Source organism: the organism of the source record quoted next, unplaced genomic scaffold (genome assembly GCF_019419815.1).
Source record: "Pyrus x bretschneideri cultivar Hongxiangsu unplaced genomic scaffold, Pyrus_bretschneideri_v1 Contig69, whole genome shotgun sequence".
Lineage (NCBI taxonomy): Eukaryota > Viridiplantae > Streptophyta > Magnoliopsida > Rosales > Rosaceae > Pyrus > Pyrus x bretschneideri.
In genome coordinates this window covers 273,249-415,184 of record NW_025999808.1, presented here as the reverse complement: position 1 = coordinate 415,184, position 141,936 = coordinate 273,249, and the positions used below count along the sequence as shown (strand labels likewise).

The 141,936-nt window shown below is 37.2% G+C and overlaps 11 protein-coding genes, 2 long non-coding RNA genes and 1 pseudogene across 21 annotated transcripts; 8 read left to right on the top strand and 6 right to left on the bottom strand.

Moving 5' to 3' along the window:
* The first annotated feature begins 25,616 nt into the window (after positions 1–25,616).
* On the top strand, positions 25,617–28,007 carry LOC125472300 (transcription factor bHLH18-like). Its single transcript, XM_048573543.1, has 5 exons — positions 25,617–25,738; positions 26,230–26,314; positions 26,500–27,108; positions 27,385–27,756; positions 27,844–28,007. Exons 2-5 carry the CDS (start codon positions 26,288–26,290, stop codon positions 27,916–27,918), a joined length of 1,083 nt encoding a protein of 360 aa, XP_048429500.1. The 5' UTR covers positions 25,617–25,738; positions 26,230–26,287; the 3' UTR covers positions 27,919–28,007.
* Positions 28,008–35,293: 7,286 nt separating this feature from the next.
* On the bottom strand, positions 35,294–43,470 carry LOC103938773 (DEAD-box ATP-dependent RNA helicase 5). The gene is made up of 13 exons (XM_048573475.1): positions 42,851–43,470; positions 42,634–42,758; positions 41,295–41,402; positions 39,680–39,760; positions 39,294–39,372; positions 37,612–37,697; positions 37,480–37,536; positions 37,309–37,376; positions 36,994–37,062; positions 36,817–36,910; positions 36,000–36,164; positions 35,807–35,899; positions 35,294–35,657 (listed from the first exon to the last, which is right to left on the bottom strand). The coding sequence occupies exons 1-13, from the start codon at positions 43,359–43,361 to the stop codon at positions 35,565–35,567; spliced, it is 1,629 nt and encodes a 542-aa protein (XP_048429432.1). The 5' UTR covers positions 43,362–43,470; the 3' UTR covers positions 35,294–35,564.
* Positions 43,471–44,146: 676 nt separating this feature from the next.
* LOC103938770 (secretory carrier-associated membrane protein 4-like) lies at positions 44,147–52,433 on the top strand. 3 transcript variants are annotated; one of them, XM_048573478.1, is made up of 13 exons: positions 44,181–44,305; positions 45,289–45,403; positions 46,714–46,827; positions 46,906–46,968; positions 47,390–47,423; positions 47,518–47,640; positions 48,738–48,800; positions 48,905–48,998; positions 50,119–50,164; positions 50,243–50,310; positions 50,473–50,521; positions 51,599–51,664; positions 52,162–52,433. In XM_048573478.1, the coding sequence occupies exons 2-13, from the start codon at positions 45,374–45,376 to the stop codon at positions 52,192–52,194; spliced, it is 783 nt and encodes a 260-aa protein (XP_048429435.1). In that variant the 5' UTR covers positions 44,181–44,305; positions 45,289–45,373; the 3' UTR covers positions 52,195–52,433. The 3 variants fall into 3 exon arrangements, with proteins under 3 accessions (XP_048429433.1, XP_048429435.1, XP_048429434.1); XM_048573476.1 differs by lacking the exon at positions 45,289–45,403 and having other exon boundaries at positions 44,147–44,305; XM_048573477.1 differs by lacking the exons at positions 44,181–44,305; positions 45,289–45,403 and adding an exon at positions 45,504–45,619.
* Positions 52,434–53,922: 1,489 nt separating this feature from the next.
* Positions 53,923–57,050, top strand: LOC103938769 (phosphoribulokinase, chloroplastic). Its single transcript, XM_009348813.3, has 5 exons — positions 53,923–54,751; positions 55,858–55,942; positions 56,024–56,108; positions 56,210–56,454; positions 56,587–57,050. Exons 1-5 carry the CDS (start codon positions 54,207–54,209, stop codon positions 56,833–56,835), a joined length of 1,209 nt encoding a protein of 402 aa, XP_009347088.2. The 5' UTR covers positions 53,923–54,206; the 3' UTR covers positions 56,836–57,050.
* Positions 57,051–57,879: 829 nt separating this feature from the next.
* LOC125472296 lies at positions 57,880–63,517 on the bottom strand (annotated as a pseudogene).
* A 6,740-nt stretch (positions 63,518–70,257) lies between these two features.
* On the top strand, positions 70,258–71,342 carry LOC103938768. Its single transcript, XR_666004.3, has 2 exons — positions 70,258–70,793; positions 70,989–71,342. It is a non-coding gene; the product is annotated as an uncharacterized LOC103938768 (long non-coding RNA).
* A 2,246-nt stretch (positions 71,343–73,588) lies between these two features.
* Positions 73,589–75,064, bottom strand: LOC125472304 (putative B3 domain-containing protein At1g78640). Its single transcript, XM_048573552.1, has one exon. The coding sequence runs from the start codon at positions 74,487–74,489 to the stop codon at positions 73,698–73,700; it is 792 nt and encodes a 263-aa protein (XP_048429509.1). The 5' UTR covers positions 74,490–75,064; the 3' UTR covers positions 73,589–73,697.
* Positions 75,065–79,287: 4,223 nt separating this feature from the next.
* LOC125472269 lies at positions 79,288–80,499 on the bottom strand. Its single transcript, XR_007254190.1, has 4 exons — positions 80,279–80,499; positions 79,998–80,048; positions 79,804–79,869; positions 79,288–79,685 (listed from the first exon to the last, which is right to left on the bottom strand). It is a non-coding gene; the product is annotated as an uncharacterized LOC125472269 (long non-coding RNA).
* Positions 80,500–87,837: 7,338 nt separating this feature from the next.
* Positions 87,838–93,065, top strand: LOC103938776. Its single transcript, XM_048573499.1, has 4 exons — positions 87,838–88,151; positions 88,425–88,528; positions 88,631–88,715; positions 92,598–93,065. Exons 1-4 carry the CDS (start codon positions 87,909–87,911, stop codon positions 92,685–92,687), a joined length of 522 nt encoding a protein of 173 aa, XP_048429456.1. The 5' UTR covers positions 87,838–87,908; the 3' UTR covers positions 92,688–93,065.
* An 11,219-nt stretch (positions 93,066–104,284) lies between these two features.
* LOC103938767 (myb family transcription factor PHL11) lies at positions 104,285–106,803 on the top strand. Its single transcript, XM_009348812.3, has 6 exons — positions 104,285–104,643; positions 105,126–105,202; positions 105,302–105,368; positions 105,544–105,625; positions 105,998–106,067; positions 106,264–106,803. Exons 1-6 carry the CDS (start codon positions 104,487–104,489, stop codon positions 106,675–106,677), a joined length of 867 nt encoding a protein of 288 aa, XP_009347087.2. The 5' UTR covers positions 104,285–104,486; the 3' UTR covers positions 106,678–106,803.
* Positions 106,804–112,476: 5,673 nt separating this feature from the next.
* LOC103938766 (protein LPA3) lies at positions 112,477–115,533 on the top strand. Of its 5 annotated transcripts, none has more exons than XR_007254201.1 (10): positions 112,477–112,636; positions 112,726–112,896; positions 113,317–113,364; positions 113,445–113,499; positions 113,588–113,688; positions 113,976–114,168; positions 114,349–114,447; positions 114,600–114,717; positions 114,829–115,003; positions 115,093–115,533. XR_007254201.1 is itself a non-coding variant. In XM_048573532.1 (10 exons), the coding sequence occupies exons 1-9, from the start codon at positions 112,568–112,570 to the stop codon at positions 114,947–114,949; spliced, it is 975 nt and encodes a 324-aa protein (XP_048429489.1). In that variant the 5' UTR covers positions 112,477–112,567; the 3' UTR covers positions 114,950–114,970; positions 115,093–115,533. The 5 variants fall into 5 exon arrangements, 4 of the variants coding, with proteins under 4 accessions (XP_048429489.1, XP_048429491.1, XP_048429492.1 ...); XM_048573532.1 differs by having other exon boundaries at positions 114,829–114,970; XM_048573534.1 differs by lacking the exon at positions 115,093–115,533 and having other exon boundaries at positions 113,460–113,499; positions 114,829–115,083.
* Positions 115,534–115,923: 390 nt separating this feature from the next.
* On the top strand, positions 115,924–120,219 carry LOC125472266 (transmembrane protein 45A-like). Of its 3 annotated transcripts, none has more exons than XM_048573472.1 (3): positions 115,924–116,110; positions 116,389–117,005; positions 119,401–120,219. In XM_048573472.1, the coding sequence occupies exons 2-3, from the start codon at positions 116,659–116,661 to the stop codon at positions 119,879–119,881; spliced, it is 828 nt and encodes a 275-aa protein (XP_048429429.1). In that variant the 5' UTR covers positions 115,924–116,110; positions 116,389–116,658; the 3' UTR covers positions 119,882–120,219. The 3 variants fall into 3 exon arrangements, with proteins under 3 accessions (XP_048429429.1, XP_048429431.1, XP_048429430.1); XM_048573474.1 differs by having other exon boundaries at positions 115,927–116,110; positions 119,413–120,219; XM_048573473.1 differs by lacking the exon at positions 115,924–116,110 and having other exon boundaries at positions 116,117–117,005.
* A 13,401-nt stretch (positions 120,220–133,620) lies between these two features.
* On the bottom strand, positions 133,621–140,507 carry LOC125472298 (MOB kinase activator-like 1B). The gene is made up of 7 exons (XM_048573539.1): positions 140,373–140,507; positions 139,040–139,088; positions 138,430–138,538; positions 137,541–137,634; positions 136,153–136,286; positions 135,890–136,053; positions 133,621–134,064 (listed from the first exon to the last, which is right to left on the bottom strand). The coding sequence occupies exons 1-7, from the start codon at positions 140,393–140,395 to the stop codon at positions 133,990–133,992; spliced, it is 648 nt and encodes a 215-aa protein (XP_048429496.1). The 5' UTR covers positions 140,396–140,507; the 3' UTR covers positions 133,621–133,989.
* A 98-nt stretch (positions 140,508–140,605) lies between these two features.
* LOC125472275 lies at positions 140,606–141,603 on the bottom strand. The gene is made up of 2 exons (XM_048573503.1): positions 140,833–141,603; positions 140,606–140,612 (listed from the first exon to the last, which is right to left on the bottom strand). Exons 1-2 carry the CDS (start codon positions 141,522–141,524, stop codon positions 140,606–140,608), a joined length of 699 nt encoding a protein of 232 aa, XP_048429460.1. The 5' UTR covers positions 141,525–141,603.
* Between the last annotated feature and the right edge of the window lie 333 nt (positions 141,604–141,936).

Here is a 141,936-nt window from a genome sequence, read left to right as displayed (position 1 = left end):
GTTACGTGTTCTTTATAAGCACAGATTATGTTGCAGTTTTTTTTCACATTATTTTGTAATTTGATGGTAGATAATAAGGACAATAGGAGAGCGGCGGTTCAAGCTCGAATGGAGGAAAGAAAGTGGCAGTAGAGCATTTCCTCCGGGACTCATGATATGACTCAATATGTGGAGTTTGCACATGCGATTGGTGCAGCAATGCGGAACAATTGTCCTACTGCTGAGTGGCGTTCTTGAAAATATGTGACCAAGGATGTGAAGAAGAGGGTGATGGATCAATTATTAGTAAGTGTGACAAATATTGAAAATAATTAATTTTGTGAAATTGTTTGTTATATGTTGTACTTAATTATTTGCATATATGTGTAAAAGTGTAACTATACTCTTGATGATACGAACGAAGAGTTGATGAAGTTGATGGAAAAGGCATTGAAGAGGGGTTATAAGCAGTGGCGTTATGACGTGGGGCAGAATGAGGACAAGCGAAACAGTAGTTTTAAATTTATCTTTTTTAGGACAATATTTAATTTTAAGGTCTTCGTCTAGGTTATGTATTTGGACTTAGTTAGGCTTCAATTCATGTTTTGTTGTTTAAATAATTGAATGGGTTAATTTAATTTATTTAAGTTTTCAATTATTTTTAGAATAACTATTATAATTGAATATTTGTTTGTAATTATGAAGTTTATGTAAATATAGATACTAAAGATCTATGTTTACATAAACTTCATAATTACAATCAATTACGTATTCGTTCGTCGCTATAAATTTTGCGTGACAAAGTCTTAGTCGCATAGCATTTATGTGACGATCTCCCATAAACACGCTTGCGCGACGAACATTTCGTCGTGCAAAGGGTGTAACAAACGCGATTAAGTTTACCGGCATATTTCGAACCTATAGGTTTTGCACAACGTCTTGTTCGTCGTGCAAATTCTTAATCTTTATAATCAAATTCCTCAGGTGCAAAGGCAGAAACTGCAAATTTTGCAACTACTGCCTTTGCCATCCTTTTTCACTGTTATATTCAGTAAGTTTTCCCGTTATATATTTCAAAATTTTATTGTGAATTCAAACTAACGCCATTAAATTTGTTGTGTATAGCGTGCACGATTATCGCTCGGTGAATGACAAAATTAGAGGTGTATTGTTTGGTTTTTTAATTAGGAGTTATTTGAATTTACAACAAATTAGATGTGAATTGTTAATTAGAGGTATATTGTTCGTATTTGGTTTTTGGATGAAAATCAAATGTGTACGTCCCGTACAAAATTGTTTTGTGTTGTACCGAGTTAATAGTAATTAACTACGTACGTGTATTTACAATAAAAGCTTAGTCTCCCATTCGAGGATTAGTTGGATTTCACAGATTGGTGTGAAAGCATGACTACAGTCCAGTTGATTCTTGAATTGTCCCATTATTTGGACAGTTTGGGAATGCCTAGTTATGAGGCGTAGTTTCCAGATTAAGAATTAGGTTTTGATCGTGTGAATTTTGGTTACATCTCTTTACGTTCTTCACGTTTCAGATAGGTATTTTGATATCTACGTCGGCCACTTGAAGAATTGTAGGGAGATGCTGTCGGAATTTTTCCACGTCAAAATCTAATCCGATGGAGCCGTAAATTGCGTCATATAAATGTGCATTCTCGAATGGGATTAGGGCCCTAACTAGAGGCACAAGGTGACAATATCTCATTGAAGTTGTGTATTGATTGCAATTTTATTATGCTTGCAGAAATTATGGACAGACAATGGATACAGAATCCGAACAGATGTGCACCCAAGTACTTGGATGGAATAAATGAGTTTATTGAATTCGCATTCAGACACAACACGGGGCCAACTAGAATCTAGTGTCCGTGTAGGAGGTGTAACAATAGCTTAAAGGAGACTTTTGAAAATGTTCAATTCCACTTATTAAGAAATGGGATGACAGACACATATACAAGTTGGAATCACCATGGGGAACAATTAGACTATGCTTCGTCATCAAACGTGACACGAATGGAAAATGGCAAACCTAATGTGAATCCTAACAAACATGTTATGAATATTATAAATGACATTTTTCTATTTCCCTTGATTAATACGAATGTGGGAGCAGATGTTGATGTGTCTGAACCGATAAACAATGAAGCTTTCGAAAAAATTGTTAAAAAGTGCGAACAAAAAATTATACTTGGGATGCGAAGACTATTCAGTGCTCATTTCCATTGTGGAGTTGATGTATGTCAAAATAAAGTATTGAATTTCCAACTAGTGCTTATACTATTTTTTTGGGGGTTATCAAGAGAATGCTGCCAAAGGACAATAGTTTGATAAAAGTGCGCAAAAGGTGCTGAATGGTCTGGGATTGAGTTATGAAAAAAATTCACGCTTGTAAAAATAATTGTATATTGTTCTATAAGGAGAATAAAGTATTGGACAAATACCCGGTATGTAATGAGTTGAGGTTCAAAATGACATTGTAGAATAGACCAACGATGATACCACAGAAAGTTATGTGTTATTTGCTACTAACGCCAAGGTTGCAACGATTGTATATGTCGACGCATACTGCAAATGACATGAGATGGCATAAGGAAAGTCAAGTGGATGATGATGTGATGAGGCATCCTGCAGATGGAGTGGCATAGAAAGATTTTGATCGGATGTACCCGATTTTGCAACTGAGGCTTGTAACATTAGGTTGGAACTTGCCACTGACAGATTCAATCCTTTTGGGGTTCTAAACCAATATCACAACACTTAGGCTAATATTTGTTTTTCCTTATAATTTGCCACCTTGGAAATACATGAAGAAAAAAAATATGATAATGACTCTTTTGATCACCGAGGATCCTGGTAAGTCTATTGATGTTTATTTGCGGCTGTTGGTTAATGAGCTGAAAGATTTATGAGAAAATGGTGTCCGCACGTACGATAAGTCTACTAGGAAGATGTTCACAATGCAGGCAGCAGTGATGTGGACATTAAATGGTTTTTCGACATATGCCATGGTTTCTGGGTGGAGCACTAAAAGTTATTTTGCATGTCTAGTTTATAAGGATTACGTCACATCTGGTTGGCAGGCCGAAAAGTTTGCTATCTTAGTCATCGGAGATGGTTGCCTTGGGACCACGAGTGGCATGAGAAAGACAAAGAGTTCGACAACAAAACAGAGCCTCGGGTCAGACCCATAGAATAGTCTGGTGACCAAATTTTAGAACAGCTTAACTGTTTGGATTTTGGTTATTCGGGAAAACTGTAACTAGGCCCCGACCAACAACCCATCTGAATTGGACCCACATGTCTATGTTTTTTGAGGATCCGTATTAGTCCAAGCTAAAACTGAGACACGACCTCGATGTTATGCATGTTGAGAAAAATGTGTTTGACACATTAGTGGGCACAATTATAGATATTGAGGGCAAGACGAAAGACACTGTCAAAGCTCATCTCGATCTGGAGCGAATGAGAATACGGCCTCGTTTATGGATGAATAGGGATGGCGACACAACAAGAAGGTTCCTTGCGTTTTTTTCACTCCAATTGAAAGACAAAAGAATTTTTGAAGTTTCTATCTTCAATCAAGTTTCCAGATGGGTATGCTTCAAATATTGAATGTTGACGGCGGAAAACTTTCAGGACTAAAGAGTCATGATTGCCATATCATTCTACAACGCCTACTTCTGGTTGGTATTCAGCAACTGTTGCATGATGATGTTGTGAAGCCAATCATATTGTTGTTCGTATTTTTTTCCTAATTGACTACAAGGTCATTGCAAAAATCAGACATTAATCAGTTGCACCATGACATTGTCCAAGTCTTTTGCAAGTTCAAACAAATATTTCCTCTAAGTTTCTTCACAAGTATGTTCCACATTATGGTTCACTTGCTGGAGGAGACATTGCTTGCTAGACTAGTTAACTATCGATGGATGTACCCAATAAAAATGTATAAAATCATTTTTCAAATGTTTATTCGTTGTCATGTAACGTTTTTATCTAATTTATTTGCTAATGGTGTTTGTATTTTTCCAGGCTTCTAGACGACCTTAAAAAAAGTGTACGAAATAGGCTCGAATGATCCATTATAGAGGCTTGGGTGGCATACGAGTCCCTTACATTTTGTGGAATGTATCTAAAAGATGTTCGACGACTTTTAATCGTCCAGAGCACAATAATGACGAGGGTGTGTGAAAAGAGAAGTTTTTTGTTTTTGCCCAAGTCGCATGACCCTTTGGCGAGCCTGTTCGAGGGCAGGCATTTCCCAAAAAGGACATGAAGGTTGCACATTGGTTCATACTAAACAATTCTAATGAGACAATTATTTACTTGGATGAGCATGAACAAATGATGAAGCGGGATTATCCTTCACATCTATATGCGAAGAAGGACCGTGAATTGTTTTCTCGGTGGTTTCTCGAATATGTAAGTTTTTTGCGTTTGTATTTAACATGTTGTATTAATTTCATCAATATATTCGAAGTGGCTAAAACAAGTTGTGATTTTTGACCATCGTGTCAAGTAAATCAGTTAAAAGCATCCAATTCACCAGCTTACACTGAAGAGTTATATAACTTGATATTCGGTTCTATTCAAGCAGAATAGTACTCCGGTTGCCAGGTTAACGTCATCAAGTTTTTGGGGGCTGAGCGTGATGACAAGTTGTGTATGCAAAATAGCGGTGTCTACGTCCCGAGTGGTGGCGAAAATACAAACATTGAGTTTTATGGAAAACTATCCAGTGTCGTACAAAAACTGTTACCAAGTTATCGTTTTTAAATGCCGATGGTTTGATACAAACTTACATAGGCAGGGAAGTGTTAAGAGTGACCATGGCTTATTCTCAGTCAACACTACTAGAACTTGGTACAATGACGACCCTTACATTTTGGCAAGTATGGCAAAACAGGTTTTTTTTATGTAGATGACCCTAAGGCCGAAAGGGGTTGGAAAGTTGTTCAAACGATTGAGCATAGGAAACTATACCGGACTGAGATTCTATTTCCGACGGAGATGACTTCAACGTCTTGAGTCGCGGACCAACTTCTTGAGTCTTCAAGAGAAATTGGTGGGGAAACAGTACGGGATAATAATCTTGTCTAAGAACCATTTCAAATACTGGGTGTTGCTGGTATCGAAATACCGGGTGTTGCTGGTATCGAAATACCGATTGACTTAATTTCAATTAACCTCAGTGATCTTCCCCGATACGATCTACCAGAGGCTGCGAACGACGACGATGACGTACCTATCGACGAGGATGAATGAGACACCGACGATGATGATACCGACGATAGTGAAAGTTACCATAGTTCGGACAAGGATTAATTAACATAATTTTGAATTATTTTGTAAATTAAATACAATTGTACTTGTCATAAAATAATTTTAGTGAAATATATGTATTTATTTATGTCGGGCTTATTAGAAAATTCCCTTTTAAAAAAATAAAATAAATAAATTTACATGCTTGCACGACGAAACATACAAATTCATCGCGCAAGTTTTTTAATTTTACGCGGGGACACCATGTTGGGTCAGATATTTTTATGAAAAAAAATCGATTTTTTAAAATTATTATACATTCTTGCGTGACAAATACCAAGAAATCGTTGCACGAAGCCTATTTACGCGACGAATTTTCATGTTCAATCGCACAATTTATAATATCTGGTGTGTTGTTAGATAGTCTTGAAATATTTAAATTTCCACGAAAATTTAAAAAACGTGCGATGACTTTAGTGTTTACACAACAGATGTCTTTGTTGCGCGAATTTTTGTGCAACTTTTGCACGACAAGCCATGCAATGATGCGAGAATTATACGCACACAAATTAAACCCTCTTTTTGACAATTGTAGTAATGATGTAAGTAGGGATCGTTCTAGACCGAGGATTAGGAGGGATTGCAAATCACTTGGAAACTGACTCAAAAACGTAAAAACACAATATAAAACACTAAACTAAACTCAAAGAATGCGAAGCTAAACGCTTAAAACACTAAAACAAACCAAAAGACTCAAACATCACCCAAAACACTCAAAACTGCCTTAAAAACACTTTCTGGGCAGTTTTGAGCACTTTGGTGAATATGGACGAAATTGGGAAATAAATTTAATCAAAACTCTTAAAAACACAAACTAAATGTAATTCTAACTAATCTAACACTTTAAAATAAATGGGGGATTGGTTTTGACGAATTTAAAACTAAAACAGAAACTTGGAAACAAAACAGATTGTACAAACGAAATTGATGGAATAGAATGATGAAAAACTAGTTAGAGGGTTCCTTATCCACACATGAACATAAGCATATAATTTGACTCCCAGTTATGACTTCAACAAACGATGAATGACAATGCTCCAAGTTAATTAGGTCCGCTTAAATTAACTTTCAGATTTCCCTAGATTCATTGGATTGAATGGGATACGCATTACAACCAAATTATTCCTAATCAAAGTCCCTAACATGGAATACGCATGATAGAGACATTCAACAAAGATCATTAAGTTCAACGGAAATCATAAACATCGACTAGGCATTCATAACTATGGAATACGCATGTTAATCCAGCCTAGGGTTTACTAAACACAATCGTGACTAGCGATTTTTACTACTCATGAATATAAGTTCATAACGATTAGGTGAAATTCCCTTATATCCTAGCATCAAGTTTAGGCATGCAAATTAAGTGTCGACCCTCAACCCACATACATAAACAAGTTCTTAATCAAAACAGAAAAGTAAACCACATCTAAAGTTCGTGAATTCATAACTGGAGTAAATCAAATCATAACCAACATATGTAAATGGCTTCAAATTCGCCTCTAACTAAAAAAAGAAATTAGTTCCACATGTTTAACATAATTGAACAATAAGTTAAATTAAACATGAAAACATAAACAAGTTAATAAACTAGACAGAATGTAAATATGAAATTGAAATAGAATGAATGGAATTGAAATGGATGAATGCTAGCTAAGGGGTTCATCTCCACACATGTTACACTTGCATAATAAAATGATTTCCAATTGCATTTCAATAAACCATGAAACTCAACACCCCGGGTTAATTAGGTCCGCTTAAATTAACCGTCAAGTTCTCCTTAAGTTAATGAATTGGATGGGTTAGCGCAACGCAATCCACAACATTCTCCAAAAGTCCTTTACGTGAACAACACAATAAAGATACAATCAAAGATCATTAAGCATCATGAAAATTATAAGTATTGACGAGGCATTCGTTACTATGGAATACGCATGAAACTTATGCCAAGAATTCGTTTAACGCGATTGTTTATAAGCAACCTCCACTACTTGTGAATATAAGTTCATAACGATTAGGTGAAACTCACTTATATTCTAGCGTCATATTCATGCATGAAAATTAAGCGCGCATTCTCAATAAACATACATAAATAAGTTATCAATCAAACGGTTAAACAAATTGAATCCACAACTTATGAAACGCAATTAGAAGTAATCAAATCAAAATGCAAGCATAAACATATATTCAAATCACCCCCTAGCTAAAGGGGAGTTTAGTTCCTCATACGTACAAAACAAAGAGAATCAAAGAAACACCTAAACATTCCAACAACTCAAACTTGAATTGTATGAACGTTTAGGCCCTCTTCTCTTCCATTCCTCATTCGTACAAAACAAAGAGTATTGAAATTAAACATTGAAATCAAAGAAACACCTAAACATTCCAACAACTCAAACTTGAATTGTATGAACGTTTAGGCACTATTCTCTTCCTCTTCGTTGTGGCACAAGGTCTAAGGTGAGTTTGATGGTGTGAATGGTTTGGGGAGTGGTGAAAATGGAAGGATGGTGTTTGGATTCTAAGGGAGGGCACGGCAAGGTGTTGTGGTTTGATGTCTACATTCTGAAAATGGAAGAGTGTGTGAATGAATTGTGTATGAATGAGAATGAATGAATTGTGGCTGCCATGAATGCTTATTTATAGGTGAAAGAGAGGGAACATGACAGCTAGGAACTTGGTGGAAATCTGGAATGGTGATGGGAGATGCATGTGGCTGATTTATGCATGTGATTAAAAGGTGAATGCATGTGCACGGTTTTGGTGTGGAGAAAGGGGTGAATGTGGCTGAAATGCAAGGGGGAATGATGATGAATGCATGTGCATTAAAGAGTGAATGCATGTGGCTGATTTGTGGTGCAATGATGAAGGAATAATCTGGAAATGCAAGGTGAATGTGCATGTGTTTTGAAATGGATTAAAGAGTGGGAGTGCATGTGGCTTGTTTGTAATGAATGGAATGCAATCTGAAATGGGAGATGGAATGGGATGCACGGCATTGATGGAAATGAATGATTAAATGTGCATGGCTGGAATGAATGTGTTTGCATGTGAATTAAAGCTAGGGTGAATGATGATAAATGCATGTGGATTAAGTTGGAAATGCATGTGGAGTGGCTGATTAGAATCTAGGGTACATGTGGGTTGGAAATGATGAAGGAAATGCATGTGAGTGACAGCTAGATATGTTGGTGAATGCATGTGGAATGGATGATTTCTTGGTGAAGGATGTGGAGTGGCTGGAATGATGAAAGAATAAAGGGTGCATGTGGGTTAATTAATTAAGTGTATGATATGATAAGTGAATGATATGATAAGTGAATGATAAGTATATGATATGATAAGTGTATGATAAGTATATGATATGATAAGTGGTGAATGATAAGTGGTGAATGATATGTAGAAGTGGTGATGATAAGTGTATGATATGTGATTATGATAAGTGATAAGTGGTGATGATAAGTAATGATATGTGCGAGTGTGGCTGAAATGAAGGAGTGGAATGTTGGAATGTTATGCACGGCTAATGATATAGGAAAGGTTTAAATGTCCTAAAACTAAAGGGAACAAGGTTCCAACACTTTGGTCTTCAATTAGGTCTTCAATTTCGTCCAACACTTTGGCTCCAAGCATAAGCTATCCATCCTTCGCCCAAAAGTGCTCCAAAAGTCTCCAAAATGCATCTTTTTGCTCCTTTAGCCCTTTGGACCTATAAACACACGAAAATAGCTTAAAGTACTAAAATTACTAAGTACTAGCAACATAAATGCAAGAAAACAAGCAAACTAAGGCGCATAAATATGCTCCTATCATGCAAATGTGTTCTTTTTAATTAGAGAATGTAATTTGGGAAATTAGGGTTAGGGGTAGGCATGGATTAGATTAGGGATAGGGGAATTTTCTAATTTAGGGGAATGATATATAATTAGGGTTAATTTTATAATTAGGGCTCAATTGAAATTAGGGCTAATTTGTAATTAGGGGTAGTTTTTAATTAGAAAATGTAATTTGGGGGGATTAGGGTTAGGGGTAGTTACGGATCAGATTAGGGATAGGGGAATTTTCTAATTTAGAGGAATGGTATATAACTAGGGTTACTTTTATAATTAGGGCTCAATTGAAATTAGGGCTAATTTGTAATTAGGGGTAGCTTTTAATTAGGGTGAATTTAATTAGAGAATGTAATTTGGGGGATTAGGGTTAGGGGTAGGCACGTATTAGATTAGGGATAGGGGAATTTTCTAATTTAGGGGAATGGTATATAATTAGGGTTAATTTTATAATGAGGGCTCAATTGAAATTAGGGCTAATTTGTAATTAGGGTTACTTTTTAATTAGGGGGAATTTAATTAGAGAATGTAATTTGGGGGATTAGGGTTATGGGTAGGCACAGATTAGATTAGGGATAGGGGAATTTTCTAATTTAGGGGAATGGTATATAATTAGGGTTAATTTTATAATTAGGACTCAATTGAAATTAGGGCTAATTTGTAATTAGGGGTGGTTTTTAATTTGGGAGAATTTAATTAGAGAATATAATTTGGGAGATTAGGGTTAAGGGTAGGCACGAATTAGATTAAAGATGGGAGAATTTTCTAATTTTGGGGAATGTTGTATAATTAACTTATAGTTATATAATTAAAATTACTTTTAGTTTAATTTTCTAAATTATAGTTATATAATCAAATTAAGGTTAGGGATGGTTTTTAGTGGCCAGATTAGGTTAGGGTTCTAGGAGAATAGGTTACCGTTGTAGTGGATTAATTTAAATTTGTACATTCATGTTATATAATGTTATTTTGTAATTACACATTTAGCTTTAAATTTGTTTACTTATAATAGTTAAATTTTAATTTAATTTTTTTTTCTCTTCTAATTTTGTAGATATCTCGCCTTATTATGGTTACGTCAGGAGGACCCCGCACCTCCTCCACCACCTCCTAGTGCGAGGAGTGGTCCAGCGACAATGGACCTTTCTATGGTTGCAAATGGACCTTTCTATGGTTGCATTAGGAGGACCCGACGTGGCAAAAGCGCCTGCATCATCGGGACCCTTCTATGGTTGCATCAGGAGGACCCGACCGACGTGGCAAAAGCGCCTGCATCATCGACATCTTCGATGGCGTTTCCGCCTAGTGCACGTTGTACTCACCGGCGTGCCCGAACTCCCGACACGACATAAATGTGGGGGAGGTTCTGTCAAAATTTCGGTAAAATTTTAACTTAATGTTTGACGTTTGTTTTGTTGTTTTGCAGCTAAGAAAAAACACCCGGGGATCTTGCCGACAGCTACAAACGGGGCAGGTTACCCAGGTGATAACTGATCGTATCACAATAGGATACGACAAAAGGCATTGGGTTGCACGTACAGCGGAGCATCATAGTGCATTGGTCCACGACTTAGGACATGTCATTAGGATCGAGTGCCCTATGCTGTGAAATCGTGGCGCGAGATTCCGTCAAAGACGAAGAACCTAGTCCGCAACTGTTTATTGGTAAGTTCCTAACTTTGTTTTCAATTATATATCAAGTTCATATTTTTATATTAATTTTTTTACTTTTTCAACTTTGACTTCAATTTTAATTTTGGTTTTTATTTTATTTTAACTTAGACAAACTACAATTTTGACGACATAAACGAGTCGATGGACAACTACCTAGACAAGTTGTTTTACGAGCAGTACAAGAAGTGGAAAAGTGACCTCCACAAACATTATGAGTTGTTTGATGATCAGGACATCGATGTAGAGGAGGGTTGCCCGCTAAAGTTGGAGGATCGGCAGGACGAGTGGGCGTGGCTCTGCAGCTATTTTCAGGACCACCTATGTGGTACGTTTTTATATATATAGTACTTATTTAATTTTAATTGTTTTAAAATTATTCCTACTTTGGGTTATGCGTTTGTTTCATTATCTTTAAATATTACACTAATACATTTATTTTATGTTAATAGAAGAAGGCGAAGGCTAACAAGATCAACTGGGAGAAGAAAACTCTTCTCCACCATTTTGGTTTACACTTCCAATTTCTTGTAAATTTTCAATTTATTTTATGTTGTCTTTATGTTTTTGTGTTGCTTTTATTCTAAGGGGTTCGAAATTCCTCGAGATAGACGTCTTTAAGGACGTTTATGTTCGGCTCGGAGATGAGCTTGCTGAGCAGCTACACATAAGTACTTTTTCAATTTCCTATTTTACGCTTCCAAAACTTACAAAATTTAATTTAATATTAATTCTTACCAATCCACTTCTGTCTTATTGTCATAGTTGACGATGGTGGAGAGGACCTCGACCATCCTTCAGGAGTCTGCTTCCCAGCTTCCCCCAGATACTTCTATTAAGTCCGTAGCTTCGCCCGAGGATGCGGGGTTTCAGATCTTGATTGAGACCTTGGATGCGACCTTCGGGGTGAAGGCCGGGGTAGTATTTTTAGGGGATGGGGCAAGCTCGTCAGCCCGTTATTGGGGCTTTATCATCATCGCAACCACAGGGCCCAGCGTCACTAAACTGACGCATGAAGTGGCTGGCCTGATAAGTAAGCACGCATTGATCATTGAGGCCCTCAACTCGAATGGCATCAATCTCCCACCCGGCATTACGGTCCCCTCCACCTCCGAGCCACATAACTCGTCAGCCTCTGAGCCCATCCACCAACCTGACCGTCAACCTCCCCAGCACACCGACTCGCAACCCGACTTCCAACCCGACCCGTACCCTGACTCCCACCCTAACCCGAAGACAACCCCACTTAATTACCAAATAGATTATAGGTTTCTTTTTTTCTTAGTTTTAAACTTTTTACTTGTATTTACATTTTTATTTGATATATAAATGTCACTTTTTTCCTCCATTCATTATAATTGCATTTTTAATAATAAAAAAAAAGTAATTATAATTTAAATAAATTATGTAACCAGAACAAAAAAATAAGAAGGAAAACAATTAAATTAACAAAGCAAAACAAAATTAATTAAAAAAGTTGACACCGCGCGATGAACACTTGGTTGCTTAAAGTTTTGTGAACTAGTGTTGTATTCGTCGCGCAAACTTACCCGCCACCAGAACCACCGTCCCATGTACTGTATCCCGTCCAACTCATTTTGTTGCATCAGGTTACGCGCAACAAACTAATTTTGTTCCCTTAAATTTTGCGCGACAACATCTCCGTCGTCGCGTTCATTCTTGTGCGGCAAAATTTTTGTTCTTGTCGCGCAAAGTCTATTTTCACAACCCTTGTGCGATGAAATTTTTGTCACATAAATTTCAATGTGACGCTATACCGCTTTACGCGAAAAATTGCCCTTCATCACGAAAAGCGTTAAATGTAGCAGTGTGTTGAGTCAGAGGATGGTAAAGCAGATGTCTTTCCTCACCATGACGGCATCCTTCCATCATTTTCCCCTTTGCGCAGCATGGTTTGATTGACCCTTCAAAGGTGGAGAAAAAGATGCAATTCGTGTGTTACAAAATCATTTTGGTAAGCACATTAAAAATGTTGTTTTACATTTTACATCCTCTTTGTCCAAACTAGGAATCTTTGTTTGTGCTAACTCAAGGGTCTCTTCTTCAAATAAAATAAATAAATAAAAAATAAATAAAATAAAAAAAAACTCTAGGGTTTCTTATATGATGACGTTTTGATTTTGGTTATGGTAGAGTATTATCCCATTCTGTGCATTGAGAAGGGTATTAGTCTTTAGAAAGCTAGTGCTTTCAATTATCTTTAGCTCGAAGAAGATGCTCTCAGATTTTTTGTGATATCCCATCCTGAACTTAGTGATTTATTTCATTATTGAAGCATTTTGGAGATTTAATTGAAATTATTTCGTTAAATTCTCTGGTTTTGAAAAAAATGAAGTTAGGGATATTTTGGTCATTTCAAATTTTAATCTGATGTGTCCATATCCAGATCATATCACTAGGCCTGGCAAACGGGTCGTGTCTGTCGGGTTCGTGTCATTTTCGTGTAACACCTGTTATCTTAACGGATCATGTCGTGTCACACCCGGTAAAGTGACCCGACCCGTTATGACCCGTTAAGAAAAATATATATTTTTTTTTAAATTTGCACATACCACACATTGCCACATAAATATTACTTCAAAACATTAAAACATTTGTCGTTTAAGTACTATATCTACATTCGAAAATAAGAGCCTAATAAAAAAATAATACATACACTATTAATCTATTACAAATATTAAATGTGCAAGGACATGCAAAATGAAAAAGTTTTTGTTTTCAAGATTGTAAGTCTTTCTCAAAAGTTTACACCTTTATCTACAAAATCTTCAATTTACATCGATCATCATGAAATTGTATTGAAACTTTGGCTTGATCTATTGCCTTGAAGAGTTATGTTGAAGATGTTTTCAGTAAGGTTTTCCACGTCAAACTCTCTTCCGCATAAACTAAGTATAGAAAAACCAAACATTAAAAATCATTCAAATTATGAGAAGTTTACCAAAATAATTATGAAAAGAAATAAAATAATAATACTATACCATATAAAAATATATTAAAATAACCGTTAAATCATGATTTTTCGTATATAACCGTCGAAAAGCTTTGTTCCATTACTTGATCTCTAAATGTTTGTTTTTTGTGATTTTTTGTTGATGTGATCTCCAAGCATATACAAACAAATTTGACAGTTTGGATCATTGAAATTAGTTTTGGAGAATTCGTATCCCAACAAAACGATAGATTGACTAACACTTAGAGTTTATTTATACTTTCATTAAGTATAACATAAGATTTTGTGGTATCCACTTGTGTAAATATTTTAAATTAAATATCGAATTCATTCATTGTATTCATATAGGGTCAAGGAGTGTACCTATAAAAAATCATCAAAATCGGAGTTAAAATAACCGTTAAATCATGATTTTTCATTTATAACCGTCGAAAAGCTTTGTCCCGTTACTTGATCTCTAAATATTTTTTTTTTGTGATTTTTTGTTGATGTGATCTCCAAGCATATACAAACAAGTTTGACGGTTTGGATCGTTGAAATTAGTTTTGGAGAATTCTTATCCCAACAAAACGATAGATTGACTAACACTTAGAGTTTATTTATACTTTCATTAAGTATAACATAAGATTTTGTGGTATCCACTTGTGTAAATATTTTAAATTGAAGATCGAATTCATTTATTATATTCATATAGGGTCAAGGAGTGTAGCTGTAAAAAATCATCAAACTCGGAGTTAAAATAACCGTTAAATCGTGATTTTTCGTTTACAACCGTCGAAAAGCTTTGTCCCATTACTTGATCTCTGAATGTATCTTTTTTGTGATTTTTTGTTAATGTGATCTCCAAGCATATACAAACAAGTTTGACGGTTTGGATCATTGAAATTAGTTTTGAAGAATTCGTATCCCATCAAAACGATAGATTGACTAACACTTAAGAGTTTATTTATACTTTCATTAAGTATAACATAAGATTTTGTGGTATCCACATGTGTAAATATTTTAAATTGAAGATCGAATTCATTCATTGTATTCATATAGGGTCAATGAGTGTAGCTATAAAAAAATCATCAAAATCGGAGTTAAAATAACCGTTAAATCGTGATTTTTCGTTTTTAACCGTTGAAAAGCTTTGTCCCGTTACTTGATCTCTGAATGTTTGTTTTTTGTGATTTTTTGTTGATGTGATCTCCAAGCATATACAAACAAGTTTGACGGTTTGGATTGTTGAAATTTGTTTTGGAGAATTCGTATCCCAACAAAACGATAGATTGACTAACACTTAAGAGTTTATTTATACTTTCATTAAGTATAACATAAGATTTTGTGGTATCCACTTGTGTAAATATTTTAAATTGAAGATCGAATTCATTCATTGTATTCATATAGGGTCAAGGAGTGTAGCTCTAAAAAATCATCAAAATCGGGGTTAAAATAACCGTTAAATCATGATTTTTCGTTTATAACCGTCGAAAAGCTTTGTCCCGTTACTTGATCTCTGAATGTTTGTTTTTTGTGATTTTTTGCTGATGTGATCTCCAAGCATATACAAACAAGTTTTACGGTTTAGATCGTTGAAATTAGTTTTGGAGAATTCGTATCCCATCAAAACGATAGATTGACTAACACTTAGAGTTTATTTATACTTTCATTAAGTATAACATAAGATTTTGTGGTATCCACTTGTGTAAATATTTTAAATTGAAGATCGAATTCATTCATTATATTCATATAGGGTCAAGGAGTGTAGCTGTAAAAAGTCATCAAAATCAGAGTTAAAATAACCGTTAAATTGTGATTTTTTGTTTATAACCGTCGAAAAGCTTTGTCCCGTTACTTGATCTCTGAATGTTTTTTTTTTGTGATTTTTTATTGATGTGATCTCCAAGCATATACAAACAAGTTTGACGGTTTGGATCGTTGAAATTAGTTTTGGAGAATTCGTATCCCAACAAAACGATAAATTGACTAACACTTGGAGTTTATTTATACTTTCATTAAGTATAACATAAGATTTGTGGTATCCACTTGTGTAAATATTTTAAATTGAAGATCGAATTCATTCATTGTATTCATATAGGGTCAAGGAGTGTAGCTCTAAAAAATCATCAAAATCGGAGTTAAAATAATTGTTAAATCGTGATTTTTCGTTTATAATCATCGAAAAGCTTTGTCCTGTTACTTGATCTCTGAATGTTTGTTTTTTGTGATTTTTTGTTGATGTGATCTCCAAGCATATACAAACAAGTTTGACGGTTTGGATCATTGAAATTAGTTTTGGAGAATTCGTATTCCAACAAAACGATAGATTGACTAACACTTTGAGTTTATTTATACTTTCATTAAGTATAACATAAGATTTTGTGGTATCCACTTGTGTAAATATTTTAAATTGAAGATCGAATTCATTCATTGTATTCATATAGGGTCAAGAAGTGTAGCTGTAAAAAATCATCAAAATCGGAGTTAAAATAACCGTTAAATTGTGATTTTTCGTTAATAATCGTCGAAAAGCTTTGTCCCGTTACTTGATCTCTGAATGTTTGTTTTTTGTGATTTTTTGCTGATGTGATCTCCAAGCATATACAAACAAGTTTGACGGTTTAGATCATTGAAATTAGTTTTGGAGAATTCGTATCCCATCAAAATGATAGATTGACTAACACTTAGAGTTTATTTATACTTTCATTAAGTATAACATAAGATTTTATGGTATCCACTTGTGTAAATATTTTAAATTGAAGATCGAATTCATTCATTGTATTCATATAGGGTCAAGGAGTATAGCTGTAAAAAATCATCAAAATCGGAGTTAAAATAACCGTTAAATCGTGATTTTTTGTATATAACCGTCGAAAAACTTTGTCCCGTTACTTGATCTCTGAATGTTTGTTTTTTGTGATTTTTTGCTGGTGTGATCTCAAAGGATATAGAAACAATTTTGACGGTTGGGATCGTTGAAATTAGTTTAAGAGAATTCGTATCCCATAAAAACAATAGATTAACTAACACTTAGAGTTTATTTATACTTTCATCAAGTATAACATAAGATTTTGTAGTATCCACTTGTGTCAATATTTTAAATTGAAGATTGAATTCATTCATTGTATTATATAGGGTCAAGGAGTGTAGCTATAAAAAATCATCAAAATCGAAGTTAAAATAACCGTTAAATCGTGATTTTTCGTTTATAACCGTGAAAAAGCTTTGTCACGTTACTTGATCTCTGAATGTTTGTTTTTTGCGATTTTTTGCTGATGTGATCTCAAAGCATATACAAACAAGTTTGACGGTTGGGATCGTTCAAATTAGTTTCGAAGAATTCGTATCCCATCAAGTTCCAATGGTGTATATATACATACATACATACATACATACATATATATATATATTTATTTATTTATTAAGTAGATTTAAATCTATTTGTTTTGTACGTATAATGGACTGGTACACGGAGTAGTACATCACGTGTGTCATTATAAAAATAGTGAGATATGTCATATGTGTGATAAAAAGTTAATAACTTAAAAAAAAAAAAAAAAATTTCTCACCACTTCTATTAATTTTCATTTTTCCCTCTCTTTTTTGTTTTCTTTTCAACTTTTCTTATAATTTTCACTTTTCCCTCCAGCAACTTTCCCTAATTCCCTCACTTTTTTGTTTCATTTTCAACTTTTCTTATCATTTTTATTTTTCCTCCATTTTTCTTCAAAAAGGGAGGTAGGAATGGAATGGAATCAAATCAATGGATGCATCATGCATGACGCATATTAATTAATAATTATTATAGTATATATAATTATTATAATTATTATAATTATTATAGTTAATTTAATATAAATATATATATTTATTTATTATAGTTTTTAGGAGTATAAAATTGTTAAATTAATGTATATAATTATTACAGTATTTTTTTAGGGTTATAAAATTATAAAAATAATATTCTGCTTATCGTGTATCGTGTTACCCACGTGTATACCCGAATCAACCCGTTATCTTAACAGGTGCTTATCGGGTTACCCGATAACGACCCGATTCGTTATCGTGTCGACCCGAACACCTGTTAATTTCGTGTCGTGTCATGTCGGGTTATCGGGTCGTGTTAGGAATTGCCAGGCCTACATATCACGTGTCTTGCAGAACAAACATGGTCATCCAGTGGAGTCGCTAGGAATCCACCTAGTGTCTCGAAGTAGAGTGATGGTGGCACCACTACTCTGTCTGATACAACTCTGCTAGAAGCTTGTGTGTCCATGACCAAACTTCTGAGGTAACTATATTCGGATCAATCCAGCCCTGAAAAGTCATGGTCCCACAAAAAGAGAACCCAAAACAAGTGGAAGAGATTCTCCCAAATTGCTCTCTAAGTCACATACAACTTGACTTGCACAACTTTGCCACTCAAATAAGCCACAAAATTTAAACCAACTTTAAGGTCCTATTTATAGTGCATAGGACTTCGGTCACAATGAGAATTCCAATCTTAATTGGAAGTAAAGTCAATTCCTAATTAATCAAATAGGTAATTAACATCTCTTCACTAAGCAAGGAATCCAACTAAGAAGTCAAATTCAAACCGAATTTTTGTATCAGCTTATTTTTGAGCTGTAAATCACTGCAAATGGAAAGTTAGAAGTGGATGATATAATCACTGCAAAATGATTGAGCACCCACTTATTGGAAAATATTGGAATCTCTTATTTTAACGATGTAAGTGGTTAATCTTGCAAGCCTACATGCAATATTTTATGTAGCAGTTTATGACTAGGGTTTACAATTGAATGATGCTTAAGGCTTAAACGTGCGTCCATGCATAATTTGCTTCAAATCGTCATTGGCTGGGTTACTGGCTAATACAGCCAACAGCCCACATGCACCAGTACTAAGAAATGAATTAACGAATAGTACACAAGTCGTTGCTTCAAACAGTTGCCAGATTCAAATGACATAATATTGGTGGTTAGTATGAAATAATGAATCTTCAATATCTTTCATATGGATCTTACATCCTCTTATTTCTAATTGTGTTTTTCTTCCCCACAATCCTCGTATATTGTCTTTGTTACACACAGTCCTAACCCGTTCCATGCATTTTATCTACACTCACGCTTTTCTTTTCCTAGGCTGTGCGTCCAATGGTCACTTAATTTACATGAGCATGATGTGGTTACACCATCACTCCTCTAGTATGATCCGAGTTTATATAATTAACAAATAAGACATATGACATAATATGAACAGATTTTTTTTCTAATTTAAAAATATATTTATATTAAGAGAAGCAAAAAAACAATTGGTGTTGTACTTCTTATCTTACAAGTGAATAGCAATATCAGTAGATATAAGTAGATTATTCAATTTAAGAGATAGTGTTGCAGTCTCATACAGATGGGCATTGTTATCCAAATGTCCATTTTACTTCGATTTTCGCCCGTAAAATCGAATGAATTGGACAAGATTAACAAATAAATAAAAATTTGTGAGAGATAAAAATAAGTGTGTGAATAACACTATCCAAAACAAAATTCTCATAATTATGAGATATTGGTAGTTACAATGTTCGTGCGGAACTAGAACCATATCCTCCTCGCCGCCAAAAAGCTGAAAAATGCTTACGGAAATTACCTTAATCTTCTATTTTTTATTTTTTTATTATTTATTTTTGTTCTAAGCTCCCTACCTTGTATTCCTCTATTGCCCTTGCAATATCCCAATTTTCATGTGCCTGATTATCAAAATTCATATAATAATACGTAGCTAATTAAGATACATGTTATGGGATCATAATTTTGCCATCTAGCTAGTTTGGATCCCACGTTTTCTATACACATATCCGGCTTAGTTGGCCCAAATTCAACCTATAAATTTCCCCTTGAGTGTGTAAATACTCAAGTAGACTCAGCATCATGTAAAGGTTGAGAAAGTCGACTCGTCGACACTGATTTTGGGAACAAGCTATTCTCAAATAAGGTAGGAACTTGTATAAGGAAGTAAGTCTCACAAAAAAAAAAAACTATGGATATGGTAAAAACCCGAGTAGGGACAAAATTCATAGTCTTAGGGAAAATACGTAAGAAATGCAAAGTCAAATGAAACATCTACGAAACATCGTCAGGGATATGAAAGGTGGGTGCCTCATCAAAACCTCGTTAGGTAGCAAAAACCCAGTGGGAAAAATACTCCTAATCTTAGGAAAAAGAGTACATTAAGATCAAGCAAGTATACTTCAGGATACTCCCTCTGAGTTTGACATAATTCCAAAGAGAACTAGCAATGTTACAACTCAAAAAGTTTACACATACCTATTCCTTGAACAAGCTTCTGAAATGTCACATTTGGTAGTGATTTGGTGAAGAGGTCGGCCAGATTGTCTTGTGAATGGATTTGCGTGACTTCAATCTTCTGATGCTCTTGTTGTTAATGTGAGAAAAAGAACTTCGATGCAATGTTCTTGGTGTTGTCTCCTTTAATGTAACCCTTCTTCAGTTGTTCGATGCATGATGCGTTATCTTCATAGATTGTCGTCGGGACATCCACAAAGGGGTAAATATTGCAGGAACTTCGAATATGGCCCACAATTGCTCTCAACCAAAAGCATTCCTGAGTTGCTTCGTGTAGGGCGAGAATTTTAGCATGGTTAGATGAAGTGGCAACTAAGGTATGTTTAGTTAACCTCCAAGAGATTGCGATGACTCCAACGGTAAAGACATAACCTGTTTGAGAACGCGCCTTGTGCGGATCAGATAAGTATCCTGCGTTGGTATAGCCAACAAGGCGAGAATCAACTCGAAATAAGGGAGTGAGGCATCACTCGAGGATCTGTAGGGATAGAACAAGCCTAGATTTGTAGTACCCTTAAGGTAATGGAAAATGTCTTCAACACCAGTCCAGTGTCTACGTGTAGGTGCATTATTGTATCTTGCCAAAAGATTAATAGTGAAGGAGATGTCAGGTCTAGTGCATTGAGCTAAGTACTATAAAGCGCCTATCGCACTTAGATAAGGAACTTCAGGCTCTAAAATCTCTTCATCATCCTCCTTCGAACGTAAGAGATCTAGTTTTGCATCTAACGATCGAACGACCATAGGAGTACTCGAAGGCTTCGCTTTATCCTTATTAAAGCGGGGCAACACCTTCCAGGTGCAATTCAATTGATGTACTAAGATTTCATCTGAACGGTACTCTATCTCGAGACAGAGATAGTATCAAGTCTTTCCTAGATTTTTCATATCAAATTCTGACTTAAGGTCTGCAGCAGTTCTCGTGTTCGATGAGGTTCATCTCATCGACATATACTGCAACAATCGCAAAACCGGAATGTGACTTCTTAATGAACACACAAAGGCATAGTTCGTTGTTCACATATCCCGGACTAGTCAGATACTCACTCAAACGGTTATACCACATTCTTCTGGATTGTTTCAAACTGTAGAGTGAATGCTTCAGCAGAATTGAGAGCGTGTTCTGGGGTATGGAAATATTTGATCCAGTCATTGTAAGTCCTTCGGGAACTTTCATGTAAATTTTCATGTCAAAATCCCCATAGAGATACGCAGTTAGTACGTCCATCAACTGCATGCTCAGTTTTTCGAAAACTACCAAACTGATAAGGTAGCGAAAAGTAATCACATCCATAACAGGTGAATAAGTTTCGTCATAGTTAATCGCAGGGCATTGCGAGAAACCTTGCGCAACAAGACGAGCTTTGTAATGCACAATTCCATTCTTCTCATTACGCTTCCAAACAAAAACCCACTTGTAGCCAATAAGCTTCACATGTGGAAGAGTAGAAGCTACAAATCCAAACACCTTACGTTTCGCAAGCAAATCGAGTTAGACTTAGATTGCTTGTTTCCAGTTTGACCAATCAATTCTACATCGACATTCATCAACAGAACACGATTCAATGTCATCACTTAAAATGATCTTAGTAGCTACTACATATGCTAATACATCATCAACGATCATCTCATTTCTACCCCAAACATCATCCAAGCTAGCGTAATGGACCGAAATCTCTCGATTCTCGTGAGGTGGATTCGTCTCTTCAAGGATGCTTCCGTAATCTAAAGTTTCCTCATGAGTTGGATAGAATGAGTAGGCGATATTCAAATTCACAGTAGGCTCTTCAAGTGCCTGTGTTGTGGGTTTCTTCTTCTCGGGGTGTGAATCATTTGAACCAAGTGGTCTGCCACGCTTGTGTAGGGGCCGATGATTGGCTAGCCGCTAATGTATGTGAATCAGCCAAAGTGGCATCCCGGGCCTCCAGGAGGGAAGTCCGTCGTACATTTGGTACATCCAACTTTGCAGACATATTCGCAACTAGAATATGTGATCTTGTCATTCGTGCTAGATCGATGAAAACATCTGACATGCTTTAAGCTATGCTCTAAAGATCTAATATGTACTACACTTTAATTTCAAACTAAGTGATGCACGGATCTAAATGAGACAAAATAGGAGTCATCCACGATAATTCGCGTCGTTTTTCAGGAACGTTGACGTTCTTATCTCCCCCTAACGACAGGAAAACTATCTCATAAAAGTGACAATCTGCGAAACGAGCGGTAAATAGATTGCCTATCAAAGGTTATAAGTAACAAATGATCGAAAGAGAATCATATCCGACATAGATTCTCATCCTTCATTGAGGCCCCAATGTCTAATTTTAACGAAAAATTAGTTTATGTCTAAGATTCTAATCTTCCATAGGGGCGGTATCCTCCTAAAAATTAGAAACCTCCATTTTGGTACTCTCTGGTTCATCCACTTGCCAAGGTTTGATTCAAACTTCTTATGACAAGAATGATATCCAGCTACGACCTTCTGGGGAGCACGGCAAACACGGGACCAATGGCCTTTTGAACCAAAGCGATAACACATGTTTGCATCCATGGTTTCAGGTGCTTTGCCCTTATTCTTGAAGTTTGGGGCCTTGGGAGCGAGGTTAAGGCGCTTATGGGCTTGGTTTCCTCCCTTAGATGGGCCTTGGTTCTGTTAACCTTGACAGGGTGGCTTCTGGCCGCCCCTACCACACCTACGTTGGCGTTTTGGACGTTGATTCATGCTATAATGTGCTTCAGCCACAGCAGTCGCCCCAGCAGATCGAGCTTGACAATTTTACGGAGATCAAATCTGAAAACTTAGTAAACTTATGAGCCCTATATTGTTGCTGCATGAGAATATTGGTAGAAGAGAAGGTCATATAGGTATTCTCCAAGAGATTTTCTTCGGTTAAAGTCTCGTTACAGAACTTAAGAAGTGATCGGATTCGACAAACTTCAAAATTATATTCATTCACAAACTTAAAGTCTTGGAAGCACAGATGTTGTCGGTCATGTCTTGCTTCAAGCAAGAAGATGTCATTTTGGTGATCAAAACGATCAACCAAAGCGACCCAAAGTGCTCGTAGATCTTCCTTAGCAAGGTACCTGGTTTGCAATGCATCATGAATGTGTTTTCGGATGAAGATCATGGCAGAGGCTTTATCAGCTTCGCCAACCGGGTTGTCCGTCTCTTCTTCAATGATGCAAATTCTGTACGGTGAGGTGGAGCTTCACATCTTGGACCCACTTGAGTTAGTTCATTCTAGAGACCTCCAAAGCGGTGAAGTCAAGTTTGTTCAAATTCGACATGTTCCCATCACAAAATAAAAGGACAAGATGTGGCTAGTGTAATAGAGAAAAAATCAATCCATTCACATAGAAGTAGAACATTCAGGTTCTAATAGACATGTATTGGTTTAACTTTACATGAAAAACTTCAGGTTTTCATGGGTGTTGTTTTAAGGAAAGCTTCAGGTGTTCGAACAAGTCATGTTTCTAGAAACTTCAGGTTTCAAAATAATTATGAACTTCAAGTTCATATGTTTGTCCAAACAAACACAAATATATATACAGAAATATGCAAATAGAACTTCTTATCTATAATTATAATTGAATTAATTATTTGGACTTCGAGCCAAATTAAAGTGTGGGTGAAAAAATATAAAACCCATAAGGCCTAAAAAAAATAGATATTTAAATTCAGGGCCCAAAAACATGGGCCAAAGCCCATGGATAGGCGAATTAAACTTGTATCGTGCGCCCAGGCCCAAAAATTGGGTTGGGATAAATCGGACTGAGCCAACAGATGAAGGCTTCAGGCCTTTCTGGGTTGTGGAAGCTGGCCCAACCTACTGGGTGAGGTCTATAAAGGCCCGTAAAGGGCACGGATCCACTGCGACGCGACATAGGTGATCCTGAGGACGCAATCCAGTGCATCGAGGTGTAAGGACCGAGGGATGGGTTCTACTATGGTGGGGAGCATGGGGACACCTAAGTCATTCGGGCTAGTGTCGTGGGCTGAGTCAAACAGAGGCCTAATTGGGCTCTTTGATGCGGGCCATGAGAGGTGAAGCCCAACTGGGCTTGGGTAAAGTCCAAAACATCCTATGTTAGAACGGGGTTATGTCGTCGGGGAAAGAAGATGGCGTCGCCGCTTTAGGTGGCTAGGTTTTGGTACAACGTTCTCAGTGCATGGCAGTGGGTTCGACGACGAGCCAATTCCTAGTGACGGATGAGGGGTACCTCAACGTCGGGCGGAAAGAGAAAAGGGGAAAACTCATGAAATTCAAACCTGACTTTCATCCAAATTCGATGAAATTCTTCTGGAATTTCAACGATTTTGGTTCAAAAATCACTAAACTATGTCAAAAATTTGCCAGAAAATTGCACGGCAAGGCCGTGGTTTCACTACAGGTGAGTTGGGGTTTCTGGTGGCTCGGGTCCTGGGTTCGAAGAACCCTAATTTTTATTTTTTTCAATTTCCAGATTAATTCAATGCATTTCAATTAATTTAATGCATGGACATATATTTAATGCAATTCATGGCAATATCAATTCACATAATTCAACAATTATGAATATGATGCATACACAATTTATATAGAATCCAAAATTCGAAATACGTAAAGTTGGTTCATGTATCATGGTGAGTGTTCATGCTATTAATGCTGCAAAAATATCGAGATAAAAACCGTCGTTTTGAAAGAACCTGATTGCGTGATGATATTGATGAACTGGTTTAATGCAGAAAACTTCAACGTCAGGTTCCTAAGTGCAGCGGTAGGAGCATGCTGATAACGTGTTGTGGCCTATATTTAACTGACACGGAAAAGTGATTGGCAGCACAGAGAAAATATAGAGAGAGATGTGATTGTGGAGTTGTGTAGAAGATATGTTATTCCCCCCTACGTAATGCATTTATTTGTAGTAATAAGAAAAAGAAAAAATCCTTCTCCTCCAAAGAATACAATTCCTAAAAGGAAATAATAACCAAATCTAACCTAAGATTTAGACAATCGCACTTAGAAAAGAAATTTATAACAATGTTTTTTTTGTTATTTGTTATACAATATACTCAAATATGATTCTAATTTCTCAATTATAACTCCCTTAAATATCTTATAAATAATAATAAAAAAAGGAGAATTATAGAAATATATTACCTAGAAGTGGACAGGAAATACTCTTGATCTTGGTACAGATGAAGCTGTAAATTTCGAAATCATCTGTACCTGTAAATTTCGGAATTTTGATTCCGAAATTGGGTTGATATTCATTTCTTAAAATTTCTTGAATTGAAATTGAAAACATGTATTTTTGGTCCGATTCAACGAAAATCAGGTTACCCAATCAGTTGAATTTATAGGTCAAAACAAGAGAAAGCCTCCTAATGAATAGCGTTCACTCATCAGAATGCGGGAAACATTTTCACACGTGCCACTGTAACTTAAAGTATATTATTGGATCGGTACATTGTATTTTCTTAATTTGCTTGCTTTTTAGTCATCGTCTCGATGTGGAGCGCGTTCGTACACCTATAAAAAGATTACAATTGCAAGACTCTTCTTTCCTGGAGAACTGGAAAAACAAAAACTAGGATAGTCTTCACCGGTCGTAAGGTGAGGTGTTTTTCAACTTTCAGTGCTCCTATTTCCATTTTTCCAAGTTTCAAGGAGTTTTCTTGGGGTTTGCAACGAGATCTCTCGGCTTCTTTGATTCCTTAAGTTCCCTGAACTTGTTTTTGAGGGTTCATTACTATCCATCAAGCAGGCTTTTTGAGATTTGCGTTTCTTTTTAATTTATTCGATCAATTAATCTCTGGGAGATGTGAATGTTTAGTCAATATTGTTACCTCTGTAAATTTTGTTTAGTACTTTTGAGTCTTTGACATTTAATACATAGACGATCATATGCATACAAATCTGATCCACGTTTTGCACTTCTTGTTCTTCACCTCTCTGCAATCTTGTTTTTGTTTTGAAGTTTCTAGAAAAGATAATATTTATGATCATATTATAGCCTAAATATCAGCCTTCCATGAAATCTTTGTTCTTTGTTCAAGTTTTATTCATGCCTTCGTACATAACTAAGATTTTACTATTTTGTTCAGTTGAATCAAACGCTGCTGCTAACTACTATCCACCCCAAGGAAAGAAACCAGGTGCATAATGGACATGATCTCATCAGCAGAATGGGTATCTGATTTTGTATTTCTCATTTCTAATTACAATTTATTGTATACTCCTTTCCCATCTCTTAACACGAAGAGAATTCAAGAAAGCAATGGGAAATCTGAAAAAATGGATGCAAAAGAGTAAATTATTAATCTTGACAAGTTCAAATTTTTGGTTCTCTTGTAATGTTTTGATTTATATTATAGGAAATGGAAGATCCCACTTTTATCAATCAATACGAAATGAACTCTCTGGACTACTCATTTGATGAGCTCGTATTCTCGTCTCTCTCATCTGAGAGCTACTCATCCAACCCAAATTTCACCTCGAAAGCCGCAGCTACTACACACAACTTCAGCAAAGCATTCATTGAAAATCCCCATCAGACCGGCACTCAGGAAAGGCCAGCAAAACAGCCTAAGAACACTACTAGTTGGAAATCTTGCTCCGCTGACCACATAATTGCTGCCAAAGCTTCTTCTTCTTCCTCGTCACACCTAATTTCGTTTGAGAACTCCGACTCTTCACCTCCAACTACTTCTCAGCAGTACTATGGTCTAGATTGCAAAGTTATCAAGCCAAAGAATGAGGTGGAATATTCTAATGGAAAATTGAACCTTTCAGCTTTGGTTTCCCAAGGTTCCTATGACACCCAAACTTGTTCACCAAATCATGGACAAGGGATCAAGAGGGCAGCTACGGTGACTAGAAGTCCTTTACATGCTCAAGATCATGTTCTTGCTGAGAGAAAGCGCCGAGAAAAGCTCAGCCAGCGGTTCATTGCTCTATCTGCCTTACTTCCAGGACTAAAGAAGGTACTAGCTAATCAGTTAACTTTTTTGTTGGTACTTCTAATTTGTTCACTGTTAGACAGTATGTTATGTTTGTAAAGTTATGATCTAATGTAGCCTTTTTGACACTATCATGTTTTAAACTGTTAATGATCTAGATTTTATGGAAGAGTTTGTCTAATCAATGACCCAAATTAATAATCTGGCAGTCGTGTTGTCTGCTAAGAGAACACTTCCGTAGTTTACTTTGGTTATAATGCCATTAAAGATTCTAATTTACCCTTTTTCACAAAATTACAGATGGACAAGGCTTCGGTCCTCGGAGATGCGATCAAGTACGTGAATCATCTTCAAGAACGTACGAAGGTGCTGGAGGACCAAGCAGCCAAGAAAACTGGGGAAGCAGTGGTTTTTGTGAAGAGGATGCAGTACTCAGCGGATGATGATATATCTTCATCCGACGGGAACTCCGAGAGCTGCTCTGACCAGCCACTGCCAGAAATTGAAGCAAGAGTTTCGGACAAGGAGGTTCTCATACGAATCCACTGCGAGAAAACCAAGGGATGTTTGACAAGCATATTAAGTGAAATAGAAAAGCTTGGTCTCACCATAGTTCACAGCTGTGCCTTGCCCTTTGGCAATTCAACTCTTGATATCACTGTAGTTGCTCAGGTACCGATCCTTGGTTAGGTCAATTTAGTACTTAAACCTGACATTTTTTTTACCCTTAACTAATAAGACTCTATTTCTTAATTACAGATGGATGTTGAATTCAGCATGACAGGGAAACATCTGGTAAAAAACCTAAGACATGCTTTGTTCAAGTTGGTGTGAACAGAAATTTGAAGTTTTGACGTTCGCTCGGTGTCCTAGAGTTGGAGCTAGATAAATAGGAATAAACCTGACAGTTTCATTTTTTTCATTTATTTATTTATTTATTTTTTTTCAAAGACCTTTGGAGGAAACACCAGCCATTGCACTCATGCTGCGAGCAAGGCTTTATTTTGCAGGAGGGTTTTTTCCTTTGTGATTTTTGCGTGGTTGACCGGCCGTTAACCACGTTCGATTATATATGAAAACCTAGCTGCAGTTTTTTGTTGTTGTTGTTGTGAAGCGCTTTTGTGTGAACTTCCTTAGCAATCTCTTTGCTATCTTCTTGGCAATTGATTTTTTTATTTTTTTATTTTTTATTTTTGTTTGATCATATATTACTAGTTACATGCTCACATATGTAATTATATTTGTCTATTATTTGTTATAAAATATTTATATTACTTTTTTTAGGAACCAAATTGAGAGTGAAAGTAGAGGAGGGAGTGGGGGTTGAAGTGGGAGACGTGGATTGATTTTTTTATTTTTTTTCAATTGTTTTTATTAGTTGTTTGATATATTTATTCATACTGAGAGCATTTTCACCCATGTTAAATTGACATGGCTAGATCTCAAATCCAACCTAAAACACACTATCAATTTTTGGGTCGCCAAGGCTCACCAATCATGGCTGGCGCTATGTCAATTTTGAGTCCGAGCCCAAATCCATGACCCTATTGTCAGTGTATACAATTCTTTTTTTTTTTTCTGTTTTTTGTTTTTTTTTTTTGTGCTACAGAAACTGACGCTTGGGCTAGCCACAACGGTCGGCTGGGCTTCCAATGACTACTTCAACACTCACTATAACCACGTGGCCAAATCTCGGACATCCATTTCCAATTTTCAGTTTAATCCTACTATTATACTGTTCTTCGTAATAATAACTGTTTAATCCAGAAAATATAAGAAAAAATAGAAAAACCAAATAAAAAAATATTCCAAAAGTTACTTGCAGATTTTATACAAATACTAAATCTTTTTTTCTCTTCCCACACCAAATTTTATACAATCTTTTATTTTCTACATTCTTATTTCATTGTCTACATTCCTATTTTGTTTGTGCTTACAAAAATGGCATCTCCCATTGAAGGTGTAGCTGAAGCCGGAACCGCATGGTCGACCGCTGAATATGTTTTTTTGTGTGATCATTGGAAAGTCGTTACCCATTGTCCAATTACGGGCAATGAGCATGCAGAGGTGTGCTAATATGTGGAAGCAAATTCATGAAGGTTATGTTGGTCGGTATGGCACTAGTCCTAGGGAAGGCGCATTTATTGGTTGGGTGAAAGTTGAGTTTTTCGTTCGGCAAATGGAGAGATGCTCAGGCGAAAGTTTTGAGTTTTACGTTAGGCAAATGTCATCGGCTAGGCAAATGGACACGTGGCATATCATTGTCACTTATTCTAAAAAATAATTACTAAATAATTGAATAAAAATATATAAATCTTTGTGAATAGTAATAGTTATGTAAGTTACTATTCACAATGGGTGAAGAATGAATAGTAACAACCATGGTACGTAGTTTACTATTTAAGTGAATAGTAACTACCATAAGTCTACTCCTAGATCTAAATCTACCAAAGCTAGTGGGAATGCAATTAGGGCCATTTTAGATTGCTGCATTTTTTTTAAAGATTGATTCGACTGTTCTTTAAGAATAATCAACTATTAAATACAACATTTGAGTGTTTGATAAACTGTATTTTTAAAAGTGTTGTGAATATGAAAAACAGTGTAAAGGTATTCGGTGAATTTAATATAAAAATGATATAATTGTTTATAATGACAAGAATGGACATGGTAGTGGGAGTGGTGAAGACAACATCGATGGCGAGGGTGGTGGTTGTGATGGTAGCAACAATGGTGGAAGTATGATGGTGGTGACAATAGTGGGATGTGGTGGTTGGGGTGCAAACATAATAATCATGGTAGGGGGATGGTAGAGGAGGTGGTGGCAGTTCTGGTTATAGTGGTGGTGGTGGTGGTGGTGGTGGTGATGGCAACAACGATGGTGATAGCGGTTGTGACGATTGTGGTGGTAGTGGTGACCTCAATGGTGGTGGTGTAAGGTTAGTGTTTACAGTGGTAGCTAGTGGGCTCACTTTGTTTTTCAAGGGACAAAGGTTGTGTAAAATGAAAAATAGTGGTAGCAGGAGGCTATTGCTTTTACAACATGCAGGATATTTTACTTTTACTAAACATTTTTTTATTGTTTGACTTTAAAGTGAAGCAGTTTTTGGTAAAAAAAAGAGGGGGGGGGGACCTTAGTTAACTTATTTTCTAAAATTGAATTATTTGTGAAGGGTTATAATTGTTATTTAATGGGTTTTTGGTTTACAAACTGTGTTTTATTAATAATATAATTATTTATAATGACAAGAATAGACATAGTAGTGGGAATGGTGGAGACAATACCTATGGCCAGGGCGGTGGTGTTGATACTAGCAACAAGTTGGAAGTATGATGGTGGTGACAATAATGGAGGGTTGTGGTTGGCGTCCAAATGTAATAATAGTGGTAGAGGCGGGGCTGGCAGTTCTGGTTGTGGTGGCAATTGTGGCGACTATGGTTATACCGGTGGTGGTGGTGGTAGTGGTAGTGACGATTGTGATTGTAGTGGAGGTAGTGGTGGTAATGGTGGTGGTAGTGTAAGGTTAGTGTTTGTAGTGGTAGATGGTTGGGCTCACTTTGTTTTTCAAGGGATAAAATGTGTGTAAAATGAACAATAATGTCATTTAAAAAAAAAAGTAATGGTGGTATTACAAAAATTGAAAATATTTATTAAAAGCTCAACTTTGCTTTTTATAAAAAAAGCTTTAAAAAGCAATATGTAGGTTGCTCTTAAAAATTGCTGTCTGGAGCAGCCCTTATTCTTAAAATATGCAGGATATTTTATTTTTAATAAATACTTTTTTATTGTTAAACTTTAAAGTAGAGCATTTTTTTGATTAAAAAACAGGTCCTTAGTTAACTTATTTTTTAAAATTCAATTATCTGTGAAGGGTTATAATTGTGATTTAATGAGTTTTTGGTTGACAAAGAATATCTTGTTAACAATACTATAAATTTCTTCATGTAAAATTCATTCTCACTTTTAATAATTTATTGCAATACCGACAACAAGTTGAATTTCAGACCAAAAAAGTATAATTAAAGACAAAAGAATTGGATTGTACTTTTAGGGTGCGTTTGTTTGGGCGGATTAGTGGGGACTGGACTAGACTAGACTAATTGCTAGTGTAGTCCCATGTTTGTTCTGGACAAGGATTAGGTTTTACGAGCTTAGGTAGGACTCGCTCGAATTATACACTTCGTTAGAAGGTATTAGCGAAGCCCACCAAAAACGTAGGTCTTAGCTAATCCCGTCTCTCCTCTCTCCTTCAGATGTTCCCGCATCAGTCGTTGCTGTAGCAGCCGCTCTCTCGTCATTTTCTTCTGCTTTGCACCTTCGCCAGCTCCTCTCTCCTTCCTCGTCGCACCGCCTCATAGCCGTGAAGCGTGTAGATGATCAACGACGGACCTGCATCGCCCAATAGTTTGATGCTTTCTGTCGCGTCGCCAGATCGGAGTTCCAAAAGTAGATGGAAAAGAAATACACAGAGGCAGTTAAGAGTGTGAAATTTGGGTCCCGCTTTCTTAATTTTGAATTTTGAATTGGGTTTTCTGCCTCCCTTTTTCTACATAATATTGGTTTCTCAAGTACTGTTTGATTTCTTACTTTTCATTTGATGGGTTAATCGATTGGAATTCTGGATTTGTTTGCTGGATTTGTTTCTTTGATTTGGGTTTTTTTTTTTTTTTTTTTTTTTCTCTCTCTCTTTTTGGTGAATGATTTGGGTTAGTGTTCATTTGCTAGATCTGTTTCCGAGTTCATAGATTTTGATGCTTTTGATGTTGTATTGAATCTTAATTTGTTGATTAATAGCTTAAAGTTACCAACTATATTTCTGGAATTGGTTGATTCTTAATTTATACTAAGTTAAGTTTCTTCTGGATTTGGAACTTTTTTAGTAGAATGAATTCATGGATTTTGATGATCATATGCAAATAAGCTGCATAATGTTTAAAGGGTTTATATATGTTGTCTCATTATCCTATTTTCTAGTCCGGTACTGCACCAAACGCTTCACTAAGCTAGTTTAGCTTAATCTAGTCTAAACCAATCCAGCTTAGTCCTTGAAGCTAATCCAATCCGAGACAGTTCAGTGCAACAAACGCACCCTTAGTTTTCATCTTGGACAACTTCATATAATAGTGGGATACCACAGTCAACGAAATGGGGTGGTGACCAAAATATGAACTCGCTCGAATTTCATCATAGTCCACTTTACGTTTAATTCAATTAGCACATTATGCTTTTGAAGTTGAACAAACCATTCAATTTTTTTCAACGAATTATTTTCAACGAAATCTGCGATTTTTTCACTACAACGCAGAGAGAAAAAAGGAAATACAGGCAAGGCAATCCAACTATTCTATCAACTTGGATTCGCCATGCTTTATATGAGTATATGCTTCCTCTAGATTAATTCTCAACTGAGGTCGTATATGTATTGCTGTTGAATGGAATGCGAGAAATTTAATTATAATGATGAGTAAAACTACATGCAGTGGTCAGATGAATGGACAACTTGAAAACCAGCAAATTCAGGTTCATGATCAATTATTGTTTAGGTAGGGGACAACATTAGTCCCACCAAAGATTTATGTGATCTGCCCAGTTTGTAGGCTTCTGGAGACATTCTTGCTGTTTTTAGGTTCAAACCTCTTAGATTTATTAAAATGCAAAGGGCTATTAAAATTTTTGATTGTTTAGATTAATTAATAATGTTGTTGTCTTATTAATTAGAATATCATGTATTCTAACTTGGTAGACACTGTTTGGTGGGACGGATCAGATATGAATACTACTCTTTCAAATGTTTCAGCAAAATAATTAACACTCAGGGTTGGGGAGCCAATTTCTAATTAAAACTCTCTTCCATATTCTCTCATATCCATCTTCCTCCAACAATCCCAACCACCGATACTGCTTGGTGTCCAGATTCACCCGTCATGATTGCCACGAGATCAGCCTCTTTTAGCAAAAGGGCATCACCTTGACTGATCTGAGGCTTCCGAACCTTGCTTGAGCAAAGGTCAACATCAAGCTTGTATTTGTCATGTCACGTCCCTCTGAGAGGCTTCTGATATTTGATTTGATGCCTTGAATATCACCAGCAACCAAGCTTTTAATTTCTTGATGATGCAAGAAAGCTTACGAAGGGATTGCATGGAATCCGTGCCTGTGAACATGTGAATGAGAGAGCCTGAATTTGTCAAGCACATCTTCAATCTCATAAGCCACGTCTCTGACTTGTTTAACCCACACTTTGAGTTGAGGGTCTTCGTCTTCCTCTGTGTCAGCAACCCTTAAGAAGGCTTTAATGCGCTCCAACTCGTCGATGATATCCTCGATCTGTGCTCGGACCCCTGAGAATAGTCTCTCCTCCTGTTCGATCAAGGAGGTGAGACTGTTGAGCAAGAAGGTGACAACACTTTTTGCCATTTCTTTGGCTTTGAAACTTTTCTTTTGAAACTGAAAAGATGATGAATGAAGAATGATGAGTGGTAGCTGGGAAGAGAAGGGTTTTGTGTGGAAGTCTTAAAATATATTGATATTGTTTTACGTGAATTGTGCTTCCTTTTTATAGGTTAAATGGTGGTACAAGAGAAATGGTCAAAGTTTCTTTCAAACATTTGTTCATCCCATTACTCTGCAGCTTCCCAATTTTTTGGTTTTATCTTACTTAGTAAACTACCCGGCAATTCATTGCCTTAAGATACTTTGACAAATTTTTGTAACACAATAACTAAATGATTATGGTCCAGGGATATTTCTCTTCAATACTAAGACGTCTTTTAGGCAAGTTCGATATCTTTCTCTTTTTTTTTTTTTTTTATTATTTTTTATCAAACGATATTATCTACACTAAAGGGGTGGGAGAGTGGGCTAAACATCACAAGGGTCTAGCAATAACGCAATTCAAATTCGTCTTTGGTAAGAATCGAACCTAAGATATCTAAGTTATTTAACTTAGCCAAATTGTCAACCCTATAAAATATCGTTGTAACCGAATAAATTTATCTATTTATTTTTGTTTTTAATAAGAAATGAATAAAAGATGGCAGATAAACAAAGTTGAGTTGCGTGGTCCGATGAAACACCGTGTTGCCTCATATTATAGGATCTGGAAGGAATCATTCGGCTGGTATAAATTTCCTAGCAATGTTCCAATTACCTCATCTGTCTTTTTCTCACTCGGTATGCCACAAACACGTTTGCAGTCAACTACACAAACTCACAAGACGTTTCGGGTCACCGGTTCCAACAATACCGTGTTAGGCCATCTCCAACCAAATGGTTTACAAGCTAGAGGGCCAAAAATAACTCGAAAATCATCTTCAACTAAGGGCTAGGCCAAATGGCTTGTAGGCTCCACAGGACAAAAAAGGGGCCAAAGGGCCAATCGGCTGGCCCCAGCCAGCCAACCAACCAGCCGGCCCCGAGCCTGGCCATACATTCAAATGCAACGACTAATTGATGTCAGCGTGATGCCAGTTACCGTTGGATTTGAATTTTTTTTTTTGGGCCATTTTTTATTTTTTTTTATTTTAAAATATTCTCATTTTTTCCTATAAATACCTAAGTCATTCCTATATCATTTGTCACATAATTTTCACCATTCCTACACCATTTCAATTCTCATATTTTCATATGTCTTCCAATAATATTTCCTTCAATTTTTTCATATGCAATGAAAGGTAGGGCTTGGACCCGAAAAGAAGATGAAGCTCTTTGCAGGGCTTATAGATGGGTCTTAGAAGATAGTGTGAGAGGGAGTTCTCAAACAAGTGGAATTTGGACTCGTGTGTCCAAAAAATACTATGAGTTCTACAAAGGCACCACCACTCCACCGAATACCCAAAACTACGAGAGGTTGTTCTTCAAGATGGAAGAAACATCTTCATCCAAGTTTGAATAAATGACATTAAACAATGTTAGCAACCGCAAGTAGACATGAAAACGACGCCAATTACTACGACGAAATAAGTGTTTTCACAATTTATTTTAAACATTTAATTATATTACATTTAATTTCATAAATGAATTTCCTTTAATTTTTGTGATTATATTTGATTATATTACATTTAATTTCATAAATTAATTTTCTTTAATTTTTGTAATTATATTTTCTAGGTAGGTCAATATTGGTTATGATATCCACAAGTAAAATGTTTCAGAACACTTTCCATGTGAAGCTCTCAGTTATAACGTAAAATGCTACAAGTTTTAAGGTAATATGAAAATCCGAAGTAAATAATCATTGAGAATCCATGTAATACAATTGACCGGGAAAACAAAACAAAAAAAGGACAACAAAATTTGCATAAATTACATAGGGATAGAATGCGGGAACAATGATATATGAATGCACGTTCCTAACCCAAGCAGCCGTCAGCCGTTGTGTTCTATCGTTCTATGTTGGTGCAGCCAGGACTACTTCCCACAGCCAACTTTGGGTGTTTTACTGCTCGAGTAACAAATGTTTTCATAAATGCAATAAGAACTAATCTTCATCGTCAGAGTTGAAGGTGATTTTTTGAGACTTTGGAGCATCGGCAGGAATCTCTTTGAAGTGAGCCCCGTAAAGTTTGGACTCCTGTATTTCAATACCCCAATAAGAAGAAGGATTGTTAAAATGCCACTCATGCAAGCAGATCAAAGAACACGGAACATGAATGCGAATTATTCAGCAACCAGCAGGAAAAGCTAAACATGAGATAAGATGAAAGAGAACCAAATGCGTGCCTTTTTCTTAACATGGGTGCCAAATTTCAACAAGGCTTCTGGCACATTTTGCTTGGCTTCTCTGAGAACATTGACCAGCTCCCCCGCAAGTCCCTGGAATAGTACTCAATATATAGTAGTTTGACGTAGAATTCTTCCCAAAAAATAATTCTCAAAATCTTGTAGAATATTGATTTAACACATTTAGTGTTACCTTGTTGTGATGTGTGAAAAAAGTATGAGCAACCCCCTTCTTTCCAGCCCGCCCAGTCCGCCCAATTCGGTGGACATAATCCTCAGTAGTGAGGGGAAAACTATAGTTGATCACTACTTCAACGTCTGGAATATCCAATCCACGAGCAGCCACATCAGTAGCTATCTGAAAATATGTTTCAGATAAAATGCAACATATTATAACCAGTTTCCAGACATAGCTACAAGAAGTTAAAATATTTCTTCATACAGATAGGGTCTTTCAGATAGAAGCAAGCATATGCTAACCACAAATTCCCTGTCAAAAAGTTCGTAGAGATTTCAATAAATAGTTACCCCTTTACAAAAACATTTTAAACCAGCTGGAAGGAAACTATAAAACAGTTGGGAGGAATGTAAAAATGTACCGAGACTTCCACGATATACAAGAATGTTGTTTTGGTAAATACGAGTACCTACCTTGTCCAAGATACTTGTGGGTCCTTTTTGTCATCATTATTGTCTTTCAAGTTTCAAGTTCCATTCTAGTAAACCTTAATTCTTTCACTTTTCCTTAATACTGATTTTTGTAACCAAGTTAAAAAAGTTCGGATACAAATTAAGAGATCCCTCCTAAACAGGGTAGGAAAGAAAATGGTGCCTCTCATCATGTGGCACTAACTCCCAATGTAATCTTACGAGCTAAAATGTCCATCCAATTCTTAGATAAAAAGGGGAGGGCAAAGCAGAATAAGACGCAGTGTCAACGGTCAAGTTTATTAGTATTTTGATAAACACTGTATTTAGATAAAACATATCACTTCTATCGAACAACATACCATCAAGGGGCAGCTTCCCTTCTTGAATAGAGAGAGTGCCTTCGTACGCTCACTTTGTGCCTTATCACCATGTATAGAAACAGCCTTCCAACCCCTAAAAATAAGAAATACATAGACCATCAGTAGCTTTCCTCAAAAATCTTCGGCAGCAATCCAAATATGGATCAAGAACTTTACCCTTTGTGCAGCATATTCTCAAGGTGAGGGGCTTCCGCTTTGTACAAGACAAAAATCAAAATTCTGTTCCTGTTCCACAGTATAACATCAGTAGTAGATGATATCAAATTACATCATCAAGGAAAGTAACGAAGTATTGAAGGAGCTCCATTGTCTGATCTAAAAATTGAACATGTACAGATGGTAAAACCAAGTGGGATTTGATCACACAAAATACACACAACACTAGTTCCAAAATAATCCACCAGGGATTGGCTAAGAGTCTAAGACACAAGTTACAAATGAAATAATGGGACATAATGTGCCAAAACTTACTCTTGCGATTTGTGGTATTTTTCTAGCAATGCAACCAAGCGCCTACTACGTGAATGCTCATCCAAGACCTATGAACGTGATATGGAGGTCAATTGCAGTAAAGCATATATTGAATGAACAAAATAAACATTTATTCATCACATAGGTTTCACGTGTGTTGAGAACTTGTACCTCAACTATCTGCATAACATCATGGTTGGCAGCTAAATCCTCTGATCCAACAACTACCTGAAATAATGTGTTATTAGTTTTCCAAAAGGTGAAAACGAACTATTAAAGGTCACAATAATTAAGAATTCGCACCTTAACAGGATTAGGATCCATGAATTCCTGAGCTAATTGATGAACTGATGGAGGCCATGTAGCACTGAACATTACCATTTGCCGAGCTGCAGAGTCAATACATCTATATCATTATCACCAGACTGAAATTATCCTACAAAACTAATTGAACTAGTAGGAAAGATCCGAGAGTACTGAAATGTCAAGGTTCAAGTGGGACAGACCCTACCTAGCCCAAAAATTGGAGAAAACTTAGATACCTAATTAGCAGTCTAGAGTTTAATTGGCCACAAATTTTCCAATAAATTCATTTCAGAAATTCAAACTGCTCATGGTACTCCTTTTACGAGACATCTTTGGAGAGCAATCCAGGGGAAATAGATTACTTCTTATTTCATATTTAGGCAAGCATCACAAATTATTCTAAAGAATTCCCCAGTAGATTAATGTGGATATTTCCAGAGTCATGTACCAACTGGCACATAAAAAGGGCAACTTTGTAAGCTTCTAAAATAAGAGTTAGTGAAAAGAAATTCTGGGTTTCTTCTTGCGTGGAGGCACAGCAACCTTGGAGTGATTGCAAAATACCCTTGGTATGATGCTGAAGGCCAGCCTGATGCCGGAATTTTTCTAACTCTATTGGAGTGATTCCAATAACCATTGGTATGATGCCAAAGGCCAGAGTGAGTACACATCTTCTTCTATATTCCTATTGTCCTACATCAGTTTGGTGGGAGATCCAGTATATTTAGCAAGGCTGGGAACTTGGTGACTGACTGAAGATACTGCTACTTCAACATGTCAAACTCAATGTCGAGTCTTTAATTGCAACCAAGGGAGAATAATGGAGGAGCCAAGTTAAAATTCAATAAATTAGTCTTTCTACTTTTTATGTAATGAATGCAGTTTAGTCAGCAAATTCTGTGTTTGAGTCTCTCAATGTTACAATATTAATTATTTGGCATCATAAATTTTTCTTTAGAATTCCTCAGTATATTAATGTAGATCTTTCCAGATTCATGTACCAACTGGCATATAAAAAGGGCTCACTTTGTAAGTTTTTAAAATAAAAGTCAGTGAAAAGAAGTTCTGGGTTACTGCTTGTGTGTGAGACGCAGCAACCTTGGAGTGATTCCAAGGTACCTTCAGTGTGATGCTGGAATTTTTCTGATTTCTCTATTGGTGTGATTCCAGTATACCCTTGCTGTGATGCCTATGGCCAGAGTGAGTCTGAATCTTCTATATTCCTATCTATTTCTACTGTCCTACATCAATAGGTCTCATAACTGAATTACTTCCAGGCCCCTCATAATTAAAATCATTTTCAGTTAGATGATTTCTATTGGAAACAAAAAACAGTTGTCCAAAAGTCTAAGTCAAAATGATGTCTTTCCTCTCTCTATGGATAGGTATCCAATAGCACTAACCTGTGTATGTAAGTAGAGATGAGTGGTTATTTCTACTAAAGGGACGAAACAATTAGTAACATAAACTGGAAGAGCATATTTTTCCTCACACAGCTTCTCCATATGACAATGGAATCGAATAAACTATTTAAATTTTAAACAAATAATTAAAATGTTTTAGACTTAATTAAAGTACTTCCAAACAAACTAGAGTACTTGATGTCACTGGATAGATAAGGAGAGACCTACTAATCATACATTAGATAAAGAGAGACCTATTAATGCTACATCACATACCAGAGCATGTCTGGCCCAATATATAGCGAACTTCTGGTTCAAATCCCATGTCTAGCATTCGATCTGCTTCATCAAGGACCTATGAAAAATTTCTGTTAATCTCTATTTTCTGAGATCTTTAACACTGCTAAAACATTCCATGTATAAAAAGACAAGGGTAGTGCTATTCACACACCCCTTTTTACCTCCCACACACCCTTGTCAATTTTTTGTTTATTGATACTCTTCAATTCATTCGATCCGATGGCCAAAAATTGAGTGGGGTGTGTGAGAAGTAAAAAATAAGTGTGCGGATAGCACCACCCAAAGAAAAATTCACATCCAAACTAAAGTAAAATAAGAAAATGAAACTTAATGATACTTCCCTTCAGGTAACAGATACTTACCATAAAAGATACTTCCTTCAGGCAACAATCCTTATTTTCAATGAGATCCTTCAGACGACCAGGAGTTCCAATGACAATGTCCTAAGAGCACAGAAAAGTATACAAAAACCAATTGTAAGAAGATACAAAATGACACACATAGAACCTCTAAAGAATACTTCCACCTGCACATGTACTGAATTAACTCAATCAGACCTTTGCCCAAACCAAAAGAACTAACTTTTCAAAATTTCCAAGTAAACCCAACTGATGTGGTATACCAGACTACCAGTAGCAATGACTGAAATTTTTAAGTTAAAACTATTTAGTCAGCAGGACTAACCCCAAATCTAGTTTGAATCATAAGCTCTCTCTCTTCTATAAGTAGGATACTACTATACTTAGGGCTACCAGGGTACTAATGTATATAATCTTTAATTGTAGACACACATTCAAAACAATTTCTTTCTCTGAATAAGCTTTTCAAATGAGAACTTGTTTCTCACTTGTTACAACAACAACAACAACAACAACAAAGCCTTTTCCCACTAAGTGGGGTCGGCTATATGAATCATAGAATGCCATTGCGCTTGGTTCTGTGTCACGTCTTCTGTTAGATCCAAGTACTCGGTCTTTTCTTAGAGCCTCTTCCAAAGTCCTTCTAGGTCTTCCTCTACCCCTTTGGCCGTGAACCTCTGTCTCATAATCACATCTTCTAACCGGAGTGTTAGTAGGCCTTCATTTCACATGTCCAAACTACTGTAACCGATTTTCTCTCATATTTCCTTCAATTTCGGCTACTCCTACTTTACCTCGGATATCCTCATTCCTAATTTTATCCTTTCTTGTGTGCCCACACATCGAACGAAGCATTCTCATCTCTGCTACACCCATTTTATGTATGTGTTGATGCTTCACCACCCAACATTCCATGCCATAAAGCATTGCCGTCCTATAAAATTTTCCCTTGAGCTGCAGTGGCATACGACGGTCACACAAAACGCCGGATGCACTCATCCATCTAGCTTGGTTCTCACTTGTTAGATCATACTTAAACAGATAAGATGCACTAAGTTGCATGTCATCCACTGTGTTTGTGAAATTTATAACAACTATCCAATCTTTTTTTTATGTAGATTTCACCAAACCCATCCTGTCATTTCCCTGAAAAATGATGTTTGTCGATATTACCATCTACATTTTGGTATTTTGAACCTCACAATACTTCCGTTAACATTAATATTCAATACCTTGGTTGTTATATGACCAGTAAAACAAAACAATACAAAAGAGGAAACTGTTTTGTGCGCATCAAGTACAGGGCAAGCTTTGCATTAGAGAACCCTCCATGATTTGGCTACAATTGACTATGTGCAAAGCTTTCAAAAAGGACAAAGAATCCATACATCATTAGGTGAAATTTATTTGGTTTAAGTGTATTCAAAACGAGGACAAAGTTCGAAATAAAGAATTTAATCCAGACATCATCGTATTTCCAAGTCACAGCGTTACTGATCCAGTTTAAAACATGAAGTTAATTTTGATTAGCCAATTGTAGACCAGTGTAAAGTATGAGGGGATGAAGTATAAATTTGAATTTGTGCCACATTAAATAAGGAAGAATTAAGTAACTTACAACACCAGACTTCAACATAGATATTTGGGGTCCTTTGGATGCTCCTCCGAACAAACAAACTGATACCACACCACAAGGTTTCCCAGCCTCGAACAAAACCTCTGAAATCTGCCACCAGAAGATAAAGCAAATGGTTGGTCAGCTTTTCAATAAATAACCTTGAATTTCTCCTTTGAACATCACATGCCCAAGCAGCAGGTGAAAAAGGAATGTAAGCAAGAACAACAAATTATCAGTACGACCAAATACAAAAAGGAAACCAAGTCCACAAACTTGTTTCACTCTACTATTTGTTGGACATACTTCTTACATGAAAAGTTTGTGGCTTTTAAGTGTTTGTCACAGAAGGATATGATACTTGCTGACCCATTGTTGAATCTCCTTGAATGCTTAAAAAGAATTCCCCTTTCTTCTTACATCAGAACCAATGGAACTCTTGTTCTATCCTAATAAAAACATTTCCCCCAACCCTCCCTTACCACTGTGGACTAACCCAAAGATATTCGCCTACATTGAAAGAGCGCAGAATTTGTACACATGACTACCAAACTCACAATTTGTGCAACTATGTGGTTCTTTTTCAACCTTAACAGGCAACAATCCAAAAGAGGGTTATCATCTTCTATCAGCTTTCTGGCAAGTAAAGGTACTATTTGCAGCAACTCTGTTCAAAACTCATTTATGGACTATTATAGTGAAATGCATGACCACATACCCAAAAAAATAAAGTAAAAAAAATCAATTTTCTCAACTCCCCGTGTATGTGAGTGATTCCTCATTACACATTTTCTGATGAATATCTAATTCACGTAACAAAATCCTTGAGACAATTGAGCGACTGATAGTATTTTGTCACATAATAATCAATCTTTTTCATTGAATTTAGACCAAAAAGATATTCTTAATTTTACTGATTCTAACTTTCTAGATTTTCTTGAGGTCAAGGGTAATTCCATAATAGCTAATCAGCATCAGATTAAAAGACCTGCGACTAGCCACCCACCGCCGTATACCTACTACACAGTCATCCATCGTTGGACTTATCTAAGGGTACTATAGCAATAAATTATTCATTATTCGACACCTTTCGTCTTCCTCTGAACTTGCATTCTAGGAGGACAGAAATTGACAGGGGGAAACACAATTACTCTTAAACCCATTCTTTGAAGCCGGAACCCTATGCTACAAGAGGCAATATTGAATCAGAGACACATAATGCCACCTCAGAGAGAAAATCTAATATGCAGAACACAATTTCAATTTCTTAATCGATACAGAAAACTTAAAAATATTATCCAACACTAGTTAGAATATGCATCTTGGGTCAGTAAGTACATACTTGTTGAGCTAGCTCCCTTGTAGGTGCAAGTGCAAGGCAAAGAGGAGTTCGTCCCCTCGAAAACTTACCCTTCCTCTTGTTCAAAACCTGCATAATAGCGGGTATTCCAAAAGCCAAAGTCTTGCCTAGAAAACACAACACAATCAGCTTAACTGGACAAAAAGAGCTCACAACACAAACCAAACTTCAAATCCTAAAATCCAATCCACACTAGTACCTGACCCGGTTTTTGCAATCCCAATAAAATCGCGACCGTCCAATAAGAACGGCCAGGCCCGGGATTGAATCGGAGATGGACTGTTGAAATTCTGACAGCATTGTAAAACCTCACTAGGAAGCTTCGATTCTGCAAAGGAAGTCAGTGGCTTGTATTTGGCTTCCTTCGAATCCTTCCCACTAACCACCACAGCCGCGTCTCCAGATTCACCTTCGTCGGCATGGCCATTTTCCTGTGGCTCCTGATTATTTTCGGGTTCTTCCTCCTTGTCTTTGGATTTCTTGTGCTTCTTCTTCTTCTTCTTCTTTTTGACAATAGAATCTGAGTCTTCTTCCTGAGGAGCAATGTCTTCGAGCTTTCTCTTGGGGTTGGGGCTGGGATGGGCTTCTTCTTCGTCTTTGTTTTTCTGCTTCTTCTTCTTCCTCTCGGCTTTGGTTTCGTGGAGAGGTTGGGTCTGTTGCAGTTCTGCCTCGCCGACGGCGGCGGAGGATTCTTTGAGTTTGCGACCCATTGTCGAAGCTCAACTCGGGTGATAACGGCGGAGGAAAAACCAGCAGAGGCCGACGACGGGGTTTATTCTAGGGTTTTCAACTTTTCAGAAGGGAAGGGGTTTATTCTAGGGTTTTGACGTTTGACCATATTATGTAGTACTGTCCACGTGCACGAAATTGATGACGTGACGAGGGTGCTTTTGTCATTTTACCTAAGTAGCCAACTAACCACCAATAGGAACATGCCACATGCACGTTAAAAAGGATGTCATTCCCACACTAACTATCCATCAACAGGATGTTAACCACCAATAGGAATATGCCACCTACAATACACGTAAAAAGATGTTATTTACGTATTTATTTTTACTTCTTACATATTTTTGTAAATTTTTAGTAAATGATCTTCGTCAATTTATTTGATTGAAAATTGAAAAGAGTCTTGAAATGATCGACATTTAGATGGACTTCCAATGCCTGACGTGAACCTTGTGCACTGGCACAAATCCGGTCTTGAGATGCTTGAGGGTTTGGGCGGGCTTTCACATGGCCCACAACTTGCCCTTACTTTGTTGGCCCGCTGAAGGTGGCTTTTTGGGTTGGAGGAGTTTTGGGCGGGCTTCACATTACCAAGCGGTGGAAAATGCAACGGCTCAAAAAGCTAGTGACCGCTGGCTGTTGGATCAAATCCAACTTCCGTTCCAAATTTGCAATTGTAATCCCGCGTACGCGTAGCAACTAAGTCTCTCTCTCTCTCTGTCTCTCTTTCTCAGAATAAAGTGGGAGTTGAGTAGTGTCACTCGCGCAACAGAGTCTCTCTCTCTCTCTCTCTCTCTCTCTCTCCCCCTCCCCCTGAGCGTGCACTACATCTTGTGCAAGATTTGGGGATCTAGCTATGAATCGCCACCACGACCCCAACCCGTTTGACGAAGAAGTGGTCGAGGTCGAGGTCAATCCCTTTTCGGTAATTTTGCCTCTTCCCTTTTCTCTTTCTCCAATTTTAACCCTTTTCTTTTTCTTCCTCGCGCTTAGATCTACCTTCCATTTACTTGGTGATCTCAATTCCTGCATACTTTCGTGAATTCGGTTATTCGATCTGGATCTGAAAAGTGAAATTTTGTTATTTGAAATTTGAATACCTTAATTTTTTTTGTTTTTTCCTTCTTTTTTGGTAGTGAAGAAAATGAAGAAAAACAATGTGAATTAGGAAATAATAATATGTTTAACCTATAAAATTGAGTTGTAAAATTTAAATTAACATGCGGATTTTCAGTCTTAAGCTCTTGCCAGTGCCATTCCTCCCTGTGTAAGAATACTTAGCTTAGAGTCTTAGACCAAACCTAATATGTACGAAAAAAGATGGATTTAAATTTTGGAACTGGCTTAGGTTTTTAACTTATGTTATTTTGAATTTTGAATAAAAATTCAAAATTTGAATTTTTTTTGCCTCATTCACTTCAAATTCAGTGGTGACGAAAGAAGATGGATTTGGGCAACATTTATTTAACTTGTTCTTTAAGATGAAAACAAAAAGAAACAAGTCCAGTCAATTTAGATAAGGCGTTGTTGTTGTTGTTGTTGTTGTTGTTGTAGAAATGTTTCCATCCTTGAGCCCCCATCCCCGGTTTAAGCAATGCCATCCTTTTACATTTTGTTGCCCCTCCCATTCTTTAATAGTGATATTTATTCCTTTTGCATCTTTTCGATAATACATTTACTTAATAGTCTGCATATTCTTATGATTTACCGCCTACCTCCCGGCCTTGAAGGGCACATGACTATGTTGCACGGATACGGGATACAATACCGCTGATACGCAAAATTTCTAAAAAAAGGGATACAATATGGCAGTTAAATAATATATATATATATATATTTGATGTGTTCCTATTCATTATATAAGTCAAATCACAAAAGAGTGAAACATTCATGTTTATCTTTTAACAGTAACAAAATAGAACACTGCTTAGTCTTTGTGATTCTTGAGATTGGTCCTCGCCTCTCCCAGGACCGGAATGATTTTCCTTGCCCGATGGGGCTACATCCATCTCTTAATGACCTGGTGAGTCTACATCCATCTCTTAATGATTTTCCTAGGCGCTAGACGGTGAGTTGCCGTTGCGACTAGTCCCTAATTGGTCAGAAAATCAGAAAGCTTGTTAGGTGGCTTCTTGGACGGGGCTAGGCAGGGCTAGGCGAGGATCTGTGGAGAGCTATGCTGGAATCTGGAATTTTTTAGATGCAGACTGATCGGCTCATTCCAAGAAGAAGATGGCTTGTATTCAGAGTGTCGTTTTGGCAAATTTTTCAGTTGCTGTTTGAGTTTTTTAACCCTTTTTGTTCCAAGTGCCCACTATCTAGTTTGACCAAAACAAAAGAGCCCACCATCTTCTTCTTTCTATGACTTTTCGTTTCCGTTTTTTTTTTTTTTTTTTTAATTATAAACTTTTCATTTTTATTATTATTTTTTCTCTTTTAAGACCCCACTGTCTCACCAATAATATCTATATTTTTCACATTTTGTTTTGGTGATGTCTATACTACATATCAATACCACACTTTTTGTCAACTAAAAACTAAGAAAAATACAAGTAGAGTTTTTTATGTGTAAATAGTTACTTATTTACATGATATAATACATTTACTTAAATCCGCCTAGGCACTAGGCTCTAGCCCGCCGCCCGACTAGCACCTAGCGTCTTTTAGAACCATGCAAACCCATAGAATTTAGAAACTACAACAACCCAAATTCCTAACTTAATTCAAAGATCAGTATCTTAGGAGTATCTTAACCGTATGCTAGGAGTATCTTAACCGTATCCTAGGAGTATCTTGACCGTTTCCTTGGAGTATCTTGACCATTTCCTTGGAGTATCCGTTAGTCAACAGCACAAAAAAAATCATCGATTAATTTTTCTTATATGTATAGAATTCAACTCCTCGTGTTTTTTGTCATGTCATTGGATTGATGCAGTATGACATATTAATGATGAATTACAGATGTTGGTTCTTAAAAGTTGAGTGGAATGATGAGGGTTACAAATGCAGTGCTGTGTGCTTCTTTCACATCTTTATGAAGTCCTAGTTCTTTGTACTTAGGCAATATGCATTTTAGAAATTATAGGACCCATGCCATGTAATGTGCATATGCTTTTTGATTTTCAGGCATTTTAGAAGTCACATGTTGACACACCATGCATACTCCACTCCATTTATGATATGATACAAAATTCACTTTTGGATTATATTCCATACAGCTGCATGGTTTGGACATGTTTATTAAGACTGGTGTGAAGCTTAGTTTTACATATATTTTCCCTATCATCCTCGTATAAATGTGTTAAAATGTGCCATAATTTGAGAATTTTGCAGAATGGTGCTGCTGCTCCTAAGTCAAAGTCACGAGTTCCAGCAGTGTCATCTGACCATCTGGGCTTTGGGCAGAAACACGATGCCACAGTCGATATACCGTTGGATACAATGAATGTAAAGTAGTTTTCTGTCGTATACATTTTTTTCGCTCTCTATGAGATTATTTATGTATTGTTTGGCTATTTTCTGCAGGATTCTAAGCAAAAGGCAAAAGAGCTTGCAACTTGGGAAGCAGATCTCAAGAAGAGAGAAAAGGTTAATTGACAAGTGTTTTTATTCATTACTTGTCAACAGTTCTACCTTTATTGTATAAATCATTTTATATTCTTTTGAAGTGGAGTTTACAAATGGATAAATTGATCACAATATGGAATATGTTGCCTGTAATAATACCATTGAGGGCACAGTGGGAGTGGCTGAGGCACATGGGTTTGTCCCATGTTACCTTACGTTTGAAACCCCAATGTACCTTTCTAGCCATTGCTAGTGCTTCCTGTCCCCAATAATTGTAGGGTTCGGTGGTGGGCCCCAGTTTAGATGCGTTATTTGTTTTTATATCTCATTTTTTTTCTTTTTCTTTTTCCTGGTTACAGTCACTCATTTGTGCTGTACTGCTTAATGCGTTCCCTGTATTTTTTTTCAATACAGTTTTTGTATTAATATTTAACTTTTACAGGATATTAAACGTAGAGAAGATTCTGTTGCAAAAGGTAAGCACTATGAATCTGCAACATATATTATTAGTAATTTGGGAACCCTTTCTTAAATCATAGTAATTAATTTTTTTTCTTCTTTGTGTATCAGGTGGTGTCCCTGTTGATGATAGAAATTGGCCTCCTTTTTTTCCAATTATTCACCATGATATAGCTAATGAAATACCAATACATGCTCAAAGGCTACAATATCTGGCTTTTGCAAGTTGGCTAGGTAAGGCATGTTTATTATGCCAATGTGGTGCTATGTATTTTTTGCTTGTATTTTTATCCATGTGTTGAGGATTCCATTACAAAAGAGTTATTTTCAAATAGTCTGCCTTATAAGTTATAAATTGGATTTACATAAAATTATATGCTTATGGAACATTTTCTTTAACAATCAAGTAGTAGTAAGTTATTTCATTGCTGGGATTTAAGGAATGTACGTACTTATATTCAATTGGAATGTGTCAGTACCTAGTATTTCTCTTAGAATTGTTTACTTAAATATAGATAGTTCCAAGGAAAGGATTGGGAGTTAAAATTGTTTACTTAAATATAGATATTTGAATAAGGTTAGTGTCTTTCCATTGTTTCTGATTACAGACATATATAATGGATGTTTTTAAGGAGGATGGCCACGAATTTTGAAAAGTTTGTTGTTTGGACATCCTTGTTGGGGTCATCTGGAAATGTAGTTCAATGATCCAAACGTCCATTTCTTTAGGTCCTTGTTTAAATATTGACCGTACATAATGTTAGCCAAATTGAAATTGGCCAACTTTTTGGTCCCTCCTCAAGAATTATTCCTTCAAAAGTAAGCTTCCAGATAGGGAACCGTCTGGTCATATAAATTGTGTACACAACCGTAGTTGGTCCAATAAAATGAAAGTATTGGTAATCCAATGGCGCAATGAGTTTTGGTTTGGCTGATCTTACTTTTTTGCGTGGATGATCCTTTGAAGAAATGATTCTGATCAGTCCAAGAGATAGTTTAGGATGTCCTCATTTTTTATTTCTAATTAGGGAAATACTCACTTGTAGCTCCTCGTAGGCTCATGCACAAAAAATGCATGTATATGTATAATGTAGATAATACAGAGGAAATGCTCTCTTGGCAGACTCAATATGGACAACTGGTCACTTGAATTCTAATTCTAATATGTGATGCTAGATTAAGAGTCTGGCAGAATATGTGGGTGGACTCCTTGTATCATTATTCTTCTTATCATCACATGTATTTCCTTATTAGACTTAAGTGGATTCATCTTTTTATGTTATTTTTCCTTTACATGCCTGTCTAACACGTAAGTAATATTGTCATTGCAGGCATAGTTCTTTGCCTATTTTTCAATGTGATTGCGATTATCGTCTGTTGGATTAGAGGCGGAGGTAAGTTTTCCTTGATGATATTTGGTTATTACTTGATTGCAGGTGAATTTAGCTCCTTGGCTATCACGCTAATTGGATCTTCTGATGAGTTTCATAAACTGCAGGTGTTAAAATATTTTTGCTTGCGACGATCTATGCTCTAATGGGATGCCCTCTTTCATATGTTCTTTGGTACAGGCCTCTCTATCGTGCTATGAGGTAAATGTTTAAAGATGGCTTTGTTTCTAGTTTCCAGGTAAATAAAAGGTTTGTAGTTCCTCTGGAGATTACAGAGAAGCTGCAATGTGAGCATAAATTTTTTGGCACTTTAGAGAAAATAGCTTGACTGTAATATCACAGATCTTAGGTTAAGACAAGAAAATACTTTGACATTTTTGGGAACCAAATATGAAAGAGTAGGCATTTGTATTTATCCTAAAATTATCCTCATCCGGTTAATGGAAGAGACCTTTGGCATATGATGGACCCATGTTTAAATTAGGCCCTGTTTATGTTATGAACAAATCAAATTTACACTATGGACTCTAACTGGCACTATAACTCTCTCGCAACTCGTTTCTACCAGAAATTATGGTGCATAATATTTATTTGTCCTTGCTTTTAGTATTTCATGGGCACACCTACGGGGGGGACTTGGTAAATCAAAGTTTGATTTAGGAAAATAGTAAGAGAAAGGAATATAATAGAGTCGGACTCACTCCAAAAAAGGTAAATAGGAATAACTCCGATAGAAATTCAGAAGATTCCAGCATCATACCAGCCTTCAGTATCATACTACCTTGGAAACAGTGCTGCTTAGTCACTAGGGTGAGATTGTTATGTGTTGCATCTAACATGGTGGTTGTGTTTGAACGTGGAAACCAATTTTTACTGGAAATCAAGAGTTGGTTGGAATTGAATCCCTTTGCCGGGGGAAAGAAAAGGGGGGGTGGGGGGTGTGGTAATTATGTGCAGCTAGCATGATTGTAACTGTTTAATTTTGTATGTAGCTTTTCTGACAAGGTTCTTTTGCTCAAAGATGACACCTCGTCAGTTTTTCAGCCACTGTACAGTAACAAATTTCATTTTTTCTTTGGAACTTCTAAAAAATTTACTGTTGCTGTGACCCTTTTCCATTTATAGTTCATAAAGAAGTTTATGATCTATGGGACCCTTCACATTTGTTGTACAAATGGGTAGAGAATCAGTTGTATGATGTCAATGTTATCGATATGGATGGAAATAGAATGTGCAATTGTTTTTCCTTTGTTAAATTGAAATCGGTAATATCATGCACTTCTGCTGACTCTGTTGAGGTGTATTTTTTTCCAACTTGCAGGACTGATAGTGCCCTGAAGTTTGGTTGGTTTTTCTTGTTCTACATGGTATGTACTGATACCGTATATGTTTGATTTATTATGCTTGACTTATCAATCTGATTTTAATCAATTTTCTTGTGGCAGCTCCACATTGGGTTTTGTATTTTTGCGGCGATAGCTCCTCCAATTGTCTTTAATGGGAAATCATTGACGTAAGCTCTTCCCTTCTTTTTTGTTTTTTGTTTCTTGCATTTAATATTATTTACTTGTCGTGACGGCTCCTCCAATTGTCTTTAATAAGTGTTTTGATGCTGTGTAACTGATCCAATATATTTTCCTCCTTTTATTTCTTTATTTTTGCTTCTTATATACAGGGGCATTCTTTCGGCAGTTGATGTTTTCTCTGACCATGTGGTGGTAGGGGTAAGTTTTTAACGTGCCTGCATCTACAGACACTGCTGCTAGAATGTTGTTGGAAGTGTAATGTTTGTTTTATTTCTCATCTCCATCATCTCAGTGTCTTCAATTTTAATGTAACCTCTAAAGCTGAAGAAGAGAATAGATTCGTAGTTGAGATTTTTGTTCAAGATTCAAAATATCAAAACAGTTACAAAGAATTTGGACTACTTCATTTAACTGATAAAAGGAAGAAAAATCATGGTCTAGACTCTAAACTATGAAGTAGGCCACAGCAACAAAAAAGTATGGGGTAGGCCGGGAAGAAATACAAAGTTGTGCTGGTTTTCTGCCAAAACTGAAAACTCAGACTTGTGTGCACTTTTGACTTCTGAATTAATGTTTTCTTTTCCTAAGCACTCTTAACAAATGAACCAGTAACCACCTTCACAATGATCTAAAGTGGGAGAACCCTCTCTTCACCAAGATTCCATTTTCAGGTTCTCAATGCTATGCATTTATTGAGAATATCAGATTATTGCCGAACTTTTGTTTGCTCTGGTTGGCTGGTCAAGTCATGAATTTGTGCTATGCATTGAGAATATACTGGAAAAAATTTTGGTAAAAGAATATCTGCTCTTTAAATTTGGCCAAATAATACATCCCTTATGCTTCTTACTTGAGCATTGAAAGGTTCTCTCAACACAGAACAGCGAAGGATACACTTTATGCTACACACACACATATATATCCACTTTATCGTTCTTGATCGGAGGTGGTTCCTTAATGTGCATTGGTCGCCCAGTGGTTTTTTTCTTGGTTGCTGGCACACTTTACTCAGTTAGATTTTAGGTTCTAATGAGATCTTATGTACCCTAAATATCAATCCTGTCAGGGAAATGGATCAAAACTATTAATAAAACTCATGAAGACTTGCTTCCCGGTTCATAGCCATATCGCCCAGCTTTACAAATAAGAACAGAGAGGGTAACATCTAGCATCATGATATGGATTTCTGATAACCAAGGGATCTTAGTTGTCGGTTGGATTGTTTGGTGCAAATCTCAATGACTAATATTATTTCTTTTGTTGTATCCTGTGCAGATATTCTACTTAACTGGGTTTGCCTTGTTTTGCTTGGAGTCTCTTCTAAGCTTATGGGTACTTCAGGTGAGAGACAGAGTTCCCTTGTTTCCTATGTACATTTTAAAAATTAATAGCCTTTCGTTAGAAGTATAGAAAATGCTTCTGGTGGTTTACAAAGGCATGCATTTACCTGAATAGTCTCTGGTTATGGATTTATGGAGGTCTCAATTGTTGTGACTGCTCCTAGATCACCGTGACCCCACCAATTGGCTTCAGATGTATTCTGTTTTTGTTTTTCCTCTTATAGAAGAAACTTAATCTTTACCGTTAACAACTAGTATGTTTGTTTCTTTATTCTCACTTTCACGAAATATATCCATTTAGGTATGTTTACAAAAGCTTGTACAACCATATCTGGAATATGTTTATTCACTTTCATTTGTCGTCTCCTAAAAGATTTGAACTTCATTACTAGTCCGAATGCCTCTTTTTTGTGTTCTAGTCAGATTGAAGTCATTGTTAACATGTTATTTATCGTTACACTAATGATCTGATCGTGTTTCCCTGTTTTGTTTGTGCAGAAAGTATACATGTATTTCAGGGGGAACAAGTGAGATTTGATGGTGGGATCGTGATCCGATTGGGATTCAGAGTTGCATTGCCTTTCTAGAGTGGTTTTAGTATATTCTTGTGCGGCGTATTATGTTTGCCATTTCGTTGCAATATGAGTTAGTAAAGAATGATGAGTAAGCTGTATATGTAGTGTTCCACCCAGACTCTAATAGTATGTTTATTCTCCCCTTCTTGTCGTCAAACTACGTTGCGTTATAATATTTCTGTTTTATGTGTTGCATTTTCGTATTCAGCAACCTGCGACGAGCCAAATAGGCTTTTGGTGCCGAGGATTTACTGCCCATCACCATCACTAGATTAATCCAGAAAAGTTGTGAATTGTTTGTTCAAAACTAATAGACGTGGATACAAAGATGAACAAAAACTAGTTTTAATCATTCCATTTTCGAGAGCAACGGTACAATATCCTGGGAGTGCTATTCACACACATCTTTGACCTTTTCACTCTTTGTTAACTTATGTTATTTGATCTTCTTCAATTTATCTGATCCGACGGTCGAAAATTAAAAGGGTGTGTGAGAAATAAAAGGAGGCACACCTCTCTCTTCTTAAATAAAGCGACTGGAAATCTAATACACCAACACTATTAGGTCTAAAGAAAATACACTTGCAAGAACTCTACCGTTCTTCTGAGTGCACCAATGGCGTGGAGCTCCATAAAGCGGCCACAATTTCACTGTACAAAACGTGTATCCCGCAACAAACCAAGAGTTACCTTCCTAAATCCTCCGAGTTAGAACCTCCTCGACCACCGCTAACGCACGGCGGCTCATGGTCTGCAATCAGCGTTCCTATCAAGCCAGTGTTGCTGTCAAAACGTTCCTCAAGGTCCAGAGTGTTCTCAAAGCAGACAGAGAGGATTGAAGTGCGTCTCTGCCATAGATCCGGCAAAAGCCAGATAAGGGTGGGAACTTTTCAAGAAAACAAAGCCAGAGACAAGGGTCGCAGAAAGAAAGAGATGGGTTCTCGACATTTTCATCAGTTTACGACCTAAACAACAGTTAATCAAAAGTTTCAAAAATTCCCTAAAATGCCAATATAAATGCATGCGATGCCACGTAATTCGTCATGCCTGACTTCCCTGACGAATCTTAACACGTTGGTCTGGAGAAATTTTTTATTGTGACAGAATACGGATTGGTATACTACGTGTTTTTATTTAAGTAGTGAAAATTTTTATTTTTTATCTATTAATTTTTTAACACATATTCCACCATTTGTATAATGACATGTAGTGTATCGTCCCGTGTTCCGGTCAAATTGGAAAATCTCCCGTTGATCTGTACGTTTCTAGTTTCATGTACGTTGCGTCTTTGTCATTGGCGCGAAGCAGATTTTTTACAAGATTAGTTTTAAATATTTTATAGAATAATATTTTTTGGTCGAAACTTTGTAGAATAATATAAAACGACAAATTAAGAGCGAGAGAGAGGGGGGAAAAATCATAAGCGGATGGCACAGAGCACATACTCTTATCTATCTCCAGAGATATCCTCTTTCCATTCCTCACCCTTCACCCCTAATCTTTAACCAGCCACCACTGCATTGCCACGTGGCGCATCAAATATCCAAACCACAACAAATGACCACCAAGCTTCTTCTTCCTCCTCTCCTCTGCCCCCATGCCTGCGTTTATCACCTACCCATATGACATCACCTCATACAAAAATAAGAAGTATATAAAAATAAAAAATAAGAAACCCCAAAAAAAAAAAAACAACATGACACGTCAACAGCAGCGGTCTTAGCCGACATTTTCTTTTCTTTTCCAACCCAAAAAAAACTTGCTCTCATCAAACTCTTCCATCCTCTTATTTGTGTCCCAAACTTTCTAGTTTGTTATTATTAGCATCCAGAGGAAAAAAAAAAAAAAAAAAAAAAAAAAAAAAAGGAAGAAAGAATAATATGTGTAGCCTTTCTTTCCCAAATCAAACCAAGTAAGCAAGAACACAGAGAGCTAGAGAGAGAAAGTAGTAGTAGTAGTAGTGGGAAAATGGCGATTTGTGCAGTGCACACAAGTGGCCAGCTGAACCCGACGTGTTCATTTTCCTCGTCCTTGGGATTCAACGGCCAAAAGCAGCAGCAGGTGGCGGTGTTTTACAAGCAGAGAAGCGGCAGCAGCAGGAGAGTTGGAGTGAGTGTGATAAGATGCGAGCAAGAGACGATTGTTATCGGTTTAGCAGCGGACTCAGGGTGTGGGAAGAGCACATTCATGAGGAGGCTGACGAGCGTGTTTGGAGGAGCGGCGAAGCCGCCTAAAGGTGGAAACCCTGATTCCAACACGCTCATCAGCGACACCACGACGGTGATATGCTTGGATGATTACCATTCCCTGGACAGGACAGGGAGGAAGGAGAAAGGAGTGACGGCGCTGGACCCAAGAGCAAACGACTTCGATCTTATGTATGAACAGGTGAAGGCCATCAAGGAAGGCAAGGCTGTTGAGAAACCTATTTACAACCATGTTTCTGGTCTCTTGGATCCTCCTGAGCTCATCAAGCCCCCCAAGATTCTTGTCATTGAAGGTTTACACCCAATGTAAGTGCTTGTCTAATTGACTAGTTACTCATCATAATCACTTTGATTACACTAACTACTACTTTATTATTTTCACTCTCTCTTTCATTTTTCACTAAACATTCATGAAATCCTGGAGTTGTTCTTATTTTGGATCTTCTTTCTAATTTATTTCAACTTTTTTTTTGTTTGTTTAAACAGACGGTATTTTACACTAAATTCATGAAAAATAGTTTCACACAACCACCTCTCTTATTATTTTTTGAATGAGAGTATCCACGTAATTTATTTATATCGAGAGGAGAACAAACCTTCTTTTAATTTTTGTATTAGTAGTTACTTCTACATGTATGTGTGTACTAATGTTAAAATGTCTTCTAAGGACCACTGGAATTTTTTGCAAGACCATGAATTTGTACCACAAAATTTATATAAACACATTATCCTGATCAATAGTATCAAGTCAATATTTGACAAGAAAATAGTTTCCTTTATATATTAAGTTAAACCTCAAAATAGACGGGAGGGGAGTTAAGGAACTTTCATTTTCAAATAAATAAATGCTGGACTAGGTCATAATTTTGGAAATGCTTACAATACTTACATTACATGTATTTAAAATAATATTAAATAAGTATTGTAATCAAATTCCATAAAATTTCAGATAATGTTTTACTAAAATGACTTCCTTATGTTTGAATGGTTAAAAGAATTTAACTAACATCAGTAAAATGAAAAGAAAGAAATAAAAAAACTGATGTCGTTAGCCAAACAATAAAATGAAAACGAAAAAAAAGGAGATTAAGATGACTTCCTTATACTCACTTACTATCTCTTACTTACAAGTAAAGACTATAATGTAGTATTAAATGACTATTTTACTAGTATTGTAATTACTCAATGATAAATAAATTAATTCCATCAACATAATGCACAACCGAACCAATCGCATGTGTCGCGTAAATTTTTGCCCCGCAAATAGTTTTTTTTTTACATTTACAACTCATTACAAGCTTGTTGGAGAAAGGATTTAAAATTTGGAAAGAGAAATATCACTATGCAACGTACTTACCTGATAGTTAATTAAGCAGGAACATATATACTAATCCATCAATATATATGTGTAGGTATGATGAGCGAGTTAGGGACTTGTTGGACTTCAGTATCTACTTGGACATCAGCAATGAGGTTAAGTTTGCATGGAAAATTCAGGTAATTAAATTAGCCTCGCATAATTAAACTTAATTTCGATAAATTTACCACGGTAATTAAGCTAAAACTTGGATTGTTCAGAGAGACATGGCGGAACGCGGGCACAGTCTTGAGAGCATCAAAGCCAGTATTGAAGCCCGAAAGCCTGATTTCGATGCTTATATTGGTACCTATGCATGATTTATTTACGAAAATGTATCTTGTTCGCACTCTTAGTTTGTCATTCTGCACTCTCGTAATTATTAACCGTTTGTCAATTGTATGCAGATCCCCAAAAGCAGTATGCAGATGCAGTTATAGAAGTGTTGCCAACCCAATTGATTCCAGGAGACAACGAGGGGAAGGTGTTGAGAGTGAGGTTGATAATGAAGGAAGGTGTGAAATATTTCAACCCAGTCTACTTGTTTGATGAGGGCTCCACCATCTCGTGGATTCCTTGCGGAAGGAAGCTCACCTGCTCTTACCCTGGAATCAAATTCAACTACGGCCCCGACACTTACTTTGGCAACGAGGTACGAATTTAATACTCGTTGCCAAATCTGTTCACCAAATGATGTGTCACTATGCATTCCCGTCTTGGTGCTGTATAAAAGCGTTTTTAACTGATCATTTTGTTTTTTGTTATGCATGGTTATGTATATTAGGTGTCAGTGTTGGAGATGGACGGGCAATTTGACAGACTAGATGAGCTGATCTATGTAGAGAGCCATCTAAGCAACATCTCCACCAAGTTCTACGGAGAAGTCACCCAACAAATGTTGAAGCATTCTGATTTCCCCGGGAGCAACAACGGAACCGGTCTCTTCCAAACCATCGTCGGATTGAAGATACGCGACCTCTACGAGCAACTCATTGCAGCGAGGGCCAAAACTCCAGCAGAAGCAAAAGCTTAGAAATATTTCATCGAATCTCTTTGCCGAATTATATTGTTATTAATATTTCTACCTATTTAATTATTTAAGAGAATGCACGCATGCCTTTTTTCCACTCTTTCTTTCTTTACGTTGTAATTCTGTGGAAGAGTATTTGTATGATAGAGAAACAAATTTAATAAAAAATAAAAAATAAAAATAAAAAAAGTTGGAAAAAATTTCAGCTATGAGGTTCACCTCTCTATCTTATCTATTCAGCATTTCAGTTTCCCAATACTTGATTGCATCACTCATGTAACCAACCAACCAACAACCCTATGAATATGATGGCCCCCTTTCTTGTCCTTTATTCCATATTTGCTTCTTCTTTCATAGGGACTAGGGAATGAGTTTAGCAATACACTCCTTCATCTTCCATTTTACCATCTTCAGTCTCACATTGGCATAAGAATTGGGGGCCCCATAAAATCGGGGCTTTGTGTGGTGGCTCCGCTTGCACCATCTCAGGGTCGGACCCGTCCAGAAACTTCTAATCTTATTAAACTAACAAAAAAATCTACAATACCATGTTGTATTCAATGCAACGTGAAATGAATGAGTGAGATTTAAAGAAACCGATATTCTACCTTTATCACTTGAATCTATCCGGCCCATTAATCTCCGCATGCACTTAAACCAAGGGGGAGTGTAGCCACTCTACACCCCTAACTAACATCTCATGGTAATCAGGCTTGCTTAATCACAGTAAAGTTTTAGGGTAACTTGTTCACCACTTGGTCCTCTATTCAAAAACCTCCTAAACTCGTTTATGTTAATTTCTTTGATTCCCCATGACGTCAAGCTCATCGCTTTTAGGTGCAGCTTACATGTTCGCAAGGGTGTTAGGGTACGCTGATTCAGCTAAAAACTAAACTATTCAGGTTGGCTTCCTACCAACCTAAGTTTTCTGGAGCAGCAGTAACTGAGTGTTCATAATTCCAATAAGGTAACCGAGTACAGGTGTTTGTCCATGTTTACAGTTTATGTTTTATATAGTTCGGTTTTTAAACTGAATTCCTGTACCGATGAGAAAATATCGTGTATATTTATATACGATTAATAAAAGATTTCGAAGCAGTAGCTAATTGTGAAAGCAAACTAAGCAGCTGATAGTGTCATCCAACTACGGCAAGCAAGCTTTGCCTGACTGCTGGAATTGAACAAAGCAAAGAGCCAAATATATCATTCAGAGCATAAGCGATGGCGCAAAAAGGGAGAGCTTCCGGTTCCTTGGCTGACAATGCTGCTGTTCCCAGTCCCATGAGCACTGGAGCAACAAAAGAACACAGCACCAAAACGAAACGTAAGTGCATAAGTGCATAACAGACAGTTAATCATTACAACAAAACGTATGTGCATAACAGACAGTTCACAAAAACAAAATATAAGTGCATAAGATCAGGGTTTTGCGGATGTGTACCTAGATGCAGTAGCTATTCCTCGAGCAATAGGATCACGAAATTGTAGTTTATCAAGTGTTGCTTGCACAAAATTAGCTCCTACCGGACAGTTACTACAATCACGGCGGCTGTGAGAGATGGATTGGTACCTACAATTTCAAGGATACAGGCTTCAATTACATCTCACATGCAATATTATTTTGTAAGCATTATAAAGTTGTAATGTTTTGCAAGAAAGAAAAGTAAAGATAATAACGTCTTAGAAAATCATGTCAAACTTAGAACACATTTATGAGGTCAGAGATTTGCTTGTCTACAACTACAAAAGTATGAACTAGTACCTTCAAACAACAACACAATGCTGAGAGCCAATGCCACAGTTATACATAGCAGTAGAATTGAGACAGTCAAACTAGGTTCCAACCCAACAAGACGTCCAACAAGAGCAGTTGAATACAATGAAAATATGGTAGACAGGATGACAGATGTGAAAATCTCAGCAGCATGCCTCTTGACAAGCTGAAATTTGTAGCACAAAAATAATGTTCAAATATGGTTTCAGTATCAACTAGACATTGGTGGAAAGGTAAGACGCCAATTGGGCGAGTGCACAGAATTGAATCAGGTTAAAATTATAACTGAGCATTGCTGCAGGAAAACCCTAAAATTCTATGGTTTCAGCACCCATCTCTCTAAAAAACTAAAAGTTGTCCCAAGGCCTCGATTCTCAACTTGTTGCTATGTCCTCATATATTTACACAACCAGTAGTGCATTGAAGAGTGGTATATTTGCTTCACATGTCGGAATACAATGTTTTCTAGAACAAGTAATTCCTATGGATAATCCATAAAATTTAGTCCAGACACTCTTATGCTTTTCTAATCAACAATGTACCAAACTTAAACAAGTATAACTAATGAAAAATGGGAAACCCGGGCTCTTCAAACGTTATTTACCTTCCTCTGTTTGAACATCGAAAAGGCAAATGAGAGGATAACGAACCCCAAGAATCCCATCAGAACATCACCAGCTCCAGGATTCGATGAAACCTTTGTAAGGTAAGATCCTGTGCATATGAAGAAGAATGACGATCTTCATACTAAAAGCACTAAGGGTATCATGAACCACCATGTATCCCATAATTCCAATGCTAACAATTTAGCATTTGTCGTCGAATGACATCATAGGTGTTTCTATAAATCATTGAAACCTCAAAATTGTTGTGACACGATAAGAAGAAGAAAATGTCTCCTTCAAGACCCAAGTTATATAATTCTTCAAATCATTTAATAACAAGATGTCCATTTAGTCCGATAGTACGTCAGGTAATCATCCTTTCTGCAGTTAAATAAATTTGCATGCAAGAACATAAAAACATAAATTAGCACACTGGTAAAAATACCACATCCAAAAGGAAGGAACAAAGAAAATAGGTAAACTTAGGATGAACTAAGAGACCCGAAAAGCTAATCTGAAATCTAACAAGTATATGTTGCAAGTTGTTAAAAATTCCGCCTTCTAATTTGTCTTAGACTTTTAATCTTAATGCTCAGCAATAAAAGGGGGCACGATGTTCTAGCCAAAACCAAGAATGTCGTTTCAGAAGTATACCAAGAACAGGATCAAGCCCGGACTTGGAGAACCAGATCTGCAGATAGTGCACAGCAAATAATGGGGGTGGAAAACCTTCTTCACATCTGATGGAAATCTGAAAATTGATTTCAACCAATGAGTGAGACCTTAAAAGAGGAGAAAATGTGTACTAAATCAAAACCTTTATTTGGTTTATATATATTTGTGTACTTTTCAAGAAAAGGTTCTTGTTGTAAACTGAGGAAAAAGAAGTTTTACCCAGAACCAACCATGTAGCCTAGAACAGTTGATGCAAGTAGGAACGGAAGGCATGTTCGAGCACTCGTCCCCAAAGCTGCTGGGTATAATAATGCCCCAGCAAACGATATCAGGAAGACCCCACTCCATGACCATAGTTCAACATTGGAAAAAGGAGAGGGTTTTCCCATAGGTTCGGCATCTGTCATTTCTGTCTTTACCATTCTTCTTACAGCTATTGCCGTATATCCTGCAGCAGCAAGAGTAGCCAGCCAGCCTCCAACTGCAGAAAATCATTAATTACTAGCATGTAACTGTAATAAAGGGAAAAACAAAGCATGCAGACACCAAAAGTAAGACAGTAAGAGGCAACAGAGAAGTTCCTACTTTTGTTATTAAGTAGAAGAAAAAATCAACTACAATGCAGATGCTTCCTAACATAACTATTTGACTACACACACGAACCAAGCATGAACTAGTATCTTTGTCAAACATGTGCTTTATCATGCAACTCTGATACTTTCCGTGCATGTCCAGTCCACTTTCGTAGCATAAATAATATTAGTGAAAATAATCAACGGTCCCCTAATGTGGGTAACATGGATCTGAAATTATGAATTACACAAAACTGTGTTTCCATTTATTCGTTTTTGTTAAGAAACCATCTATGAAACTCTATCATGTAATTCTGATACTTTCCATGCGTCTCCAGTCCACTTTGGGAGCATAAATAACATTGCTGAAAGTAGTCAATGGTTCCCTAATGTGGGTAACACGGATGTGAAATTTTGAATTACACAAAACCGTCTTTCCATTTATTTGTTTTTGGTAAGAAACCACCTATGAAACTCTATCATGCAACTCTGATAGTTTCCGTGCATCTCCAGTCCACTTTGGGGGCCTAAATAACATTACTGAAACTAATCAACGGCTCCCTAATGTGGGTAACAAGAATGTGAAATTTTGAATTACACCAAACCATCTTTCCATTTATTTGTTTTTGGTAAGAAACCATCTATGAAACTCTATCCTAAATGTAACTTGACATTTCAGTAGTTATGATGCAGAATTGTGCACCTTTCTACGCTATTTTTGCTTACTTCATTTCCATATTAGCATTGCGCAGTCAAAGAATTAATGTAAGGAAGAATCTGCATTGCAATTAAATTTTTTTTCTTTTGCTTCTCCAAGAACAGAAGTCTCTCTTCACTATTCATTGCATCGGATGGCATAACAGAACCATAGGTACAATACATAAATCAAAACAGAAACTTATTACTGTAGGCATCACTCCCTAATTCTTGAAGTATTACAGAAAGTTTCCACTGCTGCTTAAAATTTTGAGTATTTTATGCTCGAACAAAGTAACATGAAGTCTCATCATCTATGGAGGTAGAAAATTAGGTAAAAGAAATCTTGCACAACACTGCAAAATATTTCATGAAGAAATCTGATCGACCAAACCACACATCCATTTATTTGATCGAATTGGCATCAACGCAGAGAATTCATCTCAGCATAATAGTTTACAAAACCAAATTCAGATGATTTTGTCTTCTTTTGAGGAGACCGCTTAATCGTGAAAAATAAACAGTACAAACAACGGTCCAAAGGAAAAGACTTGACACCTGGATGCCAGGACCGAGATCGACAAATGAAATATCTAATCAGCTTGGCAAAATTACCTTGAGATCATTCTATCCTTGCACTCATGCAATTGAGCCCCCGCCTTATCTGTGTTGTTTCATCGAGAACTAGTTAACTGGATACTTTTCTATGCATTTTCGCTAACTACTCTAGGTTGCTCTGGCTGATCTAGAAAATAAATGAACCATTTATGATCACTAAATGGCCAATGACCAATGGAAAATATAAGTAGTGTGCAGCTTCATCGGACAGAAGTTATCTTAGAAAGCGTAGCAAAGACTTGCATACCTATGATGAAGCAAAGCTTGATACCCGAAGCCGTGGGAATACTCTTTACAGAAAGGGGCAAAACAACCAGAGGAACGTAGAACAATGGGAGCCATCTCTGGATGAACAAAAGCGCCGGCTCAAAGAAGTCTATCAAGCTCGTTGCCACAGCAGGGACGGTGGAATCAAGAATAACAAGAACGGAGAATATGCAAAACATCCCGAAAAGCGCACTTGGGAACCTAATGGCAGCTGCCACAAATGCCTTGTTCGAAAACTTGTCCATTGCAAGAAAAATACCAACTGAAACAACCAAATGCAAAATCCCAACCACCTGTAAATTGTAAGAATCATACATTAAACCAAAGCCACCAACTTTTAACAAAATACCATTGAAACAACAGGAAAGTGACTATCCAGGCCGATTTTAAACGCAGAAAGTTTGAATTACTCACAGTTGGAGAGGCAGAGGAAGCGGAAGCACTCTGTTGATTTCACCAAAATCGGTTTCTCAGAGGAGGCATCCTGAGAACCCATTTGCAAGAAGGTGGAACTGGGTACTATAGCAAGTGTGGTTTGGGGATTAGTCCACCGCTGCTTGTGTTGTAACCTGGCGCCATTGAAAGCAACAACAGGTGAAGTTTTCTGAAGTTTCGAGACTAAATAATTGGGTTTGGCTGAAACGGTCGACATGGAAAGAGAAATTGGGAGAAAGTGAGGGAGTTAGACCTGGTTTGGTAGTGAGGTGATTCTGAAAAAAGCTGGTATCAAAAAAAGTTGGGAGCTATTTTTGTGTTTGGTAAACATTCAGCTTCAGCTTTTTTTCACAGTTTTGGGTGAAAAAAAGCCAAAAACAAGAAGCTGCAAAACCCAGCTTTGAAAAACTGGCTTTTTTTCACATCTGTTTTATATAAAAGTTTACCAAACACTATAATACTGCTTTTTTTTTTTTTTCAAAAGCACTTTTACAAAAAAGTTTACCAAACACTCTGCTGCTTTATTTCACAGCTGCTTATTCTCACAGCACAGCAGAAGCAGTTTTTTTTCAAAGCACAGCAATACCAAACCAGCCCTACGTGATTCTGAAAAAAGTTGGTATCAAAAAAAGTTGGGAGCTGTTTTTGTGTTTGGTAAACATTCAGCTTTAGCTTTTTTTCACAGTTTTGGATGAAAAAAAGCCAAAAACAAGAAGCTGCAAAACTCAGCTTTGAAAAACTGGTTTTTTTTCACATCTATTTTATATAAAAGTTTACTAAACACTATAATACTGTTTTTTTTTTTTCAAAAGCACTTTTACAAAAAAGTTTACCAAACACTCTGCTGCTTTATTTCACTGCTACTTATTCTCACAGCACAGCAGAAACAGCTTTTTTTCAAAGCACAGCAATACCAAACCAGCCCTTAGTCTGGAATTTGGATGCAACAGGGAAAAGGAAACCATTGAAATTGTGCGGACCCGAAGCGAACGTTTTAGGTCAAAGGAAGGAGGAAGAGACTTCAACCGCCCACCCAATGCTATTTGTGCCGATAACGACCTGGTTTGGTACTGAGGTGATTCTGAAAAAAAAACTGCTATAAAAAAAAGCTGGGAGTTGTTTTTATGTTTGGTAAACACTCAGCTTCAGCTTTTTTTCACAGTTTTGGATGAAAAAAAGCTAAAAACAAGAAGCTGCAAAACCTAGCTTTGAAAAACCGGCTTTTTTTCACATCTGTTTTACATAAAAGTTTACCAAACACTCTAATACTGCTTTTTTTTTTCAAAAGAACTTTTACAAAAAAGTTTACCAAACACTCTGCTGCTTTATTTCACAGCTGCTTATTCTCACAGCACAGTAGAAGCAGTTTTTTTTCAAAGCACATCAATACCAAACCAACCCAACGTGACATGATATAAAGCTGGAAACTTATCCGGGACTTTCAAAATTTACACTTGGGTGCCACGGTATATGTTTTATTTGGATAATATCAGGAAGATCAAATCTTCAAAATCAAATCCCTAAATCCAATGAGGTGGCTGATGAGTTAGCGTAGCCATGTAACTAATCTAGATTTTAAAACTCATAATTACTTAATAAAAAAAATTAATGATAATTATGATCACCCATTTGCAGGTTTGACTACATGGTACTCTTCTTCTTCCTCCTCTCTCTTCTCTCCCGCTCTCCCTTCTTTTTCTCTGCTCCCTCCTTCCTCTAGTCCACCAACGTGACTGATGGCGACGATAAGATCATATCATCCTTCTTCTTCTTTTTAAATTTGAAGGCTTACTTGGCACTTTGACATCTTTTAAACTTTTGATGTCAATCTATGTCATGCCACATCAAATTTGGCTTCTTAGTTGGAAAACATTAATGTTATCTTTTGTTACCGTTATTACTGATTTGGACATTTTTACATCTCCTTTGGAAATGCTCTTAGGTGCCTTAATATGGACATTGAAGAATCCAACAACCCCACAAATAACAACAAAATGGATGATCGAGGTAATTTTCTTATTCTCACTGGTAATTTTCTAACTGTAAGTTAATGGAGTTGTGTTAAAGTTTAGAGTCAAGTGATTTTCTTATTGTTACTGGTAACACACATAACTAAAGATTACCTATTTTAATTGATTTAGGAAGTTTAGAGTCTTCATATATTGGTCTAGAAGATTTTGAGGTTGAAATAGAAAAATTTGACAATGAAGTAGTAACCAACGAGACCGAATTGGACAAAAGAGCTGACGTGCAACATTCCAAAGTAGGGATGGTTTTTTTACAACATTGATGAGCTAGTTGCATGTTACAAAGAATATGGGAAGCGACTAGGGTTTCCAATGAAGATCAAATCATCAACAAAGGGAGACCACGGATGATGTTGGGAAAAAATTGTTTTCCAAATTTATTTAGCCCTCTACTTAAGATATGCTTAAATAAGTTTTGGTAGCATTTGCTTTCCCTTTCCTATAAAGATTCTATTTTCAAAATAAGGTGGAAGATCTACATTAAATTGGGAAACAACTCTTTGCACACCTAAGTAGCATAGGATTTCTACACCTAATGCCCTTTTGTACTTCCAGCTCAACAAGATTGCTCTCAATCTCGTTAAATGGGTAAGGCTCTCAAATACTCTCACGCGTAGATCAGCCCCTGAAGGTCTAATCAGCTGACTAGGACTACTCAAAACTCCCCTACTCGTGACGTAGAAAAGTCAAAGGCTTAAAGGTAAGGATTAATTACTAAATCCTATCTTTATTACATTCTCAATTAAATATCAACTTCATCAAGTAAGTAATCTCTAATTCAATCAATTTTGCGAATATTCTTTCCTTATTCATCCTACAGATGACACACCTTAGTCAATAGAATGCCACCATGTGTAAGGCTACTACTACACACTATGACTGGCCACCTCTTCCTATAAATACCTCCATTCCACCAAATTTTGGTAAGCTTTTTACTATGCATCGGAGATCCATTAGCTAGACCTTCCCCCCACCTCATGGGTGTATAGGGCTTTGGCCTTTGATCAAATGTGTTGATTGTTTTGTAGGTATAAATACATCAAAACTGAAGGCGGTAGATTTTTGCTACCACAACAGTGACTTGAAATTTCTGACGATCAGAAAAAAATTTCAAGCACAATGACCGTGGCCGACAACAATTTCTGGTGCAGGCACCGGTGGCATGTGGATCATGTGCAATGGGAACAAAAATATAAATGTTCTTATGCTTATAAATGTGTTTGTCCATAATTTATGGCTTAATCCATGTAGTATGAGAATGGATTAGAAGTTATCCTCTTTTGTTTTTTAGTGCATTGATATTTTTACATTTAGAGAAGGGAGAGTTTGGCTAAGCCGCACAATGGGCATCCTAATCGAATTCACCATTCATGAGATTCGAACCTAAGACCTCTCACTTCTAAGTGAAGAGGAATATCATCAGACCATAATACTGAGTGGCAGAAATTATCCTTAAAGTTGGCATTTTTTCCTAAAACCTTTATTAAGATTGATGTTTAATTAAAATTTTTCTTTTGTCACTTAGTACTACGGTCTAGTGGTATTCCTCTTCATTTATAAGTGATAATCTTAGGTTTGATTCTCACCATAGACGAATTTAAACCACATTATTGATATCTCATTGTAAGGCTAACCCCACCCCCTCCCCTTAGTATAAATAATATCGTTTATTTTAAAAATAAAAAAAAAATAAATTTACCATTTTTTTAAGAATTATTATTACTATTTTATTTATTTAGTTTTATTTTTTTTATTGTAGTGTCAATTAATAAGGCATGCCCATGCTTTTTATGCCCTAATAATTGGGTGGTCAAATTACGTTTATGCTCTTTAATGATCTGAAAGACTAGAAACTCAAACTCGCGAGCTCGTCTTCAAACTTGAAATTGTGTATCAGACCGTGTGCAGAGAAATTAGGGCGGCCTCCCATAGAAGAAGTATCAAAACCATAATCCTAAGTAGTTCGAAAAAGCTCCCCCCAAAAAAAAAAAAAAAACCAAAAACCTAGACAACTTGTAAAACCAAACGAGAAAAGAAATTCTTCTTAACTTGAGAAACACGTTAGTTAAGTCGCTCTCTTTTCTTGAAAATTGTAGTAAAATATGAGAAACATAGCTCTATGTTTTAGCTTTCTAGGAATATATCGCACTTCTATTGAAAAAGTCAGTAATCCCTTAGCATCTTCATTCAACCATGTTGTGTAATTCTGACAGGAATGCAATTCCGGCTATATTTACTTGACAAACTGAAATAAACATCTACATGAAGAATCTAGAACTTGGATAATTTTTTTTGATCGACCTCTTGGGTAGCTTCTCCAAATGGACTTGCATCAAACTTCTTCGTAAAGTTAATTTTCATCAAAATTGTTTTAAGTGCGAAAAAAAAAAAAAAAGAATATGATAAACAAAGTAAACTACAAGAAAAATGACCTTTGGGTATAAAATAAAGGGCACAATTGAGAATTTTGTGCCTGTTTGACCACTGAAAGGCTGAAACAGTTCACATTCCATAGAGGGCATCATAGATGGTGCCCAATGTTAAAAAAAAAAAAGACACAAAATAGTAATGGACACGAAAATCATGCCGAGTAGGGTCAGATGACAAGTTTTTTTTATTGAAGATGGGCACAAAAAAACATTTTATGTCTATAAAATATATTTGCTAGCAGGGCTGTATGTCCATCCAACCTTACATGTGTCATATTTGAATTTTTTTTTTTATTAATTTGCAAAAACACGACAAAGGTTATTGTGCCCTCTAGTTTAATATATTTAAATAAAAAGTAAGTTTTGTGTCCTTACATATTTACTTTTGGGATTTTTATGGGGCAAGAAAGGAAATCAAAAAGTTATTGTGCCCTCTAAATATATTTAAATAAAAAATAAGTTATGTGTCCTTACATATTTACTTTTGGGATTTTTATGGGGCAAGCAAGGAAACCAAAGGAGGTTTGTAGTGTGCCTGCCTTCAGATTTCAGATAGGATAAGTTAAATACATTTATAAAAAATATGAAAAACTTTAAAAAAAAAATCTCTCTTCCCTTCACAAACGTCCAACTCCTCTCTCCCCTCATTTTCCCTCTGCTCCCTTCTCTCTTTGTCCTCTCTCTCTCTCTCTCTCTTCTCTTTCACGCAAGCCGTCCACCAATCATCAACGACCGTCAAATTAAACCTCCAGAATCCTCTTCACGTCCTCTTTCCAACCCCAAGTTAGTTTCTACAAATTCGTAGCTGAATTTCGTCAATTTCACATCTAAGAAGTGGTGGCCACGAATTTTCCGACAAATTTTCAGACAAACCTGCCAGAATCGGACCTCGACCCAAGAGGTAAAAATGATCCTCTCCTTGTGGGCTATCCTCCACTGTAAATTCTTTTCCAAAATAAAAACTTTTAGTTTTGGGGTCGATTCTAGATTTCAAATTTAAAATCCATCTTCTGTATGCATGTCAAAGATTGGGATGACGAAGGTGAATCAAGTTTGTTTCCAGCCTAGGCCGAGAAGAATTAGACCCACCCACGTATGGATTTTTTTTGCATGCATGTCAAAGATTGTAATTTATTTATTTTTTGCTTAAATTCATCTTAGTATCACAAGTAGCTTCTAGAAGTTTATGGAAGAGCTTATGAAAACATTCACATTCATTTTACTCGTTTAAACTTGAAGTAGTTAATTGTCTTATTTCGTTTGGGGCGCCTGGTTCCACTTTGTTGTCCTGGAATGCATGATGGTAGTTGATGAATGTGATGTGCATGCGGGTAACGTAACTTGTAAATTTGAAGTGTTCATACATAGTACAAATATTCTCTATTTTCCATCAAGCTAAGAATGCCCCTCATAATATTTGGGTAATTTACATTAGGTTTCTTTTGTTGCTCAGATTTGACTCTGATTTAGGTAATTTACATTAGGTTTCTTTTGGGGAAGTTTCAATTTGACTATAGGATAACGTCATTATCATTGAATGTGAAAATTTGTCAATGTCTTACAGTTAATTGTGATGCCCATGATGAGATGTGCATTTTTTTTCCATTACACTTATGTGTTATGTCAATTAAACTCCAGACCAACTACTAATTATCTCCTAAGTTCCTAAAATTTGTGTTTGTTATATGTTGTAGGAAATGACCTATTTTGAGATTTTTTTTTGTATCTCTCTCTTTTATTCTACATTCGAAAGAGGTAGAATCGCATTATTGGGACTGTGGATTGCTTTTTGCATGTGTTAATCTGTGTGAAGATTGATTGCCATGCATGAAGAAATAAAAAATGTTACTAAAGTGTCTGGCAAAAGTCATTATATTTCAATTAGGAATGAGTGCATGTATACATAGCAGAATTACACCAATTAATCTGTGGGAGGAATGATATACAAGTAAAGAAAAGGAATCTTGATTTAAAGGGTAAATTACATAAAACTACCTCAACTATTGGGTCATTAACAGTTTCATACATCGTTTTTAAAAAGTTTCAATGTCATACCTTATCTTTGAATTTGTTGCAATATCATACCTTCCGTCAGTTGTTTGTTAATTATTCTGTTAAATGCTGATGTGGCTTGAGATGGGACCCACTTTCTATTAAAATTTTAATTAAATATTAAAAAATATTGAAATACAATTATTTAAATATTTTTATAAAAAGAAGGTGGGACCCACCCACCTCCTTCCCTCCCACCCATCTCCCCCCCCCCCCCCCCCGGACCCTTCCTCCCTTCACTCCAAAACCCCACCGCTGCGCGCCCTCTCTTCCTCCCTCCCATGGCGCTCATCCCCTCCTCCTCCTCCTGCTACACTAACCTTCCCACACCTCTCCCCCTTCTCTTCCAGTCTTATCTATTATCTTCATATCTCCACAACCAAAGCAAAGAATGGAAGAGCGAGAGGCCAATGCGAACGCAACTAGGTCTGGGTTCGAGACCTATGCAGGGAAAAATGCATACGGCCGAGACGGCGTCGACGTTCCCCCTATGGAGAATGCGATTTGTTCTGTTGTGGGTGTTCCTCCTCTTCATTTTCTCGTGGTTGTAAGGGTGATGCACACAGCGTCGGCGTTGACAACCCAGAACGACGACTGCTCGAAAAGGTGGGATGCGATTTGATTCTTGATGGGTTTGGAGGTGAGGATGAAATTTTGGTTTTGGATTTGATTTTTGGGGGTTCTGGGGGTGGGATGATGAGATTTAATTTTGGATTGGGTTTGATTTTTTGTTTAAGGTCTGATGGGATCGGTGTTATCGAACAATTGATTAACTGGAAAGAGATATGAAGAAGGTGGGGGGCGGGGGAAGAGATCGAGAGAGAAGGGGGGAGAGGTGTGAGGGAAGATGGGTGGGGGTGGGGGGGGGGGGTTGGGGGAGATGGGTGGGAGGGAAGAGGGCAGGTGGGTCCCACCTTCTTTTTATAAAAATATTTAAATAATTTTTTTTAATTTTTTTAATATTTAATTAATTTTGTAATAGAAAGTGGGTCCCGTCTCAAGCCACGTCAACATTTAACAGAGTAATTGACAGATAATTGACGGAAGGTATGGCATTGCAACAAATTCGAAGATAAGGTATAACATTGAAACTTTTTCAAGACGAGGTATGAAACTGTTAATGACCCAATAGTTGAGGTATTTTTATGTAATTTACTCTAAAAATTTGGAAGCCATTACATACTCTTTCTTGCTGCTCTGTGTAAATGATGTCACTTTCATTTTCAAGAGCTTCTTGGTAGTCTAAATTTATAGTTCATTTTTTTAGCGATATCCAACATGATAATGTATTTTACTGCTTGATTTATTTCTTACTCATGGTCATTTTTAGACGCTGTCAGAGCAGGGGATGTCAATATTGGGTTATTTGTGGTGGTTGAAGGTTGTTTGGCTTCCGATGAATTCAAATGCAATGGTATTAGGAATTATTGGTTTCATTATCTGTATGAATTAGTTTGTAGAGCTTTATCATAAAAGCTTGTTTTTGCCCTACCCATAGTTTAATTGCCGAAACTACAAGATATTGATATTTTGGTGGATCGGATGGTATCTTTAGAAGATAAACAAATGCTTTTATCAATCTCTGCAAGGAGAAATGGCTTGAGGGGTTTGCTATTTTGCATTCTAGTTATACTATGTCTTCTTGGAACTGTATATAAGATGCACTTTTTTCTTTAATTATTCTTACTAAAGACTAAAGAGTACCGGCTTTTGTTTGTGTGTTTGTCTTGTTACGAGAGATTTAGAAGTACCAGCAAGCTGGCCTCCCTATTTGGACGTTCCACACTTTGAAGATTTAAGTATCACCGACAGTTAAGACTCATTTTCTCCATTGTTTAGTTGTATATTTGTGAATATTCTATTTATTCATTGTTTCCAATAGTTAAGACTCATTTTCTCCTTTAAAATTGCAGGTTTATTGATGATGTATACTAGATATGTCATTAAATTAAGTAACTCACTTTGACCCTAAATAATATGCAAAGTTACATATTTTTTCGATTTAGGTGACTATGAGCTGAAGAAATGTGTTGTCTTAGACCTAGAAGCTACTTTTACAACCTGGAGTGAGGAATATGAATCTTTGATATGGCAGATCTGGAACTTGTATGTATTGATTTTAACTAATTGCTTTTTAGGTGTAATTTTGGACTAATTTTGTTTTGAATTCGACTATATCTATTATGGCTTTTAATGAGGTGCAAGGCTTGCTGGGGAAAATGCATTTGTCCAAAAATATGTGCTTTCAAGTATTATTGTATTAGAGATAAAAATATGTAACATTACATTATGTTTGTGAGATTGGGAATGTGTTGCAGGCCTTTTCATTTTAAGAAAATTAAAAAATTTCATTTCCTCAATTTTAGTTTCAAATTTTGATTTTTTTTTAATATTTAATTTATGTTGGCTCAATTACAATATAAAGTGCCAACTTGTCTGGAAAAGGTTATCTAACAAGTTGTCAGAAATGAGTCACAAATAGTGGTCCATTTGTGCCTGCCTCTTTAAGCACGAAACAATCTATTATGCTCTTTTAGCAAAGATAATGCCCATAGAGGGCACATATAGAAATATAGTTGCTGCACTGTTGCTATTGGTCCATGGGCACATATGTTGGTGGTCTTTGGCCTCAAAGGGCACATAAAATTTATTGTGCTCAGTGACCATATTTTTTTGTAGTGCCCTAAGATTCTTTTAAATTAAATTATCTTGCAATGATTAAGGATAAATGATACAAAAACATAAGAAATAATGCATATCATGTTTCATGTTCATATTGTAGAGACATAAAGTAACCACACAACCAATAGAAGAACAACACGTAGACTTTTAACTTAATATGATGGATTTACCCTTGACATCATGAGTAGACCACACCAAGGGACTAAGCATCTATCTGCTTTATTGGTCTTTGGCCTTAGGACCTAGATATATATTAAGGAGTCATTCGGATCGATGATATCCCACTTCTACCACCGTGCATTTCTGGGCTCAATGAGGCAGAAGTTGACACTTCAAAGTCTTCCTTATGTGTTCCGTACTTCAGAGTCTCTTCTATAAATAGCTAAGTCCAACAGGAAAATCGCTAATTGCCACTTACTACTCATAATTCTCTGTTCTAGTTTTTCTCAAACTATTTCTGACTTAGGCAGCAAAGGCCCTTTGGCGGCCCCCCTCTCCCATTTTCTTAGGTGTTCGTCAATTAAGCTGACATTGTTTCTTGTTTTTTAGATTTCACCTGAATTTGCATCCACACATATTACCCAATTATATTAACACTCTTGTCTACTAGTTAAGCTAACAAGTGGAAATCTTTTAACCCAAACTCAACTTGTTAAAATAATGAGTAGCACGACCTGGCCCGTGGTTAAGAATTTTTCTTTCCCGAATGAAACTTGAAACTTCATTTTAGAATTAACAAGATGAGAAACATTCAGCTCTAATCTTATAATCATGCACACTATAGAAAATTATTCTCCTTTTCAAGATCTAAAAACCAATGAAAGGGGTTCTAGGAATGTAAAATTTTAAAATATACACTCTTAACAAGTTAGACGGGTCACTAGCTAACGGTCCACTTGTTTCAACTTGAACCCACTAAGGATCAACCCAAACAGTTTATTTTTCATGTTGCGTTAACGTGTTTGGTACAATCTTTTTAGGTCTAATTAGACTTGCCAAACATGTCGCGATTGTAACCCAAACTTAGTAAACCAGTTGTGTTTGTTGTGTTCGTCTTAACCCATTATGTTAACAGCTAGGTCGTGTCGTGCCAATCCATTAAACTAACTGGTAGAAAAATCTTAATCTAATCCAATCCGTGTCACTTGTTAAGAACTTCTTTTTGCGGAATGAAACTTGAAACTCCCTTCAAATGGGTAGCGCTCAACAACAATCAACGAGACCAAATTATCCCATTGTTATCTTCTACATTATAGAAAAGTACTCAACTTTTCGGGATCCATACTTTTAACGGGTTAAAACAAGTACATGTGAGTGATAGTGAACTGTCACGTTAGTTTACAGATTGCTAGCGGGTTCACCCATTTCTATCCAAGCCCATTAAAGTTCAACTCTAACACTTATCACTTTGGGTCATGTTAACGAGTTGTGTACAATAATCTCACATAATAAATCAAATACACTTTAGCTTTGCTTATAATTAAAGGAAAACTAATGAAAATGGCTTGAAAACTTTGAGTTTTAACGATAAGAACAAAATAAAGGGTAAAGTGAATAGTACTAAGATTGACTTTTTAGTGTAAAAATGTGATTTTTCGTTAAAATGAACAGTACCGGAAGCTTTTCGTTAAAGTTCCCAACCTCTGCGAACAGAAGAGAAACAGGTGGAGTACTGTGCTGTTGACTTGGAATCTAGTTGGCACTGCTGACTTGGACTGAGGATGATGTGCGTCTTTAGACCAGACTATTTCTCAGCTCTCAACAGATCATAAAGCGCACTGCTATTTCTCTTAATTAATTAGCACAAAAGCTATTCTATCAGAAAGCAAGCTCCCCATTCAAGCAGATCAGTAATTGGAAGCTCTCGCAGTGCATGTATGTAATCAGCTTTAATAAATACGGAAGCTCTCTCCGTACACACAAGTAATAAAATTAAGATTAGAAAAAGAAAAAAATTAGGGTACATTCGGTAATTGTCAACCGATATGAAGAGAATAAAGGTACACTAACTCCTAACTCTTAAATTGGCTGGTTTATAAATCAACGGTTGCAAGAGGTGCAGGGCGTTGTTTGGTTGCCCGTTCGAGTAGAGAAAAAAACATGACGGGTTTGGAATTTGTTTTGAGCCAGTGAAGTCCAATTTCATCGCCCTTTTTCAATTGTCTCCTCTTGACGAATGCCCGATGCCAAACAAAAACGTAACTGTTGTCGCTCTGCTTGAAAACGTACTGATGACAGGTAGTGTGCGTATCGCCATCATGGAACGTAATTTCTGCGCCCTGTCTGTTCTCAAGGGCTTTGGTAAACTTGTCGTCTGCGTAAGGGAGGACATGTTTGTTCATCAAGCTTGCTGGCACGTAGAAGTGTGTGAGATCTCTAGCCGTCAGTTTCTTTTTGATTTCCCATGAATCCATAAAATTTAGATTGGCAATAACAAGTTCATCTCTTTTATTCCTCTTCATCTGCTCCTCCTTTGTTGTAATATTTTTATTATTGTTTGTCATGTTATTCTCATGACTGAGATCCCGAAAGCGATCACCAGTGGGAAAGAGTGGAAGCGTCGACACTAGTTTTTGACGTTTCGATGAACTATTAGTCGTCTCATCACGATCATGAGGGCTAGTATTAGGAGAGGGTTGGTCAGGTACTTGGTCCGCCTTTCGCTTCTTCTTGTTATCATCATTATCTGTACTAAAACTTGTAGGCCAAGTCGGATCCCACAAAGCTAATACTGTAGAAACTTCATCATGCGACGATCGTCGTAGTTGTGGGCTTGGTTTTGAACGGCCAAGGGTTTGTCCTGTTGACAGCGTCGTCCCTTCCATTATTCTAATTCGAATCTTCAAACTTGAGCTTGAAACTAGGCAAGCACCAGAGGTGAGAGAGTGAGAAGAACAGCGAGAATTAATCGATTTGTGTATGTGTAGGAGTCCTATTTATAATAAGTTGGAGAAGATGAATCCAAATCGGTAGTGGATCCCGACACAATGGGAATTTTCCCGTTGGCATTCAACTTCTGAACGACTGAGGATTCTCGGTTTCCTTTTTTAGCCCCTTAAAAATTCAGATTACCTGGTTCCTTTTTTCCGATTAAATTAATTCCTGCTTTAGTTGGGTATTATTTGTCTACCTGGGAACTGGCCGGCAGCCAACCCGTTTTGTTTTGTCTTATTATGTCGACCTATTTAAGGTATAAATTTTCTTGTTTCTGTGGGTTAGGGTTTGTTTTGATTCAGTAGATTCCTTGTCCTTGTAGGCTAAGTTTTTATTTTTTATTTTTTTATATTTTGTTTTATGTACTTGTATACATACCTCTTTATGGAGAAGAATAAAGTATAGCGAGGGAGGGGAAGAAGATGTTGGCAGCATCTACGCTGTAAACATCATCACTTGCCACTTCGGCTAAAGTGTGAAAATCTTCCGAAAATAGGACTCCTAACCCTGAAACAACTAATTGGGTTCACAGAGGTCACCCTTCAGAAAGTCAAGAACTCTCTCCTAATACAAATCCAGCAAAATCCCTTCTCTGCTGTCGATCAATCTGAGGGCAGCCCAAAAGTCACTCATTATGTAGCGCTGGTCGATAACATACTCCATCGATGGAGGTTTGCCAGAATCATGGCGCTCGTTTCATCGACAAAGATTGTGAAGTAATTATTAATGATACGCTTAAGAATGGTAGACTTGCACTAAAACAAATAATTGGAGGAGAATCTCTAGTTAAGGATACTACTGTTGAAGAAAGCTTTCTTAAACTTGTGAAGGCTCATTTTATTGAACGCTGCCCGACTCCTGAAGCAGCACTTGTTGAAGAAGTCAGTAAATAAACTAGAAGATGCTCCTGCAAAGAAGTGAGGTCCTAATAAGTCTGCTTAAAAGATGTTTGAAGTACCACAGACTGTATAGCAACGTGTTCTAGCAGGGCAGCAGCGCCTTCAGAAGCTATGAGATTTTCAAACTCTGACAGATATATAATTCCTCTAGTATGAGCGCCGGGGACAAGCGCAAGCATGAGCGCAAGCATGATCTTTGGATCAGTTGGACGAAGTAATAATGATCAAGTGATTGTTCTTTGGCGCGTGCTAATTTTGAGGAATTCATTCGCTGTCTAAGGCTCAAGGCTTGCGTTGAGAATGTGAGAACACGCCGACTGGATAACGAGCTGCTGCACTTGTCTTAAGAGCAATGCTTACTATAACTGCAGAGAAGAAAGTTGTTTGGGCCCAAAATAATATTGTTGGGCCGAGTGTAGGTTTGTGCTCGGCCCAAAGCCGTTTTAAAAATACTATGGGCTGTCTGGTGATTCCGGGCCATTCAGCAGGGATGGTCGAGTCCTATCATAAGGAGTAGTTCAGATAAGAAAAGGGGGTCGAGGAAGTCCTAGTGCAATTAGGATTCTCGACCAACAATGAATGAAGCCTCAAAAAGGGATGAGTTCAAAGTCCTAATGGGGGTAGGATTGATCGAAGCAAAGTTGGAACAGAACAAGAAGTCCCTATCCAGATATGATTTTAACTCGATCTCAAGAAGGAATTGGTGTTATAAATACAAGACATCATGCAACAATTCGGGACCTTCAATTCAACACACAATTGCCCTGCGCAAAACGTCTCAAACATCTTGAGATTTTTTATTTTCTTTTTCTCGCTGACATATCTTCAGTTTGGATAAACAGCACTGTGAAGGCAACCGGCGAACACCTTTAGTTTGGATAAATAACATTGTTGCCGTAGAATCAGCTGACCGAGGAGCACCTTCAGTTTGGATAAACAGCACTGTGTCGAGGCCGACTGGTTACCTATCCAAGTCTCGGTTGAGAAGGGTTTTCGAATCCTTATTGGCAGAGGTCATCTTATTAGTCTTTTCGGCAAAGTAAGGTGTTACGAGTTACGACATTCGGCATACTGGACGCCAAGTGATTTTATGATTGAATACTCACAAGTGAGTTTCAGAGTTCGGCATTCTAACGGCCGAACCACTTTCAGCATCAAGACATACATCACCTTTGAATACTTGTGGCCGTACAGTCTGGTGTCGATTCGACGTGCTTATACTCTTATGAATATAATCACTGTGACCGAATTCGGCACCGACGATTTGTGAACTTCGCAGAACTAGCAGCCTTGTCTTCAAGCTCGAGAATCCAAAGGTCAAGATTTGTTCCTTCCTCGGCCGCAATCGCAAGATAAAGAAGTCAGCAACGCGCTTAACGCAACATCAACAAATTTTACTCCTCGGCCGAGCTCGGCCGACGAGTTGGCACGCCCCGCATTTAACCAAAGGACGTAGTTCGCTTATTAGTTATTTAGCCTGCGTGCCACGTAGGTTTTGTAATTTTTAAGGTCAACAAAAGTACAAACAGAAAATTTAGTTCCATTATCAATTAGTACCATCTACGAAGAGGTGATAAAGAGCGAAGTTGGTTGTAGTTTGACATGGGATTGTGTCAAAGCTGCCCTCAGCTGCTTGTGTGATGGAGAAAGTGATGTGGATGATGAGTCGTACTTGAAAATTCTTGAGCAAGCTCAGAACAATGAGGTCAAGTCGATTGTTTAGGTTACATTGTCGACCACTTCAAGGCTTCAAGTCACGCACTTGAGACGGACAAGATTTCAGATATGTTGAAAAGATGGGAACTCCTACGATTCTCTATGAGTACGTGCTTATGAAGAGATTAGTTTTCTTGTCGTGGAAGGTAGTTAAGGCCATTGTTTGGAAACATGTTTTGGAAGAGATGTTCCAGGCCGTATTCCTGATCAACCGAGGAATCAAAGCAAAATGGGCATGCAATTTGATAGACGCTATTCTGCCTATGAATATGATACGATATACATATTAGAATGTGAGCTTTCATTAACCCATTGGCAATATGAATGAGAAGCTCGTGATTATTTAAACTGTTAGTCAAGGCTTTCCTTCCTCGGTTTAAATTTATATTCTCAATACGCCTCTTCATGTATTGAAGTAGCTTCCCGAAAAGGAAAAAACATTCCAACAAAGAAAAAAACACTAGCAAAGGAAGTAGATGGCGTGAAAGTTGAGGAAAAATATAATGTTCTGCACTAGAGAAGGGGGAGGGTTTAAATCCGGATGCAGTAGGTTCAATGAAGTGGAATGACCTAACCACCTAGATAATCCACCACTTCCAGTGAAACATGGAATTAATTAGTCCAAACTCCCACTTCTAACCAGGAGAATGGCATTCACCGTTTCCCAGTCAATTCGGGACAAGACATGAAGCACGTACTGAATAATAAAGGTAGTTTAAACATAATTAAGGGCATTAAACAGATTTCTATGCAGGTATTAATCCTAGTTCATGCCCTTATTAGTATCTAAATCCGTTTACGGTTAGACAAATTGTCACCAATCCATGCATCATTAGGAACTACCAAGGTAAACTTATTAGAGCTCGTTATATTTCATTAGGGTATAACTGCTCGGATGCAAGCGTCCTGTGATTAAAACTTGGGACTGCTACTACTACAAACAACAGTTTGCGCGATGAACTGACAAAAAACATCACTTAAGGATTAGCAAGACTCAACGACAGCATAATCTACGTCGCGCAAAAAGACTTTGCGTGACAACAATAACCTGCGTCGCACGAAACATAGTTGCGCGACGCAAGTTATTGTCATCGCCCAAAGTTTTTTTATTTTTTTATTTTTGACAATATATTTTTTATTTAATTTTTATAAATATTTAATTAAATTATAAATAATAGTTAATAAACTAAGAAAAAGTATTTAATTATAAAATATATGAAAATGTACGTACAAGTTGTCTAAAAAAAAAACAACTACAACAAATAGTCGTCCGGGTTTGATGCATCGAGTTACTAGGTATCAGTTAGGTAAAGTGGCTAAGAGATCGAAAGGTGGAGCAGGACCAGTTTACCGTGCTTCACAGGCTTGTATGAGATTGAGAACACAACAAGATAGTGGGTGATCATCTCAAGCATAAAGAAAAAATCATTAGGTCCAAACTTTCCCCATCCATGGAAGCATGTGACAAAGTAGAACAAAACTTAACGACGGAAAGAAAGAAATGCTTAATCCCGACGCTAAAACACTATGTTGCGGCATTCATTTATCAGTAATCACTAGTACTCGTGATGATTAATACAACATTAATATGAAACTCTTGTTTATAAGATGCCCAAATACAAGCTTCTCTTCAAACAAGTTCATAAAAATAAAAAAAATTAAGTCTGAATCTGTCGAAGAACAACTTCTAAACCAATATAGAGGATAACAATGGATTTTGAAACAGCAAGGCCTCAAGACTCACAACTTAGGTTGTGGCATGCCGCAGTCTCTTTCCTATATCTATTATGCCTTCTAAGGCACGTAGAGACTTCTACATTCCTACATTATTTTGATACAACTTATTTCTGTAAGTGTAACAAAACAGAACAGGGAGGTAATCCAGAAAATTCCCATGTGTTATTATACAACAAAACCAAACATGCATTATAAAAAACAAAAAAAATATAAAAAAAAAATATAAAAAAAAAAAAAAAAAACTAATGAAAAGGGCTTGAAAACTTTGAGTTTTAATGATAAGGACAAAATAAAGAGTAAAGTGAATAGTACCAGTGTTGACTTTTTAGTATAAAAATGTGGTTTTTCGTTAAAATGAACAGTACCGCGAACTTTTCGTTAAAACTCCCAAAAAAATAAAAAAGTAATATCAGGTCCCCGTTTTCCAGAATACAAATCAGACACTTGAGGTTAATCAAATTCCGACATGAATTAAATGCATAGTGTGTGCATGGAACATATGCTTGACCAAGGGAGCACAGGCACAAGACTAACATTGACAACATCTACTAATTTAAAAGAAGATACAAAACGATACAAACGAAAATAGAACTTACGTACCCAACCAAAAAAGAAGAAGATCGTATAATGGAGTTAAATACAAAATTATTCGAAAACATGAGGTACCACATTTTTGTAGAAAGAATGACTCACTTGATAACACCCGCCCTTGTCTTTGCCTCTTGGTATCATTACCTACAAATGAGATTAGAAAACTATTAATTAATAAATAATAGATAAAGAAAGAGACACAAAGAAAATGATTACAACCAAAATTTGTGGTATTTCAATGGCTGATTAACATCACACTCACGTCAAATCTTATAGCATAAGAAACAACCCCATTTCCTAAGAACAACAAGTGGTTTCTTCGAATTTCCTGAACAATACAAATTTCATAGCAAAACTTGGATTTACAAGTAAAGAAGCAAATAAACCAGTTTCCAAACGCGTTCCAAAATGTCATAACTCTTTGAGACATTTCGTCAAACATCATACTATGCTTACCCCAAATTACTTACAGCAAATTTGATAACCACTTTAAGTTCTCTCTCCCTCCTGCAAGAATAACCGAATGATGATCATATGGGTAAGAAGACTGTCGACAGAAACTATGTCCAAACAAATTTTGAGCATTGAGTATCCAAGCAGCACAGAGGCCATGGTGTATCCAAGCAAAGTTCCAATCCATATTGTGGTCATATTTTTCAACCATTCATCACAAGTTACATGCAATGTCACACAGAACACATACATGAGCATATTGGAACAAGCCTTGGGATTTTTACCTTCCAGAAGAAGACGCGGACTTGGGTGCGTGACGTAATCGCGAGGAACTCGCTAGGTTTGCAATCATAGATCGTTTTGTTTCTGATTTCGAAAAGGTGGAATTGGGCTCAGGTATGTAGAGGTAGAGGCGTTTGGGAATTTATGAAGAGGAAAGGCAGAGAATCTGTGAAAGAGAAATGAAATGGAGGAGAAAGGGAGTTAAGGTTTTGGAAATAGGGAGTTAAGATTTTGGGCGCCATGCCAAAATTTTTGCAACCCTCCAAATTTTTAATCTCCCGCCTCCTCCAAATGTTTTTAATTAGGGTAAATTACATAAAACTACTTCAATTATTGGACTAACCACAGTTTTATACCCCATTTTAAAAACATTTCAATGTCATACCTTATTTTACAAATTTGTTGTAATGTCATACCTCCGTCAGTTTGTCTGTCAATTCTTCCGTTAAATGCTGACGTGGCTTAAGGAATGGCCCACTCCCTAGCCCAACTGGATTAAAAGATTAATTAAATATTAAAAAAATAAAAAATAAAATCATTTAAATATTTTTATTTTAAAAAGGTAGGACCCATCCCTTACAAACCCATCACCCCACCCCTTATCCCCATCACAATTTTTCCCTACTCCTGTCTTCCCCCAACCCAAAACCAGAACCACCCCAAACCCAGATCCCACCAGCACCAACATCCTCCCCCACCCCAACCACTCATCCCACTCCCCCACTCTTCTTTTCTCTCCCCATAAACAAACAAATTTTGAAACAAAAAAAACCCAATTTTTTTTATTCTTGGCAAACCCAGCCAAATTTCTTAGTACACCCACCGAAGCCTGAGAGTTGGGCATGCCACCCTGGCAAATGTCTAAAAGTGACGAAACCCCACCTCTAGACCCAAATGCCCTCGCGTTCTCCTTCGAAAAGCTCAGAGCTTGAAGTGCCAACAAGCCTATTAGGCGTTGGCAACTTGGCGGTCGAGGTGGGCTAGGATCGAGTCGGCGATATGGCAGTCAAGGCAGGCCAGGATCGAGTTGACGCCACTCTGGGTGCGGGGCTTGCCGGCGGAAAGATTGGTGGTCTAGTTCTTTCATGGCTTATACTGGCTCTCTGTAGAGAGAGAAAGTAAAGAGAGGGAGAGTTTGGTGGTTTGCTTTTTAGGGTTTAAAGAGGACAGAGACGAGAGAGAGAAAGTGGGAAATGTTGGAGTAAATGACAGCGAGCAAGGGAGGTGGTTGCGAAGGAGAAGACAAGGGGGATCGAGTCAGGTTCAAGCTCGTGAGAGGTAGAGATCTGGTGGAACGGAGGGACAGAGATGAACGGATGGAGGGGCAGTCGAAGAGGTGATGAATGAAAGGTTAGGGTGACTGGAGATGGGTGAGTTCGATGTCTGGGTGAACTTGGAATAAGGGGTAGGGTCATGGGTTTGTAGGGGATGGGTCCCATCTTTTTTTAATAAAAATATTTAAATGACAGACCAACTATTAAAACATGCATTTTAGAAGGGGGTCCACTCATAGATACTCCGTCGTAGATGAAGCCGTACGAAATAGGAATAACAAAATCGTCGTTAGTGATTGCACATAAGCACATAAAGGGTACAATTAATAAACTTGTACTCAAACATTTTAATTTAGGAAAACAGATGTCAGAAACGAGTCAAGAACGGCCAAATTAGCCTAGAAGGGGTTCTAGACGAAACCCAATAAGTCAACGATCAACGTTGATCGGTCAAAGTCAACGATCAGAGTTGACCAGGTCAAAGTCAACCGGTTCGGGTCGGACCGGGTTGGGCCCAAGTGGGTTTGGGCTTGGTTGGGTCTTGGGCTTCGCAAATGGGTTGGCTTCTAAAGCCCAAAGGGTTTAGGGTTCTAGGTAAACAGGGCGAAGGCCTGGCTTCTTACATGGCCCGAAGGTTTGTTCGAAAAGGCTTGAAGCCCTAGGTTGCTCACATGGGCCTGGGCTTGGAAGCCTAGCCCAGGGTTTTGGGTTAAAATGATTTACGAGCCTAATGCCCTAAAAGAAACGACCCATAGGCCTTTAGGTTTTAGAATTAAATAAAAACAAGTAAAATAAAAGTTTTTGGGTTTAAACGGGCCTAAGCCCGAGTTCTAAAACGGCCCAAAAGGCCTCGTCTCCTTGGTTTGGGCTCAAAGGCCTGTTCTCGTCGAGGAAGAAGGCCGGAGCCTCATGAGCTTCAGTTAACGGCAATCGACCGATTTAACCTTCGATCTAAATGCCAAAATGAAGATAAAGGTGAGAGGGAGAAGTTGGTACCTTTAGTTCATCGTGAAAAGGGCTGGAGATGGCCGAAATATGGGTTTGAAGCTTGCGGGTGCGCTGAGGGTTTTTGAGTGGATTCTAAGTGTCCTGTGCTTCACGGAGACGAGGGAGAGTGAGAGAGAGAGTCCACGATGGTGATGGTGGTGGTGTTGTCGACGTCGGCATGGTGGTGGTGTCTCAGCGTGCATGTGTGAGTAGATCAGGGAAGAGGGGGAGAGAGTACTGAGAGTGAGAAAGAGTTAAGCTAAGAGAACGAGAGAGTGAGAGATCTGAGAGAGAGTGAGAAGAGTGAGCTAAGAGAGAGAGAGACCGGGGAAAGAGAGAGAATGTAAATGGGCTAGTGGCCTGCCACATGGCAGTGTAGGGGAGAAAAACAATCTAGATGGAGGATCTAGATTAGATTAGGATAAAGGGCCTAATTGCACATTTTTATAAAGTTTCAGGGACAAAAATGATAATACAATTTAATTTAGGGGTGGGGTTTAACAATAATAATGTGATTAAATTAGTTGTCAAATCATTATTATTATTTTTTTAACAAATGATATTATCTACACTAGAGGGAGGGGTGGGTTTAACCTCACAATCGGCTATCAATAATATGATTCAATTAGTGGTTTATTAAATATTATTTTCTCTATTCTTAATATAAATTCAATAGAGATCGATTTTATTACGTGGATTTAGCTGCTTTAATTGGTTTATGAGGGGTTTCTTCTAGCATGATCTAAGATCATTCATTTACTTCAAATATTTAACTTTTCTTTTGTCAATTTATGCATATAAATACATTTAAAACATGTCATGATTTAAAAAATGCCTTATGCACGCGCGTGAGCACGTTCATAAAGGCTAGTGAAAGTATAAAATAAACTCTAAGTGTTAATGAATCCATCCGTTTGATGTGATATGCATTCTACGAAACTAATTTTAACGATCCAACCGCCAAACTTGTTTGTATATACTTCGAGATCACATACGTTAAAAATCGCAAAGAAAAAAAAAAAAAAAAAGCATTCAAAGATTAGCTAACGGGATGAATTTTTTTTACAGTTATAAATGAAACATCATGATTTAACGGTTATTTTAGTTCTGATTTTGATGTTTTCTTACCACTACACTCCTCCACCCTATAAGAATACAATGAACTAATTCGATTGTCAATTTAAAATATTTGCACAAGTGGACACAAAATCTTATTTTATACTTAATAAAAGTATTAAATAGTTTCTAAGTGTTAGTTGAATCTATCGTTTTGATGAGATATGCATTCTACAAAACTGGTTTCAATGATCAAACTGTCAAACTTGTTTGTATATACTCCAAGATAGCATGCGTAAAAAATTGCAAAAAATAAACATTCTGAGATTAGGTAACAGGAAGAAATTTTTCGATGGTTATAAATGAAAAATCACAATTTAACAGCTATTTTAGCTCTGATTTTGATGTTTTTCACAATTACACTCCACGACCCTATAAGAATACAATGAACTAATTCTATCTTCAATTTAAAACGTTTACACTAGTGGTTTTCTTTTAAGGTATTCATTCAGTTTCACGAGTGCACGAGGGAAACCAAATAATTGGGAATTCTAGATTTTAATATCCTCCAAGAGAGATGAGGGAGGGAGGCAGCTACTACAATTTGGTTTGCAGTTTCTGTTTCCCAGACTGCTTTTGTTATCTAGAAATATTCGTCGACTTTGCACGACGAAGGTCCTATTGCCCAAAAAATTGCGTGACGGACCAACCGCGTCGCGCAAAGGGTCCTTTCGCAATGGAGAACTATAATGTCGTGCACAAACCCTTTGTGCAACGGAGAATTATAACATCGCACCCTTTCGCACGACACATTTGGTCTGTCGTGCAATTTTTTGGCACCAAACCAAGATTTTACCCTTTTTTTTTCAAACATTACGCGACGAATGAGTACCTTTGTTGCGCTAAAACAGTTTGCGCGACGGAAAGCTTCGTCCCCTAACGGGCCGTCGCGCAAAACATAATTGTGTGACGCTTCTTTGTCAACATCGAGCAGAACGTTTTTGCCCAACATAATATGCTTTGTCGTGCAATTTTCCTTCGCACAAGTGTGCTTTTGTACTAGCTACTTATTTTTTCAGCTAAAAATCACTCTCAGTAAGTTTTTGCAACCCAATTATTGTAGCAAAATAATGAAATGATAATTACAATTACAATGAACAAGAACTCAACCCAATAGCAAAAAGTAACTAGAGAGAGAGAGAAAAAAAAAAAAAAAAAAGCTAAGATAACCTTGTTAGAAGTTCTAGTCAAGCACATTTGCTGCAATGTACTGTTCTATGCTCTTCATTGTGGTAGGCATAATGTGGCGGGGAGGTTGAATGATGCATATATCTGGGCGAGGAGTTTGAATTATAGATGTATTGGGGCGGAGATGACTAATAATAGGAATACTGGGGAGGAGATTCGGTATGATGTGTTGCGAGTTATATATTTATATATTAGTTAAAGTGTAAATAGTAGTTTGTTGTCCTACATTGACAAAGTACATTTGTAATCCCAATTGTAATTCCTATATACACTCCACTTTGGAGATTAATGAATATAAAAGAAATTCCCAAATAATATCATATATATTTTTGGTATTTTACCATGTTTAATTCAACTTGGCATCAGAGCAGTTCACTCTTGGTGACCTGTGTGCTTTAATTTTGTGCCCACTTTTCTTAGTATTGTGCCAAAAAACTAAAAAAATAAAAAATAAAAAAAAGTGAATTGTGTCGTGCTACTGTACATCGCTATAGTATCGTGAATAGTGCATTGCTGCAATGCTGGAACAGTAATTCTGCTACAGTATCCTGGTTAATTGTCTTAATTCCGCTGCGTATCTTTTGTGCCTTTATTGTTTGTGTTTTAGCTAAATGGCTCAATATAATCATAGTGTTGTTATGCATTTTGGTGGAACAAATATATGGATAATTGATACTGGGGCTACCCTAGATCTTCCCCTGTGAAGGGTGAAGGCACTCTCTCTCACTCCAACCTTATCACTGGTCCATGCTTTACTTGTTCCTGATGTTAAGTGCAATTTTTTATCAGTAGGAAAACTACTTGATACCTTATATTGTTTCGCTCACTTCTACCCCACGTATTGTTATTTTCAAGACATTCAAACTCAGAAGATAATTGGTCATGGTAAAAGAATTAGGGGTTTGTACATCTTGACTATGGATGATACTGTTGCTTCAAGTTCAAATAATCATCAAGTTCTAAGTGCTAAAGTGGATGACAAACATCAAATTTCGTTGTGGCATCAATGTTTGGGACATCCATCATTTAGTTATATGAAGCATCTATTCCTTCTTTGTTTCGCAATTGTAGTGATTCAGAGTTTAGGTTTGAAACATGTGTCATGGCTAAGAGTCATCATGCTTCCTTTCCCATAAGTGATTCTAAAGCTATTTTTCCATTTGATTTGATACATTCTAATGTGTGGGGTCTGGCGAAGGTTACTTCTAATGGATTTTGTTGGTTTGTTACTTTTATTGATGACTGTACTGTACTTAATTAACTTGGGTGTTCTTGATGAAGAATAAGAGTGATGTCCCTTTACTTCTTCAAGAATTTTGTGCAATGATGTCTACTCAGTTTTGGACCAAAGTTAAGGTCTTCAGGTCTGACAATGGAGGAGGTGAATCACACTTTGGCATGTTTTTTTTTTGTAATCATGGTATTATTCACCAAATGACTACTTCGTTTACACCTCAACAAAATGATGTATCTGAATGGAAAAACCGTCAATTAATGGAGGTTGCTCGCTCCTTGATGTTGGATAAATATGTTCCTAAACATTTGTGTGGTCATGCTGTTTTGGATGCTGTGTACTTGATAAATCATATTCCAAGAAGGGTTGTTGATTTTTAGACACCGTTTGATGTGCTACAAAAACACCATAGGTTTGAGTCCCACATTGGCTGTACAAAAAGAGAAATAATAGTTTAAACATCCTAACTTCACTCCAATTAACATTGGGGCCTTTGTGATAAACCCCACACTTGACAGATTGTGTAGGTGGTAATTACCAAGTTGGGGACAATATCAGTGTTGTTGGAAGTGGCCCTTGGCTCGTTTCTCTGATAATTCTACATGGTATCAGAGTCAGGGAGCGGGCCCATACGTACTGCCACGTGATGGATGGGTCATCTTGACCCCGTGCGATGATGGTGGGTCATTTCGCCCCGCATGTAGGGTGAGTCCCTTTGGCTCCACGTGGTTACCAATGTGTGGACCTCCCATGGTCCTACATGGTACCAGAGCCAAGGAGTGATCCTGTACGTACTGCAACATGATAGGTGGGTCCTCTTGGCCCCGCGTGATGATGGTGGGTGCCTTGGCCCCATGTGTAGGGTGAGTCCCCTTGACTTCACGTGGAAGCCGATGTGTGGACCTCCCACATGTGACCCACTAATTGGGTCCCACATGAGTGGGCGTGCTGAGTTCCACATTGGCTATACAAAAAGAGAATTAATAGTTTTAAATATCCTAACCTTATTCCAACTAACATCGAGGCATTTTGTGATAAAACTCCACACCTGACAGATTGTGCAAGTGGTAATTACCAAATTGGAGACATTATCGATGTTGTTGGAAGTGGCCCTTGGCTCGTCTCTATGATAATTCTGCATGATGGATATAATGAAACGGAGTAGGGGAACTGAGTTCGCTTGTTATGGGAATGGCAATTCGAGTTTGCTGTTTGTCTACTCTAACTTCAACCAACTCCTGTATCTCCTCAAATGATCGGAAAATAGGGTGCAAGTACGCATCAGCCAAGTATGATTTCATATTTAGGTCAGGTTCCACAGTTTGCCCCATTGTCTTTAGCCATCGCTTCTTGGCAAAGTAACAAAAAGTTCTTTCGATTAGAAATTTCTTTAAAAAGTCGAATGCACCTCCGACAAATTGAATGCAGTGGATCAAAAAATTGATGTAAAGTTCCAAGCTTACCTCAAGTGGGTACTTTCTAAATGCAGGTTGAAAACGATACTTGCAGGACTTGTTATTTTTAAACTTACTTATAAAAATTTGAAAATAACATCTATTTACATATAATTTAAACTTAGAAATTGAATGTCTCAAATTCCAAGTTTTTTTTTACGCAAAAATCCTAAATTTCTATGTTTATAAGTCTAAACAAAAAAAATTTATGCATGTCAATTTATAAATTCTAGCTTTTATTAAAGTTTAAGTTTATTTTCCTTCTAGAGACAAATATCGCGCAATACAATACAGCGTATGACGGAAGAAAAAAGGGGCCAATAATACTGTGACAGCGTGACTCAATCACCAACAGTGCCTTATTCTGGAGGACGAAACGATGGCGATGCAGAGATTATTCTCCAAGCTTCGTTCTGTCTCTGTGCGCTCAGCCCAAACTCTCCCATCATCACTCTCCTCTCCTGCATTGCTTCGGTCTTGCCCTCCTCTGCTTCATCACCCTCTCCCTTTCGCTTCAATTCGTAACAAATGGACCGTCAGGTCCCTTTTCATTGCCCATTCACCGACCCAATCATTGCCGCCGGCTCTCACGGCTCTTCGTTCCTCGGCATTCCCTTTCCCAGTAAGTTGGTTTTTCTTAACGGCTCGTCTTGCCTGTTTGGTTACTGTGAAAATGCCTGAGAAAGATTTATATTCTATTTCTTGAATCATTAAGAAATGCAGAAAAGCTTGCAGCCAATACCCGACTTAGTTGGGTTTTTAGTTTGATTTTGCGCTGTTTTGTAATCGATCAAACCGGCAATATGAATTAGGGGTTTATATATGGTATTGCATTGATGTGCAATTATATTCTAGTGTTTTGAAGATAAATGGTGTTTCGTTTGTGTATGTTAAGATGGTTCAAGTGCGGCATGTTTCGTCGAGGGAGCGAAAGAAGAGGAGAAAGCCGATGACTCCAGTCACTTCGAAGTTAAAGAAAACTAAAATGAAGTCTTACTCGTAGGTTTATCTTAACTCAGCCATCATATTGTGTTTTTTTTTTTCTTTTGGAAATGTTATTACAGTTTTGTCTAATAGTTGGTTTTGAAATTTCATGACCAGGTCTTACAAGTCCAGGTTTAGGACAATGAATGATGGGACCATTCGGCGGTGGAGGGCGGGCAAGCGGCACAATGCCCATTTGAAGGTGTGCTTTGCATTTTGAATTCAAATCTTTGGTTTTGTGTGTACAGTTGGTCAATGCTCATCTAGCAAGTAGCAAATTTCAGTCATGTTTCAAATTCTATGTGAATGAATGCTTTACTACAGGCGGGATGGTAAATTTCGGTACACATACAGTACACACAACTACACAAGAAAACTTATTTGGCGACATTTTCTTTTTGGGACCAAACTTCTTGGCTAATTTAGACTTGTAATTCTCTGGAAAAGGTTTGGTGATGCATGTGTTGGCGCAATTTGAACGGGCTCAGCCTGAACTCCATGAAGCCAATCCAAACTTTCTGCCCATATGGACAGGTTCAAAATAGCTCAGGTTGAGTTCGTGTTGAGAAAATACAAACCTGATAAATTTTGAGCTGAACACAAAATAACCACCCAACATCTAAACTTGAATTCCAATTCCTGAGTTAACACGAATTACAGATAAACTACTACAGGGCCTTGTGAACAGTATCTTAGCTACTGAAGGGCTGTATTGTTTTTGTTCCTTAAAGTTAAATAGTAACAAAAACGCTTTCATCTGCGAGGAGGGAGATTGGAAGGGTTAACTTTTTGTGGGAAGGGATGATGGAAGGAAAGAAGGATCACTTAGTAATGGAATAGGTGGCTCGAGGTAAGGAAAAAGGAGCTTAAGGGTATGAAACATTGTGAAGAGGAATGAAGTTTTTCTTTGGATGTGGTTGTAGAAATTCCAGACATAGTTAAATTCCCTTTGGGACAGGCTGCACCTGCATGAGAAATGTCTGGAATCCCAAGGTCGCAGCTAGTGGTTCAAGTCAATGCTCGTGAACTAATATTTCTAAATTGATTTTTGTTTTTGCTTCTTGTTGTCAATTTGGGGTGAGGAATGGGGATCCAGGTGAGATTTTTACGGGGATCAGAATCATCTTTATAGATTGACCTGATATCTTAATTATCCCATTGCTATCGGTCTTCTTTACCTCTTTGTTGGAATGTTTGGTTTCAATGTAATTTCAGTGAGCAGGAAGTGAAAGATTTCCTGTCTTTGCTGTCAGATCTGGAGTCTGTCTTGCTTGTCTCAAGTAGATCCAATTCCTGAACCTAGCACCAATTTCTCTCCATCAGTCGAGGCCCTTGTGTCCTTTCCATCTAAACAACCCAAATCACAGCCATTACCAAACGGCCCCCCCCACAACTTGGAGCTTCTTACCCATCCACACCACTTTATGGGTCTCGTAGAAAAAGGAAAAGCAAACACTTGCAATGACCCAACTTATTCATCTCCCTGAACAGCTAATTTTTTGTAACCAAAGGAAGATATACTGATATCCGATTTACCTGAATAAATTGATACTAACAGCCTGCATGGCCTAGATTTTTCTTCATTTTCTGAAACAGCATACATATTAAAAATGGTGGCCCATTATCATTGAGGGACCAGTGTCATGGCACCTCTTCTACATGGCTTGAGCATTCCAGAGACTTATTCTTGGGCTATGATAGAGGATAATTTTATTATAATGAGGTTATGGCTGCTATACTAGTTAGTATGTAATTTCATATCTTGGTTTCGTAGTTATTTGGTATCTTTCTTCTCATTGGCATGTAATGTGCAAAGGAGATGCTGATTGTTTCAATCATGTAAGGCTCCACTGTCCTCTTGTGTATCCTTTATGGACAAGGCTGTTCACAGAGACCATTTTGAATTGAGCAATCTGTGAATCTTGTCTTGAATTACTATGTGAGAAGCCCGTCTGTTGGAGGAAATAAAAGGGGCATGATGCTGGATATGTGCTGTTCTGAAAATATTTTGTGTTGTTTGGATGTAGAGAATTCGGAGATTGTTTGAAAGTGCTAAGGGGGCGGATGAGTTTGTTTCTGGGCATCCTATCAGTTCTTGGGGGGTGCTGTTGTTAGTTAGTTTTGTTTGCATTGGGTTCAGATGGAAGTGCTAAGACCCAGTTGCTGTCTTTCCCCTTGTTGGTGTATTATGGGTAAGATGAAAGAAGAAAATGTTGATCCTCTATTTTTTCGCTGGCCAGTAGCTCTAATTTGTGACACTCATTACTCGAGGAGGCAGGGGTGAGTTTAGTAATTGCTTAGTTAAAGATTACTGGGTTCGGCAAAGAAAAAAAGGCTTTAGTGTTGTGGGGCTGTTGTAGGATGGTTTTATATGGATTATTTGGATGGAAAGGAATAGAAGGATTTTTAACAATAAATAAGGAGGTAGGGTAGAAGAGCTTTGGGAAGGGGTGAGATTTCGGCCTTCGCTTTGGGCTTTGGTATTCACTTTCGTCTCTCTTGCTAGATTGGAAGGCAGTTATAGGGTGATATTACTTTCATAGCTTTTATTTATGTGGCTGTTGTAGATCTTTGTTAATTTCCTTATGCTATGTTAAGACAAGGGACTTTGAATGTCTCGAAGAACTTTAGACTTTATTCTTAAAGAAGCACTACAAGAAGTGAAATACTCAAACACTACAAGAAGTGAAATACTCAAACACTACAATGAACAACAAAGACTCTAAACAAATGAATTTCAAAATGACACCTTCTCTCAAATGTTTAGCATCTAGTAATTTTCAATTCCCTTACACATAGTTTTCTAGCACATTCCTAACTACTTTAGCCTAGGTTCAATGGAACTTCAAAGTCTCTCATCCAAACGCCCCCTTATTGTAACTGGATTCCGATGGACTTATTGTTCACTGGTTGCATTTATTTATTTATTTTTTTAATAATTGTTTCTTTTCCAAAGGAAGAAAAAAAAGTTGTAGTAAAAGATGACAGCATTCCAGTCAAAGAAAATAGCATGAAAAGACCAATCCCTAAACTCAGAGAACACTGAAGCGAACTCATGTGAAAAAGCTCCACCTATAAAAATTCTTCTATTGCTTTCCAGACAAACCACCATGACAATTTCTGAAACAGCGTGCCCCTAGCACCAAACCCCTCCCCTACCTCCAAAAAACTTTTAACTTTTCACCTAAGAGGCATCACAAAAGGCTGGAATTGGCAAACTCAAAGCTTTTCTAGCAAACATTATTCACAAGAAATATGCAACTGGACGTTGAAACATTAAAATGGTTCAAAATTCTGTGTTAATTCTACACTAGTTTAATACTACCGGTAAGTTGGAGATGCAATAACGCAGGCTAATACCTTTACCTTAGGTTAAACTTTAGCCTCCCAAATTGCTTGAGAGGGACCAAAAAGGAGAAGGACAAGAATCATCCAAGAATCGCCTTGAGAAGGATTTGCAATAGGTGGTCAATCATCTTGGTTTCTCATTTGTCATATATTCGTATAGATGCATGCACTATATGTGCCCACGTGTGTGTTTGTATGTGTTAGGTCAGGTGTGTCCCAAAGCATTAGACATATGTTGTCATGTTGCTTATTCACATTTTGGGTTCCTGCAAAGTTTTCTACATATAACAAAGAAGAGAGTAGTTTGAATGACTGCTCCAGTATGCTCTACATGCAGAAGAAGTGAATCCTTTTCTCACTATTTTTGTTACTTAAAGTGGTAACCAGCAAGTTTGAAGTTCAATTGCCTACTGAAAATTCCCTTTCAACCGGTTTTCATAATCTGTTTCCATTTGCCTCACTCCTCTGTCGGTGAAGCAACATGAACGAGTATGTATGCTTGTCCATTGCCCTATTAGTGCAGCTAAATCTCTTATTGGTGTCTTGACCTGCTCGATCAGACTTCGGTTCCTTTTATTGCAAATGTTCCTTTTTTCTCCTTACAATGGTGCATTCTTAATATTTATTTTATTTTTGGTCTGGGGTGCATTCATGATTTGAGAATGGTTTTAGAAGACCAGAACTCTAGACGTACCAAATTGCTCTTGAAATCAATGAAATTTTATATCTATTGCAGTCGAAGATATCTAAGCGTAGACTCAGACTCCCTGCCCTTGTCCATCCCGCTTACGCTACAGTGATGAAGAAGCTCAATTTTTGCGGTTAAAAGTTTTGATCTGGTCGGTGCTGCTGGTAGTTTCCGTTTCTGATTCCTTTGAACAAGCAGTGCTTCAGTAGCTAGATTCTTTTAACTATTGGCAAGTTCAGTTTGAGACTATAGCTGATTTGCTGATGAGAACAACATGCTATATTTGTCTTTTTAAACTTGTATTCCGTGGCTTGCTGAGGAATTTTTTATGAGAGTTTTGCAGTACTGGGACGTATCAGAAAGAAATAACAACTTTGTCGACGTGACTCAAGCTTCAAACATTGATCGATTAGCCGTTTTGGAGCATTTGGATAATAATTTTCCTTTCATTTGTGATTTCTTGCAACACTTGTACAATAAAATTGCAGCATTTGTGTTCTGCAACCTTTTGCAGCACTTTGTACTCGAAGCTTTTCCCATACTTAAGTCCAATGTATCATTGAAATGGAGTTCGTCGGTCGAAAACGGTCAAACAGAATGCCAAAAGAACCGAGTACATGAGTGAAAATTTAAAGAAAATAATTTCTTCACATCCCTATTTTTCCTAGAGCTCGACTTAAATGGCATGCAGAAGGTGAATATGGCGTAGAAAAACATTATATCCGACGTATTTCATTATTTTCTTGTGACTACGTCTGGAGCTGCCATAGTTTAGTGTACAGCTGCTGGTTCTTGTGTCTCATAGGCAGCCTCAAGGCCACTAACAGGCGAGCCTCCTCGCTCGCTGTCTTGCCTCACATGGCCGGCAGCTTTGGCTCCTCCATAATCGCTGACGTTCCCAAAAATCAGAATCACCACTCCACACACAGTGGTTAAAAATGACAGCCCGAAAGAAGTGAACAGGTTTCCTGGGACTGCCGTTGCCAATGCGAAGCCAACACATGTGCCAAGAGCTTTGATCCAGGAATGCCATGTGGAGAAAGCGCCTTCTTTCCCTGGCGGCGAACAATCCATCAGCAGAACCCGTCCAAAGGCGTGCAAAAGCCCCGCGGACGTGCTTTGAACCGCACCGAAGAAGAGGACATGAGGATGCCCCCAAAGTGAGTTCCGGAAATAGAATCCGGACCCGGAAGTGAGTGCTGATAGGAAGAAACCCATGAGTTGCATTTTGATGGCGTCCGCCTTGATGAGATGCTGCAGTGGTTGTAACATTGGGAGAGAAATCAAGGGGAAGATGAAGTAAGTTAGGAAAAAAAATAGCAATGCTTTTGGATCATAGCAAAGCTGCCCAACTAGGTAAAGCACTCCCCCTGTGAAAATACACATTGATGTGAACGAGGAGAGGAAAGTTCCCACAAGTCCTCCAACTGCATGAGGAAACTTGAAGACTGAAAGTGCATGGGACTTTGAGATAGGTGGATTCACACAGGGCCTATTAGTCACAAAGAAATGGAATATCCCAGTGAACCATATGATCCCACTAAAGATTGACACAATCCAAAGCCCTAGCAACTCTTCATCTTCCCTAAGCATGTGGTAAGCGAAGGATGAGAAGACGGCAGAGCCTAATGAGCCCGCCGCGGCTGCGTAGAGCGAAAGCCAGGCGGAGACTGCTCTTCGGGCTTGGAATTGGGATTTTCGGATAGTTGGTCCCGTGAACCCGCGGACCAATAGGCCGAGGTGGCGGGTGTGGCAGGCGGTGGCAATGACGTTGGCACAAACTATGGCGGCAATGTACGGTGGAAAGATCCAGATGTTTCGGAAAAAGCCAGCTGGAAGACAGAAGATGGACCCGATGGCGGCTGAGGCGCCGGCAACGAGGGGTTGCTTGTAGCCATGGTCAAGGATGATGGAGACAAAGTGAAGGAGTGGAGCAGCTAGAGCTAGACCTATACCCCATGAAATTGAAGTCCACTCTAGAGGTGAGTATTTGGAGAGTAATGACCTGTTTGTGAGTCTAAGGTACCTGCAAATATTAAACAACCATATATTTCAAATTAAACAAATAAGGACACATCAGTAGCTAGTTTTGATTTTTCTTGTATCAAGTCATCTCCATAAGCTCAAGGGGTAAAAATAATTAACTTCTTACTTGACACTATAAATGGAAAGTACAAGATAAAGGCAATTATATTATTAATCTGGTTTAGTTTAAATAGATTGAGATGAAATATTGTAGCTCAAGTGGTTAAGAGTATTTATTTTTGTACTCAAGGTTTTACATTTGAATTTTGGTCACATAACTATTTACTTTGGTCCCTGAGATTTGAAATCGATAGAAGTGGTTCCTAAGTTTATCCACATCAATCATTTTGGTCAAAGAAGGACCAAAACAATTGATGATGGGCAAACTCAAGGACCACTATTATCGATTTCAAATCTCAGGAACCAAAGTGAAGAGTTATGTCAATCTCAAAGACCATTTTGAATAAAAAGCCTATATTTAATTAACTAACTAATCTCAAAGACCATTTTCAATTCTCGCGAAAGGCGAATTTGAACCGCATTATTGCTAACTTATTGTGAGGCTTAACTTACTCCCCCTCCTATTTAGTGTAAATAACATCATTTGTTAAAAAAAAAAAAATATTAACTAACTAATCTCTCTTTAAACGCGAGTGGATTTCTTTTTATATTGTCCGTATGTTGGTTTCAATTCACAGTTTATATAAACTCAAATTCTTGAGAGGCTCATGATTAGGGAAGGACAAAATACAGATGGTTATGGGTAACCGCGGTTATCCGCCCATTTAATGGGTAACCGTTTGCCTATGAATTTTAAATGTGTGGTTATAAGTACCCACAGTATAAATGGTACCCATTTAACCGTTTATTTTAATATATGTAAAATAAAAATAAAACAACTAAAAGCCCTAAAATTATTCGACCTCTCCGAGACTTCCGCCGCTCATCTTTCTTTCTTCACTGCCCTCTCTCATCTTCGGCTCTCTCTCTCATCTCCGGCAAGTTGCAAAAACAAAAAACAAAACAAAAACCCTAAAACTATGTTGCTACTGTCTGTTTGCTTTGTTGCTCAGATTTAGTGCTTTTGGTTCCTCAAATTTGCAAGACGAAAGAATTTCATTGGATTTGCGGCTATGGACTTTTGCTTGACTTGGTTGGTAGCTCAAGCTAAGCATATACTCAGTAATGAACTTTTGTCCTTAATCAAGAAACATTGCAATTGCAAAGGGATGAAAAAAACCAGTTGAAAGCAGAAAAAGATTATAATTACTTATTCCTAAGCCCGGAAACTTCTATCAACAAAAGTTAATTGTTTTACTCACGGATTAATGATCCCATCATGTGATTTTGCATAACTATATTGATATTAGTTCATATAAACTTTTTGTTTTATATCAAGTTTTCCATATGTTTCATGCCCACATAATGCTGAGACACTTATAATTTCAATTATTGGTAAATATATTATATTACCTTGATTGATAACACCTAAAAATATCATCTGTAAACTATTATTTTAATTATTGGAATTGTATGAGGACTTAAAAGATTGAAATACGGAAATGCATGTTAAATGTACATATGATGGTGTTTAATTGTCAAAAAAAGAAAATTATGACATTCTTTTTTAAATTTCAAGTTGTTAAAAAATTGTGTCAACAGGTAAAAAAATGGGTAAGCAAATAAAAAAAAAGGGCAAAGGGTTAAAAAAAGGTAAATGGGTATGCTGTTATGGTTAAATAAGTACGCGGCTATAGGTATGACTAACCGTTTATAAACAGTTATGGGTATGTATATAACTGTTTATGCAATGACTTAATGGGTAAATGATTATGCAAGCAAGAGCTTAAACAATTATGAGTAAATAATTGCAGTTATCCACCCGCCATAACCATGTCCATCCCTACTCACTCATAAGTTTGGAGGGTGACTACCTACACTAAATAAGTATTAAGGCTAGTAATGCTAAAATAAATTATAATTATATAATTAGACTCTACTTTCCATGTTAATTGCCCGATAAATATCAATAAATAGTGAAAACTATGGTTTCATACATATACGAGGAGCTAGACATCAATGTCAATTATAGAGCTCCAAATATATATATATATATATATATATATATAGATGATATCATATGGCACATGTATGCACTTACAGTATGGTTTCCTTGTGAGTGCAAGCGGCCACGCCCTTGTACTTGCGGGCTAACCCCTCCCCAGACCCAGAGTCGCTTGCAGCGTCACCGATTTGGGTGATGATGAGAGGGAAGACGATCGGGATAAGAACAAGATGAATGAAGTGGGAGCACAACTCATAAAAATACCAACTCAAAATCTCCACCTTGCTAGGCTTCTCTTCAAACCCTGCATATACTTTGTATGCATCCCTTGCCCTCTCAATTTTCATGCCCGCCCCATGCACATCTGGAGTGGTAATATTATCACCTGCTAAATACGCAATTTCGACCGCTGCTGATCTGATCAACTCTTGCTGCACAGTACTAGTACTAGCTTCAACTTCAGGACTACTCGGTGGTTCGGCCATTTTAGCTAGTCTTCAAGCTTTGAATCAAGGGACTGTATGTACATATGTGTGTGTGTGTGTGTATATATATTTGTTTTTCACGAGGAGGGCGATGGAGACGTGTAAAAATACTTGGCGACGGAGGCGAGTAACCAGCTGGTTGCGGAAAATCCCAAGGGCTTCAGAACCCTCGGTATGTCCATATGGAAACGTCAATATATAGAGGAGAGAGAAGTATATATACTGCCATTATTCTCAACTCTAGTGTCTTTTTATGGTCCGATTAATCTATGGCACAACAAACCAAAGGAAATCTGTCATGCCACTGTACTTAATATTTATGAGATTAGTTGTTTTGACTGGGCATTTGAAATTGTAAATTTTATATTGGCAATTTCGTATAATGCATGTTCGAGTTGCAATCCGTTATTAGCCTTAAGTTTCCTATAATATTTAGGTTTAAGTTAAGAATCTATTTGTACTTCATTCTAGTCCTTCTAATTAGGGGTCGGTTCAAAAAACCGAAAACCGAAAAAAATCGAAAATCAAACCAGACCGAGGCCGAAAAAAACTGAACCAAAACTCTCAAACCGAACCGAACCGAATCTGGCCAGTTCAGTTTCGGTTTTTGAGGTTTGAAAACCAAGCCGAACTAAACCGAACCGATATATATATATATTTGATTATTTTTTTAATGTTTATAAATAGTTTAGTTATACAATTATAACAGAACAGAACCTGTTGTGAAGTTGGTTTTAGTGAAACTTTCCAAGTAGGTGGAGCGCATGGGTTTGAACCCTCCTTATGCCTCCCGGATTTTGGAGATTTTTTTAAATTTTTTATGACCAAATCAACAAAACCCTAGCGTAGCCACACTTTTTCTATTTTTCATTCCCCTCTTCTCTCTTTCTCGTTCCCTGCCTTCCTCCATGTCCATTTCTCCATTCTTCTCCATAACCCGCATCCTCCTTTCTATTCCAAGCTTCATATTTGTGAGACCCTCCATGTCCATGCCTCCAATTTCTCCCTCTTCTCTCTCTCGTCCCCTCTTCTCTCTTAGTCCTCCATCTGGCTCCAGCACCTATCCCCATGGCTGCGAGCATGTTGACCCTGCGGCATCCCCTCTTCTCTCTCAATCAAAAGGTATTTAGTTTTAGGGATTTAGGAAGAGTAACTTAGGTTTTCTAGATTTAGGGACTTTGGGTTATTGATTTGCTATTAGTGTATGAGATTCAATATTTTGATTTTGTGTGATCAGATTTTGTAGTGTATGAGATTCAATACCTGTGTTTGTTTCTTTCCATTTGATTCAATCCAAGTTTTTTTTTTCCTGACCAAAAAAATTAGCTTTTCCCCTCTTTGTATTTTGCTGCATCAATAGCAACCCACAAATCCTGCAAACCCTAAATGAATATAATTGTTGTTGTGATTTATAGATGAAGATAGTGGTTTGATCAATACCAATATCCAGATTTACAAAAAGAAAAATCATGATAGAAACCGAACCGGGCCGAAACCGAACAAAAAAAAATCAAAACCGAAAAAAACCGAAAAAACTTTGAACTGAACCGAAATTTCAGTTCGGTTTCGGTTTTGGCAAAAAACCGAACCGTTTCAAACCGAACCCATCTTTACTTCTAATTAGGGATGAAGTTTTTGTTTGGGCAGAAATTTTGGGTTAAGGAGAGACAACTCGTGTTAGAGGTCATCAGGGCCTTGCGTGGAGCCAATTTCATTAGGCACAGATACAATCAAGGCCGTGGTGGTCAGCACCGATTCAACCAAGGTCGCGGTGGTTTTTGGTGCAATTTTTGCAACTCTCCCGGCCACCGTATCTCAGCTTGTCCTCATCTTGCTCCTCCGTTTACATAATAACGGTGCCGCACTTCATGACCCGTCTCCATACACTAGTAACAAATCTGTTCTCATTGATAACGAGGCTTCTATTCCTATTACCCACATGCTCTCTTCCTCTTACTTTAGGTTCTCGTCAGTTCACATTGAATAATGTCTTACATGTTCCATCTCTTAAGAAAAATCTTTTGTCTGCTTCTCAGTTTAGTAATGTTAATTTCGTACATGTTACTATTCATCATTTTGATCAAGTAATTTTTTATTTTTACACTGGTTTTCTGTTGTTTTAGGGCTCCTATAAGGGTCACCTATACTCCGTCACTCCGTCTCACCCCCCCATCTTCTCTGTTGTCTCTTCCTCCTTGTGGCACTCTCGTCTTGGTCATCCGTCTTCTGAAGTTGTCTCTAAATTATCTTTAGGCTCTTTATCTAATTTAAGTAAGGTGTTTTGTAAGCTGTGTGCACTTTCCAAGTCACACAAACTACCTTTCAATTCTAATAATAGAAAACTAGATTTTAATCCTTAAATAAGATGAAGTTTAGAAAAATGTCTTATACAAGATTAAAATTTGATTTTAGTCCCTAAACTCTATTTAATACCAGCATATTAAATGGCTCTCTTTTTTATTTATAATTTTATGGTGTTCATAAATTAAATTTTATGAAAATATTATAAATTTTAATTTTCATTATGGTAAGTATCTTATATAACAAAATATTTCCGTAAAGATTTTTCGGTACACATGTTTTTGCATATTTTCTTATGTGCCACTAATTCATTACAATATATTTGGGTACGAACATTTTGGTACACTAGGTTAGTATAATATGTTTAGGTACGGACATTTCGGTACACTATTTTATTATAATATATTTAGGTAATGACATTTCGGTATACTAGTTTAGTATCATATATTTAGGTACGAAATTTTTCGGTACACTTATATTTTTGCATATTTTCTTATGTGCTACTAATTCACTACAATGTATTTAGATACAGACATTTTGGTACACTAATTTAGCCAAGTATATTATGATACGGACGTTTAGGTACACTAATTAGAGGAAGTAAAATAAATATAATGAATAAAAATGTGTACAACAATAAATAATTTTAATTTTAATGTAATGACATTAAATAAGATATCTATTAAATATTAAAACAAAAATATAATATAAATTTGAATTAAGTACTCATTAGAGAACTAAAATCAATATCCAATCTAACACTAGGCTTTTATTAAATTTTAATCTTCTCCAAGGATTAAAGTTCAAAAATCCCTTCTAATAAAGTAATTGCTCCATTTCTATTTTATTTAATTTGTTCGGATGTCTTCTACTTCGTCTCTGACACACCCCGACCGAGATCAGGGCGTGCTGGCCGTCACACGGAGGTGACGTAACCATGTGCACGTGCGGAAGCTAATAAAATAGTAATATAAAAAGTACGAATAATTAAAAACTAGCATACATAGTACTAAAAACAGGTGCTAGCGTGAGTGAGCCACAAGTTCAGAGCAAGTCTACAGCAGTCCAAAAGAAAAATGCGACAACAGTACACCCGGAGGTGACCCTACGCTGGTGAGTGTTTGTCAGAAATGCTGGGAAAGCCCTCTGGGAAACCACCGAACCTGCTAAGCAACTAGAACCTGGAGGGGCGCAAAACAAAAGCGTGAGTGGGCAAAAACAAAGCTCTTTGAAAACCATTTAGTAAAATACATTCTAACCCCTCGCCGTAAAACCTGTATACTTCCCAGAAAATAAACATATATACGTAAGTATAGATATGCCAATCATGCTCAAGATTATGCCATGTCGAAACCTCATAATGAAATGCAAGTGCTCAGGTGTAAATCAAATCAATAACATCTAATCTGGCAGCCGGAGTCACCTAACGTGACCTGTACGGCTGCATATAGAGCTCAAATCTCAAACTCAATAACTGAACCTGCCCACGAGTCGGAACCACCTAAAGTGGTCTGTACGACAGGCCTGGGTGTAACATATATATACGCTCTAGTGCTACGATCACGTGAAGGCTGTGCGAATAATCGCGAGTCACCTACGAGTCAGAACCACCTAAAGTGGTCTGTACGACAGGACTGTGCACCTAACTTGGATCCAAGCTGAGCGTGTGGTGCGGGAGGTGAACATCACGTGAACGACTGTGCCCTACTCTGGGCGGGAGCACTTACACCGGGGGTGCAGGTTATGAGCTCTCTAAACATCTCAAACTACCACTGAATGTAAACATGAATAATACCTACCTGGCACTTACCTGTGCGTCCACAAATCTCTTCATACCGATGGTGGTATGAAATACATCAATCACTCATTTAAAACCTTTTGTCATGAAACTGGTCTTGTTCATCGTGTCTCATGTCGTCACATGCCGGAATAAAATGGTCTCGCTGAATGCAAACATCGTCGTAGATCCATTGTCAATCGTCTCCTCCTAAGCACTGCTCATGCCCCGCCTTCCCTTTAGGTCGAAGCCGCTCTCACCGCCGCCTTCATAATTAACCTTCTTCCGTCGTAGGTTCTTGGTTGGTCTAGTACTTATTTTCATCTTTTTGGTCGTCACCCCTTCGTACATTTGGCTGTGCGTGTTACCAGCACACCTAGAGGCTTATACTATTAACAAACTGGAACCCCGTTCTAAAGAAAGTGTTTATGTAAGTTACAGCTTGCAATTTAAAGGCTACAGGTTCCTCGATCCGGAGACTAATCGGGTTTGTCTCTCTCGTCAAGGTGTCTTTGACGAGAGTACTTTTCCCTCTGCTCGTGCTGCTGCCCGTACGTCCTCGATCACGGACATGTCTGTTCCTCTTCTCATTGAGCCTGCCGCAGCCTCTGTCTCACCGTAGCGGCCCGCTGCACATGGTCCAGTCCAGCACCACACAGCCCATGTTCTAGCAGCTGTTCCCTTGGCCCAGTGCATGTTTCTCACCACCCCTCACCTGGCCCGGTACAACCAGATTTGACCATCTTCTATACTCTAGTTCTTAGTAGCGTTTCATCTTTTGAATACTGTGATAGCCCCATAGTCTTTTGCAGGCAGTATTACATCCTGAGCAGGACCGAAGTCTCACTGTACGTGAATCTGCAAGATTGCTAGGCTTTCTTGATTGTTATAGGTTCTGTGGGACAGTTAAAGAGAGGTATTTCAAATCTTCTCATGAATGTGACTTTAAATAGTTAATTCCTTTTGCAAATTTGTTCAATAAAAGTTTTATGAGTCGTGTTTGGTTTATTGATCCATATTAAAGAAGGAAAACACTTGGCTCCTCCCACCCTCCAACCCCTATAACGAACCATTTCTCATTCCAAACGATCACAGTTTGACAGAGCTGCATAAACTTTTCATTTTGTATTTACTAATTCTCAACTTGTAACTGTTTCATTACCTTCATTCAGCGAACATTCACTTGACATGTGGCTCGTGTATTTTTTAATCCGAAAGGCGTGAATAATGTGGAACAATGAAATGAAGGCCTCCTTTTGTGTGAGAGGAGTTACTGTATTTTCTCCATTTGTAATGTGCAGTTTTAAGGTCGTTGTATACAGAAATTGCTTCCATTAAGCTCATGGCCTCATGCCAGATGTTACATCTTCCAATTAATCAAACTTTTGACAAGTAAAAAAGGAGTCCAAGCCCCAAGTTAGATGGGCAACAAGCCCAGTTAGGAATGTATGGGTTTGTTTGGTCACGTAATTGGATTAAAATTGATCCTATTAAATTAAAGATACGTTAAAGAGAGAAAATATAAAATTATGATCATCTTAAGGATAGAGGATGGATTATTTATAAAGACAACTTAGTCATTCTAATCCTCCTAAAAATGACAGGATTATAGGCATAATTTCCTTCGTAGCTAATTCTTTTTTAGTCCCCTTCAAATGAAAAACAATCCCCTCCATAGTTCTACTTTCAATTTGCCATGAAATTTGAGAGTTTTCTATTCTAATTCGACCAGGTGTACCAAACGAGAACTATGAGTTAATAGTGAGTTCAAAGAAAAAAAAAAACACATTGTCTAAAGGCCCGATTGCAGCTTTTCGCATTCGCCAACAAAAACTCAAAAATTCTTGAATAAGATACCATTTTGCTTTAAGAACAAAAAATGTTAATTGATTTTGTTTTGATATTAAACTCGTCATTTTTTCGCATTCAAGCATTATTTACAGGAGCCGAATTTTAATTGATTAAACCAATTAAATATTTTAAACCATCATTCGCTATTGTTTGCTTTTCTAAAATAACTCATTAATACGGTGACTCGAAAGGTGGAGAAAGATTTACATGACATTGATACAATATTACACTGGCATCTTGTGTCAATCAGATAAAATTATGCGTACATTTATTTACACATATCTTTATTTTATTGATACAAAACTCTCTTTAACGATGCATCTATATTGATTAAGTGATTCCCAAACCAGTCCTAGTTATTTATTGCTTGGGGTTTGTTGCCCTCACATCTACCCATTTTTGAAACATGCAAAGCTCCTCCGAGTCCCCACCGGCAGGAGGCGGCGCCATCTAAAAATTGATACAACCACGTGACTGCACCGTATTCTTTTCTTAAAAATAATATGTCAATCAAATCTAAGAGGAAGAGGGGGATGGACAGAGAGTTTTTCACGGACAAAATGGCCTCCAGCCGGGACCCACCCTACCCTAGGGCACTGAGAATATTCTTGCAGTCCCGTCGCATGCGGAGCTTTCGGAACGTGTCCTTCCCTGCACATGCAACCCTTCATCTAATGAGAACGACGACTTTATATGTGATTAATTTTATACGTCTTGCCGTCGAATATTCGATGCTGTCTTCCACGTGTTGTTCGGTTCCTATTCCTTCCCTTCATGTTGCTCTTTAGCTAATAATAAGCCAGCCCGCCGGCCAACCTTTTTTAAGCTTTTATTATTACGGGAATCAATGCTACCCGCTACCTCTTCACATTCGTCGCCCAACTTTTCTCCACGACACTAATATACAATACAATCAATTATGTATGGGAGAGGCCGAGATGAGTGATTAACGTTGAATTAAGTTATTAATTAAGTAATATTTAATTGTTATAAAAATGTATCATGAGAGAGTGATTATTGTCGTTTTGAGTACCTAATTAGTTAGCACTTGAACGCTAATTCTTGTAATTTAATTTGAAAACTACAAAATAAAATCTAAATTTTGTGAATATACAAAAATGGAGTACACTGTTCTGACCAACTTAATTAAACGTTAGGATATCTATATAATTCTACATTAGACTATAAGCATAAATAAGTGTGTGTGTGTGTGTATATATATATATATATATATATATACCGCTTGAAAACAAGGCATTCTTGTTTTTGCTACTGTTTCTTTCTTTTTCTTACTGCTTCTGATTCTGTCTTTCTTTCTTTCCCACTCCGATCAGTCTCTTGATCTCAGCAGCTAGCTTTCTGCGTTTGTGAGAATTACTTGGCAGAAAAGCAAAAGCAGCTGCAACAAGCTAGATGAATTAATCTGAATAAATATGGAGAGGAATATTTATGGTAATTGTGAAGGGGAAGGGAATTGTGGATATGAGAATGGGGTGATGATGACAAGAGACCCCAAACCAAGGCTAAGGTGGACGCCGGATCTTCACCACAGATTCGTTGATGCTGTCACTAAACTCGGCGGCCCTCACAGTATGCATATATTCCTTAATATTTTTCTTTAGGATCCATGAATTTGTGTCTATCAACAACTTGTTTATATACATATATGTTTTTTTTCTCTTAGTTCTTGTTGCTCCGATGAACTCTTTGGGGATTTTTAAGCTGGCATTTGAAGAATAAATATGTAATGTTATCAAGTTTAGACTATACACATTTGAATTTTGAATAATACTTTAGTTGACCTACTTTCAATCTCAATTTACAATCTGACAATATAACATATTAGACTATCTAACAAAACAAAACGCGAGTAGCATCATAAATCGTGTATAATGTATATGATCATGGTGAAACTTTGAATGCGTATTAGATTCAGTCACTTCTTTGTTCTTGATCAGTATTAAATATCCATTCAAATTTTAAAACACAATTATATGCCACTATAGATACAGAAGTCCAAATTTTCCAATTAATCCAGTTAGTTTAATTTTTAAGATGGATTCTGTTTTCAGAAGCAACTCCAAAGTCCGTCTTGAGGCTCATGGGCTTGAAGGGATTAACTTTGTACCATTTGAAAAGCCATTTGCAGGTATGCTTATGCTTCTTTCTTTGTTTCATGTTTTGGTCACTTTAACACTTCATTAATTACCTTCATTTACTCTCATTTGCTAAACTTGTCAATTGACAGAAGTATAGGCTTGGACAGCACGCTCAGAAACACAACTCCATCGAAGAACAAAGCCGGGAGAATAATGGTGAGAGCATATTACGAACAACTGGAAAAAAAACAATTGGATTCCTTGCTCAAATTACTACTAGCAAGGAACTGGTTTGAAAATTTCATTCACACAAAATGGGTTAAACGTTTAGCTAGCCTTCAATTAAAAGTTAAAACATAATGTACTAACGCCTTTTCTTGTAAAATTCTAGGGGACTCATGTGTACATTTCAGTAATCATCTTTCCACAGGTTCTAGCATCAAATCATCAAGAGGCGGTAATATCGAACAAGGGTACGTGAAACCAGTACTTATCAGCTCCACAGCGATTACAGCTTGGTTTACCAGTACTTAACTACTTGCTGTCCTGTTTATGCATTTAGTATGGCCCTCCTCTAGTGGTGCTTTGTATGTGTTCCCACCAATGCCTTTCGGATCACTCCGAAAATTTACTAGCTTTTTTACATTTTATTTGTTTAGAGATCAACCATTCACAAAAAATACATAAGCTAGTTAATGATCACAATTTTCTGTTTCAATTGTTTCACCGAAAGGTCTGTTTTTAATTCTGCACCTTTCTCACAAAATAATTTTGGTATAATCTTATTCTATTAACTCTCCATACGAGCGCTTGGATACTAACTAACGGTAATATACGGAAAACAGAACACTTCCATTGTCGGAGGAACTCAAGTGTCAGATTGAAGTACAAAACAGATTGCAAGAGCAGCTTGAGGTATGTTGTTTTGCTATCACTTACCTTAGTGTCCAAATACTATGCTAGCTTTCACTTGTGAGGGTGTGATAGGCAAAGCCTCACGTCGGAGGTTTAATAAACCTAGCAATGGCTTCTAAGGAGGGCCACCTCCTTTTCTAATTGTACATTTTCATACGGCTCATCTTCTAACCAATGTCGCTACTTTCTATAATAGGTTCAAAAGAAGTTGCAGATGAGAATTGAAGCTCAAGGAAAGTACTTGCAAGCCATATTGGAGAAGGCCCAAAATGGCCTCACCCTCGACGTGAAAGGACCTGATAACATAGAAGCAACAAGAGCCCAATTAACGGATTTCAATTTGGCTCTATCGAATTTTATGGAGAATATGAGCGAACAAGATCGAGGAGGCAACACAATAGAGATGAATGATATTTATAAGAAGAACAATGGATCAACTTTTCAGATATATGAAGAGGGAATAAGAGAAGAAAATAAAGATACAAAGATTAAGGTTGAGGGGGGTTCGATACGTTTGGACTTAAATACTAAAGGAAGCTATGATTATGTTGGTTCAAATGGAGGTGAATTCGAAACAAGATGCTTTCGTTTACAAGATACTACCCTTTGATGACAAAGACTTGCACTTTGATGATACAAGACTTAACAATCTTTTTATGCTTATATTGATTTGTTTTTCTGTTCATATCGCTGCTTGTATTCTATTATTTAAGAAGAAGTTGCATATTTATTTACACGTACGCCTTCTCCTATCTAAGTTCTCTAAACAAATGTAAGTTTGGCACACACATAAAGCAGGAGCAGGTGTCTCCTCTGGCTTGTTAAGCTGGCATGGATATTAATTTGTGGACTTCCCGACTTCAAAGGGGATGAATTTCACTTGATGAAGACTGATCGAACTGCTTGAAGTTGCCAAATCTTCTCAGTTGTAGCAGTACTCTATCATTCTCAAGAATATGAGAGCCAGGAGCGGGTCTCGTACTGCCACGTGATGGATGGGTCTCTTTGGCCTGCACGATGATGATAGGTCTCTTGGCCCCACGTGTAGGGTGAGTCCCCTTGGCTTCACATGGTTGTTGATGTGTAGACCTTCCATGTAAGGGGGCATGTTATTTTAAAAGCGCTTTCAATTATTTTAAAAGCTCATCCAAACGAACTTAGTGGTTATGAGATATTATCACACCTAAGCCAAGACTTTGAACGTTAATTCCCCTCCCACTTCGGCATCCTTTACAGAGAAACTATATAAAGTAAATCTCCTGAAATAATCTAAACTTGCTGTAAAAATACAGCTTTCACAATTACTTGAAATTCATGAGTAATGAGTTTGAGTCAAGAGTTTGAACATTCCCTTTCCATTTTGGCCTCCTTTCAGAGAATTAACAACATTAGGTAATATTTATGAGTTAACTTTAATATACATACTAAAAGTACTAATTTTGAGAAGCCATTGAAACCAAGCTTAATGATGAAACACGAACACAGTAGCAAGCAAAGATCTTCCGCTCCTAGTACACGCCTTATGCACTCCTATATGGGGTAGGGTTTTGTGCTAGAATATGTGTACAAGAGTGGGGACCTAAACCTTATATTTATAGGTGAGTATATTAGGTTTCTTGCCTATAAAGAAATCCCTAATACATATCTTTAGCACCTCTAGAATCAATGACCTAATAGGAAAGATATTCCCAATAATTATAAGTTTACTTGACCACCAAGTAATCCGGGATAACCAAATATTTCTTCTTATCTTGTATTCTTAATCAATTAAGACTCCTAAATAGATGTAAGCCCAATAAAAGTCTTACATTCTCCCACTTGGGCGAGACATCTATTCAAAAGTTCTCTTTAGGATCAAGAATCGATTTCCTTATGCGTGCAACCTTGGAAGATCTTTTGATAACAATATCTTTTCAAACTCAGTGTCAAATATCATTAGCTTGTAGAACTATAGACCATGACATTCAATAGAGCGAATACATGCCTCCATAATTACATACAAGCAACAATATTCACATAAAGTACCAACAAGTCATGGACAAGCATATATATATGGTCAGTGAGCTTAATGGTGGATATCACACTTAACACATATACGGTCCTCTTTACGATCACAAAGTGACCTTTAATGCTTAAAACAAGCCCTTATGTCAAGGCAACAATCTTGATATATAGCAAAATTAGCTAACTGGGATGAAATAAGTATGTAGAAACAGAACATATTATTCTTTAATGCATATACATGAAATTTCAACCAAAAGAAAATTTTCAAAACTGAAAAAGATAACTAGCAAACAAGAACAACTCGAGCTCCCACTATTCTAAGACATCTTCGAAACTTGATAGAACTCCTATGCTTGTCACATGTTTTAGAAAATCTACATTAGTGATAGCTTTGTTCAATGGGTCTACAATCATGTCCACGGTACTGATATGATCAACCATGGTGACTCCTTCTTGCACTTTCTCTCTAACCTTCAAAAACTTTATGTCAACATGCTTGAGTCCTGAAGATTTCTTGTTGTTTTTGCAAAAGAAAACAGCTCCCTTGTTGTCACAATACAACTGAATAGGTCTTGATATATTATTGACAACTTGCAAACCTGATACAAAGTTCTTCAACAAAATGCCATGCATCGTTGCTTCAAAACATGCCATGAACTCGGCATGCATTGTTGAAACAGCCACAATCTTTTGTTTGACACTTTTCCAAGCTATTGCACCACCTCCAAACATAAACACAAAGCTGGAAGTTGACATTAAGTCATCAGCACATCCAGCAAAATTAGAATCAGAATAACCTACGAACTCTTAACTTATCAGTCTTCTTGTAAACCAGCATGTGATCTTTGGTTCTTTGTAAATAATGTAGAACCTTCTTTGTAGCTTTCCAGTGTGCCATTCCAGGATTAGATTGGTACCTACCTAGAACACTAACAGAAAATGCTAGGTCGGGGCGAGTACATACTTGAGCATACATGATGCTTCCAACCACTGAAGCATAAGGCTTGTTCTTCATCTCCTCCCTTTCTATATCATTCCTCGGACAATCTTTGTTACTCAATTTATCTCCCTTGGAGATTGGAACTTCAACACTGTTACTCTTCAACATGTTAAACCACTTCAACACTTTCTCAATATAAGCCTTTTGTGAGAGACCTAACAAACCACGACTTCTATCTTGGTGAATTTCAATGCCCAAAACATAAGAAGCCTCTCCAAGGTCATTTATCTCGAAATTCTTAGACAAAAGCTCTTTGGTGTCATTTAATAAATTCTTATCAGATGACCATACTCCTGAGAATATTCCTGAGGTAAGCTCTACTATCCCTGTTGATGATACCGTTGTTCCGAATTATCAATTACCTTTCAGGCACAACCGAGGAAAGCCACCTAATCGGTATTCACCAGACACAACGAAATGCTCTAAATACCCCATTGCCAACTATATGTCATCACAAAAGCTATCAGAACCCGACAAAGCTTTTGTACAGCAAATATCCAATGATAGCAGACCAAGTTCATTGAAGGAGGCACTATCTGATGATCGATGGACCAAGGCAATGGAGGAAGAAATGGCTGCACTCCAGAAAAATCAAACGTGGGATTTAGTTCCACTTCCCCGAGGAAAGAGAGTTGGGTGTTGATGGGTGTACACCATCAAGTTGATGGGTCTGTTGAACAATACAAAGCACGATTGGTGGCCAAGGGATACACTCAGACGTATGGTGTTGATTATACAGAGACATTTGCCCCGATAACAATGATTAATATAGTAGGAGTATTGCCTTCATTGGCGGCCAACTTAGATTGGTCATTACAGCAATTTGATGTGAAAAATGCTTTCTTACATGGTAATCTTAAAGAAGAAGTGTATATGGATATTCCACCTGGTTATGCATCGGTTTTACAACCTGGAGTAGTGTGCAAGTTGAATAAAGCATTGTATGGGTTGAAACAATCACCTCGAGCATGGTTTGGTAGGTTCCGGACGGCTATGAGGAAATATGGGTTCAAGCAGAGCAATTCCGATCATACACTTTTCTTGAAACGTCGAATGAGGAAATTGATGGCACTTATCATCTATGTGGACGATATGATTGTTATGGGTGACGACAAAGAGGAAATCTCAAGGCTCAAAGATTACTTAGCAATCGAGTTCGAGATGAAAGATCTTGGTGGTTTGAAATATTTCTTGGGGATATAAGTAGCTCGATCTAAACAGGGTATATTTCTGTCTCAAAGAAAATATGTTCTAGACTTATTAGTTGAAATCGAAATGCTTGATTGTAAACCGGCTGACACCCTTATAGTCCAAAATCACTAACATAGATCGTTATCAGAGGTTAGTTGGGAGGTTAATTTATTTATCTCACACCAGGCCTGATATTGCATACGCAATAAGTGTTGTTAGTCAATTTATGCATCCTCCGAGTAAGGCACATATGGGTGCAGTTAAACGCATCCTACGATACCTGAAGTCCTCACCAGGTAGAGGCATCATGTTTTCCAAGAATGATCATTGCCGAATAGAGGGTTACACCGATGTAGATTGGGCGGCAATGTTATTGATCGTCAGTCCACATCTGGTTATTTTACATTTGTGGGAGGAAACTTAGTGACTTGGCGAAGTAAGAAACAGAAAGTGGTTGCTTTATCAAGTGCAGAAGTGGAATACAGGGGTATGGCAAAAGGAGTATGGGAACTATTATGGCTTGGGAGGTTACTTGGTGAACTCGGGTATCTTGAATTCAGCCTCAGATTTATTTTGTGATAATAAAGCAGCTATCGATATCTCACACAACCCAATTCAACATGATCGCACAAAACACGTGGAAGTTGATAGACACTTCATAAAGGAGAAGTTGGATGGGAATATTATTCAATTCCCATTTGTAAAGTCAGAGGATCAATTAGCGGATATCTTAACTAAAGCTATTGCAAGTCAAGCGTTCTACAACTCTCTTGTCAAGTTGGGCATGAACGACATTTATACACCAACTTGAGGGGGAGTGTAGGAGAGTTGACTTTTTGTAATTAGTTTAATTACCCATTTGAGTCCTTATAATCAGATTGTAATTAGGATTTCCCGGTTGCAGCACATGGTTTTACATTACTCTCATACATTTTGAGAAGAGAATCGGAGATAGAAAGTAGCAGGTGGAGTGGTGGGTTACTAGATGTATATGGTGTGGTGGAGGGAGACTAGAGAGGGTATGCTGTGATGGCTTGCCGGAGTTGAAAGGGTTTGAGACAGAGAGAGAACTAGCTGCTCTAAGAAGAATGAGAGAGTTTGAGTCTCTGGGATATGGCTATCTAACATTAGACGATCGAGATTAAATCTCAACCAATCTGTCGACAAATTTCCTAAACCATAATTAAAAAAATAAACATATATATATATATATATTATCTTCAATTCGGTTCAAAATTACCAAACAAGTCCGATTGTGAGACCGATGGTCGTAACGACTTTCTAAGATTTTTTTTGCTTCATTTAGAAATGCTTTTCAGTACTGTTCGGGACTTTCAATTTTTTGTTCTGCCCCTAATGAGGTTTACCCAATTGATTAAAAAAAAAAAATAGCTTTATTGAGCTTTTAACCACACCCGAGTGCCGCATAAGTACCGAACAAGAGACACATTAATGAGGAAAAATCTAGTTCCTTTGATGGGCCGAGTTAGAAATGCAAGTTGGAATGGGACTTTTGATTCCGCTATAAAATTCTTGATCCGAAACTAAAATTTTTGAATTTCAATATTTTTAAATAATTGTAGATATCGAAAATTTTGTATTTAGAATAAGGAAAAATTTTCCAAGTGTTCTGAAACTTATTCCAATAAAAAAGGAAAAAAAAAAAGATGATGGTTTTTTATTTATTTACTAAATATGAATTGTTATTAGCACTTTAAATTCTTCATTCTATACTTTAAAATTTTTATATTAGAAAGAAAAATATACTTGTAAAGAGTGTAGAATGTGATTTTTGGAGTGCCAATAACAATTCCTTACTAAATTTATGTATTTTATAATTAACTTTTATACTTTATTATTAATTTTGGATATTTTAATCTACGTTTAAATGTTAAAACGTATAAACATACTTATATACTACAAAATTGATTAAATTATACACGAGCATATATCAAATACAAAAAATACCTACATGCACGAAAAAATTAAAAATATTAAACAACTTATAAAATATATAAATTTCTAAAAATTTCGAATTATAAACCCTAAACCGATCCGATCCGCTTTCGAAATTTTACAATAGAACTTAAAAAATTTGTGTCCAATCACAGTCTGATCCTAACAAAAGAGGACATAATCGTCATTAGGTATTATTGTCCAATCAAACAGCTGCTGATTAGATTACTTCCGCCACGTGTAACCTTGTGACGCCTTCAAAGTCTGAACGGAGATACAGGGCTCTCTTTCTCTCTGTCTCTTCTCTCTCCTTCCTGTCTATTGGACAAATACTTGCAATCAATGAAAAATGCCGTCGTCCGACATCGTAACTGCTTCTAAAGTTCCGTTTGCGGCCACTTGTCTTCCCAATGGCAAGGTAATTATTTGATCTTTCGTATTCTCTTACCTTTCAAAAATGTCCGCTCACAGTCACTGCCTCTTTCTCTTTGCACGTATACTTGCAAGAAGCATTTGCCGCCAAAATCCTATGGGAATATGGTCACCCGCAAAATGGCTGCGCAAACTGTCTCCAGAAACCTCAAATTCGTGAGGAATTCGGCTTCGGGGGATATGGAGACAAGTTCAGTTGGGCTTGATGTGTCAATTCCTAGCGATTATTCTGAGCTCATTGAACAAGTAATTCACCTTCTACTCTTTCTAAACTACAATGTGCCTTCGTGTTCTGAACAATTTGTGGAAGTGCACTTATGATAATATTTATTAGGATCGGAAAATGATAACCGCACACCATTTTTCACCCCCTATGGACCCATGTTTAATCCTGTCCGTTTTTCTATTTGATTTATTCAATCCGGAGACGCCACTTCTATAAATTATTTCATTTGAAATCTATTCGGAACTCGGGTTAATATGTACTTTATCATATCAAAAGCAGCGTCTCTATCTCACTCTCTCTGCCCCTCTCTACTCTCGTACGTACGCTTTGAGTATTTTACTTCGTGTGATGGGCATCACTCATCAGGCGTGCCTTTGGTTTCTGATTTATTACCGCTATTTGGTGCTAAGTTTTTTCTTGTGCTGCATGATAATTACTAGGCCCGAAATGCAACTGCATTGGCTGTGAAGGATAACAAGCAGTTGATGGTGAGTTAGGATTGCGTAATTACTTGTGATAAAAATTCAATCTAACAACAGTTGTATGGTCTTATTATATGATCAACAAGTCTCTTCTTCTGCAGGAGATTGAGTTCCCTACTTCCGGACTTGAATCCGTACCAGGTTCCTTCCGCCAGCTGATATGTGTTTATAGTTTGTTCCAAGTGACTTGCATTATGTATAGCTTCTTAATTTATGAAACACATTTTAGGGGATGGTGAAGGGGGAATAGAAATGACAGAAAGTATGCAGTTAATTCGAGAATTTTGCAACCGTTTAATAGTTCCAGAGAAAGCCAGACAGACCAGAATAGTAAGTTCCTTGACAAATAACTCTAGTTTCAGATTTAGGGGACTGTAATGGGCTCGTTGTACTGCACTAAATAAAAAGCAAAAGATTTAAGAACCAAAACATCTAACTGAAAAATACGCAATTCCCAAAACGGCTAAACCAAATAAGGCGAAACTACTATAAAGTGGTATGATAAATTAAACAAATAGTCCTTTGCTTTACCTACTCTATTTGTTCCTTTCCCTTGTTATCTTTTTAGGTACTGAGATTTTAAGCGAATATATTAACGGTTTGATGAAAGCTTTCAGTTTTTTCCTGAGGCCAACGAAGTTAAATTTGCAAGAGAATCAATATTTGAGGGTGCTTCCTTTAAGTTGGACTATCTGACAAAGCCATCATTCTTTGAGGACTTTGGTTTTGTGGAGAAAGTGAAAATGACAGACCGTGTGAAGGCAGAAGATGAACTCTTCCTTGCTGCCTATCCATATTTTAATGTCACTGGTAGCTCCTTCAGTTGGATTTTTTGTTCCATTATATTTTCATTTATATATTTCACTTGATGTCACTGGATGCACGTAACTTGGACCATTTCCGTTCACGACACTCTACATTCTGAATAAATTCTACATTAGCATCATTGCAACCATTAATCAATGTTTGAATTAATTTCTTGCCATTCAGAAATGCTTGTGGTCGAAGAACTTTACAGAGAAGCTGTTCAGAACACTTCAAGGAAACTGATTATTTTCAATGGGGAGCTTGATCGTATAAGATCTGGATGTATCCTTTGCTAATTTCAGATGGAATGCATTCACCCTTCAAATATAAATTGCATTACTTGTTCATTTGCTCAAGCTTGATGCATATACCTTGAAACCATTGGTGACCTTTTCGGTTACACATACGACAGTTTTTCTTGAAACGAAATAAAGATTATCCGCCCTTCTTCTACCCAAAGCTCGCTGCACTTTCCAAGAGCCTATTTCCATTTATGGAGACTGTGTACTACATTCACAACTTTAAGGGACGCTACGGAGGGACCCTTTTCAGGTTTGCTAGCTACTGACACTGGTAATTAATGAATTTGTTTGTGTGAGAGTGAGATACATATCAATACTTTATTTACCTTTTGTTTGTGTTATCTTGTTATGCAACATTTAGGAGCTACCCAGGCCCATGGAAAGTCTTCAGAAAAGTAAGGAACGGATACGTCTGTTTGCATCAGCAGGAAGCAATGCCGTCGCTCAAGGAAGTTGCTTTAGATATTCTTCCATCGGCCTGAGCGAGCGTATAGGATTATACAGTACGATTCTAAGATGTTATGAAGCCTTCTCAAGTACAGAAACTTAATCTTCAGTCAGTCACTATGAGAAATGTATATAACATTTTCTTGTCGATAGTCTCATAAATTTACTACTTGTGTAGAATGCAATATTAACAAGTTATGGAGGTAATCTAGTAGCTTAAGGAAGAAGAAACCCAAAGGATGCAAATTGAAATTCCAACTGTAGCCTTCTTCACCTCTGCTGCTTGCTCTGCCGCGATGGAGTGTGCCATGTGGAAGGCTCGGCCCTTTGATATCAAGTCCACCCGGTCATGGTGGTGGCCCACCAACAGGCCGGGGTAGATTTTCTGTGCCATCAGGCCAAGGTATAGGTGGTTTTCCTCCATTTGGCCTAGCCGCAAGTGTGCTTTTGCCGTGCCAAGATGTCGGTGATTTTCCTCGCGTTTCTAAGGTGTGGGACTATTCATGCAGACGAAGATCTAAGGGCAAAGAAGGGACGAGCTCACAAGTAGAAACGGATTGTGTGAACCAATCTAACTAAAAATTTTAAATTTTTTGTATTAAGTATCTTTTGTTGCATATTTCCTATCCGACCTGAAAAATGATAGTCCCACACAAGACAAATAGGGGCATTTCGTCATTATACTATGCTAGTGAGATTAGAAAAAAAGAAAGAAGAAATAGCAAATTAGTCATAACAAACATGAGCATTTCGTATTTTTACAGTGAGAAAGGAAAAAGAAAAAGACTTGAATAGGGGTATTTTGGTCTTTCTGTACTTTTGTTTTTCAGTCGACGTTAGTAATATGTAATTTTGTGTTAAGAATAAAAAAAGTCAAAATTTTGAGTTTTCATTAGTTTTCCACAAATGGAAATTGGCCAGACCGACGGTGTAGATCTAAGATGGACCCACCGGGAAGGACGCACGTGAAAACAGTAAATCGGCTTTACAATTCCCGTTGCCATTGGCTTTTTGTGTTTGTAGGCATCGTTCTCGTTTGGATCCCCACCCCCTCCACGGCTCCACCCATCATCATCGTCGTCATCGTCACATTTTCGGCAGACATTTTACACTCGCTCGCTCACTCTCTCTGCCTTTTGGGCCTGCAAAAAGCAAAACCCCTTGATGAATCAATCATACGCTAATTAGTATCACAAGTACGTCGATTTCTTTTCTTTTTTTCTCTAATAATATCGTCATGATTTCCCTTTACACGCCAATCAACTTCCACTTTCTTAGCTGGTACTCTGAATTCTGATGCAGTTTTCATGTAAAAAATGCTGGGTTTTGTGTAAATTTCCATTTTTTTTACAGCCTTGATCTTGTTTTTATTTATTTATTTACTCGCAAATCGTAGTTGGTGTTCTTTTCAGCTGCTAAGTTTGACTTACTGGCGAGACTTTTTCTTGTTTTCCTTGTTTCATATCCATTTAAGGATCTTGACCTTCAACAATTTGCTTTCTGGGAAAGTTGGAAAATTGGAAAATTTCGTCAAAGCCTGCCGCAGAAGAAAAAGAAATTCAAAGTGTTTTTCCTTAAAAGGGGATTATTGGTTTTGTCAGACAAGACAAAAGGGGTTGCAGATTGAAATCTCAGGGAGATATTGACCAAAAAATAAAGGGAAATCTCACATAGACAGGGACATTGATTTGTGCATATAGATATACAGATATAGATATATAGATATATCCATACACCAAGAAAGATGGGTTCTTTCCCAGGTCATGTTCTGCCAGGGACATTGTTTTTGGTTGTTGGGGTGTGGCACGTATGGGGCTCGCTGGTGAGATATGTATCCAACCCCAAGTCCTTTCGGGTACATGTATGGAACCCCGTTCCCGGTGTTGATGGGAGGCTTAAGTATTTTGAACTTTATCTTATAGCAGTTGGTGCTTTCATTGATATGTGTATTGAGCTTTTGTATTCGACCCATCTCAAGTTCTTTGTTAATGGAGTCTTGAACCCTCATCACATGAATGATTTCGAGCACTCGGGGATGCTTCTAATGTTCTTTATCTTTGGGGTTATCACCCTGATCTCACAGGAGACAAGGTATGATCATTCTCATTTGATTTTCTTGATTGCCATTTTCTTTGTTTTTATGTCATCTTGTTTAACAATTTTGTTTGATTCTTCGGAAAAGTCTAGGATTAGATAATTGGCGATAAAGCCATTGATTTTTGGATTTTAAACTTTTGAGATTGATGAACTAGCTGCTCTGCGTGATTAAGAGTGATGCATTGTTGACCTACTCAAGTGGATGTTTCAATTGCACCGAAAACAAAATAACAAAATGAGGTCACATCTAAAAGTTTATTCCTTTTTGCAGCTAGCACTAAGAGGCCTTTATATCTAGGCTTCCTCTGTTTCTTTGGTAACGTAAAGATTTCAATTTTGATGGCATTTATAGAACTCACTAGCAATCAAATCTGTAGAAGTCATAGTCCTTGCATATTGAGATGGCTGTTGCAACTGTTTATATTGGGTGGGGAAATGAAATTCCATAGGAAGTGAATAAGGAGCTGCATTTATATGGGGATCTATGTGGATCATCTGGTTTTGTGTCTAGGTTTGTTATTGTTTTTATTATTTTGTTGATATTGGTCTGACATAATTTGTCATGACTGTTACTGGTTTTTTATTAAGTCCATATACCCAAACTAAGAATTTCACATATTTAGTATTTTCCTTTTCAGACTTTAGTAAAACTTGAAACCCCTACTCAGTTCTGTGTAACTCAGTTGGCTTCGAGTTCCTCTGTGCAAATGGAAATGAGGGCCAAATTAAAAAGTGCATGGCTACCATTGCTAATTGATCCCAGAGTTTTATGAGGTTTAGCCCACTCCCCCACCCCTTAGTTTAGATAATATAGAATGTATTAAAAAAAGTTCTCAAATGCTGCTCACAGTCAAATTCCTGAGAACTGTTCTGGTCATGTTCATAAATTCAAGTTTGTAATAGGAAAAACTTGCTTTAAGAGAGTGAAACAACTGTTTGCGTCTGACATTTTTTGTTGTTCCAGGTAGTTGCCCTTGAGCTTTTGGTTGTGCACATTATGAAATGTCTGATCTGTTTATAATTGCCTGCAATCTCAGACATTAACTATTGCTAACATTGTTGATTATGAATTCCTAAGAATTTATAAAATGTTGGCGTGAGTAGTACTTTTAACTCATGAAACTTAGATATATTTCAACAGACATGCCAAAGTTTTGTATTTACTCACCAGGATAATTCAGAGTCACAAGCATTGAAAATGTTTACAAATAAAGAGAGAGATATCTGATGATATCATTTGTGTTTTCTGGAATTGCAGTTGGTAAGGGCATCCAAAAGGTTATTCTTTGGTCAGGTCCAAGTCCCATCTCCCTTTCCATAGTCCAGTTTGCTTGTTGGAACATTAGGGGTCTTATTTCTACCCTAAGCTGATGGATATGAGAAAGCTTATTGCTGCTCAAAATCCTGATTTAGTTTATATTGTTGAAACTGGAGTGAGATTGGTTAATGAAGATGTCAGTTCTAGAAGTTTTATTTGGATTACTCTATGAATAACTCGGGTAGTCACAGTCTGGGAAAATTCAGATTGGCTGGAATCTTTTAACCATGAGGTTTTCAAAGCACGGTGATTCTGACCAGTGCAGCCAATTCCAAGACATTGGCAGTAGAGGCTTACAATGAAGTTAGAGGTTTTCAAAGCAATGTGACATAGTTGCTGGTTGAATCAGTGCTGGGATTGCACTCTTGGGGAATTGCATCGATGAGTCTTATTTAGAAGATCTCTGCTCTGCATAGGTTTTCCTATAGCTACATGAATTTCTTTCCTCCATTTATGTCGGATCATTTTCCCATGTTGGTATTAGGCTGTAACCTTAATCTGAGAAATATGCTTTTAAGTTCTCCATTTTTTTCTCTGATAGGGGATTTCTAGTTGGGCCCCCACTTGTAGCAAAGGTTCAAGGAACCTTCAATTCCAGTTTTCTAGAAGCTCTTGCTAATCGAGGATGAGCTGAAGAAGCTGCAGTAGAACCCAGGTCCATGATAGTTTGCAGCAGCCTGTTTTTGCCTTCAGATTGACACCATTTCTGCGAGAGCGTAGCAGAATTATATGATTTGTTGCTATATTATTGCTGCACACCAGTAGGATTGGGGTTTACAGTTTAAACACCTCATTAGGCGGCTGAGGATGTTCTTCTCAAGCATTATTTACATTAGGCCTTTAGCTTGTTGTTGCGTTTCTTTTAATTTATGATTTGTTGTTTACATTTTAATTTTAGAGACTACAGTTCAATATTGATAGATTGCGGCAGTTATTTTCACATTGTTGCCTTAGGATGGGTGCTTTTTACACAATTTTTTATTGATTGTTAATTTTAACCGTCCAACACTATTTTTGGGTCTGTTATGGAATAACCTTGTAGTATGGCTAATTTTTTTCTTTCTCCTTTAGTCTTGCAATTAGATTTCTTCCGATGCCTGAAGGAGCTCTTTGTCTGATTGCTGCTACAGCATTCTGTGCGGAGTACCTTCTTTTCTACTTTCACTCAACAACTCATAAAGGCCTCGAGGGGTATTACCACATCCTCCTTGTCCTCCTAATCGGGCTTTGCATAGTATCGTCTGTTGCCGGAGCCCTCTTACCAACCAGCTTTCCAATTGATTTATGTAGCGGTATTGGCATAACTCTCCAAGGCCTCTGGTTTTATCAGACTGCGTTCACTCTCTATGGCCCCATGATGCCAGATGGTTGTGGGCTCAAGGATGATATGGTCTCATGTCATTCTGTCGACAGTGAGGTCCGGGGTGAGTTGCTTGCAAACTTCCAGTTCTTTATCATGGTTCTTAGCGTACTCATTGCAGTTGTGGGAGGATATGGTTTTGTTGCCTTAAGATTTGGGCATTCTGATGAACAGAGCTTGCGTGCAGTATAGGATAGGGGTTGTCAATGTTTATTGTACTGTTTTTGGGGCTGTCGAAGGAGGTCTTAAAAGCTCGAAATATGGACTATTAGATTTAGAAGCAAATGGAGATATATATGAGTGCCTTCATACCAGCAAATGGAGATTTTTTGTCAATAATGAAGAGGCCCTTGTCCAAGGTCATGTTATTCCCTATTTTTCTTATTACATAATTGATGGTTCATATGTTATTTTTACTAAAAACGAATATTCAAAAAAATAATAAAAAAAATTCTAAATTGTTGTAAAGTCGACGATATGTGTGCAGTGGAATAAAATAAATAAGACATAATATTTACAAGGTTCGGTAAGTGTGCCTACGTCCTTGAGGCAGTATTAGTATTTTCTTTCATTATCTGAAATAATAGGAGTACAAAATAACTCGCACTATTTTCTCTTATCTCTAGCTTGGCTCATTGGTAATTTCTTCCACATCTCTCTTCTTTCCTCTTCTTTTCCTTTCCTCCATAACTCCTCTTTCTTTCCTCTATATGTTTTTCTCTCATCTCTTTCTTTTCTTTCTCACTTCTTCCTTCCTCTTTATGCTCTCATCTAGGGTTAGGCACGAGCTTGACCAGGTCGAATTTTGAAGGAACCAGACCATATTGGAGTTTAAAAGAAATGGGCCAGTTCGGGGCGGGTACAACATATTTTAAAACAAGAACCAGACATAACCAGTTCTGTTTGAAACGGGGCCAGTTTGGACAGGGTACAACGGGTCCTCTTAACTTTATTTTTTTTTATTTTTTTTTTATTTATGGTTTTGATATAGAGCTCCAAAAGCTAGTTCCAAATCCAGGTTGATGGTCGGTGCAATCATCCTCGATCATGTGCTTGATGGTATGCGACTCCAACGCCACCGCCTCCTCAAACTCGAACGACTTGATGTTTAAGCTCTTGATGGTGATCTTCTTCAACGACATGGTTGGTGACGGTGATAACGATGGTCTTGAACGACTGGTACTGTAAGAGAAGCCCGAACAAGGAACCCTTTTCAGCTTTGCTCCTCCGCAGCTGCAATCAACCTTTCCTTAGCTGCAGCGGCCATCAAATCATCAAAGCCTTCCAACTTCCCAAGTACTATCTCAATCTCAAAACCAAAACAATAAATCAATATTAACAAAACGGAATACTTGGTAGGGGACAGACTGTAAAGTGCTCGAGTTCAATATTCTGGGAGTGGGTACAATCACATAAATCCTATAAAAAAACCAAGCAAATCCCACATCAAAAATACCCCCAAACCAAAACCCATATCAGAAAATTCCCCCAAAACCTCACAAAAAGCCAAACAACCCCAAACAAAATCCCAAAACCCTCGGAAAATCTAAATCAAAACCAATCTAGGTTTTTTAAAAGTTGGAAGCAAGATTGCAGCAAGGGGCTCATCGACCTCAAATTCTTAATGTCGACGAACTTGTCCTGATGGTGGGTGGGAGGGACCTCAATTGACGCCAGAGATGGTGGTTAAGTGGTGGGTAAGTTGGACCTCAATCGACGAAGACGGGGACGTAGTGTAAGTTCAGGAGAAAGAGATTGTGAGGGAGAAGTCGAGAGGTCTAAGAGTGAGGTCTGGAGAATTCTACATAACGTAAGAAATAAACCCTATAATGAACGGTGGAAACGGTTCGGGCCGGGGGCTCGTTTTCTCTTAAATTTCTACCCGCCCTGCCCCGTTTTGAATTTACAATATATGTACTTGGCCCAAACTTGCCTCGACCCGCTAGTCTAGGACCCGTTTGCCCAGTCCTACTCTCATCTTATAGGCAAAAGATTACTATAGCAAAACAATTCACTATACAAACTTTCCTCAAATAAATAGTGAAATATTGTGCATGAATAGTAACCCATCCGCTTTTCTTCATATGAATAATAATCCATTTGATTTTTCATTGGATGAATAGTAATGAACTATTCATGTGGGCCATCCACATATTATATTACAATACTCTCCCTTTGATGGCCATATGTCAATTTCGGTTGCCTCGTTAAAACCTTGATATGTTTTCGATGCTCCCCCTGATGAGTATCTCTCCTTAATTTTGAATTCTTTAATTTGACTGATTACTATGTTGATGTAAGCTAATACCATTCATGATAGTTGAAGTGTTTGCTTCTGAAGGTGGTTCACATGCGCCCCAATTTTTAATGGCCATAGGTTTTAACCAAACTCCAATATTTTTTAGAGATATGAAGATGTGGCAATGAATGTTGTCCTTGATTGTTGTAGGATCAACTTATTTCCATACGTAAATACAAATCATTTATGAGAGCGATTTGTATGCAGGCTTGAGAGATATTCAGATTTTTGGTTGTCCAATAAGACCATGGCTATTATTGAGTTCTTCAGAATAAAATAAGCACATGTCTATAATTTCTTGGAGTTATCAAAAGATAAACTTTACTTCATTCTAATACCATATGTTGGTATTGTGCTTCACAGGAAATGTAATATTTGACTCAGTGTATTGTACTAAATATAGTAAGGCACATACCTCACTAAGATATGGTGCCCCTAGACCAATTATCAATTCATCATTTCCCTCGCGAGGATGAATGATATTTCTTAGTGTCTAAATATTGGTTAATCATTTGAGTAATCAACTCATAATCTTCAATCCATATGATTTTTTAATACCATAAACATTTTGGATAAGATTTGTGTTAACATATTGTTCGATTTACAGCTCGAGACAATATTCCTTTCAACACTTTATAATCTTTCTAGACTCTTCAAGAGTTCCAATTTAATATCAAGTCTTGCAAGAGATTCAATGTATTGCAACAATATCATAATGAAAGTACTCATTAAGGAAATTTATACCATTCATTGGTATTGAGTACATAATTTATGTTTTACCCTTCCAGGGCTTTCTTCAAGCAATTTGAATCCTTCAGGGATTTCTACACTTCATGACACATTCTCCTTTGAAATTTATACAGAGCAACTTGCTTCCATGTATACTTGAGGGATTTACTTGTGGAGACATGCTTCGGGCATGTATAATTCTCCACTGAAATGAACAAGCTTCACAATGAGAAATCATGTTTCCAAGAGTGTATTACAATTTCAGGTTTCAACTAGGAACCATGTGTCATATCATGTTAGTGTATTTCACCGTATTACAAATGCTCATATAACCTTTTGGGTTCAACATCATTCGGCGATTTGTACTATAGGTCCATTTTTCCATGTTCTTAATAAATTGTAATGGAACTGCCTTTCTCCATTTTGGCCAATAATTTTTCTTTTTAGTCAATGAACAAAAGAATGTGGCTCAATAACAACACAACTCATTAATGAATTTAGTAGCATTTAAAACCAAAATTAACATTGGTAATCATCAATTCTCATGTGCATGTGCATGCATATTTATAAGTATTTCATTACTTTGGATATCCTTGCCTCTTCAGGGGCTTTACATTGTCTCTTCTAGGACAATCATCTCTTATTAGATGAATTGTTTGAGAATTTGGATCATAACCTCCTCTAGAGCATTATAGAGCTTGGATTTTTAATCTCCACTTTTGGGGAGTTGAATCATTGGAACCTACACATCGATCATGCTTTAGGCATAAACTATATTAAAATTGCCGTGTCCATGGATTATCCTTTTTGGAACTTGAATCCATACAACGACTGTTATACTTCGGGCATGCAACAGTTCAATAGTGCCAAGTCTGTGGATAGTCTGATTGAGACTTCAATCCGTGCGACATCTCTATAACTTGTAATCAATTAGTAATTTTCATCACCCTTTTGTACATCATGTGAATGATATAAACTGGTAGAGTTTGCTGGGGATGTGAGTAGGATTCCCATCATTGAACTTTGGTCTTCCATTCACTCAGTTAGCCACCAATTTTCTCCCTTTAGACTTCCATGGAATCATCGTTGATCATTCTGCTTCAGTCTCTTGCCCAGTAGAGGTGGTGCGCAATCTTTGCCCTTGGATGGTCCATCACTTCTTGGTGACTCATCCATGCTTGGCAGTTTCAGTGTAAAGAGCCAACATTGTACCAATTATTCTGCGGTGTTGGTGACTTTAGACCTAGCTCCAACAACAATTGAAGATGACTACTCGAGAGCAATGCAAGGTAAGAAATTAGGGAAAGGTTACAGGTAGTCGATTCCTGACTAAAAGTTTGATTTCAGGTTCCGACTGATTGCTTTCTTTATCTTTGTCTTGTAGGCAAGAGCAAGGGCAAAGGAAAAGATAGGGAAAGAGCATGATATAAGATACTTTTGCTCTCTACCCTGATGATATGAGATGCTTTTGCTCTTGAAGAAAAACAGTAGAAGACTTTGATGCTAATGTAAAACTTTTCGATCGAAGGGGGTTTCTTGATGAGAAAATGAGTTTGGCATTTTGAGGGACTTGGTTGAAGAGGTATTCTGAGAGAGAATGACGATTGAATATGTTGTGAGGTTTGGTTGCAGATGCATTCTCGGCAAGGAAGATGAATTAGGCATTTTTGCGGTATTATTTTGCCATGGAGGACGAAGGTCGACATATATAGGGATTTCCCAATAGCAAGTAGTGGTGCGGATGTGGTCTTGTCACCCATGCTTGTCGGTAATAGTGGTGTAGTTGGAATAATGAACTTTATGCGTTTTAACTTTGCCAGAGATATTTTGACAGAGTTGTCCTTGATATCCAAAAAGCTGAGATTGCGTCTGAGAAATGTTGACAAACTTTATTCAGGAAAATCCAGCTTTTGAAAATCAGAAAGCAGTGTCTCTTCGATTTTTGAACAGGTGGTTGTGTTGCCTCTCATTTTATAGTGGTATCAATTATATTCAAAATGCACGCTTGTGAAAATTATTTCTGTTGTATTTCTGAGATTTCACTCTATCCAACCCTTTTCTTTCATCATTTCTGAAAATGGCTTGCCCATCCAACCTTTGTTTAGATTTAAGTCTTGGAGGAGATACATATGAGCCACGTCTTTTTTATCTTCTAATGACCCTCTTACGGTTGGAGACTCTGTGATGAGGGATGATATAACAGCTATAATAGTAGCTAGGAACCTTCTCACTCCCAAAGACAAATGAATACTTTCAAAGAGGTCTAATGAATTGTCTGTTCAAGACTTTTTGGCTTTCACTGTTCAATGTGCGGGTTCTGTATCCAACATGGACCAACGTCTACTTGCTCGAACCCGCCAAGTCGAAACATTAATGGCTGAGGTGGCAAGTCTTAAATAAGAGATTAAAGGGCTCAAGCATGAGAATAAAGAGTTGCACAAACTTGCAAGTATCTACTTGATGAGCATGAAAAGAAAGCTCGATCAATTGCAGGAATCCGAAAGTCAGATTCAAAGTGATCACCAGAGATTCGTGGCTAGATTCCGAAGGCAACTGATGCGTTCCCCTTCTGGTGTTTTGCCAAGTACTAGGGCATCACATGATCAATCTCCAGTGCCTCCCCATTCTGGGGTACTGCCAAGTACTGAGACTTCACATGAGCAACGTTTGTGAAGGCCCCTCCATTGGTTTGTTTTTGTAGGTGTTACTCATACATATATATATATATATATGTACATGTGTGTGTGTGTATCTAGGGTGTATATATACATACATACATACACATATATATATATATATATATATATATATATATTCATTCTCTTCTGGTTTTATACATACCTGAAATTTCTGGTTCAGTTTGTTAGATATAGGAAACTATGGAAACTTTTGGTTCCATTAATATGAATTAATGAGCCTTTAAGCAAAGATGTTTTCTAATATCATATGCTTCCACATGAATTCTCGGGCATTATGAATTCATGAAAGTATCTCTTGTGTAAGATGTCAATGGTCACAAAATCGGGTTTTGCTAAGTTCAACATTTCCTTATTCCCAAAAAGAAGAAATTTAGGTATGACAAAAATTGCGATAATTAACTCATACCACATATAACACATGTCTACAAAAAGTGTTAGAACTTCAAGTTCTGAACATTATTCATATTTTAAACTTCAGGTCAAAACGTTATTCATATGGACTTTAAATTTATTCTCAATATCAACATCATTTTAGGATCATATTTTTGGAACTCATGCTCATACTTAATCTGTACATGGATTAAGGAACTCATGGTCCTTATTTACATGAATCAAGGGACTTCTGCCCTCATTTAATAGTCTGCGGACTAAGGCGCTTATGGCCATCACTTTAATTTAATTGAGGAACTACTGTTCTCTCAGTTGATTCAAAAACTTCAGGTTTTGATTTGATCAAGGAACTTTGGGTCCCTTTAGTTACCTACGAAGTAATAATAACAATAAGTCCCAATTGGTGCTCCTCCACCGGTGAGTTTCGAAAAAATCGAAACGGTTCCCATAAAGTAGTGCCTGCAACTTATGAGAAGATCAAACCGTTAGATTTGGCTCAAATTTTAGTATGATATGGATAGGAGGATACCGAACAACTTTTGTGGAGAAACAATTTCGATCTGAGCTACTGAAAAAGAAGTTTCGGTACTCATAAATGGCTGTCCAGTTTTCTGCAGAATTAGAAACTTGGTTGGTGTTTCACACATTTGTGACGATTGCATTGTTGGAATTTTCTGAAAATTTGATATGTTATAAGTACTGGGTAGACAAACAACTTTCAAGAAGGAAATATCTCAATCCGAGGTTAGCAAGTTAAGTTCAGAGACTGTTTGCATGGCTGTCAAATTTTTTGCCAATAATAATAATAATACTTATATAACCAAACGTATATTTACTTTAAAAAAATTAGTCATATAGAGATATGAAGATGAAATGAAAAGATTTTCTTATCTGTGAGATTCCAGCTGACAGAGGTGAGAGATAGGTAGCCCTTCACTAGATTTATGGTGTTGTGCTTTCCACCGACACGAGAACTTATTGTGCTGATAACGTATTGTAAAGTTGATGATATGTGTGCAGTGGAATAAAGTAAATAAGACACAATATTTACGAGGTTCAGCAAGTGTGCCTACGTCCTCGGGGCAATAGTAGTACTTTCTTTTATTATCTGAACTAATCTCATTATTTTCTCTTTTCTCTCTAGCCTGGCTCATTGGTAATTTCTTCCGCATCTCTCTTCTTTCCTTTTCTCTTCCGTTCATCCATAACTCCTGTTTCTTTCCTTTATATATTTTTCTCTCATCTCTTTCTTTTCTTTCTCACTTCTTCCTTCCTCCGTATGCTCTCATCTTATAGGCAAAAGATAGCAATACTATTCACTTTACAAACTTTCCTCAAATAAAGAGTGAAATATTGTGCATGAATACCCATCCGTTTTTCTTCATATGAATAATAATTCATCTGATTTTTCTTTGGATGAATATAGTAACAAACTATTAATGTGGGGCATCCACATATTATATTACAACATAAATTCTAATGATGGAAGCAGCTGTTCCGAATGCCTTCAATGAAAAGGAATGATGGAAAATGGTACATCTTTATGATTATTTTTCTAACCTTTCTCATTTTGCTTGTCAAACCTTATTTGATATGTAATTTTTTATTTGTTTATTCTTTAAAATTACGTCGAGTGGGGTTTTGGACACCATCATGCGGCATCATTTGTTTTAATTTGTCAGCATGGCATTCACAGGATTAATATGTTGTGCGGAAGTGTGAACTAATGCGTATGCGTCATGTGTGTGTGTGTGGAACAAATAGCAAATTCGCAAGAGAGAAAGAAAGCAAACCAAAACAAGAAGAAGATTTCTACGATGAAAGTACGTGCATTATTGCTCAAGAAAACCCTAATCCCATGTACATCCAAGCCGCTCACTCAATGATATTATTCTTCCTGGCCAAATCATCTCTCTCTCATGACTCATGTCACGATACCAAATCCAATTGACGTGTGTGAAAAGCCCGGGTAAGGATGATCATTTATTTCTGTACTACTGAGTTTGGACTATTGAAGAAAAACTTCAAAATAACTTTTCCAAAGGTGTGCAGCTGAAGAAGCCACAAAATACCTGGGCTAAATAGTAAATACAGCTCAGGCTTTAGGTGAGGTGGCAAGATAACAGAAGGTCACCTTCTCTTTGCCGACTACAGCCTCCTATTTTGCGGAGCCAAATCTACAAAAATGTCATCATATTGCCTAGGTTCTTCATGAGTATGAGATTGCCTCTGTTCAGAAAATAAACCTTCACAAAAGTGAAGTTTGTTTTAGTAGAAACATTAAAGATCCCTCTCGGTCTAACTTGGCTTCCATTATTGGTGTTCAATGTGTGGAGCGCCATGAGAAGTACTTGGGGATGCCTACCTTAGTGGGCAAGAATTGAAGTTGATTTCAGTTTTATCAAGGACCATCTTGGGAAACGTCTCCAGAATTGGAAGGGCAAACCTCTTAGCTCGGCGGGAAAGGAGTTACTTGCTAAAACTGTGGCTCAAGTCATCCCTAACTATACTATGAATTGCATTCTTCTCCTAAAGCATTTATGTGAGGACCTTAATAAGCTTATTGCTTCCTTTTGGTGGAACGGGAACGATGGCGAGCACATGATTCATTACTAATCTTGGGACAAACTTTGTATTCCAAAGTCGGAGCGGGATCTTGGTTTTAGGAACCTCTATGCTTTTAACCTTGGTATGTTGGCAAATCAAGGTTGGAGGATAATCTCGGTACCCAATTCCTTAGTGGCAACTATTCTAAAAGCAAAACATTTTTCCAACTGCTCTTTTCTTAACACCCCTATGAACTCGGATGCCTTTTTTGCTGGAAAAGTATTTGCACTGCTCGCAAAGTCATGTGGGAAATTTGAAAAAATAACCAAATTTTAGACCTATTATGGAATTATAGCCACCATTTTAATTTTATGATAATTATAACCAAAACTTGATGTAAAAGTACTAATATACCCTTAATATTAGGGTTTCTCACAACAACCAAAACAAACTTTTAGACTATCCTAAAGAGAATCGTTATTAGTACTCCAAAAATTTCATTTCCAACTCCAAATTTTCTATAATTAGAAAGAAAAATCGAAGGAGTGCAGAATGAGATTTTTGAAGTGCTAATAATAGTTCCCATCTTAAAATGAGAAATTAATCTTCATCACTTTTTGTTTTCACTATGCACTTTGCATATGCACTTTGCATATGCAATTTCGTATTCTTTCTTCATCCACTGCAAAAATATATCGGAATGTATGCAATTTAGTCAGTGAAACACGAAATCCAAGTATCTAATTAAAAAAATAATAATTAAAGAGATAGCTTGTCCTGCTAATTAAAGAGATAGCGAACACCAATATGTTTGCACCTCTATAATTCAGTGGCCTCAACCTGCAGTAATCCTCAACATTTTAAGGTAGTTTAGAGGTTGTGTTGTGGTTGTTAAGAGAAACCCTAGTATTAAGGGTATATTAATACTTTTACATCAAGTTTTAGTTATAATTATCATAAAATTAAAATAGTGGTTATAATTCTATATGAGGTCTAAAATTTGGTTATTTTTCCAAATTTCCCAAGTCATATCCCTTGGTTCTTGGTGGTAGATTGGAGGGGGGTTTTCCACTAATATTTGGAAGGGAAATTTTATTTAAACCCATCTAACCACTTTCTACACCCAACTTAAATTTTAAATGTTAATTGTCTATTTTACTCTATTGTATAATTACTATTAAGTACAAAATAAAATTAATAATAAAAATCAAATTTATCAATAGACCCACATACTATAATTAAACCCTAGCATCACCCTTTGTTTATCTTATGTTCATTCCGACTAAAACCCTAATACCTTTGATAGAGAAAATCAAGTTTTTCTATTGATGGATGGATTTTGAAATTTTTAATCCTCCAACTAAGGTATGACTTGATTCATGGATATTTTATTTGTTTGCTTCTTCTTTGGATTAAATTTCATACTTTTTATATTATATTGTAAAAGACGCTAGACGCTAGTCGAACGGCGGGTTGGGGTCTAGTGCCTAGGTGGCTAGTCGGAGCCTAGGTGGACTAGGCGGATTTAAGTAAATCTATTGTATTTCATGTAAATAAGTATCTGTTTATACTTAAAATATATATAATTTCATCATAAACTAGAAAATACAAGGACATATATATTATGAAGTATTGGAACATAATGAAAAACATGGGGAGCAAACATATAATGTGTGTTTGTTTAAGTGTTCAATAAGTCTCCTACAATTTATTGGAAATAATAAAATGCAAAAGGAAATTTATCTATTTTCTATCTAAGTGAGTTGCAACCTAGATAGGTGTTTAAGTGGGTGCCTAGGCGGTCTAGGCAGGCACCTCAGCAGGTCTAGGTGCCCTTTCTTAATTTTCAAATGCCTAGACATTAATCAGGGCAGTGGCCAGCCACCTAGCGCGTAGGCGGCACTAGGCGAGGATTTTTAGAACAATGATTTATTTTTCTCTGTCGTCTGTATGTGCCCCAAAACACCAACGCAAGGACTTTTGATTAGTACTGCAAAGACATAAAACTTGATTCTTGGTGCAAATAAAGATTTCTCAACCTTAACCACGAACTAGCGGGTGGCATGTCTTACACCTTTTTTATTCGAAATAGCTCCAATTTGTTTATTTGTTTATTTGTTTATTAACATAGTAGCAAAACACCCAGCCCTATGTCACTTCAAAGTTTCTTAAAAAGTACATGAAAATGATCGATTTTAAAAGGACTGAATTGGAGCTTGCTTAATATTCTCTTGGCAAATTCAAGTCTATGGAATGATCTCATGGATCCCAAGTCCATGGATGGGTTGTGGTAGCAGAAAGAAAAAAAGCAACCATGAAAATGCTAGTCCTATACGATATATGCAATTATAGAAGGGAATGGGTGTAAAGATAATTTTACATTTTATAAAGGGAATGGGTGTAAAGATAATTTTACATTTTGAATTGGGTTTGAGAGGGTAGTTTAAGTAATAAATTTGGGTTTAAAGAGATATTAATTCTTTAATAAAAAACAATATGGGTGAAGAGAGTAAGTTGGGTGTAGAAAGAGGTTGGATGAATTTAAATAAAATTCCCCTATTTTGAATGACCTGTGGGTTCCTATCCCATGATCTTTCAAGCCTTCTCTGCTGAAGCCTGCTACTTGTGCTCTCTCAACGGTTAGTGATCTCATTGACCCCATCTCCAAATCTTGGAATGTTGCCCTTCTACAGATGTTATTCTCAGTTGACGAAGTGGAAGCCATTCATGCCATCCCTTTGAGTATCCGCTCACCCCCTAATTCCTTTATATGGCATTATAATCCTAAGGGGCGCTTCACTATGCAGAGTGCATACTTGGTTGCTCGTGAATGGGTCCACCCATTGAACACTGGGACCTCCTCTTCGAACTCAAGCGTTGCCGCCAAGTTTTGGGACAAGATTTGGAAGGCCAAAATCCCTTCGAAGATCAAAGGTTGTGTTGGGAGATGCAAAAATCTATTGCCTGCTATTCTAATCTAGCCAAACAGCATGTTACGGGCGATTCTTCGTGTGTAATTTGTAATGCCCAGGAGGAGTCAATTTTACATCTACTCAAGGACTACCCCTTCGCTAGATGCGCTTGGTTACCTTCCTCCTTAGGCATCCCACGGCGTGGATTTAATCCCCACTCACCCATACTTTGGTTTATGGAAATTGCTGACCAAATGCCGTCTTCTAACTTTGATTCCTCTTAGTCATTTGTTGGGCCATTTTGGGTGCTAGAAACTCCATGTTGTGGGACGGTAGATGTGACCCCCTTGATACTATTGTGGCTCGCGGGCTCCAATGGTGGCAATCTTTCGTCCAATCAAACGCCTCTTTGCCACCCACCTCTGCGAGGCCTCTTGAAATCTACAAGTGGTCTCCTCCCCCTGTTGGTTCACTAAAGATTAATTTGGATGGGGCTTGGAATTCGCTACTTAAAATGGGTGGTTTTGAATGCATTTGCAGGGATGCATCAAGGAACTTCTTAGCGGCAAAAAGTGGCAGTTACTCCGACATTTTCTCCCCTCTCCAGGCCGAAGCATCTGCCTTCCATGAGGCTGTGGTTTGGGCGACAATCAATCATTTTTTAATATAATTCGCTTTAGATTGTGCATGCGTTGTCTGATCCTTCTACTAGTTTGTCTCTAGTTGGGTAAGTTGTTGAAGACATTAAGACCTTTCTTCCGTCAGTCACTGAAGCTTCATTTACCCATGTTCATCGCCAAGTCAACGGTGTTGCTCATCGTCTTGCCCGTCTTGGTCTTTCTATTACTCAAGGTTGTGAATGGTTTGATTCCCCTCCAAGTATAATCCTAGATTTGCTTGTTAAGGAATCCTCTTCGCCTAAAACTGGCTTTGTACTCAACCATTGCAACAACTTTTTCACCAATCTACTATCATTTCTATTAAAAAAAAAAATTTGGAATTTGGATAAAAGTTAGAATTTATAAATTGACATGCACCAATTCTCTTGTTTAGATTCATAAACCTAGAAATTTAAAATTTCCACGTGAAAGAAAAACTTGGAATTTGGGACCTCCAATTCCCAAGTTTAAATTCCATGTAAGTAGATGTCATTTCCCAATTTCTATGATTGAGAGTTTAAAAATAACAAATTCCGTATTCAATTCTATTATTCTTTCACTACATTTGGATAAAAAAAAAATTAAAGATTACTAAGGAATTTTAAAATGATGAAATTTTATTTTCTAGAAATTGTGAATTTTCTTATTTGATTAACCTAAAAGATGGAATTGAATACGGAATTTGTTATTTTTAAACTCTCGATCATAGGAATTGGGAAATGACACATTTTTACATGGAATTTAAACTTGGAAATTGGTGGTCCCAAATTCCAAGTTTTCTTTTTTTTTTTTTTTTTCACACTAAAAGTCTAAATTTCTATGTTTATGAATCCAAACAAGAGAATTAGTGCATGCCAATTTACAAATTCTGACTTTTATTCAAATTCCGATTTTATTTCCCTCATCCAAACATATAGGTTAACCGAACCAGAAAATTCACAAATTCTAGAAAATAAAATCCCGTCATTTTAAAATTCCTCGGTAATCTTAAATTTCTTCATCCAAACAATGAGACTGAAAAAAAAAAAATTTAATCCTTTGTTTATAATAATAAAACTATCACAAAAGAAAAAGCTTCGGCATTAATCTATACTACTTATTAACAAAACCTCTTTGTCAATCAAAAGAGAGTGAAAAGACAAAATTAACCTTGTCAACAAAACTAAGGAATAACACCCAAAATAAAAGTTATCTGCAATATTGTAAATTAACCACAAAATAATTTTATTGTTTTTCTTAAAGCCTCACAACCAGCAACCATATTAGTTGCCCTCATTTTCTATTCCTTGTTTTTCTCCCAAATAAAATAAACTTTCAATGGCAAAATAGTTATCCAGAAGTAGTTGCAAAGATATGAACAACCTCTTTAGCAACAAAAACAATCATTTGAAGATCGCCACCAAAATGCTTTAGCGACCATTATATATTTTCTCTTTGTAAATTTATTTTCAAAATTTTAATAAGCACATGCACAGTATGCTACAATTGCTAGCATATTATCGAGAGACCGTTTGTCGACCATTTTCTGAAAATATCATTCATGTCCTTATTTTTTCTATTTTACCCTTAATTGCAATAAACATTTACATAATAAGGATACATTAGTACTTTAATTGAATATTTACAATCATTTAAATAAATTAAAAGATTTCCTTGGTTGTATAGAATTGAAATTTAAGGAAATTTAAGGAGCATATTGCTTCAAACAATTCATAATTTATTCTCGAAATTGTTTGAAACTAAATTTAACGAGCCACTAGTTTTTTATGTAAAACCAACAAATACAAATACAACACTCACTTAATGTTTCTACAAAGTGAAACCAGCTAGCTAAAACTTGAGCTGATCGACTTCAGCCATTTCCGGTTCAGCCGCTTGTACAAAGAGCAACTTCTTTCCACACTATCTTAGATGGAAATAAATTACCAGCGAATAAACATTTCAAGTCCAAGGCACACAGCATATGCACAAAAAGTATTTATACCACGCAACGTCGCAGGCTGTAAAGATGAGTAGAGATTATTTGACTCAAATATGCTTCCTTATTGGGATCTGCAAACCGTGTTCAATAAGGAACAACGATGGATTCTATAAGCTCTTGCAGTGGAGCTAGCTCCTTCTTGTCAATTAGCACGAATTCCTGCAAAAGAAAAAACGCAGTATAATGTAATCAGCCTACGGCTTTGCCAACAAGTATTGTCCATCAAGTAAGATAAAGCCATGACTCTTATGCATTAGTAATATCGTTCTCTCCTAACTGTTATGTTCTTATTCCAGGAATATAATTTTTATCGGATAACAATAAAGCCATGACAGGTGTTCGGACAACTACATGTCTATGCCGCTTTTGATAAAATTGAATTGAATGTTTGAGCATCTCAATTTATTGGTACTTTTTCCCACTAGCATCATTTTTGGGAATACAATCAAACTGTACATAGTCCATGTCTTCCTACCGCATTTTTGGGGAATTACATCAAACCTAAGTTTCACAAAAGTAGACGTTTCTAACTGTATGACACATTCCACCAGCTTTTCCCAAGAAATGGAAGCGTGACCAAGGTATGCTTACTAAAGCAGAAAATAAACGATGGCACTCTTATTCCTGAAGCCCCCAACACATCCAAAGTGAGCGAGTTGAGGCCTATCTCCTGCTTCAATACACTACATAAAATCATTTCAAAGCTCATTGCTAAAGGAATCGAGGCTGTTCTTCCAGACACTACCAATCATGACTCATTACCAATCTGCATTTGTTGTTGGCACAAGTCCTACAAGCCATGATGTGATGGATCCAAGCTTACATTACCTCTAAGTTCGCTAATAGTCAATGGTGAATTACCTAGCAAGAGCAGGTTGTGCCAATTGTGAATTACAAAGGTTCTTTCACTTGTTCTCCAAAAGAACATCCACTCTAACCCTTCTTTCAAATTCTATTGGAAGTGCAGTAAGCTTAGAATCACTCATATTTGATTTCTGATGACCCCATCATGCTCAGTCATAAGGATCTTCACTTGCGCTTCAGATGCCCTTGATAATTTCCTTTGTCCCTCGATGTCAAGCCTAGCAAAATACAAATAACACAACTTTCTCTGGATTTCCAAAGTCAATTCACTCACTCCTATCAGGTACTTTGGGAGCTGAAGGACTAGCTCACAGAGATTTACTTCCCATGTACGACATTTTTCAATTGTTACTGTGATAAGCAGTTTCTGTCTGCGTTCCAGTCTCCTAAAATGTTTTGGAAGTCTAGTATTCCTCCTAAGGTTTGTGTTTTGGCTAGGATCATAGCTCACAGAAAAGCAAACACTTGCAATTCAGTACAGAGAAGATCCAATATTTGGCTGTCTCCTGACTGGTGTATTTTGTGCAAAAGAGAGACAGAATCTGGAAGTAGCTTGTCCTTACATTTTGCGTGTACATTGGGGTCTCTGGTAGTAGTTGGTTGAGGTTGCACAGGTTAGCTTGGGTTACTCCTCAGTTACAATTCAACGCTGTTTGTGAAAAGTCGCAGATTCCTTATGGGCTTCACCCTCTATACCCTGTAGAGAGAGTTTACTTACTATAAATTAATTAGATCGGGAAGCTGCTGTAGTTTGAGAGTTGCGACTCTGATGTCAGAGATGTGTTTTGGTTTTATGCATTTTATCAAAACCTTGGTTGACCCCTTACCAACAGCTAGACCACAATCAAACCACTCCCACCCCCACACCCCCCACCCCTTTCCACCAATCCTTTGTCCTGCTCACTCAATCCAAGAACAGATCCCAAAAGTTTAGGGCACGTGGATTGCCCCCAAAGGGTTGCCTAATTCAAGGGCCAATTTAAGTCAAAGCAAGACGATAATCAATTTCAGAATGTTATCGACGTCATCAACAAGATACAATGATTAAATAAATAAACATACAACTAGATACTTTTCAAAAAGAAAAGAAAACAGTTATTGCAATAGTAAGAGTACTTACACAGGTAAATAGTATGAAATGCTTGAAGCAAGTATTTAAATGGGCCTCCTCCTTAAGGCTCACAATTTTCTGGAAATGAGAGTGATATATGTGGGCATATACACGGAACAGTCTTTTGAATATCGTCTTCACAACCTCCCTGAAATTGGGGGGAAATGGTGCACCTGAATGACAAAAAAAAAAAGTGAACAGACAATGAATTATATTAATTAAATGAACAACACAATATGAGGAAAAGAAGATATCGTAATAAATAGTATTACCAAGCTTTTGGGGAAATATGGATTCATCATCAAGTTGAGATTCAATCCAGTCCATTAGATATTCAACATATTTTGGAGCCGAAACCTCAATAGGTTTCTTAATTAGTACACCATCGGCCCACCTATACTCATACCTGTAGAGTTTTAATAAACAAAAACCAAACTTCATAATTAAAAACAGAAGCTGGATTAGAATAAAAGTTACTGTAGGCACAATTTGATCAGTCGTTAAAATTGTCCAAGCCATCAGGTAAAAAGAGAAATTGGGGGTACATAATTTTTCTGAAGTTTTACATGAAAAAAAGTGTAGTAAGTTGCTGACAGTATTTCAAAACTGATTTCATGTAATAGTAACTCTAGAGCTGCCAGGTAAAGGTTGGTTAGCAGACAAACCACATTCTGAATGACCAGAATGGTATAAGAAATTATGCAAGTACTGGTGCTGAGCAGTGTGTTAAAAGCGTGAGGCGTGGGTAAGGCGTCTAAGGGATAGCCCGGCCTAGGCGTGAGGCGAAGCCTCTTGGGACCTAAATTTTTTAATATACACCGAGTGTACACATATATTATCAATATATATACACGCATATATATACATAATTTATATTTTATATATATATATATATATATATATAAAATAGAGGATGCAAAGCACAATGAGCACACATATAGCAATAAAAAATAAAAATAAAAAGCCCCTGAGGAGCGCCTAGGCGGCTCCAATGACGCCTTCCGTCCACTCCCTCAAAATAGAGGCGGCAACCCTCACACACCCAGCCTCAGAGGACGTCTATAATACATTGGTGCTGAGAGAAAGGTATAAAATCCAAAAGAGAAAGGGGAAGTTGAGGCATGAAAGGTCCACATACTGTTTAAAAGAGGAGATTGGTTTCCCATGAAGCACAAAAGTTGGGACAGGGTGGTGCAAGACGTAGAGATAGGTAGAAGCTTCATTTATCTTATCCTACCCTGCACAGACACGGAGGTTTACCTCCGTATCCCGTATCTGACACGCGGGGATATGGATATGCAACAGATACGGAGGTTTACCTTATCTAAATAATATTGATATTGAATACTTAATCCTTTTCATGGTAGTATTGATTAATTGCATTAAACATGTCAGTATAAGATAGTCAAATTAATAGTTTATTTATAGTCTATCAATATGTGAACACCTACTAGCAAACGGACCCAATTGCTATTAATTTCAGGATCAATAAATCTAGCTTTCTTAAACTCTTGTACTTAGTGTGTTTCCATGCTCCCCAGAGACTTTTGGTAGAAAGACAAGAAGCCAGTAACACATTGGTAAAACCCCAAACAAAACTAATGATATCAGGAAAGAAAGAGCAAAACGGTTTTAATAAAAAAAAGATACACTCCCATACTTGGGGCCTGCAGTCATTGTAGGACAATTCTCTGGAGTGCAGAACTCTGTGAGGGTACCATACAACAAGTTGACCTGATTGAAGAAATCCACAGCTGAAATTAAAACACCGACAACAACATTTTAGAAATAGTGTACACAAAAGAGATTGAAGTAAAAAGAAAATTGCTGGAAGAAGGTACTTGACTGTTGTAACGAAGTTTATTTTTCCTAAAAGACTTGAGAAAATGAAATTCACACAATTGTTGCGTTTTTTCATTTTTTTTTTTTGTGTGTTTTTTACTCGTTTAGTCAGGGTGCGGGGACATGAGGAACACGAGATCAGATGTGAAGGAAGGAGCAACAACACGTAAAATGGTCTTTGTACTTAGTTTTAGTTTTATCTATTCCTACTATTTTTATCCTCGACTCTCATTTTTCTTCAATACCTCATTTCTCTCCTCTTTCCCTTCTTTAATTGGAAGAAACACAAAGGCAAGCCCTACAAATTTCTGGTTTTTGTCTGGAACATGGTAATATTATGAAGTAAAGTCACTCCCCTTCAACTGATTATTCTATACTTATAAATTCTAGCTATTTTCTCACAATCCTTTCTACGAGAGACACATAAAAACATAAATATATTTTCAAATAATATTTCAAGTTGCATCCAAACGAAAGAAATTCGGAGGAAAGAGTCCCATTTTCATGTAAATCCTTTTACATAGAAACTTTTACTGTCTAAGACATCACACAACAAGCTAAACAGAGATTTTATGCAACCATATGTTCTTCCTTTGACAAGAAACAAAACTTTTAACCACGTATCAACCATTTAATGGACAAAACAAACTATAAATTACAGTTTGTGATGTGTGAGTGGGAGGGAGAGAGAGAGAGAGAGAGAGAACTGTTGACAGCAAGCCATTCATTTAAATCTTCTCCAGTTGGAAGTTTTACTGCCTCTCTTAGGTTGCCGCTACCAAGTGTGGCATCAATATGCTTTCTAAGCTGAGCACCCTGCATCAAGAGAAAAAAAAAAATTAATGATTTCAGTTAACCTATATGATTGTAGTATAAAATCAGTTACTTTCACTTTGCGTCTTTAAATTATAACTTCATGAATGCTGATTTCTGATTCAAGTCAGGTTTGAACATGCTCCTTTCTCATTCCAAATTGTCCATATTATCATTTAAGAGATTTAAACTCACAGGTACAGGTTTAAACCATAAAAGTTTTAAAGTTTTAAATCCCACATCATGAGGTTAAACACTACGAGAAAATACGTGCAGTAGCTAAAAGCAAGGACAAAAATATTTATCAGTACAATTCAATTTCTAAGTAAAAAGAATCAGATGAGAAAATAAGCAAATTAAAATTACAACTTATGCCCATATAATATGGGTATAAACAGCTACTAAAACTCAATAAAACTTTTGTATATGGGAAGAACAATGAACCAATATAGATTAGATACATAAATAAACTCAGGGAGAACAAGTTAATTAAAGGTGAACAACCTTGCTCCCTGAAGGTGCACTTTTTTTCGGGCGGAATGTCCTCTGGTTTCTGCACCATTAGCAAACTTCAGTTTTACAAAATTGATAGTGACTAAAATCATAATGTACTAAACAACTAAGAAGCAAATAAAATTGCATTTATGTACATGCACATGCTAACACAGGAAAATAACAAACACTATTTATTAAGAGGAAACACAAGGAATACAAGAAGCATGAACAAGTAAACTAAATGGCATGTAAAACAACAAAAGAAACAGAAAAACCAAAGAAACAAACCTAAACCAACTGATAGAAGAGCATCTCAAATAGCCCTCAGTTCAAAACTCCCGCTCCAATCATGAAAATCACAAAATGTTTTGACAGAGAAGTCCCGACAGAAGCAAAAAGTCTAATTCTTTTGTTTTTTTATTTTTATTAAGAACCAAATTTTATTAAATTCTAAAAACCAGTAGAATCGAATAACAGAAAACTGCCACCTACAAAAACAACAGTATACAGCATAAAAAGGAATGCCCATAGACTGAACCCACAAGGAAAACCCAAATCGAACATTGTCCTGCAAACTTCCATGCCCTCCTCTCCAAAACTGTCAAAAACCCTCCTTTTATTTACAAGGAACACCACCAAAAATCAAACAATGCATCACACCTACATAAGAATTCAACCCTTTTACATCCGCAAAATCCTTAAACTTTCCAGTGGACGAGAACCCTCCACAAAGGAAACCTACACAGTCATTACACAAGCATCTCCCCATTTTTCTTTGACCAAATCACCCACGCCCTAAACCACCCTCTGGTTTCCTTCTAGATATTACACCCAAACAAATCAATCCCTTCTCCCTACCTCAATACCTTCCAACAAGAAATTGCATATAAACTCTGCTAAGTATTTTGCCACTTCACTAGAATTCTAAAAAGGGACAGATAATAAACTGGCAAACTGTACAAAGAGATTGAAGTAGATAAGCCACAGTCCCTCAACAAAAATGCTTAAAATTTAACAACTAACAACGGCAGCATGGTTACGAATCATTGACTTTCCTTACCAAGCAATATTCCATTTACACAACACCTACAGTATCAGTATGGTGGATTAACAAAAAGATATAACCGTGGCAGGAAAAAAATCCAAAAGAATACATCAAATCACAAATTTCATAGATCAAGCGATAGGGATTCCAGCATAACACATCGGCCATCAACTGATCAGAAAATCAAAATAACGAAACAAAAACTTCCATCAAAAGATTCAGAACCAAATAACACCAGAAATGAAACACGCATGGAAGAAAGCTCCATTCTTGGGGGGATGAAAAGTTTGAACTTGCCTGCCCAGACCGAAGAGACTCATAGCTCGAAAGAGAGAGAGAGAGAGAGAGAGAGAGAGAGAGAGAAGGAATAGGGGTTTGTGTACTGTCAATTTCCTTCGCCTTTCTTTGAGATGCGATCGGGTTTACAAAAGAACAGGCCCTTACTTTTTTTGTAAACACGAAAGAAACAAACAAACAAAAAGTTTAGGGCCTGTTTGGTAAGGGTGCAACTTGGTTGGCACAACCTATATTCAGGGCCTGTTTGGGATTGAGGTGCTTAAAAAATAAGCTACTATGAAAAAAAGCTATGAAAATTTTTGGTGTTTGGTAAACTTTGAAAAGCAGCTTTGTTTCAAAGTTGAGGGTGAAAAAAAGCCCAAAACCAAGAGATGACAAGAAGCTGCAATTTGCAGCTTCCAAAAGCAGCTTATTTTCACCCACACACGGATGAACAGTGTCCACGTTTAATGAAATATACCATAACCCAAAACTGCCCTCGGCTTTCCCTTCACCGACGCTCTCGCCTTTCCCTTCTCCAGAACTCTCTCGCACGCTCTTCACCTCAGAGCTCTCTCGCATAACCCGAACCTCAGGCTCTCTCTCGTTCTCTCGTTCCATCATGAACTTCCACTCGGTATTGGACGGCTGCGCCTCGACCAAGCGCTGCAGGATCTTGAGCGCCTCGTCGTCCTCGCCGTTTTCGAGCTTCTGCTGCAGAAGCGATTTCAGGGCACCGATGGCTTCCGAATTCGAACCCAGGAAGTCGGACAATGGCGATGAGGATTGGTTGTTCTCGTTATATGTGACCTGGGTCGGCGCTTCTTCGGTCAATGTCGGCGGAGGTTCGGCTATGGCGAGCAAAGTCGATGATTTGGTGGTGAACACGGCGGCGGTGACTCCGATGAGAATGGCGGTTTTGGCGTAATGTTTAAGAGTTTGAAGAATCGGGCTTGGGTTGTTGTGGGTGTTACCTGGGAGGAGGGGTCGGTGGTGGTGGGCGGCGGAGGAGGCTGTGACTTTGAGGGCAGGGACATTGTGGGAATTATGGGAATGGGGAGGGTCAAAACGGAGAAGGGAAGGTTGGGTTGGTTTACTGGGAATGAGTTTGTATTGGAAGAGAGATGAGGATGTAGAGAAGGAGGAGGAAGCGAGAGTGGAGGAGGAGTTCATGGTTGAGCCGGCGGGTGCGGAGTGGCGGAGATGACAAGGTTTGGGAGGTTTTGTTTGGGGTTTCTGTGGTAGGTGGGGGAGGAGTCAGAATGCGACTTTTACTCTTAGTGACGGTTGGTGTGGTTAATCTTGGATGTGTTACTTTTTAATTGTTTTTGAATAACGTGTTGAAATTTTTTTTTTTTATAGTTCAAAATTTAGGTCTCGTTCTTTTTTTTGTTTGATTATAAATTACACCGTCGATTTTACAACAATGTCTTCTATTTATTTAATTGTATGATTATCTGCCAAATTGATGATGGCGGACTCATTTCGGGGTTGCATGGAAGCCACATTTAGCACTGACTGAGACTACTTTCAAGTACATTAACAATATTGTACTAATGAATCCTAGCTATTCACTCTAAAATAT

Excerpts from the sequence above, each read along its gene's own strand:
- LOC103938767 (XM_009348812.3), top strand. The coding sequence starts at position 104,487 with ATGGAGAGGAATATTTATGGTAATTGTGAAGGGGAAGGGAATTGTGGA. Across the intron at positions 104,644-105,125 it reads TAAACTCGGCGGCCCTCACA|AAGCAACTCCAAAGTCCGTC; the intron begins GTATGCATATAT and ends TTCTGTTTTCAG. Across the intron at positions 106,068-106,263 it reads GATTGCAAGAGCAGCTTGAG|GTTCAAAAGAAGTTGCAGAT; the intron begins GTATGTTGTTTT and ends TTTCTATAATAG.
- LOC103938769 (XM_009348813.3), top strand. The coding sequence starts at position 54,207 with ATGGCGATTTGTGCAGTGCACACAAGTGGCCAGCTGAACCCGACGTGT. Across the intron at positions 54,752-55,857 it reads ATTGAAGGTTTACACCCAAT|GTATGATGAGCGAGTTAGGG; the intron begins GTAAGTGCTTGT and ends ATATATGTGTAG. Across the intron at positions 56,455-56,586 it reads ACACTTACTTTGGCAACGAG|GTGTCAGTGTTGGAGATGGA; the intron begins GTACGAATTTAA and ends TATGTATATTAG.
- LOC103938776 (XM_048573499.1), top strand. The coding sequence starts at position 87,909 with ATGGCGATGCAGAGATTATTCTCCAAGCTTCGTTCTGTCTCTGTGCGC. Across the intron at positions 88,152-88,424 it reads CCTCGGCATTCCCTTTCCCA|ATGGTTCAAGTGCGGCATGT; the intron begins GTAAGTTGGTTT and ends GTGTATGTTAAG. Across the intron at positions 88,529-88,630 it reads ACTAAAATGAAGTCTTACTC|GTCTTACAAGTCCAGGTTTA; the intron begins GTAGGTTTATCT and ends TTTCATGACCAG.
- LOC125472266 (XM_048573472.1), top strand. The coding sequence starts at position 116,659 with ATGGGTTCTTTCCCAGGTCATGTTCTGCCAGGGACATTGTTTTTGGTT. Across the intron at positions 117,006-119,400 it reads CTGATCTCACAGGAGACAAG|TCTTGCAATTAGATTTCTTC; the intron begins GTATGATCATTC and ends TTTCTCCTTTAG.
- LOC125472298 (XM_048573539.1), bottom strand. The coding sequence starts at position 140,395 with ATGAGTCTCTTCGGTCTGGGCAG. Across the intron at positions 138,539-139,039 it reads GTGCACCTTCAGGGAGCAAG|GGTGCTCAGCTTAGAAAGCA; the intron begins GTTGTTCACCTT and ends CTCTTGATGCAG. Across the intron at positions 137,635-138,429 it reads TGAATGGCTTGCTGTCAACA|CTGTGGATTTCTTCAATCAG; the intron begins GTTCTCTCTCTC and ends TTTTAATTTCAG.
- LOC125472300 (XM_048573543.1), top strand. The coding sequence starts at position 26,288 with ATGGACATGATCTCATCAGCAGAATGG. Across the intron at positions 26,315-26,499 it reads TGATCTCATCAGCAGAATGG|GAAATGGAAGATCCCACTTT; the intron begins GTATCTGATTTT and ends TTTATATTATAG. Across the intron at positions 27,109-27,384 it reads TACTTCCAGGACTAAAGAAG|ATGGACAAGGCTTCGGTCCT; the intron begins GTACTAGCTAAT and ends ACAAAATTACAG.
- LOC125472275 (XM_048573503.1), bottom strand. The coding sequence starts at position 141,524 with ATGAACTCCTCCTCCACTCTCGCTTCCTCCTCCTTCTCTACATCCTCA.
- LOC103938770 (XM_048573476.1), top strand. The coding sequence starts at position 44,237 with ATGAATCGCCACCACGACCCCAACCCGTTTGACGAAGAAGTGGTCGAG. Across the intron at positions 50,522-51,598 it reads CTGACCATGTGGTGGTAGGG|ATATTCTACTTAACTGGGTT; the intron begins GTAAGTTTTTAA and ends TATCCTGTGCAG. Across the intron at positions 51,665-52,161 it reads TAAGCTTATGGGTACTTCAG|AAAGTATACATGTATTTCAG; the intron begins GTGAGAGACAGA and ends TTGTTTGTGCAG.
- LOC125472304 (XM_048573552.1), bottom strand. The coding sequence starts at position 74,489 with ATGGAAGGGACGACGCTGTCAACAGGACAAACCCTTGGCCGTTCAAAA.
- LOC103938773 (XM_048573475.1), bottom strand. The coding sequence starts at position 43,361 with ATGGGTCGCAAACTCAAAGAATCCTCCGCCGCCGTCGGCGAGGCAGAA. Across the intron at positions 37,377-37,479 it reads ATGTTATGCAGATAGTTGAG|GTCTTGGATGAGCATTCACG; the intron begins GTACAAGTTCTC and ends TCACGTTCATAG. Across the intron at positions 35,900-35,999 it reads TTTTCACACATCACAACAAG|GGACTTGCGGGGGAGCTGGT; the intron begins GTAACACTAAAT and ends GTACTATTCCAG.
- LOC103938766 (XM_048573532.1), top strand. The coding sequence starts at position 112,568 with ATGCCGTCGTCCGACATCGTAACTGCTTCTAAAGTTCCGTTTGCGGCC. Across the intron at positions 113,365-113,444 it reads AGGATAACAAGCAGTTGATG|TCTCTTCTTCTGCAGGAGAT; the intron begins GTGAGTTAGGAT and ends ATGATCAACAAG. Across the intron at positions 114,448-114,599 it reads TGATCGTATAAGATCTGGAT|ATTATCCGCCCTTCTTCTAC; the intron begins GTATCCTTTGCT and ends AACGAAATAAAG.